This window comes from Pygocentrus nattereri, chromosome 2 (genome assembly GCF_015220715.1).
Source record: "Pygocentrus nattereri isolate fPygNat1 chromosome 2, fPygNat1.pri, whole genome shotgun sequence".
Taxonomy (NCBI): domain Eukaryota; kingdom Metazoa; phylum Chordata; class Actinopteri; order Characiformes; family Serrasalmidae; genus Pygocentrus; species Pygocentrus nattereri.
The window spans coordinates 26,711,260-26,823,776 of record NC_051212.1 but is presented as its reverse complement, the minus strand read 5'-3'; the positions used below and the strand labels follow the sequence as shown (position 1 = coordinate 26,823,776).

The window sequence follows — 112,517 nt, the reverse complement described above, 5'->3', positions numbered from 1 at the left end:
TGAATACAAAATAAACATAAATACAGTTAAATATTGGGTTTTTGTTTTTTAAAAAGTTCTTAATACGTTGGATAGACAAATACAGTTAGATGAGCACAGGTTTGGTCCTGACTTCTGGTGCACTCCAGACATTGCATGGATTTGTTATACTCCATCAGCATCATTGTGTATCTGGTATTTATTCTAATGTTGTTGTTGCAAATATATATATATATATATATATATATATATATATATATATATATATATATATATATATATATATATATATATATATATATATATATATATATATATCGCTGCTGTCGGAACAAAACCTTGTATTTCCAAAATATGAACTTTACAGAAGGAAAAAAAAAAAAAAACAACAACAAAAAACATAATTTACTTTTATAATGTAAATCAATGGAACCAGATTTTTCCAAGTAATTTTGCATCATTACCGTTGGTCCATTCATCATGAAATTCAAACACAATGTTAAGGACAAGGGATACTTTCAAATTGTCAAAAACTGAAAAATGACAAAAATGGAAATATAATGTTTTGTTCTGATCAGTGATATTCTTACTCACTAAAGAACCGGCTTTTGCCTTTTTTTTTTTTTTTTGCTTTTTGATTTTCTTATGAGCATATGAGCAGCATTATGATCTGCAAAATGTACATGTTTAGCACACAGATACACATTTAACTAGAATATAATGTTTAACAGAAATGTGTTCAATCACACACACACACACACACACACACACACACACACACACACACACACACACACACCCTACAGTTCAACAGAGAATGTTTTGTTTTAAGCTGAGGCTCAGTGCGGAAGGAATGCCTCTCAGTGGAGAAACGAATTTACATTCCTCATTCGTTTGCCTCTTACAGTCTCAATTGACAACTTCTGTTTGCACAGACTTCCAGCTGCATATGTCTTACAACCAGACCTGAGCCATGCCAAACCATTTACCACTGCACACATCAGTAACAAGTCTCACACTGCAGTCAAAATAAGTGTTTCACTCAAATATATCACATCACACTACACTGTAAAACAACCTCCATACTCTAACAAATTAAAACACCTGTGACACTTAAATCAAAACACAAATGCCACTAAATGCTCCTCATTCAACAGTCAAATCAGATACTTTTCTTGAATTACTCTCAACAGACACTTTAACATTACGTTTGCAGTCCAATGTTAATTATCTTTACAGCACAATAACCAAAGCTAACCTCTCAGTGAAACACATGGAACTTAAAACAACAAGCTGCCTTTGTTACCTTTAACAACCATAAAATAAAAATCTTATTTTATAGATCAGGTACAAAATGCAAGACTAAACTGAGTAGGGCAGGGGTAAGCACACAGATGGAAAGGTTGTAGAAGAGAACGCCAAAGAACTGTGTCCAAAATGGGAAGTAAGCATTCACTTGGTCATCAAAAGATCCCAAGTTTGATCCCTGGTGATGTCACAGCCATTGGCTGTCAGGAGTTCAAGAGAGCATGACTGGCCTTGCTCTCTCTGAGTGGGTAGGATCCCCCATCATTCAGCAAGTCTGTTAGCTTTGGCAGTTAGGAGTCTTGGCATGTAATGTTCTCCTGCAAGTGCACAGAGCTGTCCAATGATGCTTAGTTTTCAAAAAAGACGTGATATATAAATCATGTGACTGGTGTAAAATGTTGTGATGTCAATTTGAGCTCATATCACCCACTCCTAAAACAAATAACAGTAAAAAAATGCTTCTCTGTTGAATCACTTCACAGAGATGAAATGCACCAGCACAAGCTGAAGCTGCACTATGCAAGATTTGAGGATTTGGAGACCTCCCTGGTGGAAATGTGTAAGTGCAGGCAACATGGAGAAGAACATTTTGCAAAACTGGTTTTGCTTCAGACCCACACAAGCAGATGAATTGGACATTTTATGAGCATGGTGAAAGAGTGTTCTAAGAGAACCCAGTCAAACCTTGGTGAAGGACATGTCTGAAGATTTAAGTAAATTATTCACCGCAGTATAATGTCAACTTTGCAGTTAAGACAAAAATAAATAAATAAATAAATAGTGCTGCTTTAAAACTGTCCAAAACACTAGCATAGCTGCCCAAACACTTATTGCAATGCAGCCAAACCAAACAACTCTCAACTCTCCAAAAATATTAATACAATGTTATCAAGTTTCCACTCATAAGTACCATAAAACATTTTCAGAATGCTGTCACATATGGCACATGTTTAAAAAGGAAAAAAAAGCAATATAAAAGAGTCATTTTTCCAAGTGTGATAACATGCAAGACTAAATCTACATTTCAGTTGACAGTAAGACCAAAACAACTTGGCTCCATATAACTCAATTACTTAGTCATACCCTCGAATCAGTTATGTGTATATCAAGAGCACTTAAATATCCATTTACAGAGCAATTGAGACGCCATATATCAGGGCTGGCAGACATATTCACAAACATCCCTAATGCCTCATACATGACCAGAGAGCACCTCTGGCTTTTGAAGCCAGTCCAGAGGCAGCAGCGTGTGCTCTCACCACAGCGTCTCTCTCGCCGTGACGTGAGAAGACACCTTTGAAGGGTTTCCAAGGAGATGAAGAAGAAACCTCCTAAAGGGGATTTATCTCTTCTTTGTTTTAGTGAAGTTAAATCAGAGGCCAAATTAAAGACACATCAGGCTGCTTCCTAGTGCGAATGGAAATAAATCACTTTTTTGAGGTGAGCTTGTTAAAAGTTCACAAAAACTGGACAAGATTCATAACCCAAACAAAGGCAAACACTGCAAGCAGATGTACTCATGATAATGACTCTGAAATGACATTATTAAGGTTTCCATCACAAATATTAAGCTCATTAAAAGACTATTAAAGGACTGAGAAATCTATTCATTATACTGTCGATTAATCAAGTCAAGTAAGGTTCAAGTAAGGTTTTTAAAGGCCACAGTTTTTAAAGATTCCAAAACGTGGAAACGATCAGTAAATACAGATGAAAATTGGAAATTGAAAGCATGCATTCAGTGACTGTGATGCTTGTGTATTAGTTCCACATGTACGGATAAACAGAAGAGCGACTGTTCCTGAGGTGACTGAGAAGGTCAAAGACCAGACTGTGTCAGCAAGAAAAGTTCATCCACAACTGCATAGAGAGGGATGTTATAGTAGGATTGCACTATATAGACCGTTCATTACAGAGACGAATGCACATCTGAGAGTTCAGTAGCGTTAAAATTATAGGTACAGGTCAGCAGAGACCTGTCATGCAGCCAGATCAGATCGGGAGGGCATTTTGTTGCCATGGTTTGTGTCCACTTGTCCTTTTAGAGAGTAGTCACTGCAAGTCAATACAATACTACTCTGACTGATCATCTATGAAGAAACATTTCTATACTGATGAAAATGGTCTCTTATAGAATTCCTTTGCCCACCATGCACAAGGCATTAGATCAGGGGTTGACAAAGACAAAAATGATATAAATCACATGTTATGGCTTTGCTGTCACCAGATCTCAATACAATCAAATGTTAATGGTAGATTTTGAACTAGTCCACCACCATAATCAAAACAACTAAATTAATTGTGTTTTTTCATAAGTTTAAATATGAGGAGCCCACCACATCTTATATTTGTAACGTTCTGATATATAAACACTACGTGGTCTGCTGTAAGAGACAAAAGAGATCTGCAGTACAACTTTCAAATGTGCATTATCATTATCACCATTGCTGATTCATCTAATGTCTATTTTTAATCGATAGTTTTCCTAAAATTGGGAAATCATGACAGGATGTGTTTCCGAAAAGGACATGGTCAGAACTATAGAGTTGTTGACCTTTAGGCCAAAGCTAAGGCAGATTGATTCATCACTGTCACAGCAGACATGGACGCATGGAGAAGGGAGGCTGCAGTGTGACGGCTTAATACAAAACCTGTCAGCTCCTGGTTCCCTGCTGTCTATGAATAGGGCTATGGTGTGTCAATGGAGGATATGATGTGTGAGGAATGACCTTGTAGCCCTTGCTAACCTTGCTCAAACAAAGTGCCCCCTTATTCTCCCCTCTAGTCTTTCCTTTTCTCTCTGCGCTGACCTCCCTGAGAGGAGCATGTCTGATGGCTGAACGATCCTATGACAGGCTGGTCCAATGTAGCAAATCTAAGTGAATGAGCAATTTCATATCTGGTCAAGAAAGTAGTTTATATAGTGCTTGACTAGGCTGAGAAAATAAAATAATAAAATAAAAAAGTAATGCATTATATTTAATGTGAATTAAATCCATCAAAAAAAAAAAACAATAATCCAAAAGTAAACAACTGAAAGGCAACAAAGTGGAACCAGTGTACACATGTAAATCAGGCAGTTAATACACCAGTATTTTTCAGTATAAGTAATATAGTTACAACAGAGAAATGGACCAATATTCTAAACCAATTACAAACAAATGACTGCAAAGTCATCATAGGACTTTTCCAGCAAGCAGATTAGTTCTTTTTATTGAAGGGCAGGACTTTCCCTGTAAAGAGATGCCATGTTGAGCATTAGTTTTCCCACTCATTTTCCAACCAGTGGCCTGTCTCCTTCTTCAGAAAGAGCTTTAAAATTTCAGAAATATTTCAGAAATATTAAGGCTATTTCTAAAACACCTAGAACAAATCACATGAGCTGTCTGTTCCAAAACTCGTTAACTCTGCCTATCGACAGTTCCCCTTGGAAGAATTCCCAACACCATTTTAAGGGCGGTTCCATTACTGTATCAGCCCAAGTAAAGTTTTTTAGATGATAGTAACCATATTGAACAAGTGAGGTAAATTTACATTTTTTTGTGAAAAATAATAAAATGCAGCAGTTTAGAGTTGAAGGTCTTGCCTCATACACCCCATGCACTCATGCTTCCATCTACCACCATTAGACACTGCTGTGATCGCTAATCATTACAGTAATAAAAAGTAGGAATCTGTGCTAAAGGCTATCGTTATTGCACGAAATGGGCTGTTCTCTCTGTAATGTTAGCTCCCTCAATAACAGCTTTGACCAACATTACCTCAGACTGTAACTGACTACACAGCGAGAGAAAAAGGATTACTGAAAGATCCTTGACTCAGCCATTCATTACATGCATTTTGTACACTGCATTATCTGCACTTATCTGTGGCATACGTAAAATTCAGCAGGTATATTTCTACTACAGACTCTCCTCAAGACACTGCCAATACAGATTTTGCAGTGAGAATTTGTACTTTTTTCTTGAATGTGAAATAATCCCACACTGTTGATACGTCACTCGCTTCAGTTAAAGTCCTCAGTAGCACACACAGACACTGCTTTATGGTATCAGTATTCCCTACTACTGACACAGACACTGTACTGTATTTAAGTTCTAGTATTGACACCAGTATCAACAAAACTCCACCTATTATCAACACTGAATATCTACATATGTATATTCAGGTCTATTATCAGTTAAATCATACGCTAATTCTGCACCATGTCCACATAAATTACACTAACTACTCCTAATGAGTAGTCTGACCCAAAGGGACGTGTAGAAACAGAAGCATATGTTGTGTGTGTCTGTGTATACTGGGGGTGCTGTTGAAGCAAAAAGACCCCAATATCTCTCCCTCCATCTAAGCCCCTCCACCCAAGGCAAAGCCCTACAGGAGCCAAAGTCACATTCCAACTAGATATCAGATTCTTCCCACACCCTAAACCAGCTACAGAACATGCCAACATGCAAACAAACATTGTTTCACCCAATTCCTCTTCTATTCCATCAAATCAGTGGTACCAAAAGTAGCCATTACCTCATTGCGATGTCCCATGCAGTAGTCAGACAGGCAGTGTCTCTGATTCAGCTCTAGGAAAACGTTCCAGAAATAGAGGCTTGATTTTATTGGACAACAGAAAAAGAGGAAGTCATTCTACTCTTTACACAATTCTGATAAAAGATGTTATGGAACTGAAAGGGAGTACAGTGACTTATAATGCCAGTACCATGCAAACCTAAACTGAAAAAAGGGCCTCAGAGCAACATTTCCGTCTTAAAGTCCAAAGAGTCTTCCCTCACCCCAAAACTATGATGCCTGGGAAAAAAGTTCCATTGGCCAATTAGAAAGTGGGGAGAAAAGTATGACTAGTGTGCCCTGTGGTCTATATAAACTCCACAGCAGAAAATGAGAAATGCAAGAAAATGCAGTTTCCATCCCAAACCATGAGTGAGAGAGTGTGAGAGAGAGAGTTTAAGAGTTCAAGACAGATAGACAAAGTGTGTGAGAGAGAGAGATCGACAGAGTTAGGCAGAGAGGAGGAGAGAGAGATCGACAGAGAGAGAGAGAGAGAGAGAGAGAGAGAGAGAGAGAGAGAGAGAGAGAGAGAGAGAGAGAGAGAGAAAGAAAGAGAGAGAGAGAGAGAGAGAGAGAGAGACCGACAGACAGACAGACAGACAGTACATTAGTAATTAGAGTACATTAACAGTAATTAGAGAAAAGACCTAACAGGGACATTTTCCATAAATTAGCTTTTAACTATTTATTTGTCATGTGAAATTAGTTTCATTGTCAGAACCAAAGGGTTTTGAGCTTTTTTTTTGCAGTTTTTTGGTGGTTTAACGTGAGCATGGAAATCCCAACACTAATTTTCCACCAGTAGGCCGTGCCATGCTGTGCCATACAACTGAATTCACTCTTCTGATCTGCATTACATGCATACAAAGAACTACTACTACTGCTTTTTGTCTCATTTAAGCTTGCATTCAGTGACACTGGCTTGAGCTGTAAAATTCTTGAGAAGCTGGGCACAGTACATGCATGTTACATTGCTTTTTACGACAGGAGCCATTACTAAAGCAAACGTTCCACTTGACCACTTTCAACTTCCATTTCACATAGAATGGTCTCAGTTCTTCAGTTGTCATCAGGAGGAGGCCCTTTTTTCTTTTGTGCTTAGTTATTGTAGCTGTTCTTATTAGAGGCCTAACGCTGGGAGTTTAACCCTTTAAAGTCAGTGCAAAAAAGTGTCAATTTCTGCTGTTTAATCCTCTCTTAAGTGTCTCAAAACTGGTGTTGCAACTGATATGCAAAGAACATGATCTAAGCCGAAATGTCCAAGATTTTTTGCTTTGTTTGTGTCACAAGCTATATGTTTGGACAAGAAGATGTGTTAACAGGAAAATACTTGGCCTGCCAGTCACCTTTTACTGTCAGTCTGATTTAACAAGTCAATAATAATTTCATTTAGAATGTGCTTGTTCTAAACTATCACAGTGCATCCAACTGTAAAAGGCAGCATGCTGCTTGTTCTATATAGTCAAACATGGAAGCACACAGAAAGCCACTAATTCACATGGACATGCATGCTTTCCAACTACTTAATAAGTTAAAGAGGTCTCTGAATGAAATGCTGGCAAGTCTTTATATTTGATAGGGTTACAGGAGGTGAGCCAGTATCGAACCCTGGGGCACTCTCCTTGTAACCCTTCTGTTGTGCATGAATGGTCAGCAGTGCCTCCAAGAGTGTCTAGAGATATCTGATAGGAGAGGCCGGCCCTACTAAGCATGCAGATCGTGCCTTGCCTTGAAATTAGATGGAAAAACCATGTGTTCAGACATGAGCACTCCCTAGGCCAACAAGGGCTAAAATGGTATGTGAACTGCAACTCTTTGGGCACAATGGTGAAAACGGAGACCAGCAACATTTGAAAAAGGGACTTATTCAAGTTGCCCATGCACCTACACACATTCACAGTATGCTGGTTCAGGGACCACTATGTCAGAAAAAGCATGTGTTTCAGGTTAACTGGTTAGAAAGTGTGGGTGAATGATATGGGGCTATCAGATTGGCCACAAACCAGCCTGCAAAACAGTGGGTTAAAGCTCACTGAGAATTAACCAGTCTGCAACACAGCTTAATTAGGCATGCATGTGCACGACATCCCCCATTTAGTGGCTGAGAGTCCTCAGGGCCTTTTAAATAAAATGTATATTCTCCTGCCATTATTAGACGGATATCATAATCAAGAAATCTTGTTTTAAAAGATGAACGAGTGGTCTTATTAAATGGAAATGGGAACAGTGAGTTAAGCTGTAGGATGACATCTCTTAAACTAGGCATGTTAAACTGAGGACCTTCCAGGCAAAAGTGCTGTGGATATTAATGTTTACCCTCATCTAACGCTCTGAATTCAGTTTAAGAAGGCCTTGCTAATTAGCCCATGAGCTGAATCAGGTATGTTTAATGAGGAAGTGTGCTGAAGTCCACAATGTTTTTGGCCCGGAAGGACTGGAGCTTGACACATGTGCCTTAAACCCTGACTGCATTACAGCGCAAAAGTCAGAGAAAACCTTTTATTAATTTAATTTAGAATCAGCTAATAAAGCATCTTTCAGGATATTTCCTAAGAGATTAGGTATAATGGTGAAGGGGGATAAAATGGGAAAGTCTGAGGAAAATGGGACTCTTAATAATCATGCAATGCCTGATAAACCACCAAAACTCTCATCATAAGATAAACAATAATTAATGCTTTTATCTTTCATCATGAGAGACAGGAGAAAATCAAGCTCCACTTTTGCATCAGATCTAAAATTTTTTAAAATCCACAGGTGTTTCTGTCCATCCTCCCACTGTGAAAAGACAACTCAACACCGTAAATCTGAAAGGATGTGTAGCTGTAAAGAAGCCTTTACTGAGAAAAAGACTAAATAAACCAAAAATAGTTTATATAAATAAAACAAAGAAGCTGCTGATGTTCTTAGAACAACAGACTGACCATTTAGAACCCAAACTCCAATATCACAATGTTTTTTCAAATATCTGGATTATGACTTTGGAGATGTGGAAAAATATCACTGAAAGTAAGTCTTCTGAAAATAATGGAGGCTGTGATGAAGGCACTGCATAATGCAACATTTGACAATATATTCAGCTGTTAATGCTTCAGTATAAATATATTTTAATTTTTTTTGCTTTTTCCCCCGCTCTCAATTAAAAAAATGTACTTAATAGCTGTTTTATATTATATTTATTAGAAATTAAATAAATAAAGGGTGGTCTCTGACTTTTCTGCAGTACTGTAGCCATTGCTCACATAAAGTAATGATGTGAAAGTCTAGACTATAGCAATTATCTGATGCATCTCGTCATCGCTCCAGTAGCAGGTCAGGTCCTATTGTAGGTGAGCAGGACATCTAAGGCTCTGGGTGGGGTAACAGTCATTCAGTACATGATGTGATCTGTGAGCAAAGGGGCCTGCTACATCAATGCACTCTGAAAAGAAAAAAAAAATCCCACAAGTCCTGGGCACACTTTAACACAGGCATCTTATCTTACAATATTTAGTTGATGCTCGTCTTGAATTCATTCAGGCTTGTCAACAATCCTTAGCCGCAATGATGCAGCACTGAAGTATTATCTAAAGCTGGAGCTCAGTAATAACCCACTGGGATGATTTAATGCTCTTGCAACACTCTACATTCAGCTAAACCATAAACACTGTGTGCTCTTGAATCTGAATTGTTCAAGACAGCAAAAGGAAGTTCACTGTCTATAGACTCTTGAATCTGTCCACACCGTATACAAACATAAGGACAGACTGAGCAGATTTCTTTTTAACATTCATCTCCAAGAAGCACATCCCCCAACCTTTCCATCTTCTTCTCCCTGTATCCTACCCTTCCCCCTTCCATTCCACCTTCCCCCCATCTGCTGGTTCACAGGGTGAGTCTAGGAATGTGATCTCTGGGGCTCTTGTACCTCAAAACATGTTAATGCAAGAAAAACAAATCAACATTTTTGGTGGAACGTAGCAGGACGGCAACCCACAGAAGGGAAATCAAATGCATTTCAACAACTGGCCTTGCATCCAGACCTGCAGGCCCTCATTCTTTAATGTACAGAGGCTACTGAAGCAAAGATAATGTATTAAGTATAAATTACCAGACTTAGGGGGCCATAGGGATTATAATGTATATCTGAACTTCAGCTCACCTGTTGTAAAATCAATACTTAAAATGTATACATGTGACAGTATACTATATACACACACTTCTTTAAATACTCTGGGCATGGAAACTTTATCCCCCAATGCTGACTTTTTTTGGAAGGCTATTCTGTTTTCTTATACATGTGTGCCAAAATCTGTGATCTGGGAATTCTTGTGTTAAGGAATGTTAAAGAACGACATGCCATCGCTGCTCACAGTGACCTGCAGATGCCAAAGGCGATGCGTTTTAAACATGACTGTGACAGTGGCAACCAGGCTTTTGAGGACCAGACTGAGAACAGTCAGTTGTGTATAGGACTGTTTTGCATGTTCTCCAATAGGCTGAAGCAGGTAGATGGAGAGTTCAGCTAAGTGAGGTGTACTTAAGCAATAGAAAAGGAGAGTGAGGTTCTTCACGATTACTTACAACCTCGTGTTGCACTGTTTTTATACATCCGTTTTGCAAATGGAAGAGAAAAAGTACAGCTAAGAAGCCCCGAACATTGTATCAAATGTGGTTTACTTTTGGCAATTCCTTCAGCCAAGAAACACAGAAGCTTTTTCATTACAGACAGAGCCATAAAATTTCGTAATATCAGGTTCTGGTCAGCTACTTCAGTATTTGCCAGATTACTGAACAAACAGACTGCAGGCAAACATTACCTTACAGAAGTAATTAACAGAATGTATGCATGCACGTGCTACAGTAGTAACAGTTAGCTGCAGTGTAAAGCAAGTCATTATTTAGCAACTGATGTTCAATGGAATAATGCAATTATTGTGAAAAGACATGCTTTTATCACAAATAACATGGCTGGAATGGTTTAAACCAATCAGATTGTGTTGTGAGAACTGTTATATGATGCATATTGCTGGGCACTTGTGTTTTGTAAAGATATGGTACACCTATCCTAACATTCCCCAATAAACCAACTTTCTATTGTTGACAGCTGCCTATGTATGGTTCCAGAACAAATATTGGTAAGTCAATTGAACCAGTAGCTGGGTTTCCATTTAAATATTTTGCCATTTTGCCAATTTTAAGCAAATTTCTTAAAAGTCAGCAAAAGAAAATACTAATTAAATCAATGTTGCCATCAACTACGGTTATGCGCAAATTCCTGAAAATGACGTGACACAGGAGAAATAGGAGGTTACAGTCATGTATGAGTGGACAGAATGGGCAGTAGCCCATTTAATGAGGACTGAAGTTACTGTCCAACTTTGCTGTTGTCCACTGAACCCCATCAAATGGCATCTGGGCGAACAGTTCTGAGAGGACGTTGTGACAAACATGTGACCTTCATTCCTACTACATCATCGCTCATCTGAAAAATGTTTCCATCACCAGTTTTCACCACCTTTACATTGATCAATGACCAACTTTTTCACTTCATCCAAGTTAAATAAAAACTTATTTTATCATATTTAGGATTTTTTGGCTTTAACATCCAAGTTTTTATACACATTTGCAAAATTTGTTTTAAAAAAGAGGCAGACGGAAACCCACTTTATAACTGAACTGCTTTAGGTTCTAAATGGTGACGCTGCTTCCAACTTTAAATCTGCCACCGCCGTTCCTCAGTGCATCCCATTTTCAGGTCACTTCAGATGGAAATGCTGGTAAGTAGTTCATACAATGAAATGTTTAGAGACAACTGTGACATATCAAGATATGAAATTGGTCCTAAGGTGTGACCTGAAATGCTCTCTGTTTGACGTGTTGGTGAATTCGGTTTGCATTCACATACAAAAGTTCTGAGACAACCCTTCAGACTAAAGTTTGGTCTACAATCACTGATGCCATAGTCCCAATCCTCTCCATGATCCAGGAAGTTGGTTCATCTCTGGTACAAGATGTTTAACACGTCTACTGTACTGTGGCTCAGCCCAAATCTAAAGTTCTAAAAATCTAAAGCCAGGCTGTTTCATTAGGCAACTCTGTGACTGTTTATTCACAATTGCCTTCATGACTTTACTGATGTTACACAGCAGAAATGTGGATTTCATGTACTTTTTGTGAGCTGGGGTAATGAAAGCAGAGTTCTTTTGGTTTCCTTTTCAAAGGCAACAACAGAGGAGGCAGCACAGAGTGCAAGCTCAGCACTGCATTCCTTGAAGACTCTAATGGGGAACTGGTCAGATCTTCAGGCTTTGTTGGGTTTCAGATACTTGAGGAACCTGAAGTTCTTAGGTTTAAATGTGATAGTCTTGTTGGAGCAGCTGCTTGATATATGACAGCAGCTAATACAGAGATACAAGACTTCTTTGGCCCCTGTTGTGCCATTGTACCAAATGTCAAGGATGTCAATATTAGCTGTTCGTCTGCATAGGTGGTTAACCAGCGCCTACCATTCCTTGCTTCTCAGAACATGTTTTGCAAATATCTCTATAATTTAGGTGTTATGATTCATTTTAGCGTGTTTATCTGCTTTATACATTTTTGTCAAGCCTAGACAAGCTTCTGTCTTTTGGTGGCAGTGTCACTGCCTTTTAGGCATCATAAAACTTAACACATCTTTACTGCACCACCTTCTCCAGTACATCATAATTGAACTATGCTTTATCCTAAGGTTTTATGTGACTCTTATCAGGAACTGACTGCTTCACAGCATGTCAGTAATCTTGTCATGCATATATTATATAGACAAATGTTGTAGATACCAGCTCATCCAACATTACTTAAGAAATCAAGGACATTAACTGGTACTTTGCACCCCTTAACTGCAGTAACAGTCTCTATTCTTGCAGGAAGGCTTTACACTAGATGTTGGCACCCTGATGTGAAGATTTGACTACATTCAGCCACAAGAGCATTAGTGAGGTCAGGCACTGATGCTGGATGATAAAAATGGCCACTTCAGCTCCTAAATGTATTCAGATGGGTTCCAGCAATCCAGAAAACACAGTTCCACCTCCATACAGTCCAATGCAGGAGAGTGTTATACCCCCATAACCTATGCTTGGCATTGGGCATTATGACATAGCAGCGCTTTTCTTTGGAGATTACACAAGCTGTGTATGCACAAATGAACACCCGAGTCAGTGCATGTGCACATCAAAGCAGCTGAATCCACTCAAACCTTTGATATTGTGGATCTTGATCTTGGTTTACTGATGCACAAAATCTTACACAATACTGATTTAATCAAACTGCATTAAAGGTAGTTTAGATTTTACATGAGAAAGAAATCAGTGCAGAGTTTAAAGAGCGGTATCGAACTTCAGGGGAAAGAGAGGTGAAAAAACTCCATGACACTTGTGTTCTTAAGCTAGTCGTCTAAAAAGATGTGAGCGCAAATGTAGAAATAAAATGATCAACATTTAACTGCAAAATGTCCTTCTGATGTCTATTACGATCTAAAAATTCATGAATAAAAAGTTCTGGTCTGGTTGCAATATCCCTATAAAAGATGACTATGATCAACAAACATTAAAGGGGAATTCAAGTGATTTTTCAAACTTTCTGCAGACTTAAACGCTTAAGATGTAAACAAAGTTATTCAGAGTGGTCTAGAGAAAATTTCTGAGTCAGATTTGGGTAGAGCGGTGGTGATAAGAACCAGACGTGTGAAGACTTCAATGCCTCTGAAAGCTACCTCACAGAAAGCCATTTAGAAATACACTGTCTGATGTCTGACAGACTGCTTGATGCATGGCCTCATAAGGATTCATTGGATAGAATGGCTATATTTGCATTGTGGACATTAAGACCCCTGGACCAGGGGCCCTGGTTCCTGTCACCAAGAGTGTGAGGAAATCAGAGTTGGCAAGTTTCTCTATAGTGCACCATTTCTCATCAAGCCACTCAGAATGACTTTGTTTACATCTCTTTGAATTATGTAGAAATTCGGTGGATTCTCCCTTTATATAACGGCTGACCATTCCCCGTGTGGTCTGGAAAAGTTCAGTAGAATTCAAAAACACTGCAGAGCACACTTCAACCAGACCAAACACTGCAGAGCACACTTCAACCAGACCAAACACTGCAGAGCACACTTCAACCAGACCAAACACTGCAGAGCACACTTCAACCAGACCAAAAAGTAAGGCTCTCGGGCAAAGTCTGAATGAAAGTCTGCCCCCACGTTTCACGTGAGTGTAGACAAGCCCACAGAGAGCTGACTTGTGGGAAGGAAGAAGCGCTCTCTAATCATGCAAGACCATGGGAGAAAAGACAGAAACTCGAGATTTTAAATCAGTGGAAGCCTCCAAAACTGTGAGAGCGGAGCGGTCAGGCAGTGCGCCTGAAATCTGATACCAGACTGCAGACACTGTTGCAAAGTTTGAGTAAAAGTTACTGAATGACATCCTGCAGCTCCGCGCGTCATTACCGTCACCGCGTACCGTCTCACTCCGGTTCTTTGTGCAGCAGCTCCCACAGTCTCGCCGGCTGAAAGACAACGAGCGCGAGCGCACGAGTTTCCACAGCACTCACTCACTTACTTACTTTGGTTATGATGAGCGGCTCTCCGTGCTCCAGCCCTCCTTTCAGAGTGAAGCCCCACGGAGCGCCTCCGTTCAGCTGAACGTGGATATGATTGAAGGACACGAGCTGCTCGACCGTCTCCATTCCGCCTTTCCGCTTGATCATTCCGCCTTCACTTCTCTCAGGCCGCGGAGTCCAATCCCTCCATCACTATCAACAACTGGGCAGCTCGCGGCGTGAGGGGAGGAGGGCCGGGCTGCTGGGGACGAGTTTTATTTCTCCACCTGTATTCCAACAAGCCCCGCCCACCTGCGTTCCAATTGGCTAATAATTCACTCTCACAGTAGAAGGTCCGCTTGAGTGTGAGAAGCTACCCAATACTAGTGCTGGTGGGCGGGGATTTCCCGAAAACAGGTGTAAAACGAAGAATGCGGTCAAAACTGACTTTCCAAAGTTTGAAAGCCGAGGAAGTGCTTCAGGCTGAGAAGTTCGTTTGAGTGACAGGTAGAGCGACCGTTAGGATAGAGTTTCACTGGTACTGCCCAATGTGATAATGGCTGAGGGGCGGGCGTTTCTACACCGTGAAACTGTAGCTTTGTCCATTGTCCAGCTCCGAGCTGCGCTTTATTCAACTGAAGTGAACCAGCTCCTCCTACGCAAATTCCCAGGCTTCACTGCTGCAAGAGAGCTGTCCGAGCGGCCTCAGATCAGCGCTAAAAACAGCACAGCCTGAGGAAAAGGGCATGTTAAAGCGTTAACTGAGCTTTTTTCAAATGCTTTGCTAAATCTGACCACTAGTGGTGAATGGGCCGCTATTTTCTGTAAGGAGTTTAAGACAAACTTAATGGGACATCTGTCTTAGAGTTGTGCAATACGAAAAGTGATCAATATCGTGATAAATTACGTCATGCACAAAGTGCATAACGCGTATCGTCAGAACTTCTAACACTGAACAACTTCACGTAGCATAAAAAGGTTTATTCATAAAGATCACCTGGTAAAGAGCAACCAGTGTACAGTAACTGTGCAGTAAGGAGAAGCTGATTTTGTTTTTACCGGCTGTTTGTATCCCCCTGTTTGTTTTTAAATTGCTTATTTATTTGCAAAATGTTGCATTAATACACTGAACTCAGTTTAGTCTTTTTTTCTAATGCAGCGTTGCTGTTTTGCTGATTTGTGTATTCTGTCTATTCTAACTTGTTCGCAAACCTCAGAAAAACGAAATATGTAAAAGCACCCGAACAAATCTCTACATCCGTCTGTTATGGTATTTTGTTGTGCTCTATGTGGATTCCTGTAACGTTACTGTAACTGAAAGAGCTGAAGAATCAGCACAGAGTACAGCTATCAAACCTGTCACGGGTGTGCAGCTACTGATATTTACTACTGCAGCGTTGATCATGTCTGCTTTGCTTTTTCCAGCCGAATACACGTTTGACTATGTAAGCTAGAGGTGAATACAGTGCAGAGTACAACTCTGCCGAAAAGTAATCACAGAAACCATGGTGTTTATTTCTGGTGGTGGCCTATTTAGTGTTTTCCTGATGGGTTGATCTCACAGAGTAAAGGACTCCAGCGGTTTAACAGGTCTTCCAATTCCAGATGCATTTGATGGTTTCCTCATGGCATCTAATGGTGTGTTACAGGAACCTAGTGGTTTCTAATGGGAATCAATAAGGCAGTTCTCATTGTAAAAGCAAAACCAGCAGGCTTTGATCCTCGTGGTTATACTGGTCTTTTTTCAGCAGTCCCTGCTAAGGCGGTAGATTAGCCCGTCACTCTGCCAAACATTCCCTCGTAGTGTTACTGCACTTTTCCGCTCAGCAGTTTGCCTCTTCAGTAACTTCCCTGGCTCTAACCTGGCCGCCCCATTGAACAGGTTCTGGCTCGGCCCCTGGTCAGTGGTTCTGACTGAGGCGGCGCTCGGGTTCGAGGCTGCTCGCGCCGCTGACGTAACGCGCACGGCCTTTTATGTTGAGCAGGTTAGCCGAGGCCGCTGCTGCCGAAACGTGTGTTAGTGAAGCAGGTGTCGGGTGATGTGTGGCACAAATTCCGCCCTGTGACTTTGCTGGACGATGGTAGCCTCTCTGGCTGCACTCAGCCGTGCCACAAGCTGAACATGAAGGCTGCCGGCAGCCACACTTTCCTCAGACTCTGTGTGCTGTTGTGTTTCTTCATGTTGTTGTCCACGTTTTCGGCCGATAAAATGGCCTTTTCGCCCTCGCGCCTCGGGGTGCCGACCTCCACGGAGCAGGGCCGAAGAAACCGCCACACGAAACACAGAAGCGCCAACATCAGCGGGCTTCAAGAGAGGCCGGCAGAGGACCAGAGCCTGCAGTTCATGTGGAGTCTGTACAGGAGAGCGGCGAATGCGGACGGTAGGCCGAAACAGCACAAACTGTTTGGGTCCAACACCGTCAGGCTGATTCGTGCGTTTACCGCGAGAAAACACTTCCACTTCTCACAAAACGGTAAAACATTTCAGTTTTACTTCTTATACGTGTCACTGGCTTGTGCCCTCGTATTTATACAAGAATATGATGCTTATCTTACTTCTCAACGATTCGATTTAGTTGGGATTCTTCAGGAACAATTAAGTGAATCATAGAACCCCGACGATCACCATGATTCGATTCGGTTCGATTCATTTGATTTGATTGCGATTCTTTAAAAAATACGACACCTACTGGGAAAAAAACACAGCTAATGAAGTCCATGCTTGTCTTGAGCTCAGTGGAAAACACCACATACGCGGTTTTTGGTGGTGATCAGCATAACGGCCTCCATTGCTGCTGACCAGCATACCAACCTCCAAAACACGTGTTGGTTTTGCTGATGATCAGCTTTGTTTTATTTTTCTAGCTGGGTCTAACAAATGTGACCTTATGAAGCAGTGAAATATGCTCAATAAGCATTGTCAGAGGAAAATCTTTGTTTCAAATTAGCCAAAGAATTTTATTTTAGCCATAAAATGAGCACTGGCTTTATTGAATATTGTCAAAGTTACAATTCATTTTTAAATTCCAGAATCAACATAGCAAATCATAAGCAGTCTGTATGCGCATGCAGATTTGTTACATGGGGCTATAAATTCTGCAAAATTTATAAGGTAAATGTGTACTTATAAGCTGCTGGAGTAGTAGTCTTTGTGAAAGTATTGTGGCAGTATTAATAAGCTGTTGTTCATTGCTTTATGCGTTGGTCATTAAATGTTTTTTGTGAGAGCCAGAGTGATTGTCTGCCTGCCACCCAGAGAGTGACTCTCTCTCCTCCCTTTCCTGACCTGGCCAGACCTGCTGTACTCTTACACCGTACAGTATGAATTGGAAAACCTCCCACTGAACAAACTACTGAGGGCATCTTTCGTTCATCTGAGGTCAGCAGTGACACCATACCCTCCTGTTAGGTGCACGGCCAGAGTGTCTTCCTCACAGCCTGCCAATGACACTGTTGTCACTCTGGGCCCTCAGAGCTTGTGGACTGTATCTGATATCACATCCTATGTGTCTCAGTTTGAAGGTAGCAGGTTGGCCCTCATCGTTCGGTACAAGTGTCTGCAAGTTGGTTCGGTTCAATCTGCTGTTGTGAGACACAGGGCCCAGAAGAAACGTCTCCCGCCACAAAACCACATAAGAGCCCCTGCTTTGCTTCTCTTCCTGGAAGAAGAGGGACATCCTATGGAATGGGCGAAGTACGTCAAAGTCCCTTCTCACTCTGGCTCGAGATCCCGACGCTCCAGAGAACCCGGTAGCATCGTTGCAGACATCCCGAACTACAAGCAGGGCAAAAACAGCGTAGCCAAGAACCAGTGCAAGCTGCACTCGTACCGTGTGACCTTCCGTGACCTGGGCTGGGACCACTGGATCATTGCACCACACATGTACAACCCCCGCTACTGTATGGGTGACTGCCCCCGCATCCTGCATTACGGCCTGAATTCACCCAACCACGCCATTGTACAGACCTTCATCAGCGAGCTGGGCGTGGCTGACATTCCACTGCCTTCCTGCGTGCCATACAAATACAAACCCATCAGTGTGTTGATGATGGAGAAGAATGGCAGCATCGTCTACAAGGAGTATGAGGACATGGTGGCAGAATCTTGCACCTGTAGATGAATGTGGGGTTGGGAAAGCACGAGGAACAAATGGAAATCAATGGATTGATCGCTATGAACTTTCCACATGATACCACCACTGTTGAAATTTTGTCCCCATCTCATGCCCTCAGCTAGCCTGTACCCTAGGAAGGTGTGCTGTAGTCCCATGGACAAATAGTTGACTGATGCATGGCAAGAGAAGAATTGTAGGCCATGCAAATAGTGGTGTTTTTTCTTTTTATTCAAGTTTTCAGTTTTGTATTTGTCTGTGTATTGTATTTATTGTTGTCTGTCATGTTGTAATGATGGAGGGAAAGAAATAGTATTTTGTATGTGTCTGGACTTAAGTGTTAAGTGTTTGCACTTTACTTAACTCTATAGAAAAGTCCACTTAAAAAAAAAAAAAAATTTGGATAAAGGGAAAAAAAATATGAAAAGAACTGTCTGGTGCCTTTGCTGTGCTTGTTGGAAATCACAGAATGACAATGCTGCTGCTGTTACTGATGCTGCTAGTGCGACCTCTTTTGGAAACCGCGTGTTCTTGCACATTGTGTTCCTGGTCAGAGGCAGTAGCCTCCAGAGGGAAGGAAGGGGGCCAGTGTTTGAATTTGAGTGTACTCATTCCACATGAAAGAAGATGTGCATAAAGTTTATGGAAGAGACTTTCATAGACATATTTCTTAAAGAGAGTATGAAGCGATTGTTGTTGTGCAATGAAATTGATCATTTTATAAGTCCTGAGAGATGAAATAAAGCACATTTTGTAAAAAAAAAAAAAAAAAAAAAAAGGGTTTGACTTATTAAACATTTTCTTTTGAAATTAAATAGAAGATATTTTCGTCAATCAGGCTTAACATATTACCTGACTAATTTATTGAAGGTAAAAAGGTAAATGTTTTGGCGTTAGGGGGCACTCTGCCACTACTGCTGTTGAGGAAAGCTGTGTATTCACAGATTTTATTAGAGTCAAGCAGCTGCAAATTTAAACAGTGTGTGTGTGTGTATGTATATATGTGTGTGTGTGTGTATGTATGTATGTATGTATGTATGTATGTGTGTGTATATATATGTGTGTGTGTATATATATATATATATATATATATATATATATATATATATATATATATATATATATATATATATATATATATATATATATATATATACACACACACACACACACACACATATATATATATATATATATATATATATATATATATATATATATATATATATATATATATATATATACACACACACACACACACACACACACACACACACACACACACACACACACACACACACACACACACACACACACACACACACACATATATATATATATATATATATATATATATACAGTTTAGTGCTTCTCAGTGTCAGGACTGTGTCCCAGTGTAGTCTGGGGAAGGAAGCAATGCTTACTTTACCAAGTGTAAGCTTCAGAAGGCACAGTGGCAGAGGAATCATAGAATACCCTAGACTTCGAGCAAGTTATTTTCACATATTTAGCTTAGATAGAATTAGCCAGTTTTTATAATTTGATTGCACACAGTGAGTCAAAAAAACATTACAGTTTTAATAGTAAATTCATAACATGCTAGAACATCTTAAAATCTGCATGCTCTAAGATGGCTTTAATAGAAGTGTTTTTGTGTGTGTGTTTGACCCTGTGAATTATTACTGTAATTAATTTTTAATTCTGTGTGGAAAGTGGAAAAACTACCTAATTGTTTGCATTTTCTTCAGATTTTTGTTTTTTTACTTTTAAAAATGTCCTCAATGACCACTTTCCTCACCATCTTAAGAAGTAGTCCTTTATTTTATCAGTGGACTGGTGTTTGTTATGCAACTACAGGAATTGAGGAAGTAAACGGTGCTACAGGCAGCAGAAAATATTGCAGTCTGAATCTGGTGTGATTTTTCATTTTAAAATTGATCTGAAATGTCTATTAGACACGTTGTTCAGGTATTACTCTGTCTTAGTAATCTGTTTATCAGTAAGATGGGAATAGTTAGACATTTTTCTTTTGAGGTTTAGAGAGACTGAACATGCAGAAGCCCATAAATTTGTTTCAACTAGATTTGTTATGCTTGCTGCCAAAGGCAGGTACTTTGTGAGCAAAAAATATGGGGCTCTCCTACCTGATCTGTGAGTTAAGTAAAACATTTTCAGTTGCCAAACAGTCAAGCCCGGCACACCAGTGCTCCCTCTACAATCCTCCCTCCTTTAAAATTATTGCTCTAATGACCTAGAACACTCACAATTTTTTTATATATACAATTTTGTAAGCTGCATGAGGCCCATTCAAGCTAGCTCCCCCAGATTTCCTTGGTCATGTTTTAATATAAAATACTGTTTGTAGTATGGCTTGGCAGAATACTTGGTTGTTGGTTATTGGGTACTGAGAGATGGGCATGCCCATATATTGTCTGAACTGGTCTCCACAGAGTGCCTAGCTTTGTGCATGACATTTATCTCTTTTCTGAGTTAAATTTTGTAAACACTGTTGCCCATTGGTGTTAATAATGCTCATAATTTGCTGACATCAGTAGAGGAGAAAACGCAAGACTGCCTGATCCTGCATGGATAGTTGTGCATTATCCTCCCATCCTTGACATAAAGGGGAGGTGGGGTAATTGTGTAATTTGCAGGGCTCTACATAGTGTGCATAGTTGCCATATAGGGCAGACCGGCTCTCAAGTGGCCCGTTGTTTGATATAGGTGATATATACTTCTGAGTCATGCAGGAAAGTCATGAAGGCAGGATGGAAAACAGTAATGGGATTTGATGTTAATAAGTACACTTTTTGGCAGTTTTCATGCCTGTTGTTGCTGGCTTATGGTGCTGCTTGTAGACAAACTTAAGTAGCTGAGTTTTTCCACAGTATTGGCTCTTTCTCTATTGATCAGTTGACCTCCTGATACATGGCTCTTTGACTGTCATTACTGCTGGCACATTTAATGTGTTTCTGGCTTCTTTGTACAAACATTGAAACAGAACCTGTTCTTCAAAATAGGTCAGTTCTTTGTACACATTTTCATGCACTCTTTCTACTGTTTAATGTAGAAAAGCTGGACCCGGCTTCATATAACTGATCCATATTAGCAGGTGTTGCAATGCATAAAGGTGACATTTCTCTTGGTTAAGCATGGATCATTGATATTTGTATTGCATTGCCATGCGTATTTAAACAATTACTGTTCTGCCCTACTAGGTTGGTCTTTTCTGATAATTTTATCAACAGAAAATTTAGCAGAATTGAATTGCATCAGAGTTGCATTGGAGGATTTGCACCATATCCTCACACGTTCTTGTTGTCGTCCAGGGAGCAGCTGACATAATTTGTTTCTGTGGCACAGCACTGCTTCAGCATGACCCTTTCCTCTTCTTTGGCAGCCGTTCCAGTTCCCGTCAGGACAGTTTACTTTGTCTGCAATCTGATGAGTTCTTGCCAAGACTCACAAACACGCCAAATGGTGCCTGTGGTCCATGACCTTGTGGCACAAGGGGAAGACTATACTGAATCTTCCTTGCTCCTCTCAAGTGGAACAAATGTTGAAAGCTCATCTGATATGAGGAGGGGGACTAACTAATATTGTGGATCGGGGTTAATCATACAAGGTACCCGTTTTCAAATGCTGATATTTGACTGTTTTTAGCCTAAAATGGCGCCAGCGATACAAGTCATAGTTCTGTTTTTACTAGGAAGAAAGTAATTCTGACTAAACAATAAAAATTGTGTGTATATAAATGTAATTTAAATTTAAGTAGTGACTATGTCGTTGATAAAGTTAAAATATTTTTACTAGTCAAAACTGAATTACAGATCCCTTTAAGATTCCTTAGATGATATTTTAATGTCACTCATAGTGTATGGCAGTTTACAAGCCTGAAGTTTACACAATGAAATAACAATGGTTGCTCATTGTGTAGCACCCTGTTATGCCATATGCAGCAGTCTATCTTTGCACTCAATAACTTTGACATTTGCGCAATGTACGTCAAGTGGAGAAGGCAAATCTCCCACCAATGTTTTCCTGTGTTTGGAAGAAGGAGGACATTTTTTTTTTAAATTCATTGGCTGTGCAAGATAAAAATATTAACCTGAACTAGGACAGAAAAAAGGACTTTGAATAGGCCTAGTCACTTATACTGGTGGAAGAAAAGCAACCCATCCATAATAACTGGTCTAAAAAAACTATAATACAGTGTGACCAGATTTAAAATTAAAACAATATGCAATGATGTGCATATCAATAAAAAAACAATATGCAAATGCAATGTATTTCAGCCCTATACTGTTTTCAATTAAATATAAAGACAACATTTGTTGAAACTGATAAATTTTATAGTTTTTTGAAAAATATTTGCCCAATTTGAACTTGATGCCAGTGACACATTTCAATAAATTGGGATGGGGGATTTCCCCAAATCTTTTTTTTTTCACATTTTGCTTGGCACGTTTAGTACTTATTAAAGTTATAAAACTAAAGTGTTAATTCATATTCATTCTTCCAGACAAAATCATACATTTGGAATGAATGAGGGGCCCATAAATTCAGATTTTGGTTGGGGGCCCCCAAATTTTCAGAAATGACCCTGATCAGCACTCGTGTAATAGACGTAGCAGCTTGCTACCCAGTTTAATCGTAACAAATCATTGTTACACTATAGTTAGGGACTTTTAAAGTATTGATCTGGCTGATAATTTTCTGTATCTGCCATTTCTTTAAGGTTTGAAATGGAAATTTCAATGGAAAATGCAACGACTCCTTGGCAAATTCTGCAAGTAAGAGTAAGAAAGCATCTCAGTTCAGACATTATCAGAGCTGCCAACACTTTCACGTTGGCTGTGAGACTCCTGCTATTCACTCTTGCACTCAACATTTTTCTAGTACTGCTTAGTTTTCACTTTGGCGGTTCACTAGTCAGTCACGGAATTGAGTATTAAATGACGCAGTTGCTAAGCGTCGTTCAACTGCAGTAGGGGACACTGGCTAGCTGACCAAAGCAAATTAAATTATTTATGCCATGTTGGATAACCATTATAGTTGCTGCTTTTGTTTGTTTGTTTTTGTTTTGTTTGGGTTTTTTTTGTACTTTTTAACTGGTCTATATTCTATATTCTCTGGAATTGGACTGGATTTTGTCCTAATCAGAATAGGTTGACCAGTTCAGCACAGGAGCTAACAATAAATTATGCTAAAGGTCTGAATATTGTCACACTTTATCAAGCCAATGTGACAGAATATTATTTTGTGGGCAAAATATCAAATAAACAAAATTGTATTTTTGTTAAATATTAAGTTACATAATATAAAGTATATTAAGTTACTGGTTCTGTATAAAGCGATGTACTGCTCTTTAAAGCCTGAAAATTTTGTATAGTATTGTCTTAAATTGAACACTAATGTTTTGCACCGAAAGAAGAGACATTACTGTGCAGTATCTCACACCATGTTATTAGCTTATGCTGTCAAGCTAAAGTTTGCTGTAATGCTGCCTTCAGAAGTTCCTACTAGGACCTCTGGAGGTTGTAAGATAAGGTAAGGTAATCCATGTTCAAGTGGTTTTGGTCAGGAAAAGATGCATGATGCTGGGAATCATCCTTTTTTGCTTACTGTGTTTTTTTTCTGTCATTTAAAGGAGTAAGTTTATTTTGTGTTACTGCACAAATAATGATCATTAGATGAATGTTTTTGTCCAGTTAGAAGCATTACATTGTGTTTATATTTGTATTTTTGCATGTGGATGATTTTAGCCTGGAGTGTTTGTGTGAATAACTGAAACACAACCAGTTTCCCACTAAGTAAATGCACCTTTGTGGTGGCGTCCATGTGTACCCACTACATAAATGTGATATTGGTGACACTACTTGAAGGCAGCATAACATGCCTATTTACTTTTGCTTAGGTTAGTATACTTAGCTGCATAATTCAAAAAGCCTAATGAAGACAACATTGCACAAAAGTCCAGTTAATAAAATAGAAAGACACTCCCATTTGAATTTTTACACAGCACCAGCCTCTCCTAGCTCCTCCCCTGCATGCAGCAGTTTGTGGAGTGCAATGTTCCACACTTAATTTTTTGTAATAGATTAAATTTCACAGATGTTTCAGATTTGCATAATACGATAATTGAGATGTGAACACATTCTCAATTCTCTTCATTTTTTTTTTACAGTGGTGGTGATGGGAATCAGCAGTTGTGATGTCTACAGTGTGAATATAGCCATTTTATTTTCTATTTAAAATGACCAGAAAACCTGCATGTCTTCTGAGTTTTCATACGTAATGCTGATTTATTGTAAAATATTGACAAATCCACAAAAAAGTTTTTGGGGGGGACTATTTTGCCTTACAATGGCAATGGGATGCTGTGCAACATGTAAATCTAAATGATATACAAATCACTTACCCCCATGGACCCTCACAGAGCAGGTAGTCTGGGTGGTGGATCATTCTCAGCACTGGAGTAATACTGATGTAGTGGTGTGTTAGTGTATGTTCTGGTCTGAGTGGATCAGACACAGCAGTGCTGTTGGAGTTTTTAAACACTTTTCAGTCCGGCAGTGATGCTGATTAGTCCACCAACCAAAAATATCCAGCCAACAGCATCCTGTGGGCAGCGTCCTGTGACTACTGATGAAGGACTAGAAGATGACCAACACAACCTGTGCAGCAGTAGATGAGCTGTCGTCTCTGACTTTACATCTACAAGGTGGGCTGACAAGGTAGGAGTGTATAAAAGAGTAGACAGTGAGTGGAAACAGTATTCAAAAACTCCAGCAGCACTGCTGTCTGATCCACTCAGCCCAGCGCAACACACACTAACACACCCATCACATCAGTGTTACTGCAGTGCTGAGAATGATCCACCACACAAATAGGACCTGCTTTGTGAGGGTCAGGGGGGTCCTGACCACTGAACAGGGTAAAAGGGGGCTAACAAAGTGTGCAGAGAAACAGATGGACTACAATCTGTAATTGTAGAACTACAGTGCACCTATATAGTAAGTGAAGCTGATAAAATGGACAATGGGCATAGAAATAAGGAGGTGGTCACAAAGTTATGACGGAGCGGTATAGATGTCCATTTTTCCAAAAAAGTTGGGATGGGGCAACAAAGGGCTGGTAAAGGGCTGTGTAATACAAAAAACACCAAAAAAAACACCTGGTGGTCAATTGGCATATTGATTGGATATAAAAATAGCATCTTGGGGTCACTTTCAGAAGTAAAGATGGGGAGGGCTTCACTACTCTGTTAAAGACACTGTGGGCAAGTAGTGCAACAATTCAAGAATAATGTTTCTCAGTGTAAAATAGCAAAGAACATTTGCTTTTCATCCTCTATGGTACATGATAGCATTAAAAGATTCAGACAATCTGGAGAAATCTCTGTATGCAAGGGACAAGAAAACCAGTATTTGCTGACCATGATTTTTGGGCCTTCAGACTGTGCTGCATTAAAAAGACATGATTCTCTAATGGAAATTAATGGGCTTAGAAACATTTCTAAAAACCACTGTCTGTGAGAGCAGTTAATTGCTGCATCCACAAATGCAAGTTAAAACTCTCAAACAAAAAAAGAAACCAGACCTAAGCAGGATCCAGAAATGCTGCTACCTTCTCTGGGCCTGAGCTCATTAAAAATGTACTGACAGGAATGGAAATGTGTTGTGTGGTCTGATAAATCAACATTCTTTTTGGAAATCATGGACACTTGGCCTGTTATCAGTGCACAGTTCAAAAGCCGGTATTAATTAGGGTATAGGGGTGCATTAGTGCAAATGGTATGGGTGACTTGCACATCTGTGAAGGCACCATTAGTGCTGAACGATATATACATGTTTTGGCAATATATGCTGCCATCCAGATGATGTCTTTTTCAGGGAAGGCCATGATTATTTCAGCAAGACAATGTCAAACTACATTCGGCATGTATTACAGCAATATTGCTCAGTATAAAGAGTCCGGGTGCTAAAATGGCTTGCCTGCAGTCCAAACCTGCCGCCGACTGAAAACATTAGGCACATTATAAAATGAAAATATGACAAAGGAAACTCCCAACTGTTGAGCAGCTGAAATCCAATATCAAACAAGAATGGGAAAACATTTCACATTCATAACTACAAGAGTCGCTCTCCTCAATTCCCAAACACTGTGTTGTTAAAAGAGGTGATGAAACACAGTGGTAAACATGCCCCTGCCCCAACTTTTTTGGAACATGTTTTTGGCATCAAATTGAAAATAGGCACTTTTTTTGGGGGGGAAAAAGTCAAATGTCACAGTTTCTACATCTGATATGTTGTTTTTGTAGTATTTTTATATAAAAAATATAAATTTTATTTACATTCTGCACAGTGTCCCAACTTTTTTGGAAATGGAGTTGTACCTCTCTGCCAGGAATGCACTTGAAAAATAACGTTTAGGCCACTAACTTTCTCAAACTAACACCTTAAGCATCTGTGTGTGTGTGTGTGTGTGTGTGTGTGTGTTACCATGTGAGGTAGCTTTTAGAAGCATTAAACACTGGACATCTCATTCCTATCACCACCACTGTAAACAATTCTGACCATTTCTCATAAATGGAGCATTTCACATTTTTTTTCTATTTGTAAATATGCCTGTATATAGGATCTGGTTTATTTATTCTATTTAGTGTATACCGGTTTACGGTTACTGTATAGTGCTGTGCGTCTGCTACTGGCTGCTAAATTTCAAGTATCGATCTATCTAACCACTCTGAATAACTTTCTTTACATCATAACTATATAGCTGTGCAGAACCTCTGAGAAAGGGAGCAAAAGCATGCCCCAACATAACCTTTTTTGGTGAATTTATTCAACTCTTGCAGCACACAGCATGTTTGCTTGTAACCTTTGTTCTCAAAGAAAGATTTTTCCACACTTAAGTTAAAAATTAAGTTTTAGATGCATTTATCTTTGCATTGAATATGGCTGCTTAATGAATTGCTCTTGATGACATTTTCCACATGCAAAAAGAGAGATAAGCATGACCTTGGCCGTTGGAGCAAGAGATACTGCTGCAAGCATGGCAAACATGTTTGAAAAAGGACACAGTCTTATGAAATGATTATAACTCATTTTAAGAAGTTCTGGTATGATACTCATACCAGGAACATCACATGGAACATCACAACCAGAAAACATTATGAGTCATTCTGGACCTTTGTGATGCCTTGGAGGAGAGATATACACTCTGTCTCCCCCACCCTCATCTCTGTTTGTCTGCTCCCCTGCCACTCTTTTTTTCCATGACTGTATGCTGCCTGCGGCTTAGCATGCTGACACAGCGGTTATGATCTGTATGTTTAAGATGACCAATTTTGAAACTGTCTGATGTTGCAGCAGGTCAACATTTTTGCATCTTTACAAACAGAACTATGCCCACTGGTCATCAGTTCCAGCTCTGGAGAGCAAGGAAAAATCACTCAACTGTGCTGGCCATGGCACCCTTCAGGATTGGAATGAGTGACCCCAGTTTTAGGCAGTGACCTGTAGAGTGTCTGTAGTTTAGACTAGCTTTAATATTAGACTGAACCAAGCTCAAGCTTAAAAATTAGCTGAGATTGGTTTTAAATTGGTCTTATTTCCCAAGATTAAGAAACATCACTTCAAGATTTTTGACAGATCTAAGTTTCATCACAGTGGCCTGTTCCACTTTAGGATGAGTTCACTGATCAGTCTGGTTGAATGCAAGGGGGAATGGTACATTCTTGAATGCCAAAACCTGACTACAAAAATAGAAAGATTTGAGAAAAAAATTATTTAAAAAAAATGTAAAAAGCAAGTACGCAGGTAATAACCAAATATACCCTGAGTTTCAGCGAACTTAGTCCAGAGCCCACAAAGAGTTTAGATAGAGAAAGTGTATTGACTTCACTGTTAAGTCTACAGTGGGTGCATCATGATGGAGACACAACTTTGGGTTAAAAGATAATGCCACAAATGATTAAGGCTAAGCCTATATTGTTCGTTATTTTTTTTCAGTAAAGCACACGAAAGACATTTGTATGATTTTGTTTACCAAAAGCAGTCATAATTAATTTTTAAATGATGACTTCTGACCTCTCTTGATCTCTTGGAATTAAATGGGCTGGCTTTTTTTTTTTTTCCTTTGCCTGTAAGACTGATGTATGTAAATAAGCCCTGTTCTGATTGGTTGTGCTGTATTTGGTGCAAACAGCATCAACAGACCGTTAATACCAAGGAATCATCACTTAAATGAGATTTACAGAATGAAAGTGCAAATCTGCAGGAATTCATGCCACTAAGAAGTGATGCTGTCTGGAGAGCAAAGGGAGTCTGTACCCACTATTAGTATAGTGTTCCTAACAAAGTGCTCTGTGTGTGTGTGTGTGTGTGTATGTATATATGTGTGTGTGTGTGTGTGTGTATGTATGTGTGTGTATGTGTATATATATATATATACATATATATATATCTCTTGAAAATGCCTATTGCCCTTTACATTATTCATTTGCATTAAAAGTGAAGTAGGTTTTTTCTTATATTTTGGAAGCATGAGGTTTTGTTCCAACAACAGCGATGTGTATGTATGTTTATAAAAATATCATAAAGTCCTCAGCCCATACAGTCCATTTCTTTCGAAGTAGCCTGTTTGAATTCACTGTTTTTGCGATGTCTTGAAAACAAATGTCAAGTAACAATTATTCTGTTGTGCCATCAGAGTTAGCTCACCAGAATTGAAGAAAGAAAAGAAAAAAAATGTTATGCAGTAATAATTAGATTGTCGTTTAGTAAGGTACTGTGTTTGGAGTAATGATGATGATTACCAGAGGAATATATAACTGGACCGATTGCTGTTGAATTGTTAGAAATGTGCTATACTAGAATCTGTGAATGCATCTTGTTTGGAAGCTGTGAAGATAAGGTTTCTTGTCTCTAAAAGTTGATGCCTGTTCATTCATCTATTTTAAAATGCTTAAAGCTCTTTTTTAAGCAATGAAGCAAAGCAAAAAGGAAAATTTCATTTTCCATGATATGGGCACATTAAAGACTTATGAAGAGGTGAATGAGGTTAGCATGTTACCCCTATATGTAAGTTTGCTGCTCTCTAGTCCCGTGTCCTGTCCATTGTTTAACCCTTGGCCTGGTGATAAGCCTGTGATGTTCTTATCAACCCCTCCAGTCATCCTTGCTCATTTTTACTGACTGCATTCTCGCCCAGAGCCCCAGAGGATCGCGCTCATCCCCGTCACAAATATTAAGCAAACATATGAGGTCACAACTGGGTACAAAAAGGCAGAGAGAAAGGAGAGGCTGAACAAAGAGAGGGGGGTGAAGGAGAGACGAGCAGACTGAAAGTCTCAGTAGGGCTGACTGGAAAATATTTAAGGCTGTAGAGTCACTTTTGCCCAAGTTTAGAGAGAATTCTGAGAAAACATTGGCTCAGCATGCAGGAGCAAAGACACTTCAGCAGAAAAGCTGTGGCAACCTGGTGCCTGGTGCTCATTGTGCTTGTCCAGCAGGTAAATCTGTTTCTTTTTTGCCTTTTTTATGTCAAATAACTTTACTCTGCCTTGACAGTTAATTCTAATGTTCATGTGTGATTGCATGACATTTTCAGTAACATAAACAAATGCAGACAATAAATTCTTACAGAGCCAGTTCCCTAGATTCAGATTATGCTTAGGCTAGACTAAAATGCTTTCAATGGTGAATAACCACAGGGATGTGCAATTTAGTTAACTAGACATTATCCAGGCCATGGAAACTGGCTGATAGTGTTTTTTTTTATTTTTTTTTTTTTTTTTTTTTTTTTTTTTTATAATTATACTACTTTTATGATAAGTTCTGTATTGCTCCTGCTCAGTGCTTTATATTTTGACATCTGCAATAACTACTCTCAACATGATTGTCACCTTGTCTGTTTTTAAGCTTTCTTGCTGTACTTTGATATATTGATTATATAAATAATGTGTGTGTATATTTTTGTTTAAGGTGACTTCTAGTCCTGTTCCAGAGCTGGGCAGCAGCTCAGGTTCTCAGAAAGGAGCTCAGAGGTCACTCAGGAGGTCAGCTCGCACGACCCCTCTTTGGAGGATCATGGGCACTAAACCCCATGGAGCCTATTGCCAGAATAACTTTGAGTGTTCCACAGGCGTATGCAGGTATGCTTGTATTAGAGATCTTAAGTTTCATGCATCTTGTAATATTTCACTGAGTTGTTACAATTTGACTATTATGGCCATTTTCATGGCAGCAAATTCTATTTTTAGTCACAAAATTCATGCTGTAAAAAATAATTAAGTTCTTTCTAAATGGCTTTTGGCTTGAACATTTGGTTCTAGGAGGAAAAAAAACTTTCATTGGTGAAGAACCTGTAGATTACATTTGACTCCTATGACTCCCACATGTGGAAAATGTTTGGCCTGGCCAGTCCCATGAGGTGCCTTATATCTTGCTAAAGATTCATCTTTTGCAAAAATCTATTAAAAGATTCTTTAGAGCAGTGGTTCTCATACTGATCCTCAGGGACCCCCAGACAGTCCACATTTTTAATTCAGCCGAACTTATAACAAAAATGTAGACCGTCTAGGGGGACTATGAGGAGCCATGTGAGAACCACTACTTTAGACAACCAAAAGTGGTTCTTCAATGACATTGCTATAAAAAAGACCTGTTCTTTACTGTATGCTTTGTGTAAATCAAATAGTGCTTATTTTCCTTACAGAGATGGCCATTGTTCCTTCATCCATCCAATTCAGTCCTAAGAGTGAGAGAGGTTTCTACATCTCCAGCCCAAGTGAGGATGACTGTCCAGCTCCTGCACGAAAACCTGTTTTTACCTGGTGGGCTTGATTCAGTCAGCAGTGAAGGGAAAATGTAACATGTAGCACAGTGTGTCAGAAGGCAGGCTAAACAAAGAGTAGATTAGAGTGTTTGTGTCTACTGATAGTAGTAGATGCAATACAAAGTGGTACGAATCTGAAGTTTTTAGGCAGGCATGTTACACTCATAATAAATTCTAATCATATTGGCTCATAATACTCATGTAAACTATCTCTCCAGTGTATCAACATGGACCTCATAACCTACAGTACAGTACATTTATACTACTACAGTATGTCTTCTATTTAATAACAAATCCTTCTAATGTTTTCTGACCAAGGTCAGCATATTTTATCATATACTACAGCTATATCAGATTTCAGGTGGTGCTAGTGATGGAGGTGTAATGGGTTCAGTACTGGATAAACATTAAGCCTAGAAACTGGTGGTTTCAAGAAAAGCACTTATTAGTATTAGACAAAGCCATAAATGGATACTATGCAGGTAGATCTGGCAGCACGTTGTAAGTACAGATTGTGCAGAGTTTCAACCTGAGTGTCAGTGAACTACAGATATTCTGGGGTAGAAAAGGGAGAGAAAGTGTGAACAAAAGTGCAAAGGTAGCCTCTGTCAGCTGAGGGAAGCTATTAATAATGTCATGTTGTTCATATCAGTTTCTGTTCTAATGTTTTTCAGGGTTTTTTTTTTTTAACATAAATTTCTATTTATGTAACTGCTGATACAGAGCTGACCATCATGCATCTTTTCTGTCAACTGTCCTTTTATGTTCCAGATAATCCATTTATTATATTCTTTATATACTCATTTTGTATTCTTCAGCTGAGGCTTTTCATTGGCTCAGAAAGTAAGAAATGCTCTGATACTGTAACCTTAGTCAGGTATTTTAGATAAGTCATCCTTGAATGTTTGTGTGTACTGTTTGCTTTCAATGTAGTACATTTTCCTGTTATGCATGCTGCATGTGATATTTGAGTGAATCATTATTAAGTAAATAAAAGCACTTTTGTATGACTTTGTGTATGTGATATGAAGTTAAATAAAATACAAAGTTGTGTCTATAATGAGATGTTCCAATGACAAGGGGAAAGACTCAGGGAAACTTCAGCATTAACTAAACATGTAAAATATACTGATCAGGCATAACATTATGACTACCTCCTTGTTTCTACGCTCATGGTCAATTTTATCAGCTCCACTTTGCACTTTGTAGTTCTACAGTTACAGACTGTAGTCCATCTGGTTCTCTGCACACTTTGTTAGCCCTATTTCACCCTGTTCATAGAGCTGGTCCTATTTGTGTGGTGAATCATTCTCAGCACTGCAGTAACACTGACATGGTGGTGGTGCGTTGGTGTTGTGCTGGTACGAGTGGATCAGAGAGTGCTGCAGGAGTTTTTAAACCGTGTCCACTCACTGTCCACTCTATTAGACACTCCAACCTTGTCGGTCCACCTGAGTCAGAGACGACAGCTCATCTGCTGCTGCACAGTTTGTGTTGGTCATCATGTAATCCTTCATCAGTGGTCAAAGGACGCTGCCCAGAGGACACTGTTGGCTGGATATTGTTGGTTGGTGGACTATTCTCGGTCCAGCAGTGACACTGAGGTGTTTAAAAACATCAGCAGCACTGCTGTGTCTGATCAACTCAGAACAGCACAACACACACTAACACACCACCACATGTTACTGCAGTGCTGAGAATGATCCACCACCCAAATTGTACATGCTAACAAAGTATGCAGAGAAACAGATGGACTACATTCTGTAATTGTAGAACTACAAAGTGCACCTATATGATAAGTGGAGCTGATAAAATGTGGTGATAATGTTATGCCTGATCGGTGTATATGCCTTTCTACCACTTTTAGTCCCTCACAGTTTAATATGTTGGCTCTCCAGCCCTGATCAAGTACAACCTGAATTCCCATGAAGTTGGGACGTTGTCTAAAACATAAATAAAAGCAAAATACAATGATTTGCAAATTCTTTTCAACCTATATTCAATTGATTACACTACAAAGACAAGATATTAATGTTCAAACAGATAAATTTTATTGTTATTTGCAAATATTCACTCATTTTGAATTTGATGCCTGCAACACGTTCCAAAGAAGTTGGGACAGGGGCATGTTTACCACTGTGTTGCGTCACCTTTCCTTGTAACAACACTCAATAAGTGTTTGGGAACTGAGGACACTAATTGTTGAAGCTTTGTAGGTAGAATTCTTTCCCATTCTTCCTTGATGTACAACTTCAGTTGCTCAACAGTCCGGGGTCTCCGTTGTCATATTTTGCGCTTCATAATGCGCCACACATTTTCAATGGGAGACAGGTCTGGACTGCAGGCTGGCCAGTCTAGTACCCGCACTCTTTTACTACGAAGCCACGCTGTTGTAACACGTGCAGAATGTGGCTTGGCATTGTCTTGCTGAAATAAGCAGGACATCCCTGAAAAAGACGTTGCTTGGATGGCAGCATATGTTGCTCCAAAACCTGTATGTACCTTTCAGCATTAATGGTGCCTTCACAGATGTGCAAGTTATACACACCCCCATACCATCAGAGATGCTGGCTTTTGAACTTTGCGCTGATAACAACCCGGACAGTCCTTTTCCTCTTTGGCCCGGAGGACAAGACGTCCATGATTTCCAAAAACAATTTCAATTTGAAATGTGAACTCGTCAGACCACAGGACACTTTTCCACTTTGCGTCAGTCCATCTCAGATGAGCTCGGGCCCAAAGAAGCTGGCGGTGTTTCTGGGTGTTGTTGATATGTGGCTTTCACTTTGCATGGCAGAGTTTTAACTTGCACTTGTAGATGGAGCGACGAACTGACAATGGTTTTCTGAAGTGTTCCTGAGCCCATGTGGTAATATCCGTTACAGAATGATCGGTTTTTAGGGGGGATCGAAGGTCACGGGCATTCAATGTTGGTTTTCTGCCTTGTCGCTTACTTGCAGAGATTTCTCCAGATTCTCTGAATCTTTTGATGATATTATGGTCTGTAGATGATGATAATCCCTAAATTCCTTGCAATTGCACATTGAGAAACATAGTTCTTAAACTGTTGGACTATTTGCTCACACAGTCGTTCACAAAGTGATTAACCTCGCCCCATCCTTGCTTGTGAACGACTGAGCCTTTCAGGGATGATCCCTTTATACCCAATCATGACACTCACCTGTTTCCAATTAACCTGCTCACCTGTTCCCAACAGGTGTTTTTTGAGCATTCCTCAACTTTCCCAGTCTTTTGTTGCCCCTGTCCCAATTTCTTTGGAACGTGCTGCAGGCGTCAAATTCAAAATGAGTGAATATTTGCAAAAAACAGTAAAGTTTATCCGTTTGAACATTAAATATCTTGTCTTTGTAGTGTATTCAATAGAATATAGGTTTAAAAGGATTTGCACATCATCATATTCTGTTTTTATTTGTTTTACACAACATCCCAACTTCATTGGAATTGGGTTGTAAGTTTTCTGTAGGTGGTGATGGCAGCTTTTCCCATAGGCTGTCTTTTTTGCTGTAAAACCACCCCAAAGATTATTGTAATTTGCACTCTCAACAAGAAAAACACTTGTTGGGATACAGATCCTCCCACATTTGAACATATCAAAAGATGTAAGACATGAGATCTAAGAAATGTAAACAGTCTTTGAGATATAAACAGAGTGGTTTGATGTGAAATGGTTCATTGACTTATTGACAAGGTTCTTTAGAGCGGTGGTGATTTGAACCAGGGCTCATGATGTCTATGTAATATTCATAATAGTAAAATATTGGTAAATCCAAATGTTCTCTTTGGGTGCTTTTTTCACTGCATCCCGGCATGTACCTCACTGCTAAACCACTCTGAATTACCTCTTTACATTTCAACCATTTGATTATGCAGAAATGTTGAAAAATCTGTGGAATTCTCCTTTAACTGCTGAGCTGAACTGGTTGTGTTTAAGTGGAAAAATCACCAAAGTGCCGGAAAACTGCTCTCTAGGACCGTAATCCCCCATCCCTGACATTCAGGAAGCACATGCATGTTCATAAAGGAGCTCTGAACAGAAGTAATTCTGATCATGTATGAGAGCGCCCACTGTTCATGCCAGTCACTGATTTCCAGAAGTTATCTAGAAACAGCACTCCCAGTGTACTGCCCTGCTCCACATGCTGTTACAATTTAATAAGGTCAGCCAAGCACGTGCAAGACACAAGGAATTAGTGATCAGAGACCTATAAATCATTGTTTTCTGACCCAGCAGCAAACATATGAAACCCCACAGGACATTTAGAAATGCACTTCGGTTCACATGCTTTCACTGTTTTCTTGCTCAGTCTCTCTTTTTTTCTCATTTACAAGCTGCTTCTTTAGTTCTTTCTCTTCTGCTTGCCAAAAGAACAGCACCACAAACATGCAATTAAACCTAACTATCTTTGAAATATAAACACTGAATTGCCGTTTAGGCATTTTTAGGTAAACCTATTTCTCATTGGTCAATCAATTATATGCAGCCACAATATAGTAGCTTTTTGTAGTTTTGTCTGGAAAGAACACACATTTTCTAATACTCTGGGACTCAGAAACACAGTGAGAGCCATTATCTCAAATGGAAAAAAACAGAACAGTAGTGAATCTTCACAGAAGTGGACGGCCTACTAAAATTCCTCCAACAGCACAGAAACGACTCATCTAGAAAGTCCTAAAAGAACCCAGACCTAAGAAACTGCAGGCATTGCTAGCCTCAGATAAGGTCAGCGTTCACAATTCCACCATTTGAAAGAAAATGCGTGTTTGACAAAGTGCGTTATATGTCAGCTGTTATTCTTTTTGGTCATCTACCCTATCCAGCAAGGGAAAGGGACCACCATTGACCAAATATGTTAAAATTACTGCTGTGCTGAGAACAGCCCATCACCCAAATAACAGGAATATGGTAGTGGTTCTCCTTTGGTGGTCTCTTTCCAGTAATGAATGGGCTGTATGGAAGCTAATATGCCATTTGCTTCTTTTACTTTGAAAGCTTCTGGATCTAACTGAACATAGTGGCAAAGGGTTTGTGCAGAGATCAGTATAAAAGATTTTCATTCGTGCTTCTCCTAAACAACACTACACAGTCACCATGTTAGAGCTATGATGAGGAAAGAGGAGAGGAAAATAAGTGCAATTTTTTGTCCTGTCAATTCCAGTTAAATCTTCACTTGTATGGAGGAATTACACACTAGATTAAAGGCTGGATTATAATTTGATATTACCCCTCCACCCCACCCCCAGAGCAACAAATACACAACAGTGTCTCCAAAAAACAGAACAACAGTGTTTTCATGCTTTTTAATCATGACACATAGGACACTTATTCCTTTGATAGGCTAATCCTTCACTGGTTTGTCTTAAATTTTGATACTGGTGGTCTAGTCATGGCCTTCCTAGCTATAGGCCTTGGTAAGAATGACAGGACCTACAGTGGACAGTTACTCTTCGCATACTGTGTAGCCAGCTGTAAACATTTCTTTGTTGATCTCTTGAGGAGGATAACAAGTGAAAAATGGTTTCAAGATCACACAAACCTCAAACCTTCCTTTTGAATGCTATTGCGTTGTTTTTATGGGTATTTTTATCATCTTTAAAAGTGTTTTTTTTTATTAAGATGACTACTTGTTTTCTCTGTTTTCAAGGATATATTGCAATGTGACTAAGTGAAAAACGTGGTTGCCTTTTTTCACAAACATGGAAACGTCTGGACAGGAGGCAAAAGGTAATCATGTGAATTATGTGATAATGGAGGTGATGGTTGTTCATTGTCTTATACTTTCACTCCATGGATCCATTCTTCTACTTTCAGCTGAGATTTGACGAACTATTCATACGTTCACAAACATAATTTCTATGTTTTTTCTTCCGCCCGTTTCCGTAATTCATAGGCTAAATCTCAAATGGCTCCCTGCTCTCTATCCAGTGCACATTGTAGGTCACACAACAGTGGGTTCTGCACACAAATAGAGCATCAAATGCCAGACAGAAGGGCATTTATACTCGGCTATTAGCTGCACGACTTCCTGTCTAACATTTGAAGACTATTTGGGCGCTGAAGCAGAAGAGTTTCGCGACTTGTGCAGTGCACTATGTAGGGAGTAGGGATCATCTGAGATTCACCCCACAGTAACTTGGTTCAGACTCACCGCCGGGCCTGTGGCCTGTACAGATTCGAATGCCTGTGCTGCCCCCTAGTGGACACTTTCAGCCTAACCTAACTACCTTTAACTGTATGAAAACAGGGTTGGTACAAAATCGAGGAAATGTGAGGTTTGCGCTCGTCTCCACGTGGAGTTCTCTCAGTAGTTTGTTCAAGTTACAGTGTACAGCAGGAGCGAGCTGAGTGTATCAGTTTGACCTGGTGTCCAGTGCTTTTCGACCTCAAGAGTTCACAAGCTCACCCACACACGTGCACGGTGTTTGATCTCCCTCCACTGACGGTGTGGATTCCTAATCTGTGAGCACGCGCGCCTGACTGCCCACTGGCCCTCCGACGCTCATAAGTTCGAGTCCGATGATTGTTTCAAACGCCAGGTGCGAAACTAGAGGCTGAAACAGTCGCTCGTTGTTGTCGTTGACACTGCTATAAAACACCCAGGCACACACTTTCCATTCGCTCTTCCGGAGCGGTGCTGGTGTTTTGTTTACGTTCAGTAAGTAGAGTAGCTGTACGGCCAAAGGTCTCTCGGGAGAAGAAGCGAGGCGAGCGTCGTTGCTAATAGAAGTTCTGCGCTCTGACCGCTCGACATCAGCAGACACCCGCCTGACTCTGCGCTCCGGCTCGAAGGCGTTTCGGCAGCACCCTGTAGAGAGAGCTACTCCGAGCTTGCTCGCCAAGGCTGCTCAAAAACCTCAAAACGATGTCGGCGGCGGAACTACAAGGGTGAGGACAGCCGAGGAAAAGAGCAGCTGAGAAAATGAGGAGTCGCAGTAATTCTGGAGTTAAACTCGACAACTATGCGCGGATAGTTCACCAAACTATCCTCCGTTACCAAGTGAGTAACTTACACGCAGGATTGGGTCGATTTGAACGCCCACCCAGCTAGGCTAGCGTTATGTCGGTCATAACAAGTTCGGTGTTTTCCCCTAACGCAGTCGGTGAAACGACGAGGCTGCAGTTCGCCAACTTCTTATTCGAATTTTCCGTTCCACCTTAAACGGTGCAGTAGTGACACCCTGGCGCTTTTAAGGTGGAGCGGGACATTCTTTGAAGAAGGATCTAACTTAAGTTTCGTAACAACACTGTGTTCGTTCACTGGTAGCCAGCGTTACATATGTACATATATGTTCTGGATATTTGAGACACAGCAGAGCTCTGACATGTTGGTGGTTGGTTTCCCCCCCTCTCTGTCCGTGGAGGCCTGTAGTTGAACATTCAACATCCAGGCACATTAGTTATGTTTAGCGATGTGTTCTTGCATAATAGGAAGTGTTCTTGGTAACAGCTGAGAGGCTCGGTTTCAGCTGCCCTTCTGGCAAGGGTCAGTTTTCTAAGACGTCTGGGATGGTCTCACTGTATGGCTAAGATGACGTCCCTAGAAAGTGTTCACAATGTCTGCACTCTTAAGAAGGTTCTTCAAGGGTTTTAGTAAATGCAGAACCGTGAGTCTTATATGGATCCATTTTATGCCTAAATGGTTATTTGTATGGTAAACTGGTTCTTCAGGTTGATGTAGAAATGTATGTGGTTGTATATAGAACCTTCTTGAAAAGAGTTCTTGTAGTTACAATGTCAAACATGTAGCAGTAGTAGAACCCTTTTTTGTGCTATAAACATCCATTTGTTTTTTGAAAAAAGGTTCCATGTATAACACATACAACACACTCCTCTATCAATCTAAAGAATCAGTTCACTGAGCAAAGAACCATTTAAGTATGAAATGGTTCCATATATAACTTATGGTTCTACATAAAATCATTCTCTTTACTAAAGAACCCTTGAAGAACCATGTTTTTAAGCATGTAGCTGCGTTCAGATGAACTACAATAATATAAACACTCTGACGTTTCAAAAAGTGACCAAGCTTTAAGAGTTACATTATTCTCTTGTCCTGTATAGAAGAACCACTCGAGTCATCTTCATCTATGCAGTAGAGCTGTTTAACCAAAACCACATGGATGGTTGTTTTGCTTGATGTTCAATACAACAATGGTCTAATCTCATACGTTGTTATTTTCCTCCTGTTTATGTTCAGGTTAATTATCTGTTTGCATTTCTTCATAACACAACATGTGGGCCGTATTCATGAAGATGTCTGTCATTTTCTCTAATCCTCTGGGTGATGTGTAGGACCCAGTGACAGGTCTTCTCCCTGCGAGTAAAGAGCAGCCGGATGCCTGGGTCAGGGATAATGTCTACAGCATCATTTCGGTCTGGGCTCTGAGCCTGGCCTACAGGAAAAATGCTGACCGTGATGAGGATAAGGCAAAAGCCTATGAGCTGGAGCAGGTAGGAAACTGGAGAGAGTTTGAGTCCTGTACAACTGATGAGATCTGGGACCTGTTTCATCTCAGTATATCCTGGCTCTAGATAGGTTCATTATCTAGAAGCTGTTCCCCTTGTTCATATCTGAATGTTTCATGTTGAAGGTAAATTGCGGAACTCTTCTTAGATTAGCTTAGAACTGTAATGCCTCTAAGAAAAAAGTAAGAAATAAGTCCTAGAAAATGTATGAGCAAAGAGCCTCTCCAAAAAAGCTTGAGGATTTTCTTAAAGTTATGTGTGTCTGTATTAAATGTTAAATCTGGGCTTGTATTCATGAAGCTTCTCAGAGTAGGGCTGCTGATCTAGGATCTGGTCCTGTCAGTGAATTCATAGTAAATATGAGAAGAATCTGATCCTAGATCAGTGCTGCTATTCTGAGAAGCTTCATGAATACACACCAAGGTCTCTGTGCTGACCTTTGATCATAACTTCAGGTATGTCTTTCCATTTCTTTTTGTTCAAAAGAAGATACTGTATTGAGCAAAAGTCAGAAACCACCCTTTTGTTATTTAATTTCCAGTCACACCAGCCATTAACTACAAGCTTCAGTTGTATATTAAACAGAAAAGCCTCCAACATTAAGTATAATTTCAAATCTAAAATTTAATTTGTACATTCTTTACTTTTGTGCACCTACTGCTACTTTAACTCTTCTTAAAACTGACAAGTTCCAGCCGTGCTGTCATGCTCCCTTTCAAAGAGACACGAACATTCACACAAGCAATTTCCCAAACATCCTTTAGCTGCCTTGTCAATTTCCTCCTTATGGGCATCTAAAAAGGGTGAAGAAGATATTTGCTTAAGATAATCCACTTGCATGAGGAAGCGGAAAGTCAAAGGGTTTCCAAAACTGGACCTCACAAATGTATTAGAAATGCAGAAATAAGGGAATTCCTAACCACCATGCAAGACCTGGTAGGCCGCCAAAACTTTCATCTTTGAGAGAGGAGAAAATCAAGCTCCACTCTTACTTCAGATCTGAAAAAAATCCACTGGCGTTTGACCATCCTTTCACTGTGACAACTCAACAGTGCAATGTGTAGCTATCAAGAAGCTCTTATGGCATAAAGAAAATAGACAAAGTAGAAGAACATTTGCACTAGAACAAAGAAAATCAACATCTGTGTAAGGTTTCGTGGACCGACTCTAAATTTGTAATTGTGAGAGGCAAAAAATGCAACCAACTTCTGTGACTGAACTTTGGAGGTGTGGGAAAACGCTGCACCCAGAGTCCTCACAAGAACCAGAAAATTTGACCATATTGGCCCAGTTTTATCAACCCTACACTGGTTACCAGTTAAATTTCGCATTGATTATAAAATTCTATTATTGACTTATAAAGCTCTAAGGGGACTCGCCCCTCAGTACCTGAGTGAACTTCTCTCCTGCTATGAACCATCACACCTACTTAGATCACAAGTTGCTGGTTTACTACTGGTAATTAATAAGATTACATCAGGGGGGAGAGCTTTCTCATACAACCCCCCCCAGCTTTGGAATAATCTTCCTGTTAATGTTTGGGACTCAGTTTTTATGTTTGGGACACAGCCTCAGTTTTTAAGTCTAGGCTAAATACCTACTTGTATAGTCAAACCTTTGCTGATTTGTCTTCCTTGTCAGATCTAGAAAAACGCAGTCAGTTCTGTAAAGAGTGGCTGACCACAGATTGGAGTATAACAGAGCAGCCACTATTTACAGAACTGACTGCGTTTTTCTTTCCTTTCTTTGTTGAGTTGAATAGCTGCCCATCTTGTGCGTCTGATGCTGTTGCCTCTTCTGCCTTGATCGGGTGCCACTGCTCACCAGCCTTCTGGACCGGCTTGACCACCACTGAGCTTCTTGCTTTACAACGCTGTGCAATCCTCACCCTCAGATGCTGCTGCTGCATAATCATGAATTAAGTTAACCGCTGCTTTTCTTTTTCCCACTTTGTACTATAATACTTTATACTAATAATGTTTACTATCCGGTTTCGACCAGAGGAGGATGGGTTCCCCTTTTGAATCTTGGTTCCTCTCAAGGTTTCTTCCTCTTTAGGGAGTTTTTCCCTTGCCACCGTTGCCACTGGCTTGCTCATGGGGGCTCGGACCCAGATTTTCTTTTCTTTTCTTTCTGTAATACTGATTGTTCTGTAAAGCTGCTTTGTGACAACATCTGTTGTAAAAAAAAAAGAGCTATATAAATAAATTTTGCTTTGCGTTTTTTTTTTTTTTTTTTTTTTTTTTGCTAAACACTTTAAAAATGACAGTATATTTAGTTTATTGAGGGTCTGGTGTAATTTTCTCTTAAATACCTGTTTTATGATTTTTTCCTGTTTTTTGAACTTGTTTTTGAAAAATTAACTTGACTGTGCATGACTTTACATGACTGTATTGACTGGACATTAAATGAATAAGAATAATAATAAATGAATAAGAGTGGTCTCTTATTTTTGTGCTATACTGTAGCTGAATCATCAGCCCAGCCATGCAGTACAGCTGATTATCTAGAAGTCTTAGCAAACTTAATACCTTCTTCCCAAGTGCATCAGGCTGTCTTGATCCTATACTCAGTAGTGGAACTATCTTTGGTGGCCTGTGGCTGTGTATGTTTATCAGAATGTAAACTGCTACAGTGCAGAGAAGACTCATCAGGCCACTGTCATCTCATATTACTCTTTAAAGAGGAGATGAAAAGGTCACAGTTAAGTTTGTACTGTACATTCATTTTAAGATGGGTTCCTATGTACCACAAAACATTGCTGTGTTTTTGTCTGTGTCTTTTCCATTCTCTTAGGGAGTCTAACAGTTTTTCTCTCTTTCTCTCCCCTCAGAGTGTTGTGAAGCTTATGAGGGGCCTGCTTCAGTGCATCATGCGGCAGGTATTCTAGAAGCCCCGCAAAAATATTGAGACTTAAAGAATATATTAAGAGCTAGTTCACTGATACTGATATGCCAGCATGTTCTCATAGTGACATGCCATTCTATTTCTTCTCAGTACATTCTAACCCCACTCACACATGCACACCGCTCTGCTTAGTAAACATGGTCATTGCTTTGTCCTGGCAGCAATCTAAAGGGCATACATGGCTGATTTTTGCTTTGTTTCCTTAGCTGGACAAAGTGGAGAGGTTCAAGTACAGCAAGAGTACAATGGACTGCCTCCATGCTAAATACAACACCTGCACCTGTGCCACTGTGGTGGGCGACACTGAGTGGGGCCACCTGCAGATGGATGCAACCTCCCTCTTTTTGCTCTTTTTGGCACAGATGACTGCCTCAGGTGTGGTGGGCATCACCACAGGCATCAAGCATTACCTCAGACATTACTCCATCATGTTTTTCCATGACAGTCTGTCATTTGTTTTTAGTTTATGTGATCCAGGCTTTGGTTCAAACCTTGCCATCCAAAAACAGTTTTGCTTTGAGCACTGGCCAATACTGATATTTTTGTTCATTTAAAAAATAGTAAGCAATAGGAATTTAACGGTACTATGTTCTAACTTACTCAAACACTCTAACCCCTTACTGGAAGAAATACATAACCAACAAGCAGTATGTATTTTTAGTGAAACTGTCATAAATTAGTATGAATTAGTACAAGTGAACGGATTGAAGACAGAACGGATGACGGACAGAAAATCTAACTTCATAGCTCAGTTATGCTTGATTGGTTAACTACGTTTACGGTGCGTTTTTCTAACTTCAACGAAGAGACTCTGTGGGAACACAGTTTTGTTAAAGCTGTGTGGTGGGGAAGACCCATTTCAGCCTTGTGGTTGTTGAGGACACTGATTATGTGCATGTTACCCAAGATTAGGAACACAGTTTACATTGAAAGAAGAGAACTGTGGCGAAATATGTTGATCATTTAGTGGCCATAGTAATTTAGTGGCCATTGTAAAGTTATTCACAGAACATACTTTGTCCTTGTACATTGTGTGTCCACAATAGCAAGATTGACCTACTATTTAAGTTCCCTATGGCTATTCAATTATAGTTATCACAAGATTGACTTTACTTTGCTTTATGTGGCACTATAAATAATTCTCTGTTATTTCATATTAGATTTGCTACAGAATTGGAGTGTGTTAGTTCTTTTTCCCTCTGATTCCTCATCCGGCATTTTCTGCTGATACCAGCCCTTTACAAATGTAGATCACTGGATCAGCGCCATTAATAATTTGCACAATACTAATTGGTAACATTTCTCGTTTAACTGCTCCTTTAAATGGCTTTTTAAAAAGCTTTAATGAATCAGGGCCTGAGGAGTTTGGACTGACGTGTTTGTCATTTGTGATTTTGTTCCCTCAGGGCTGCACATTGTTTACACTCAGGATGAGGTGGATGTGGTCCAGAATCTGATGTTCTATATTGAGTCTGCATACAAAGTGGCAGTAAGTCTCTCTAAAAACTAAACACCTGGTCCATTTGTGTCATCGTAGATCAGCATTTTCAGGGTAACAGGTTTGCTTGACGTCATTTTTCTGCTTTGCAGGACTTTGGAATGTGGGAGCGAGGAGACAAGACCAATCAGGGAATCCCTGAACTCAATGCCAGCTCTATTGGCATGGCCAAAGTGAGTTAATATTCTTAGATTCAGCTCAGTGAATTTAAGTAATACAGACTTTGTGTTTTGTTTGTCATATCACAGATTCTTAACTTTTAATGTACATTGTGAGATTTTATTTCAATTGAATCTGGACAATTTCTACTGGTCCATTTATCATAAACAGTTCACACAATGTTAAAAGAAGCTGTCCTTTTCAAATGGAGAAAAAAATGACATGAAATGATAGGCTCCAGCACCCTGAAGAAGCGGCTTAGGAAATGGATGGATGGATGGATGGATGGATGGAAATGTGAAATTACAGTGATGTACAACCAAGATGTAATACATATACACTGGGCACAAAAGTCTGAGACCACTAGTGAAAATGTTTCAAAATATTGCATAACAAATAATGTTATCAGAAAAGTAGCCTCTGAGCAGATCAAGTCCACTGGCAACAATTGTTTGTGAATCAGCTAGTCTACACACGACTACAAATTTGTTTCACTCAAATAACCTCTTTCTCTTTTCTTTCCATTCTTGATCTTGATTGCATTCATGTACATACGTGCATAGCCACACACTCATATACACAGATTTTTCCCTCTCTGCACTGAGCAGCTGAGAATGCAGCTGAAGTGGCATGACAGGACGCATTGCCATGTATGTGCACCCTGTGATACTTGGTGCTGTGCCTGACCTAATATAACCTCCTCATGGCTGCTCTGGAGTCATTGGCGGTATCCTTTCAGGCTTTTACCTATGAACTCCATCCAACTGCAGTGAAGTCTTGCTGTTCTTCTTACTTTACTCTGGGTAGTGAGACAATGTGAAAGTTATAGACCTTGGCACTAAGTGTGTATACTGCTACAGTGAAATATCACCTTGGCACTCCAAAGTGGAAAGACTGTGATTTCAAATGACTGGCCAGAACTCTGAATGCCCGGAGTGAATGTTGGCTTTGTTTTTACTCATGACCTGAGACTTGTGTTTGAGCATAATAACTGAATGAAGTCTTTTGTGTCTGTAGGCAGCACTAGAGGCCCTGGATGAGCTGAATCTGTTTGGAGCCAAAGGGGGACCTAGCTCAGTGGTCCATGCTCTACCAGATGACATCCAGCACTGTCAGGTAAAGTTAGAAGTGGGCTGAAAACATGCCTATGTAGTTACAGAGCACAGCCCAGACCTGAAAGAGTTATGAGCAGTGGTCCTGAAATATGTACTTGCATTTGGGCAGTCTGTATGTTTAATGAACTTTAGAATGACATACATTGTAACTTTACTCTGTAATATTAGGGGGCAGCACAGTGGTGCAGTGGGTATACACATTGACATGACTATAACATAATCATAATTCTTGCCATGACCTGTATGGTATGGTTATGTCCATAATGTCCATGTTGTATAACTGTTATCCTTTACTCTTAATCTCAGTCACTCTTATATTTTAAGTGCTGCTTTACCTGCAGATATGATAAGCATTTTGTCTAGGCAGTTGCATTGAAATTTTTCAGCCGTGATATACTTTGCTTATGTTAGGGCTTTTATGTCAGTTCTGGAAGACTGCAGCAAGGTACAGTTCGGTGTTTTCCCTGGTCCAATAACATTGGCATCTCTTGAAGCCTCTGAAAAGAATAGCTCAAATTTGTCCTTTAAATTTTTATAATTGCTTAGCATTTAAGCAGTGCGATAAAGTATATTTAGCCAGTTGACGGCATCTGCCACAGTGTTATTTTAAGACCTTAAACTGTTAGATGGAACATTCTGCTGACCCAAAAGCAATGAGAGCCATCACATCTGCAACATTCCACTATATTCAGTAAATATTTCTGATTTCCAGGCTTCTTCTTAGAACAGGTGTTTGGAAATGAGATCAATGATGCACTAAACTGTACAGTGCTGCGGCCTACCGGGATTTGTGTTTGAAAATCCTGTATTATGCTATTGGAGTGACCATAGTGTCAACCCCCCCCTCCCCAGTCCATTCTTAACTCCATGTTGCCCAGAGCCTCAACTTCAAAAGAGGTAGACGCTGGAGTCCTCGCCATAATCTCCTACCCAGCATTTGCTGTGGAAGACATAGAATTGGTCAACATCACTAAGGAGGAAATCATATCTAAACTACAGGTAGGAGCTGCCTTTATTTAGCATATGGTTAGGCTGGGTGCAAATAATTTTTGTTCTTCTTCTTCTTTTGACACTGTACTCACGTGTTTATTTTCTGTAGGGGCGATATGGCTGCTGTCGGTTTCTCAGAGATGGCCATAAAACACCTAAAGAGGTAAAATTTATTTATGACATCACATCTTGATTTTTTTCCTTTTTACTTTGTAACCGTTATTAAATATTACCAATTTAGCTAATATTGGTTAAGATTCAGATGGTACACATTATCTCTGGAAACTTTCCTTCTTTCAAGATTTTCTACGGTTAAGTCAGTCTTCTCTGTGCCTCCCCATGCTGAGTATTAATTCCTTTCTGCAGGACCCCAGTAGACTGTATTATGAGTCTGCTGAGCTGAAATTGTTTGAGAACATTGAATGTGAGTGGCCTCTCTTCTGGACCTACCTCATCCTGGATGGCATCTTCATAAACAGCCCAGAACAGGTTTAAAAAAAAAAAAAACACTGCACATTTGGGTAGGCAGTAAGTCAAAAATATTGTATCACAGTAATTCAAGACATTTTCATGATACACACCGAAATGTTTTTTTTTTGTTGTTGTTTTTTTTTTTTTTTTTTAAGTTTTAATAACTTGGAGCAGATGAACCAGAACCTGTAGTGCCACATAAAAAACAAGAATTAATAATTTGAATAAACCTAAAACTACAGTGATTTGTATTCAGTGTTTCACAGTCTGTACCACACTAAATCCAATTGAAAAGATCTAATTATGCTCACTTTGTAATTAAACATGCAGCTGGTCAGTTTTTTTTAAAGTACTGATCCATTATAATAAGTGTATTGCAAAAAGAGCATTGTGACACAATTTATCATGATAACAATAAAATAGCGTTATATTGCTCAACCCTACTGCATGTTTTCCTCAGATACTGTTGATTAGCCAAGACATATTGATGTCTGAAGGTATTGATGCTCTAGATGTCATAAAGATGGTCAGTTTGGGTTTCTAAAAAGCATTGCTTGAAATGTTTCTCCTCAGGTGCAGGAGTACAGAGAAGCATTGGATGGTATTCTGATCAAACAAAAGGATGGAATACGTCTAATGCCTGAGCTCTACAGCGTTCCCCCTGATAGAGTAAGATGAACCTACTCTACTGTGTAGTAAAACTTTGGCATTGATATTTTTAATTGATTGAAGAATCTATGCTTTAAATACCACTGTGATCTTTCAGAACTGCATTGATGTCATTTACATGTCATCTCCCAGGTGGATGAGGAGTATGTGAACCCTCACTCTGTGGAGAGGATCCCGATGGGCAAATGTCCTCTCAAGTGGGGGCAGTCCCTCTACATTCTGGGAAACCTGCTCGCAGAGGTGAGAGCTGAATCAGTTCATGCTCAAGGATCTTAAAGTTTTTAAAGGGGTCAAATTGTTCTTTTTTATCATTCAAATCAAAATCATTTCATCATTAACTCAAAATAACCATAGATTAGAATTAGATGTTATTGAAAATTTCAAATTTCAGGTTCTCATTCTATTTTAAGGGTTTCTTGGCTCCTGGAGAAATAGACCCACTCAATCGCAGGTTCTCCATCATTCCCAAGCCTGATGTTGTTGTCCAAGGTAAGCTTTGTTCTGTTTTTCCAATTTGTGATGAAACTATTTATTTATTTATTATTATTTTTTTTTTCTTATGTAGGCTGTGTTTTTCACTTTGGATGTTGGCCTATTTATTTATTTTTGGGCAGTGTCCATTGTGGCGGAGAATGACGAGATTAAGACTTTGCTCCTGAAGAATGGGATAGAGGTGGAGACAGTGGCGGACATCCACCCTATCAGAGTGCAACCTTCCCGAGTTCTTAGTCACATTTACGCCAGGCTAGGTAGACACAATGTGATTTCAAAAAAAAGAAGAAAAAAAAATCTAAGAAAATCCTCGAAATTGTGTTCTACATTTTACAACTTATTGACAACTTGCTCTTGTTCAAATATCTTCAAAGATCAGGTCAACATCAACAGTTCTCTTTTGTTCATTTTGGACCAGTGCTTGTGATTTATCTGGAAGATAAAATAATTTTTTTCCTAAAGGTCGCAATAGGAGGCTAGGGCTGACCGGCAGGCCTTATCGCAGGATTGGTGTGTTGGGAACCTCTAAGCTGTACATCATTCGCAACACCATCTTTACTTTTACACCTCAGGTACTGCGAGATACAGGACACTTCTATGTTAATTGGTTTAGAAGAGGGATATTTTGTTTCATCCATGTAAATAAAATGTTTGAGAGGTTTAAGTGATAATTTCTTAAAATATATATTTTTTTTGTGGCTTTTGCTTGGACGCTTTTCTATTATGCTTTCTTCCATGTGTTTTTATTGATCTGTGTTTCTCCCAATCTCTCCTAACAGTTCATTGATCACCAGCAGTTCTATCTGGCCCTGGATAACAGGATGATTGTAGAGATGCTGCGAACTGACCTGTCCTACCTTTCCTCTCGCTGGAGGATGACTGGCCGGCCAACTGTCACCTTCCCTGTTTCCCAGACCATGCTGAGTGAGTGGGGGAAAGGGGGTGATATATTTACAAAGTTGCTTTCTTATTAGTTATTAGACAGCTTTAAGTCAAGGTAGCATTCAGTATAGTTGGGCCTACACTAACAGTAAAAAGTTCTCTCTTTTTTAAAAAAATTTTTTTTTGAACCTTTTTGAAATAGTAATGAAATGGGAATATGGAAGTACTCCTGCCAGTAAAATTGGCTGAAATGCATTAAGATGAACAGGCTTCACTTGTTAATTCTAAGAAACAAATATTAATTAGTTTGATAAGAGAAATGTGTAGTAATTAGTGGCTCCAGCTGTACATTTTACAATTCCAAATTTGACCAAAATGAAAACTCCATCCATCCATCCATCCATCCATCCATCCATCAGGGTTGCGGGGGGGGTGCTGGAGCCTATCCCAGCAATCTTCAAAGTTATGTCACTTATTCATGATGAAAGATCACCCTATATGCACTAGCTTGGTTCATCATCGTAATGACAACTGTTTTGGCCAACAATATTTTTATATGGAATTGGCCATTTCTGTCTGAAAAAGGCACATGTACAAACCACAGACAAAAATTCTAACCATAAATGCCCTTAAATTATAAGAAAGAGAGGAGATGAGTAGGTGAGGTATGTTTTTCACTCTCCATCTAGCTGAGGACCACACAGACCTGGACCCTGCAGTACTGGCCACTCTGAAGAAACTCCAGGATGGCTACTATGGAGGAGCACGGTAGGAAAGTAGCTGTGAGATATTTGATTAGTGTCCCCCTTTAACCAAGTGTCCCACTTTAACCAACAACAACTTTATTTGCCTTATAAAGATGGAACAATGGAAAAAAGTCATATAAATTCATAAAGAAATAATAAGGAAGCTTTGAGATAATCAGTGGGCATACATTTAAAAAAAATGGTACATGTCTTGTGCTCGTAGCAGATTGTGGTGGGATGTGCACATTTTACCCTGCCCTTCCCTCCTTTTAGGATACAGACGGGAAAGTTATCAGAGTTTCTTACTACTTCCTGTTTTGCTCACCTGAGTTTCCTGGATAGCGGTAAGCCACGCTCCAGCAGCATGGGCTGGGGTGAGGATGAGGACGAAGAGAACTTCTTTAGCGAAGGGACTGTGCATGATATCCACATTGATGATGGTAAGGAAGGAGAATCACAGGTTATACTAGTTAGAGAAGTGTCATTAATGCTCAGTCCATTTAAAATTTAAGAACTTTTCATATAACGAATGTTCTACTCTTGCCTACTCTTAACACAGACTAGTTGTATGGGGTTTGAACTTGGTGAGGTCCATTCACTTTCTTGTAGTGCTTGTATGTGCTAAAACAGTGATCATACACTATATGATCAAAAGTATGTGGACTTTTGACCATCACACCTGTATGAGCTTGTTGGACATCCCATTTTAAAACCATGGACATTGATATGGAGTTGTGCCCACACTTCTGGGAAGGCTTTCCACAAAATTTTAGTGTCTCTTATGCCTGGACAATATCTAAAGATAACATGATATTTTCTAGTTTTAAAAGTGCAATTGTCAGTTGTCATCAACGATATCCGATTACATCGCCCAGGTCTAATGTCTTGTGGGAATTTGTGCCCATTCAGTCAAAAGAACAGGTCAGGCCCTGACATTAGATGAGAAGGCCTGGCTCACAATCATCTAAAATGATCTTTGTATGCTGTAGCATTAATCTTACCTTTCACTGGACCTAAGGGACCATGCCCAAACCCTTAAAAACAGCCCCTGACCTTTAACCCCTCCACCACCAAAACTTTACCATTGGCACTGTGCAGTCTGATGGGTAGCGTTCTCCCGTCATCATGTTCTTTTCTTTTAAAAAGTTATTTACTTCTGACCCTGTGTCTGATTTCTCTACCATCATTGCTAGATAAGGAGACTGCTTTTCATGGCTTTCATGGTGTCTAGTAAAGTAGTAGTGCTTACTTTCAATGCAAACAGAACTATATGCTGTTTAAAGGGTTTTTTGTGTGTAAGCACTGTTTAGATGCAAATGCATTGAACAACCAATGCATGACTGGCCATGAACTAATTGTTTTATTTGCTAGGCTTATGGAGAATGCATTTTGATTTTATGTGTACTGTTGTTATTGTTGTTGTTGTTATTATTATTATTATTATTATTATTATATTTTTTTTTAGGCTTTGTTTCAGTGAATGGAACAATGCATGAGTTTTGATAAAAAATGTACTTCAAGAGCAATGACTTACTTTGTGTAAATTTATGCTCAGAAACCTCTACATATATGCATATCTGTCCGTCTTGCGCTGAAACAAATTCAGATTCAGATGACCTGGCTCAGTATCTAGATCAGCTCTTGGCTACAGCAGTACCACAGAAGGGTATGAGAGCGGAGGGCAGGGCCACTGGACTGGGCCGTTTCAAAGCTGCAGCCAGTAAGACCAAGGAGATGGTGTCTCTAGTGAACAAGGCCAAAGAGCTCCATATCCATAGTAAGTGTAGCTTTTAGCATTTTTGTTCTAGCCTGATTTGATTAGTGTTACCATTACTGGTTATAGGTGTCAGCATTTCCTCTTCCGTTGCATATTTGCATGTAGAGGTGAGGCGAGTCATATCCATCATATTCCCTCAAGTTAATTTTGTTTTTCATTTTATCACTATAGATGTGCACATGTATCTACCCACTAAGCTTTTCCGATCCCCGCAACCATCTCTCAATCTAAAAGACTCTTCTGGACCAGAAAACAGCCAGGTACACACACAGACACACACACACAGACACACACACACCTGTGTATGGTTTAAATGATTGTCATTTTTAAAAATCACTGGTATTTTTATGTGTTGCTATAAATGTTGTTGCTGCTCATTTTTTGGGGGGGGGGATCTCGTTTAAGTCCTTTAAAAACCTGCATTTAATGATGTAGGCTAATGATCTAATGGGCCCATGTCCCTCTCTTGTCCTGTATTTTGTTATTATATTATGTGTCATAAAAAAAAAAAAAAAAAGCAGTCAGCATCTGACTATAGGACAGCCTCTTTCACACCATTAAACATGTAAACATGCAGTAAAATGATCTGTTTATGCATATAAATATTTTTATACTACATTAAATGCTTGTATACTATATGAAATTAAATTATAATTAAATTATACTATAATCAAATTGCTCAAGGCTACAAACACAAATAGATAAGTTTTTCTCTGTGTTTTCTCTGTGTCCCCCACTGTAGTGTCCGGAGCTGGTTGTGACATCAGAGAGCAATTTGCCCCGTGGTGCTGATGGCTCTATAGACTACACAGCTCTTGCACAGCTCCTCAAAGACACACACAGTCTCCAGGACCAGGCAGACATTCTCTACATTCTTTTCAAAGACAAGTCAGTCTTGTGCATTTTTATCTACACTTTTATATAGTATTGTGCACCCACCATTTATCTTTGTTTATGTCTGTGAATGAATTACGTATGACAATTTTGACTTAAAATAAATAAATGAACTGTGGTCTCTGACCTTTCGACTGTATTGTAACAACCTTTTTGGATGGGATTAGCTTTTCGTGGGGAGGTAGGATATCAGTTTACACAGAATGTGCATAGTTTTTGTGACCAGTTCACATGGGATAAGAAATCTGAGTATAAATGACAGAGATGGGAGAGGCTACTAGGTTTATGCACTGCCTTCACTCTTGAAATAAATAGATAACACACAAACATATTTAATTTATCTTGCTGTCTTAAGTGAATGTAGTGTCATTTAGCACATTTCAGGTAGGACTGTGCATATCAGCTTGATTTCAGCCACAGAAAACATAAGTAAACCCTGAGTGCCTTTTCTCCACAGAAATGATGGCATTTTTACTGAGAAGTTGATTTGCACAGCATTAATACACCTGAGGTTATTTCTATGGTGTGTTTTATGGAAAGTAAAAGGAATTCTGATGTGGAAGCATGCAGTGCATAAAAATGACAGACATGGAAGAAGGCACTACGACTGAGACACATTGGCAAAAATGACATTACCATATCTCCCCATGTAAAACTAATCCAATCCAAATAGGTCTTAAGTGTCTTAAGACCCAGTGCTCATTTCGAGAGAAGGGAATCACTAAAAATGGTCATATAATGTAGAGTTTAGCCCAAGTTTTTCAGGAATACGTGCATTAGCAATTTTTGTTTTTATATTAAGTATGTTAAATGCATTGCATTATTTAACTCCATGCTTTAACCTGTGACCCTGTCTTAATAGTCAAAGATGATACAGGTGTTGGAATCTGTGCTTAGCAGGTTATTTTTTTTCTGGTGGGTGTGTTCTCTCAGGGGAATGGAGTGGGACACTCAGCTGCATGACAAAGACAGCACAGTGCGTGAGCTGCTGCTGGAGCTGTATGAGAAAGCAGGAGACCTGCGCTGCTGGGGCCTCATCCGCATGATTTCTGGCATGCTCCGCAAGAAAGTGGAGGAGCTTGACTGGGTGAGCAAGCAACACAACTGTGTTTAGTTTAGGTGTGTGATTGATCAGTAATTATCTTCAGGTGGAGTATTCCTTATAGTATGCAGTATGTGGATGGTGGTGTATGTTGCTTATGTGTTTTTGCAGGCCTGCTCTGATTTGCTGGCTCATCAGAAGCACCTAACGGTGGGCTTACCTCCAGAGCCCAGAGAAAAGACCATCACTGCGTGAGTTAGCTGCTAACTATCTTAAAGTTTCACTGCCAAACCGTGTACATTACATACATACTGCAGTTGTAAGAAAACCAAATAACTTTTTCATGTGAGCACTTCTTTACCCATAAAATTGCCCAGTAGAAAAATTGAAGAGCCAAAATAAGAGTTTGTTTTTCATTACATTTTGCATTAGTAGATGTTAAGTACATTTTCATTCTCCTATACCAGTTCAGACCAGTTCAAAAGATTTTCTGGTACAGTCTGTTTTTGACAGGATTGCTTATTTTGGCTTTGTGTACAGCTGTAGAAACAAAAAGTGTCTGCTTTGTGTCTTGTCTCAGGCCCATGCCCCCTGACCAGCTGGCAAAACTGATTGAACAAGCTAGTGAGAACATCACTATCTCCATCCTCACCCAGGTTAGCTATATCACTACTTCCACATCCTGCTTATCTTTCGTGTAGATGTTTTATATAAAAGAAAAGGAGAAACCCAGAAATAACATTAATTGCGAGCTATGTGAATGAAAATAAGTAGTTTTTATATGTTTTAGTCTAGTTCATGCTGTCTGTTCTAGATATCTTGTGGCTGTATTTTACTGTATGTGTGTGTGTGACAGGAGATCATGGTGTACCTGGCTATGAACATCAGGACTCAGCCTGGACTATTTAGTGAGATGTTTAGGCTTCGGATCGGCCTCATCATTCAGGTCATGGCTACTGAACTGGCCCAGTCACTCAGCTGTTCAGGTACAGCAAAAAAGAATGAAATGCTTTGTTTTATACTGGATCTCCTCTTGTATAGTAATTAATCTTAGTGTATGATGAATATTTTTAAGAGCTAAGCTTATGTAGCTTAAGTAACCATCTCAAACTTTAAGGACCTGTTGGTCTTACTCTCATAACGGCACTCTCATAACTATGTGACTTATGTTTGTCTCATAATAGTTACAAAATGGTAAGCTTTAAGATGAATGATTTATGCATGTATTTGTATTTTGGGTGTTTCAGGTGAGGAGGCTACAGAAAGTCTGATGAATCTGAGTCCCTCTGAGCTGAAGAATCTATTACATCACATCCTCAGTGGCAAAGAGTTTGGTGTGCAGAAAAGCGGTTGGTGACTGCCTTAATATCTTTACCACTTCCTTATATTTCCTCTTCTTCCCCTTTGCTTCTAGTGTGCTATGTGCTGCACAGTATTTAGTGCATTCAGCCAATGTACAGCACTAAAATAACAAGATGTTTACAACCATTTATCTCAGCAGTAAGTGTGCCAGGAAAATCTCTTTTAACTTTAGAATAAATATGGTAAAAACAAAGAATTTTTTTGTTTTCAAAAAAGTAGTTCTGTGGAGTAGTTGGGAGAACCCAGGTTTGCTTATAGATATGTCCTCAACATCTCAGGCCACTACATGGATTTGTTAAAATCTATCAGCAGCACACATTGATCCAATTTAATGAGGGATTTACAAGCCAAACTAGGTATTAGATGATAACTACACATACTACTGAACAGAAGTTTGGAAATGGTTAGATGAAAACATTGACATGCATAAACACACGCACATGCATTTTCTAAGCCGCTTATATAAAAGGGGAGTTCCACTAATGTTATTATTTTTCATTCAGAGTATTTTGATATGCTTCATTCTAGAGAAACTTGTAAGTCAACGTTTTTCCTCTTAACGTGTATTTGATAGAATATATTCTTTGTGCACTTGTGGATCTGAACTTGACACTCATCAACAACCAGTGACTAAATAATACTCAACATTCTGAATGGTAGCATCTGCTAACTTGGCTCATAGTGTAACAGGAGTGGGATTCGGATCACCCATAAATAAATGTAAAAAATGAACAGCCTGATTATTGTGGCTACAAAATGAAATTTCATTTCCAATTTGACACGTGTATTTATCAGTCCGTGCCTCTGAATAGCATCACATACAGTTTAATCTGATTAAACTACATAATGGGTATGTTTACACCTCGTGTTAACCTGTTTTTTTGGTGTTTGGATCATGTTTGTATTTCACTTGACGGTTAAATCCATCAATCCAAGGTGCATTGTGAGCAGACTATGATCATTAACCACAATTAACACACGTGTAAGTAGCATGAGTTCTCGATATCCATTTACAGTTGTGTGAGCGGAAATGCATCTGCTGAGTGCTGGCTAGTGAGTAAGAGAGAATAAACAAGGAAATAAAAGTGAAATGGAAGCGATGTATGACTTGACATGCTTTTTTTCTCAGGAGTAGTACAATTGGATCTCATCTGATCAAGTTATTTGTTATTAAGTGTAAGCAGAATCTGGTCAGAGTACATTTAGATATGATCCGGACACTAAACATGTGTTAATGCAAGATGTGAACAGGCTTAGTGTGTTGTCTTCATGCTGGCTTTGTGGGCATCACTGCCAACAGCTCTAAGAAAACCCAGCATCCCAGGTGAAAAATGATTAGGGGTAATGTGGAGAGGAAGAATAAAGTTGAGATAAAATCTAAAGCACGGAAAGGTGCAGGACCCAGTTTGTTGAAGGCGAGAGATGGACTATGACAACCCAAACATGAAACATAAGCTTTGCCTTGGGAATTGACATCTGAACCTGAATGCTGGCACAGACAGGGTTTGGACAAATATTTCAAGCTCTTATGCTTGTGTTTGTTTTTCCTGCTTTCCAGTCCGCTCAGTGGAGACAGGTGCAAGTCCTGCCATCTCCATCCATGAGGTTGGCCATGTGGGTGCCACCAAAAGCGAGCGAGCAGGCATCAGCAAACTGAAGAGTGATATGAAGCTGGTAAGCAACTGAAGCAGACAGCAACAGGAAGCAGACATTCATCCAACAAATAAATTACTTAGGACATTACTCACAGCACTGGAACTAGGAAATTTAAACAAGTCATGTTCTGCTGTGGTAAGAATGAACTCAGTTGTGTCTTCATTTGCAGCTGGAGGAGAGGAGATTGTCTTGGTCTTCTCAGAGTAAGGTGATTTGTCAGCCATACCATGCTTTAATGTGGTGTCAGGGCTAATGCAGTAATTAATATTTGCCAAAGTCAATGTGATTACTTTTTTTTCTGAAGTAAATAACTAGATAATAAATAATTGACTGGTGTTGGAAAATGGAAATTTGCAACACAATTTCACACTGAGCAATCTACTCCACTCCAATCTCACAAAAAACCTTAAGTGACCAAAACATTGTGTCCACTGATCTCACAAGGGCTGCAGATGCATGGTAATGTGGTGATGAGGGCTGCATGAAATTAATTGTAAATGGTGCGTTGTCAAGCAGAAGTATAGCTTTTGATTCTGATTTTGATTTTGAAAATGTATTCCGTTTTTCTTTCTCCACAGACGATATCACCATCACCCTCCATCGATATTGAACATATTGAGCCCTCTGCAAGAACTGAAGTACTTTTAATTTGAGTCCTTTGTGGTTAATTTTAAATTCCTGAATTTTATGTTACGTTTTGAAGTGCTTTCTTGATGAAAAAAAAAAACTGTTTAACTGAATGTGGTGTTGATGCTCACTGAAACAGAATAATACTGTTCTTCTTCATTAATACTATAGCTTCTATACATATTAAGCCCATAATTGTTGAAATGCGCCATTTTTCATAGTGTTTCTGTCCAAAAGAAGTGTAGCTCCATATTCTTTTTTTTATTTAGGTAGTACTGATGTACGTCTGTTTTGCCTCACTGCCAGATGTGCCGTCTCCAGTCAATGGAGTCATTTGATGGCTCTATTAGTGTGCCTGCAGTGCAGGACAGTCGTCAGGGTCAGTGGCTGCGCAGGAGAAGGCTGGATGGAGCCCTTAACAGAGTTCCAGTGGGTTTTTATCAGAAAGTCTGGAACATTCTGCAGAAGGTGAGCAAAGTTTACACATAATGTGAGCACTGAAAAGACTCCACATTATAACAAGTGCTTTTAAAGCTTATGCAGTACATTTCATTGTGAAAAGAAGCTACAAAACTCTTTAAGTACTGTAAAATAAAATGAGTGCAGATTTTTTTTTCTCTCCATTAGTGTCATGGGCTATCCATCGAAGGCTTCGTGCTTCCATCATCCACTACAAGAGAGGTTTGATACTGACAGAGCATGTTTATACTTTCTTGCAAAAAAAGTTGAACTACCACTAGGGGGTGGCAAAGCGATGTATAGTAACATCAACAGTGTTTTTTGTGGACCTGGAAATGCATTGATGTTTCTGCATCTTCTGTGGAGTCATGTGCGCTCATACATACTCATATCCAGTGTTTTTCATGTACGTATTTGCTTGTTAAATAATAGGATTTATTTATGAGATTCAAGTGTTGTGAATACAGAACCCTATTTGTCACCTAAATGATCTACTCTTTTGGAGCACTGTAAATACATAATCAGACATCAGTTTGAAACATTGATCAAATCTAAACATCTGTCCAGTGGAGAGTCTGAAAATGGTGGCAGTTTTGGTTTTGCTTTGCATTGGTTGTGAGTTGGAGTGATAGAACTGATCATAATTGATTACGATCCGGTAAAGAATGCATTCATTTTTAGCCTAAATAAAATACATTAAAAATAGGCTAATTCTAAATGTAAAATTTGAAAAACATTCTTTTCTTACTGTTTTAATGTTTCATACTATATGCCATACTGTGCAAATAGTTGTACCAGTCACATAAGTCTATTCAACACATTTGTAAAAGTACATTTGGAGCATTCTGAATTACATGAAAAGTATTTGATTAAATAATGTTGGAATTTGAGATGTTGTGATGCATTGAATTGTTTTTCTAAAGTTTTGTAATGGAATTAATTTGAGTCAAAGAGTTGCGAATTCAGAGAAGAGAAGTAAGACTGCAGGAGAGAACAGAACTCTTAAGAACTTGGGCTGGCATTCTGATATTCTCCTCAACCTTTGGATAACAGAGGAAAGACCGAGAAAGCACTGATGAACAGGGAGGAGATGGGGTGTTGGTGGTTGAATTTATAAGATGTTCAATTCTAAGGAGCTTGAACTTCAAACATGGTCCTTTCAAACAGTTATTTCATAACTCCATTAAGAGGTCAAAGATTCTAACCCTTATTATCTGCAGATGCTCTTTATCAGTGGCATTAGGGTTAGGTATTTTAATTTGAGAGTAAAGTTAGGGTTAGAGTGAATGTTGGGTTTATCATTACAGAAAAGAAGTTGAATTTAATGGATATTCAGTTAAATGTCAGTTAAGATCAAGGTGAGCAGCTACAAAGCATCTACAGTGGACTGACAAAGTAAGTTCTACTGCATCATCTAGATTTTTTGTTTCCCCATGTCATCCCCAACTACCACCTCCAGATGACCCCAGGTGAGATAAAGTTTGCAGTGCATGTGGAGACGGTGCTGAACCGTGTGCCTCAGCCGGAGTACAGGCAGTTGCTAGTGGAGGCCATCCTGGTGCTGACCATGCTGGGTGACGTGGAGATCAACAGCATCGGCAGCATCATCCACGTGGAGAAGATTGTCCACATCGCTAATGACATGTTCTGCCAGGACCAGGTGACTAACCTGTTTTAACATTAAGAGCATGCACAGATCTGTAACTCTGCAATATGCTCCTTTTTATTTCTCTTTTTGTTCCTCCTCATGTAGAAAGCTCTAAATGCTGACGAAAACATTCTAGAAAGAGACCCGTCCACAGGCATCTGCCGCCTGTTGTATGATACTGCGCCCAGCGGCCGTTTTGGCACCATGACGTATCTCACCAAGGCAGTGGCTACATACGTCCAGGACTTTCTGCCCAGTGGTGCGTGCGCATTGCAGTGATGCACTATGTCTCCACGATCTACAAAACTCACACAGTTCTACTGTTGACTGTGTTTTTTGGGTCTCGTCAAACCTCTGTTGTAATGGTACATTTTGTGTGTGAAGTGGATTTGAAGTTATAGCCGCTCAGATATTAAGTTACTTGTAACTGTAGTTTCTTTTAAAGTTGCATTCATTCACAGATCGTGGAACAGGAAGTGTTATCATATGCTGTATCATATTTAGTTGTTTGAATTTTCTGTACTCAATCTGGCAGCTCTTCTGTCAGTCATGAAGACAAATTCTCTTGTTTGTCTTTCCCTTTTTAACGCACATTAGTCTCAGATTATTTAAAGCATGGTTTCTAACTAGTAAGTGACTACAGATTATGTGTCATATGAAACTTTTATTTAGGGATTAAGTTGTTGTTTTTTCTCTTTAGCCTTATGTCTTAACTACGTATTAATTTTACCAGCTAAATAATTATTTTAATGTCATAAGGCCATAGTATGCCTAAATGACAATACTACCTTATTAAAAGAATTTCTTTTTAGTGAAATTGATTGCATGTTTTGGTGAAAATAGGGGTAATTTTTTTTTTAATTTTATATCTTAATTTTCTTTTAATGTACCTTTTGTGTTCTGTTGCTTTGGACTGAAATAAAGGAAAATGAGATGTATGGTGTAACATGTATGGTGTTGTTTTTGAATATTTGTCTTATTTACATTATTTTAAAGAAAATAATAAAGAGCACATTGTCCCCAAAAATATTTGGATGTGGTTTGTTAGGTTAGGAAACAAAATGTCAAACAAAGTGGTATTTTAAACTATTTCAAAACTTGATTTCTTTTTGGGAAAGTTCTTTCAAAAGGGAGCATTGTTTTCTTTGCCAGCTTCTGCAGGTTTGCATCCAAAATGCCTTTGTACACTTCGCAGTTTATGATCTCATCAAATAACAAAAGCTCACTTGACAGTATTGTAAGACAAGCAGACCCAAACATCGATGTTTGCTACCTCTGTGCTTTGCAGTCTTCTTAGTGCCACTAGGTTGGATTTTTTTCTCCACAATTAGTGGATAGATGTGCTTAGTGTTTTTGTCTGAAACAAATGTTAAACATTTTTGTGAAGTAAGCTAAAGAACAGTGCTAAAATGGTTAAAATGTCCATATACTTTTGGGGCCACAATATGAGCTGATGTCCTTTTGTGGTTCATATCAGTCTGATGTGTTTATTTAAAGGAATAGTCTGAACCAACCAGCTGACAAAGCTAACAGCAAATACAAGCTAGTAGCCACCAGTCGGGATGATGTCGGCTTTGATTGAATATTATGGAAAAACAAGAAATTTGATGAATCGTGCTTAATATGGCCAGGAACATGCCCTAAAACAAACGGGAAAGAAATTCATTTGACTACTGGACTACTTCTTTATTTTAAGTCTTGGGTTGATGTGAAGTGCTCTTTTCTAGAAAGACATAGTAATAGGAATAAGATGTCTGAAGGTTTTATTGCTTATGAAGAATACATCACAGAAATTAAATTGTGAAACATTCATGAATATGCTATAGGTTTGAGAGAAAGTTTTGGCTTGAAATGACCCCCCGCCCCCGCCCCCCATCCAGAGACGTACATGCAGGTCACAATAATCACAAAGTGGATTAGATTTTTTGGACCACATCAACAACATTACACATAAAAACACTGAAAACAGATTCATTGATTATTTAGTAATAAATAAAATGGCTTTATTTGCACTGTAAACATAGTCACCCCTGGGTCTTATCGCCAGCACTGTAAAGAAATCTGAAAAGACTCTGAATGTTTACATTTCTCAGTGGTTTTCTTATATTGATGACATCACAGCTATGAAGACAAGATAATTTTTATCTGTAGGAAAAATAAACTTGTAAGTTTATAAAAGATAAAACAAAAAAATATTATGTAGTGATTTTATGTGTGTGTGTGTGTATGTGGGCGGGCTGGGGTCCTCTGGGGGACTCGGGTGTCAGTGCCACGCGCTTAATGACAGCAGATATGGCATGATGAATTTAGCAGGAGAGAGAGAGAGGACGAGAAAAACAGACGGGGAGGCGTGGTGAACAAGGAGCAGAAGAAAGAGTGGAGAAGACGTAAGTGTGTTTTGCATTTGTGTGTGTGTGTGTGTGTGTGTGTGTGTGTGTGTGTGTTTCTGTGGCAGGAGATGAGGTGCTCTGTGCCAAATGGACAAAGTTATGAAGGAGCTGCTTGTTAATGTGCACGGATGAAATACGGGAAGAGGGGGAGTGTGTGGAGGAGACTTGTGGTCAGCGTTGCTTCAGGGTCAGCAAGAGGACAGAACCGATCACACTAGGAGATCAGGAAAGAAAGCGAAGGGAACGTGAGTGACCAAGGCAAATGTAGATCACTAGCATGAGGAGGGGAGCAAACTGGACACTTGCATGGTTAAGCTTTTCCAGCCTTTATCATTAAAAGTGTAAAGGAAAGTACATTTTTCATAAGCTTTTATAGTAAGTTTTACTTGTTGCTTGACTGCGCAGGCTTTCTAATGGTAATGAAGCAAGCTTTTGGTGACTTTTACCATTTTTTTACCGTATACAAAGGTAATAGCCAATTTACACTACATCCATAATGTAATTTATGTAAATGCGAATTTGTAGTTTGTAACAAATTAGTGTAATATGTTTAGAAGCTGCTTTTTTACTGCTTTTAGTACTGCAACAAACTCTTGGTGCTTGACTTATTAAATTGACAATTTAATGTTGTTTGTATTTGAATTGTGAATTTACAGTAAATTGAACTCAAGCAACAGCCATGCAGGCTGCATTTAATTGTAAGTTTACTGTAAATCCCCAAATTTACAGTTGTGTAAATTGTTGTAATTTATATACAGCTTTCTAAATAGCTTGTATGCCTGGTACTTGACATCCTTTCTGTTGAGATAAAATGAGCTCTTGCTGGCTGCTATTAGTGATGGTATTATTATGTTATGTTAGGAGTGTCTGTGGCTGCAGTAGCCGTGTCTGAATGGGCCTTCTGGAGTGTAACTGAGCTGTTGTCTAGTGTGCCTCTGCTAACTGTCTATTATGTCATTGTGCTTTGTGCAATAGTGTGGCTGGAGGGATGGAGTTACAGCTGCACATACAGGGCTCCTCTGATACCAGTGAATGCATGTCCTCTGAGTAGAAGTAGAATGGAGCCCCAACATGAAAGGGGAATTCCACTAATTTAGCAAATTTTCCGCTTGGTTGAAACTGAACCCTGTAATAAGTCAAAGTACTATTACACACTTCTGTAACCTAAGAACAGCTCTATTAGTTTGCACTGAAATCCCTGTAGCTACTGAATAAAAAACTTTTGTATGTAATAAGCCTGGATTGTTAAGGGGTTAAACAAAGTCATTCAGAGTGGTTTGCTGTGAAATGGTTCATTGTTTAGAAACGGGATAGGAACCAGGGGTCTTCAAACCAAATATAGCCATTTTACATACTAGCTAAGCTATACTTCCAAAAGTATTCTGTCACCCATCCAAATCATTGAATCATTGAATGTGTTCCAATCACTTCCAAGGCCACAGTTCCAATGAAAGGAACTCTTAATGCTTCAGCAGGCCGAGAGATTTTGGTGAATTTCATGTTCCCAAATTTGTGGGAACCGTTTAGAAATGGCCCCTTCTTCAGCCATCCGTAGCCGGGAGTCCAAGAGAGCACAATTGGCCTCGCTCTGTCTGGGTGGGTAGGATGGCCCCCCTTCTCCTCTCATCACTCAGCACGATGCTAGTCAGCACAGGCGTCTGTTAGCTGTAACAGATCTAGCGTCCGGCTGTCCCGTGACATTGCGTGAGCAGCAGTCCGGAAAAGAAGCGTTGGTTGGTTTCACAGGTCTCGGAGGAAGCCTGTGCTAGCCCCACCCTCCTAGCGTTGGTGGCATCGTGTGATTGGGGGAGTCCTAAGTAGTGGGTGGAATTGGAAACGACTAAATTGGGGATAAAAAATCAGGTACAAAAAAAAAAAAAAAAACAGGGAAAAAAATGGCCCCTTCCTTAAAGACATGGATGAGCGCGTTTGTTGTCGAAGAACTTGACTGGCCTGTACAGAGTCCTGACCTCAAGCCGATAGAACACCTTTGGGATGAATTAGAGTGGAGACTGCGAGCCAGGCCTTCTCGTCCAACATCACTGTCTGACCTCACAAATGCACTTCTGGAAGAACGGTCAAAAATTCCCATAAACACACTCCTGACCCTTGTGGAAAGCCTTCGCAGAAGAGCTGAAGCTGTTATAGCTGCAAAGGATGAGCTGACATCATATTAAACCCTATGGATTAAAAATGGAATGTCCCTCAAGTTCATATGCGTGTGAAGGTAGACGAGCTAATACTTCTGGAAATATAGTGTCCAAAATGACCAGTGAACCTAACCTGCTCATCTGAGTTGTATATACATGGACCTCTCCACTGTGAATGGTCTAAAGCATCACAAAACTATCACAAGCAATGTAATCAGGCATCAGACAGCATATTTGTAATTATTTCAAGTAGAGGTGGACAGGTTTTTGAGCATTTTGTCTGTACTCAAAGGATATTAACTAACTGCATGCTTCTATAAAAAGAGAACATAATTTGTCCTGATTAGTTGGATTTTAAGCAGGTCAATACCACTAAAAAAATCAATACTAGTGCACTGTGTGTGTGTGTGTGTGTCAAAATATGATATGTAATGTGTATTGTAAAAATGATAAACAGAATACAATGATACAATAGTAATGTGGCATTGGTGCAGTGTAAGACACAGGGGAGGCCATGATTCTGCTGCAAGTAGTACTCTTTTATTAAACACCAAGCTGAAAGGCACATACAGAGGCATGAAAATAGCAGGGAGGTCATAAAACTCCTGCTGACAGTGACCACCCAGTCCACACTAAATCCACACCCCAACACAAAATAACACACAAACACATATTGGTGTTCAAACTAACAAACTGCAAATTTAACAGCATAAAAGGTCCCTTTTTATGGGGAGCATGCACATTCCATGGGCCTCCTTGCATGGCCCTCTGCATGACCCTGCCTCCTAAGCCTCTATGGCAGTATGAGCCAGTAGCAGTTTTTAGATGCGTTAAAGTTTTTAGATGTCTGGTTCCTATCACTACCACTGTTCCTCTACAATAAAGCATTTCATGTCACACCACTCTGAATGACTTTATTTACATCTTAACCATTTAAAGGACCCATATGCGAAACTGAGGCATCACTTTTTTTAAAAAATAAAATACTATAACATATTATAAAAATGCTGATAAAGTCTCAAACATACTGTTCACTCACTGCACTGTACAGTTCATATATTTAAACTAAGCTGCAGAAACAGCCTGGTTTAATGAATTTCTTTCGTAATTTCACAGAAACCAATACATTTTTTTATATCTGCTTACTCAGCCTGCAGTAGTTTAGCTCTGCATATACAAGCTGAAGTTGTGAGTGTTTCAGCCTACTTCTTGAATGAGACACAATACACCACAGCCAGTCAGAAAAGAGATGGTTTACATGAATGTCTTAAAGGCGCAGTAACTAAAACAACTGGTTTAATTCTAATGGATAAAGAGAGGTTGGAAATGTAAAAATGAATTTCCAGCTATTTTGGTACATAAAAAGTGGACCTAAAGTGTAAAAAATGAAATGGAAAAAAGTAGGAGAAGTAGCCTTAATTCTGCAGAAATTTTGAAAACTCAGTGGAATTCCCTTTTAAAGGAATATGTTTTTCAACCAAGTCTCTGCCTGATGCATCTGTAGCACAAGGTTGATTGCCACAGATATCTATTTTGATATTTTCCTGTACTTACAAAAGAGCAGCCACATTTATAGTTAAAGGAAATGGCCAGATGCTTCAGTGATTTATCGATTTCTCACACATTTTACAGTTTACAGAAAAATACTGGCGTATACTAGCACACACGGTGTCTTCCATGTGTATAAACTGAAATTATTAAAAACACTGCCATGGTATGCAATGTGACATTCCATAAACTGCAAGACTATGTACAATACATATGCAGACACAAACAAATGCACAAATTATGCACTAGTTTCATCAGGAATGAGTGGCTGTTCTTTATACTGCCATGAACTACCTGAGAGTAAAGAAGCATTTCCATACAGTTTTCTATCCTCATGCTCATTCCAGGACTCCAGTCTACACTTTAGTCTGGTGTACAAGATCTGGTTGTCACGGAGACGACGAGCAGACAGGTAACAACAGAAAGGAAACACCTGTCGCTCTTGACCATCTCCATATAACAGCCCCATGAAGAGCACAACAGTGAAACAGTTCCCGACCAGAGTTCCAGAGATCACACTTGTATGACCATTAGACTCCTGAGACGAGCTGTTTTTGCAAAATGCAAAGATGATGCCAACGATGAGCTCATGAAGCTGTATAGATGACTGGATATAGCTGAGCAGTGGGAGAACGTTTCAGACAGATAAAGACAGCGCTGGAACCAAAAGGAACAAAGTAAGTGAAACTGTCTTACCTTTATCTTCACTCTGTGGTTGGATTTCTAATGATTTGTCAGTTGAATTGTAATGAGTTATTAGTGATGTGTGATCTCTAGTTCCTTATTAAACACATTGTCTTTAAATATAAGAATATAAAATATAATTTTCCAGACATTGCACTGGATTTAGAATTTTCACACATTTTTATACTATCAATTAACAGAATATTTGTTTTGTTATTTGTGTGGATCATTATTACTGACAAGGCATTCACTCTGAATGAATACCTGGAATGAATCCTACATCGAAACAATATAGACACAAACAAAATAGATAATGTAGATAATATATGTGGTCATACACTGTCATGATAGAGTATAATCTGGATGTATTCTTTGAGCAGCCTCTAAAGTTTTTAATCTGTAAAATACTTTCCTACAAAAGCACCATCAAATATGCACTGAAATTCAGAATATTTAGTTTATAGCAATTTCTAGTTGTAGTTGTGTAGGTATAATTTAGAAATTCAGCTGAGCTGTATTTAACATTTTCCTTTGAATGATATAAGTGCATTTAAATGATCTTTTTTGCTTCACAAATCTTCACACAGCGAACCTATCTGCATGATCTGATTCTTCTGTGTTATCAGTGACTTCGTAGTTGTAGATATAGACTGTAGAATAGAACATTGTGCTTTTTTGGGTTTCCTCAATTTTTGTTTTATTTATTTCAGTTTATTTATTTATCTATTTATTTAAATGTTAGAGCTGGACTGGTGTTACATATAACAGCCTGCGGTGTAAGCTCAGACATGGCCATGTGTTGATGTGGAAGCTGTACATTTTGTGTTGTTTATCTGTAAAAGAGATGTTTGTTAGTGCATTTCCTTTCTGAGAGGGGAGTCGAGATGTCGAGATGCTAGTGATGGCCTGTGTGGTATTTGCGTACACGCACTTGCACACATTATCTTGGCATATACACTGACACAGAATCAGTGTTGGCTCATATACTGATGCTCTCTCTTGGACCCAGGCCTCCTCCCTCTGCCCCTGCCAAAATCCCTTAATGGGTAAAACAGCCCTCTGAACCATAAACCACCCCCAGTCCAAACCCCATATCCCTGTATCAAGCTCATTACCTGATACACTCCTGCAACTTGTCATGAGCCTGAAGTCCTAAACATGTAAAGTGCTTTCTGGACATACACCACATTCTCTTATATTTCTTATTTAGCTTGCTGTTTCTGGACACTGAAGGGCAACAATTCTCACTCGCCCTCTATTCTGACCCATCTCAGTTCCAGGGCAATTTACACCTTAGTCTACAAATAAACCCTGTTACCTAATCATCCCTGGAACTAAAGCTAAATGTGAGGTTACCTGGCAGGACATTATATAGAGGTTACTAACTTTCTGTCACAACAACACGTACAATTCACTGACAATATCTTCTGTAGAAGGTTTTCTTATGCTGTTTTTCACTGGATTTAAGTAAAATCTGACATAATGATGGTCAAGGGTGTCTGGTCATATTTTACAGAGGTTTCTCAGACCATGTTGGTTGTTGTTACACATTAACATCACATGCACAGTCAAGAAGGCCCTGCTCAATGCGTAGACCTCAAATGCAAAATCAGCAGACTGGTGAAGACATGATAACAATAGTAGATATTTCTCTTCACCAATAGTAGATAAAACTCCTTCACCAAATTTTGACTGAATTCTCTTTGAATACGCTTTCAAAGTGCTCCTAATCATCAGATTCAGCTACTCAGGAAAGGTGTCCAAAGCACAACCAGTGTCACAAAATGTTCTTCCGGACATTGCATGCAGTTACATTTCAATCAGAGAGGTCTCTAGATAACTAAAACGCATATAGAGTAGCTCTGTGTGTAGCCGAGTTCTTCCAAACCTGATGGAAAAGCTCAAATGTGATAAAAAAAGTGACTCCTACATAATTTGAAGTGTTTCAGTTTACCTCTTTAAACCTAAGGGCCTGTATATGTATTCTTTCCTGGAGGTCCACTTGTATTTTTGTAGGTTTATGACTAATCATAAAGTTATGATACATTTTTACATAGCCATTTTGCACGCTTTTTATCCCTTCAAATTAAACTGGCTGTTTTTATTACTATGCTGTTAAGCTGACATATGTAAACATCTTAAGTTCTGGTTGGCTGTACCATATTGGGCCTTATTTAAGAAAATAGTCCAGACTGAAACATTCCTTCAGACTTCAGTGTGAATGGGTGGAGCTAAACTACTGTAGACTTTACGTGTAGATGTTTTGGAACAATGAAGCAGGCTACAGCTTACACACCACATCAAACTTTTAAAAAAAGCAAGGAAAATATGGTTTTCCATGATAAGAGCCCTTCATAAGCAACTGAATAATACACCTAGAGGTTGAGGTTAAAGGATTAAACACTGTCATGTTGCCTTGTATTGTCTCTTAATGTTTCAGATATTTTAGTATCTCTTATCTCTTCTCTTCTCTCCAGGATGCCTGAGAGAGTATGTCTGTTTCAGGGTCAGAACTACCATAAGTTGAAGAGAGCATGCTTGAGACGAGGGGCTCTGTTCCAGGACCCCTATTTTCCTGCTTCTGCACAGTCACTGTTCTACAAGAGAGCTCCACCTCCCAGACTGACATGGAAGAGACCAAAGGTGAGAAAAAAACACATAAGAAACAGTACAACAAGACAGTCGACAGCCATCTCCATATAGCTCTTGCCCTACATTACATCCCACATAGCATAGTTATCTTGCTAGCAGTGGATATCTACTCTCTTCTAAAAACACTCAGTAAAGTTCTTGCCCAAATTTAGAGATGGACTGTGGGAGCTTAGGTAACATCAGTGCTCAGTGCATATATGGTTGTAGAAGTCATTCCTTGTTGTCATCAAATTTCACCCTTGTAAGTCTATGTAGTGGGACAGATCTGTCCCCAAGAAAGCAGAAAGTTGGAGAATGTGGTATGGGGGGTCTGTTCACTTCCCAATCATCTGAACTACTTGAGTCCAAAAGGGAGAGACCAACAGATATTCCCAAAAATATCATTGTAACTCTTACATGTCCAGCATTCATTGCATTGATTTAGGTTCAATGGTTGAAGTCTCACTGAAGTCTGATAATACAAAGTGTAAGTATACATTAATCTCTAATATCGTTTAATCACAGCCAGACACAATAATCTCCCGTACCTCTTGCTCAAATTCAACATCCAGATCCTTTTGTCATATTAGCTTTAAACTCTGAAATCACTTTTTCAGTAAAGTGTTTCTGCTGTTTTGTTGATTTTCTAAGTAAATATAAGTTAATACATCCTCTACAGCGAACACACTCAATTATGCCATTTTTCTGCATTTGTATGTGCCAAACATCTGTATATTTGTTGAGTTTAACGTATTGGAAAAGTAAAATCTAAACCTTTGCAGAGGCCTTTTTTTCAATATTTTTCCCCAGTGTGTTAAATTCAGTAAAGAATTCAGTAAAGTTTTTGACATTTTATTGAGCCTGTAGCTCAAGCTACTTGTAGCTATTTGGGAGGTCAGAAGTTCATGATGTACTGCTGTGTTTATGAGGGTGTGCAGCTAACTGTAGCTGCATGGTCAGCAGAGCTATAACAGATATGTTTAATTAAAGGCGTTTCTAACGGCGGCAAGGCGTCAGTCCATTGCAATAGGACACCCTGGAGAGTGTGTGTGTCGCGTGTTTGGCTTCAGGGGTATTACCAAGGTTTGTTCGGGTTATGCTGTAAAAAATAACTGACGTTGATTAAAATAGTGTGAGTATGTGCTAAAGTGTGGCCAATCAAATATAGCAGTTGAGCTATGCAGCTGTGAATATTTCAGCAAGTGGCTATCACACAGAAATAGTAAGGGAGACGTTTGGAAGGCTGCTTAATGGACTCCACTCTCCTTGAAGAATTATTTGGAATAGAACTCAGTGGGCAGGTGATGGAGAAGCTTCCCATTGGCTTCTATTATAAGTGTGTTTTCAGATAGTTTTCTGTTCTTTTCTAGCGACAGGGAAACGCATCAAAACGATTGTCTATGGTAATCAACTGTATGCTACAGGTGCAGCAGATAGAAATTAGGCTGAAATCTGATGAAGAATTCTTTAATTCACTTCTATGATGGGGCTTCCCTGCAGAAATCTTGTGTATATAGTATATATCAGCAGTGTAAAAATATGGCTCATTGACACTTAAAAGAAAAAAGGAATCTTTGTAGTTAATGTTTCTGAATAGTTTTATTACATTTTATTACACAAAGGTTATTAAATCTTAAAATGTCACATGATTTAACAATCAAGAAACATGCTTTTTAAAATACGTAATGTATTTAGAGACAGACGTGATTACTATGAGTTTCTCGTTTTTGAATATTAGCATGGCTTTTGAAGCTTTAACCCATTGCCACATTGGAATGTGTTGAAGCCTAGTGAGAATTCGCAAAGACGTGGTGGATTTTTCAACACTAAAGCCAGTAGAAATGTGTATTTAATTATAAAAGCTGAGGTTGAGCAACAGTCAACCTGTCCTATGCAAAAGAAATATATTTTTAAGAATGTGTGTTAAGTTTGTAATATATGTAAATATCAAAACCTGATTCTAACATATTTTATCTACATATGTGCATATATTTCTATGTATTGACATGTATTTAAATACAGTAGCATATATTATAATATGAAAAAGGCATTATTAAATATATTTTGTACATATTTTAAAACACATAAATTGCAGATATATTTTTGATATGAGCAAATATATGTAGATATATTTTTCAAAAGTTTGAACGTCCCTGGTTTTTCCTAATATGTATATAAAACTCAGCACAAACTGTGCAGAAAATGTTTATATATTGTATCCTGAAGAGAATGTATACATTTATTTATTTATATATTTATAAAATATGAAGTTTGAGCAGGGTGCCCAAATTTAGAACACAACTGTATGTGATGTATTTAAGGGAACTGATCATGATTTACCACTTAGAAGTCTTCACTCAGAAGCTTGATATAGGTAGAAAACTGCATCTGCTCAACAATAAGTGTTCTACTGTATGTGGGGGCATGAAGTTAAAGGCGGGGTCAGTCTGTATAGCACAAATATTTTCAGCATGTGTACAACATGGGTCAATCACATGGTATATCACATGCACAGACACACACACAGACACAGTATGTGAGTACATGGTATCAGTGCTCCGTTCTAAGTTTACCTTCTGAGAATCTTTATGATAGTGTATTGCACAACCTGATAACAAATACGCATTGAAGTTAATTATGTGGTATAACATTAAGTGTGTTTCTGTCTCTGTGTCTGTGTGTGTGTGCATGACCTCTGTAAACTGACGCTAAGTGATCTTAGAAGACAGGATCCAATGTCAAAACGTAGATCAACAAGTTCAAACAGACAGGACTGCTCTCTTCTACACCCACACCCACACACACATGCACACACTCATGATCTTATTTTACAGTCCTTGTGAGGACCTCCATAGCTTTCTATTGATTTTTGTATCACTGTGGCCAAGTAATCCTCCACCTAAACCTCACCTTAAGCTTAACTTCAGTATCCAAAAGGAAATTTTCTTGCTCTTTTTCTTTTTAAAAAAAAAATTGGAATTTGTGAAAACAACACATGCTCATGAGAAGACCAGCAAAATGTCCATACTTGTAGTCAGAAGGAGAGAATTCCATGACTTTTCTAAATTCTGCGTGATTCGGTGCTTAGAAAAGTCATTCAGAGTGGTTTGGTGTGAAATGGTTTATTGTAGAGAAACAGACTAATTTCTTTACAGTGGTGGTGGTAAAATGGTAGTCAGTAGTGGTAACATATTTGCTTTGGGTACTATTTTGCCTGAAACACTCCATATGTACCTCTGTGTCATGAGTAGCTTTAAAATGTTATCTCAAAACTATCATAAAACAATGTCTCAGACATCAGGCAACACATTTCTAACGAGTTCATGTAATAATTTTGTATGAGGAAGCTTTAAGAGGCATTAACACTTCAGACATCTGGTTACTGTCACCATCACTGTGGACAATTCTAACTCAGTAAGTCATTTCAGAGGAGCACATTTCACATGAAACCATTCCGAACGACTTTGTTTACACCATGAGTAATTACACGGATAATTTAAAAATTTTTTTGCTTCAGGGTTGACACAGTGTTGTCACAATGTTAATGCAGTCAGGTCCATAAAAATTCGGAAAATGACGCTGTTTTTGCAATTTTGCCTCTGTACACCACCACAGTAGATTAAAAATGAACCCATCAAAATGTGATTGTAGTGTAGACTTTCAGCTTTAATTCAAGCGGTTTAAAAAATTATTGCATTAATCCTTTAGGAATTACATACATTTTTGCATAGTGCCTCCATTCTCACAGGCTCAAAAGTAATTAGACAGTTGACTTGTAAGCAGTTTAATGGCCAGGTCTGGCCTGTTCCCTCATTAGTTAATGTCAAATTAACTCTTTAATGTCCTCACCAAGAAAAAGCAATGGATTTGTTTTTGTATTTATTATTTCTTTGGGGCAATAATGAAAACATTTGGTGTTTTCCTTTCTCTTTTTTTCATTTTTTGAGCCCACAATATTAAAAATATTCACAAACATTGAAGAATTAAGGAGATAAAAGGTCTTGAGTTTGGCATTTGGTAGCTGTTCATAGGAAATCTCAATATGTGGTACAAAGAGGTGTTGATGAAAGTGAAGATGTCATCATTGTGCTGAAAAAAACAAAACAAATCTATCAGAGAAATAGCAGAAACTTTATGAGTGGCCAAATTAACAATTTGGCACAGTCTTAAAAAGAAGAAATGTGCTGGTGCACTCAGCACCACCAGAACGCCCTGGAAGACCACAGCAGAAAGATCGCAGAATTCTTATTGTGGTGAAGAAAAACCCCAAAATCTAATCAAGTCAACATTCTAGAGGGGGTTGGCTTATCAATGCCTACATCAAAAGACACCTCTGATAATGTAAATACAGAGGTTTTATCTCAAGATCAAACCATTGATAACAGTCAAGAACAGAAAGGCCAGATTAGACATTGCTAGAAAAGGAAGTACTCATGATCCAGAGCACACTGTATCATCTGTCAAACATGGTGGAGGCAGTGTTATGGCAGGGGCATGTATGGCTGACAGTGGAACTGGGTCACTAGTGGTTATTTATGTGACAACTGATAGAAATAGCAGGGTGAATTCTGAAGTGTATAGAGCTATACTTTCTGCTCAGATTCAGTCAAATGCTGCAAAACCGATAGGACAGCACTTTACAGTAAGGCAAAGAAATGTAATGTTCTTCAATGGCCATCAGCCACCTGATCTCAACACTTAGCATGCTTTACACTTACTGAAGACAAGAAAGACAGACGGACCTAAGAACAAGCAGCAACTAAAGGCGGCTGCAGTAAAGACCTAGCAAAGGGGGAAACACATTATGTAGTGATAACCATGGGTTCCAGACATCAGGCAGGCATTGACTGCATAGGTTTACAAGTAGTAAAAATAATACATGTATTTATAATTATGTCAATTTGTCAAATTACTTTTGAGCATGTGAAAATGGAGGGACAATGTAAAAAAATAGCCATAATTCCTAAATGGTTAATGCAGTACTTTTGTTAAATTCCTTGAGTTAAAGCCAAAAGTCTGCAATGCTATAACATCTTGACTACTTCATTTCAAACCTGTTGTGGTGGTGTACAAAGGCAAAATTACAAAAACTATGCCACTGTCCAAATACTTATGGACCTGTCTGCGAGTCAGTTGTAGTAACAGTGGTCCTCCTGTATGATTTAGCTGTGACACAATTATCTTTTTAGATTATTTACATCAATTGAATGTTTGGGTAGACGCTTAAAAATGGGATGGATATGTCAGTTGCTTAAAGTTGCCTCTGTTTGTGTCTCAGGAGCTCTGTAAGGACCCTCGACTCTTTGTGGATGGAATCAGTACAAGGGATCTGCACCAGGGCAGTCTGGGTAACTGCTGGATGGTGGCAGCCACTTCCTGTTTGGCCACAGAACCTTCACTTTGGAAAAAAGTATGCATGTCTGTGCCAGAGAGAGCGAGTAGGGGAATTATGTTGTACAAAATGGAGTGATAGAGGGTCTGAAGATCCAGACTGTGGGAACATTGTAGAAGAAAACAGAGTCTGAAATTATTTTACCTTATAGTTTAATGCCTCTTAGAGCTCCCTCACACAAAGTTATGGTTATGAATACACTGCCTGAGGCCTGAGACAGGTTTTGGCCTAAAATGTATATATTATTATATACATTTTTAAGATATTATATATTATATATAATATTTATATATATTATATATAAGATTAGAAATGAGCAGATCAGAGGGACAGTGAAGGTGGAGCAGTTTGGAGATAAAGCCAGAGAGGCCAGGTTGAGATGGTTTGGACATGTGTTGAGGAGTAGTGGATATATTGGGCAAAGAATGTTGGAGATGGAGCTGCCGGGTAGAAGGAGAAGAGGTAGACCTCAGAGAAGGTTTATGGATGTAGTGAAGGTGGACATGGAGATGGTTGGTGTGAAAGTAGAGGAGGCAATGGATAGGGCAAGATGAAGGCAGATGATCCGTTGTGGCGACCCCTAAAGGGAGCAGCCGAAAGAAGAAGAATTTATATATATTATATATATTTTTCAAAATCCATTCAGGGAGGTACAGGCAGAGTGTAAGACAAATTAGAACCTTAAGATAACTTTTTTTTTTTAAGGTATAAGATGTTAAGATTAAGTACTATTTTACAGCTTTCAACATTACATATAAAAACTCAGGAACCTACACATGTAGCTTCACTGATCGGTTTGGATAGTACATAAAGTGGCTAGATTTATGTCATAGACCCCTGGTTCCTATCACCACCATGGTAAAGACTCCAGTGTTCTCAGCAGGGAACCATTAGACATAAAAAGACTCTAAATGACTTTGTTGATCTCAATAATTATATCATGCAGAAATGTTGAGAAATTGGTGGAATTCTTCTTTAACCTGTTTCTCTTTCTCCACCTCTCACCTCTTTTCATATCCAGGTCATCCCTGACCACATGGAGCAGGAATGGAACCCAAAGCGTCCAGATCTGTATGCTGGGATTTTTCATTTCCGATTCTGGCGGCTGGGTCAGTGGACAGACGTGGTGGTGGATGACCGTTTACCAGTCAGCGAGAATGGAACTCTGCTCTTTTGTCGATCAGCAACACCGCGGGAGTTCTGGAGTGCCCTGCTGGAGAAAGCTTATGCCAAGTATGACACCTGTCAGGGCAGAAGCCCATCCAATACAGATATACACACGGAATACATTTCTTTCTCTTCTGGCACTGAAGTGGACAGACAGGGCAGGTGTTAGCAGGTGATACTGTGCCACTGGGGCTAGATCAGGTTGTCATCACGAGGCTTTCTCTTGTTCTCTTTTGCACTCCAGGCCAGGCAGAATGGCAAGAGGATCAGGAAAGAGAGACGAGGGATAATTTACCCCATTAAAGTTCTCAATCCTGAAACATGAAGGCTGGTGGTCTGAGCCCTATTTGTCCTAATCTGTTTTCACAGATTCAGTGACCATAATTTAGAAATAGAAAACTGCATTTATAATCCTTATATTTACCATTAACATTTAATATTGACATTAATTTGTAGAATTTATTGTCTGAGCAGAAAATCTGATCACTTTCTTTCTCTCTGTCTTTCCTTCGTTCTTTCAGACTGAATGGCTGCTATGAAGCTTTGGAGGGGGGCAACACAGCTGAAGCTTTGGTGGACTTTACTGGGGGAGTGTCTGAACCACTGAGTCTGAACCTAGAAGCACTGACTCAGAATGCAGACCAGAGGAAGGCACTGTTCCAGACGTTAGCCAGAGCACACAACCGCAAAGCTCTCATCACATGCTCCATACGGGTAATATCCTCTGTTAACAAAAAAAGGACACATGCAGAAATAAACACCCAAAGAACGAATATGATATTGCAAATGCAAATGAACATTTAAAAAACTACAAGCACTTTGGGCTCATATTTTAAACGAGGGCTGTTTTCTTTTAGCTGGTGAATGAAGGAAGCCAAATATCTAACATTACCGCCTCTACACCAGTAGCTACACTAACACTCAAATTTCTTTATCACTGTTCCCAATGGATGTGTATTGCGTTTATTTAATGCATGCTGGCTACTGTAGTGAGAACACATGAAAATGATTAATTAACGATTAACAATAATGAGGCTGAGAGCTGCAATGCATGACAAATAATAATGACAAATAATAATGCAATAAAATGACAAATAGCATATCAAATGCTAGTTTTAGGCCAGTGGTGAATAATATTTAAATGCTGTTTTTTGGCTGGAATGCCCATACAAAAACATGTACTGCTAAACTTTTCAGGCTTAGCTTTATACAGTTTAGCTTTCAACTCTGGACTATTGTGTCCATTGTGTCTAAGTGCAGACTCTGCCGGCCTCATCAATTACCTCAGCTGATTGTTTTTTTATGACTGCCCTTCCTGACAGCTGGTTGTCTGGTCTATAGCTCTATGACAGGAATGAAGCCTCTCACCTGTCACAGTATATTAACTTTGACTTGAATCCTAACCAACCTACCTCCAACTTTGCTGATGTTATTCTACATGATTCTTTTTCTATTATCTCATTACCCTCTTTCTTTCCTCTGCATCTCTTGTCTTCTTCATTATCCAGTTTCTTATATATCCACTGTTTATTGCACACTCTTTGTCTAAATCAATCTCTGCTCCTTATTTGTGTTTCTCCTTTTTGTGTTCTCTCACTCGAATACCCAGCCAGCTGATGGAGAACACGTAGAGTCAGTGCTGGACTGTGGACTGGTGAAAGGTCATGCATATGGTATTACTGCTGTCAGGAAGGTTCGTCTGGGTGAGAGTCTGCTGGGCATTTGCGGAAGTCCTCGGATCTACATGGTGTGCATGAGGAACCCCTGGGGTACAGCAGACTGGACAGGAGCCTGGAGTCAGGGGTGAGGAGTAACAGAAGTGACAAATCACACCTGGATATTGTTGTGAATATAGACATGTATGAGTGCAAAGAGGACTTATTTAGGTGTAGTGTGCTTATTCTTGCTATAGTCTATACTTAAGGAATTTTATTATATTTGTTTAATCCCATTGATTATTGATTTGTTAAAAAGGCCTATGTGTTTGAGTTTTGTTCTCTGTAACCTAATATAATGAAAGCAAAAAGTTTGCATACAAGTACTATTGCTTATGTGAGTAGATTTGATCATTACTTTTATAGTCTTGAATTAGGTAGTTGATCCCAACACTTTGTTTGCCTATTTTGGTGCCACCTGCAGGTCACAGCAGTGGCAGCAGGTGGGCCGCAGCGAGAGAGAGAAGATGGGTCTCGTTGTCAGAGATGTGGGAGAGTTTTGGTGACGTACACACTTTTATGTCATTGCCACATTCTACATATTTGAAAATTATTCAGAACAAATTCAATGTGAAATCAATCAGCACTGTGGAAAGGTCAGAGAGCACTCTTCATTTGTTTAATCAACTTTTTTTTTTTACTGGAAATTGAAATGATGGGTGGTTTCTGAGTTTTGTTTTTTTGACTTCTGCACAGTACTGTGTACTGAGTTAACAGTTATTAAATGCGACCCCTAGCTTCACACAAATTGTTCATAGTAACACCATAGCGCCAGAAACAGTTGTTATTCTGTGCTTTGCGTGCACAACTACTTTAAGACTTTATTGAGAATTATCTGAAAAGAAGAACTCTACAAGTGATTTGCAATTCTGTGAATGGGAACAGCAAACAGAAAGCAAACAAAACCCACAAAAACAAGCAAACAAACAGAACACCACCAGGCAAATCACATCATAATTCAACAGTGGTGAATTTATTAGAATTTATTAGAATATTATTATTTGTTTTGAATGAACAACAGTTGGAGCATGTTGGATGCCAATTTGTCAACAAAAAGAAATATTAAAAAGAGCATCTCCAGTGGCATAGAAGCAGCAAAACTGTTGAATCTAGGTTTTTTTTGCATGTTGTTAACCTTCCACCACTGCTCATTCAGCATCTTGCAGAATCCATTACCCAACAAATTCATGTTGTTCAAGGCACTCTAGACAGGTCTACCTAAAAACTGGACACACAGTAAACACATACAGTGTAGATACATTAACAAAACCTGCAAAATGTCGCTTCTTCACCTCATTTTAGATCTTTGTGTGTCTTCGTTCTCAGGATGGAGTTTGAAGACTTCTGCCGCTACTTCACAGATTTGGTGGTGTGCAGGCTAGTGGAGCGCTCTCTGCTGTGGCCCTGGGGACACTGGAGAGAGGTGTGCTGCCCAGGGGAGTGGACACATGCCCCTGCAGACCTACCACCAACAGTCTCTTCTGCATCTCAGCCCTCCAACACACGGAGGAATTTCTCAGGTTCTCAGTGGTCCCATCCAGCTCCTGTTCCTGCTCTGAGAGGAGACAGGAAAGAGGAGAGGCTGGGGAAAAGGCAGATGGACAGGAGTAGGGTCCATGGAGCCAAGGAGAAGAAGAAAGACAGGGGTGAAGAGAAAGCTTGGCCAACTAAAGCAGGAGAAAAGATGCAGGAGTTCACGGTAAAGGAAGAAGAAGTGGTGGAAGAGGAATGGGAAAGAGAGATGGACAAGAGGAGTAGGTGTGGAGGATGCATTAACCACAGAGAGACATTTCTTCTTAACCCTCAGGTACAACATAGGGGTTACTGGTTCAGTTTGGTAGCTCTCAACGCTTAATGTCAGGTCAGCCATGAATCACCTGTGTTTACCGGAAAGGGTCATTTGACTATTTGCAATATAATCAGTCACAGGCAATCAAAACAGTAATGACAAGGACATTTCTTTTTATTTTCAGCACTAAAGCAAGACCGCTGACCAGCTCAACACACTTGGAGAAGTATACAAACTGTCCAGGGCCCAGTTTACCAAAAGCATCTTAGTGTTAAGATCATTTTAACTTGTAGAGAGTGTTCACTCCGATGCTCTCTCTACAATTTAAGAATCATTTTTGTGCAATGATGCAGGCAGGTACAAACAACAAAAAAACAAACTTTGTTTTCAAATGATAAAAGTTTTGAATGATAAAAAATTGTTGCACAGAAGTGCACATACACAGACAAGCGTGTATCCATTCAGAATACAAGAGAATCCTGATAGTGGTTTGCCCTTCTGTGAAAGACTGCATGTGCAGGCAGTGCAACAATTCAATTTCTCAACGTAAAAAAGTAAAGTCATTTATCATCTACAGTACATAATATCATTAAAAGTTTCACAGAATTCAGAAAAATATCTGTATGTAAGGGGCAAGGACCAAAACTGATATTTGCTGGCCGTGATATTCAAGCCTTCAAATGGCCCTGCTTTTAAAACAGATATGATCCTCTAGTGGAAATGTCTCCATGGGCTCAGGACCACTTTAAAAAATATTGTGAACATTACTGTGTTCTTTACTGCATCCACAATTGCAAATTTAAACTCTACCATGCAAAGAAGAAACCATGTATAAACAGTATCCAGAAACAACTACACAACTAAACAACAACACATAATTTAATTGGAAACTAAAGTTGGAATGGGAAATTTCACTTTCAAAACTACAGCATTTGGTGTCCTCAGTTCCCAAACACTTACAGAGTGCTGTTAAAAAAGTTTAGATGAAACACAGTGATAAACATGCTCCTGTCCCAACTTTGTTGGAATGTGTTGCTGGCATCAAATTCAAAATGGACATATACTGTACTTAAAAAAAAACAATAAAATTGATCAGTTTTTACATCTTATATGTTGTGTTTGTACTGTGTTGTTTTCAATTAAATTTTGGGTTTACATGATTTGCATACCATTGCGTGATATCATTGCTATGTTTATTTACATTTTGCACAGCAGCTCAACTTTTACACACAAGAAACATGAGTGTTCAGGCATTTTTCATGTGTGTGTGCATTTAAATGATAAAACACAGATCTCATCTTCATATAACTGGTTTTGCTGTACGTGCACTGACACTCCCTGATAAACATGTATACCATTTTGTACAGTTTAAATAGACTTGATAATTGTGCTTACAATAACTGGCTGGGCACTTAGAAAATATCATGGCTATTTTTTGCTGTTTATATTTTGTACTTGTCAACACTCTTGACATTAGTCCCATCTGTATCACACATTATTTCTGATTCACATTCATCTCTCTCTTTCTCCCAGTTCATGTTTGAGGTGGGAGGGGAGGGCGATGAGGTTCTCATATGCCTGCAACAAGAGGACAGAAGAATGAAAAGGAGGGAGGGAAGAGGTGAAAATCTTCCAATCGGCTTTGAGGTACTGAGGGTGAGTCTAAACACACATTATGAGGCTTTCTCATCAGCAGTGATGAAGACTAAAATGCAGTGTGTCTGATCATGGTCAGCCAAAATGTTTTCTCCCTTCAGTTGTCTGAATTTGAGATAAATTTCCCATTTTCTGATTTTTATTTGGTTGATTTGTTTAACATTTACTTTGTTTAACAGTAACCTTTGGGGGAAAATGATAAAGTACTTAAGGTTTCCCTCAAACAGTGAACGTATGAGACATACAAAACACTAAGCACAACATAGAAAAAACTATCAAGTAAAGCACTGACGTAAAGAAGGTGAACTTATATATATATTTTCTCAGTTTATATGTCAATGTAGACCTTCTTGTCATGCTAATGTGCAGTTTTCTCCTGACATTCTCAGGTGGAGGTGAATCGTGTGTGTAGAGTGCAGTGTTTTAGTGAGCAGGCGGCGAGCTCAGTCTATATGGACTCCCGCAGTGTTACTCTGCGTGTGACACTGAGTCCTGGCCGCTATGTTCTCCTCCCCACTACCTTCCACCCTGGATCCACTGGGCGATTCCTCCTCCGCCTCTTCTCACACACGCACATCAAGCTCAGGTGAGATACTGGAGGCTTGTGCTGCTTGGTATGTGAGTGGGCAGGTTCATTTATACACTTTGGCCATGAATTACTAGGATCCCAATTAAAGAGTGCTACTGTGAGAATGCAGCATAGAAGTACTAAAGAAAAAATAAGAAGAACAAAAGAAAAATAGCAAATCATGGTTGTGACACAACTTTGTATCTTTTTTTGAACTTGATTTGCAAACACTTGCTGGTCTTTAGATTGTGTGAAAATTTTACAATGAATGGACAAATAGAAATGTTCCAAAATAAAAAAAAACCTTGTCACAATAACTTCCATTATAGTTTAAGAATTTTTTATATGATTATACTGTAAACTTTATATTTGGGCAGTGACAATATAATAAAAGATCAAACAACATTGCAAGATCATGATGAAGACCTGTAGTTCCAAAGATATAGAACAGCTCTGTCATACTGAGATTTAGCAGTTTAGGTGGGCTGCCATGCTGGACGAGATGTCAGCGAGACATGCTGAGATGCTGGGAAGAAAAGGTTTACTTGAGCATCATTAGCATAGCAGTGATAAGAGAGTGGTAGGTTGGCAAGGACAAGATCTTGTGGTTGATTGTGCTACACATAGATCAGGATTGATGACTGTTTGGCTGATCTTGTTCGAGCTTCTCGGTCACTTTCAGTTGCAGGGAGCAGTGTGGATGGGATGGGGTCCAACGGGCAAGTGGTTGGATTGGTGGATGTCAACTACAGGACATTGTGCAAAGAGGTTCTAAATTAATCTATTTGCAGTGATACTTTTTGCAGTGATACTCCCCCTTCCCCACCCACACACTGCTCCAGGCAACACTGATCTACTGGCAATGCTGTGCTGCTCCCAAACCAGGCATATTTATGCAGCAAAATGGCAAATTTCCATTGTAGGATCAATAGGGTATAACATAACATTAAGACAGCAATCTCAGATAACACTGGCAAAGGGCCAGTTTGGATGCAGGTCTTCAAACAATTGATCATGTGTGCTTCTGCTTTGTCTGAATGAAATCCTGCAGCCACACCAGCCTTTTGTGGATTAGATCAGACACCCCTGTATTAAAGCAAATATGCAAACCAGACTACATATGGTGTTTTGCTCACTTGTAAATAATGGCCCAACTATGTACAGCACTCTTCCATTCATTTCTTTACCACACAATAGAACTGAGAGCTAAGTAACTATAAACTACCATAAACTACACTAAAGTTGCTCTCTCCATAGGGAGCTGAAGGAGGATTTGCCTGCTCCTTCTCTGTGGAAGTGTTGTGTACCTCAGCCATGTGCTGTAACTACAGTCCACCTGCGCAGAGCTTCCACACTCAGCCAGCCCAAGCAGCCAGGTCACTAGCCATCACCACACTAGTCCACTGAAGGCCCAAACTGAAATCACAGAACAATAAATTCCTTATTTTCTCCTGCTCTTTCCCTCTACCTCCCTCTTTCACACAGCTCCAGATGTGTATGCTGTCATTAAGTGTGAGGAGGAGACTATTAGGACTCGTATCTTTAAAAAAGATGGAAGTCCTGAATTTAACATTAAAGCGATTTTCTACAGAAGGAGGCCTAGGACAAAAATCTACATAGAGGTAAGGTGTGTTTTTCAGTAGGTTTCAAGTTACAGTGACAATAATATGAAAAGAATTTTAGCAGTGTGTGTGTTTGTGTGTGTGTGTGTGTTTGTGTGTGTGCATGCGTGCGTGCGTGCATGGGTGTTTCTGTGCATCTAGTTGTGGAGAAGAAGTTTGGTATTTGACTCCTTCCTGGGTGCAGCTCATCTTCAAACAGGCAACAGTGAAAGGGAACGGAGCAGAGTGATTGATCTACAAGGTGGAAAATCTCGCGGCTGCATCTATGTAGAGACTTCTACCAGTCAATGCCTGACGGACTTATGATTACAGTTGCACTGCTCTCATACTAAAAGCTGAAAAACAGAGTGGGACCAAACTTGTCAAATATCAGCATTAGAGGAAGGTGTTGTTCTGTATTTGCCAGCTTTCTGATTGGTCACCTGAAAAGAAAAAACAGGCAGTGTAATTTATTTGTTTACTTGCTGTTGGTATATTTTTACCAAACTGGTGCTATAATGTAAGTGAACAGCTAAAGTATATTATTGTCATAGCTACCCATGAGAGGTCGGAATAAAATCAGGGTCCAATAAATATGTTGTATAGCACAGTCACCATGGGTCCCCTAGTGCTACAGGACCCAGTGGAACAGGCCCACCTACACTAGTTATGGTGCTGGTCAGGATCTACTTTCCAAAGTCATTTGTGCTGCAGATAAAAGTGAACACAATGTCTGTTGTGCTAACTATGATTGTAAATCAAGAATCTGACTTAAGGCCCCAGCCAAAGTGACTGTGATTGTTTCGACAATAATGTTTTTTTACTGGTACTTTTACATCTCTCCCTAACCTAAAGAAAGCAAAAAAGCACTGAAATTGGGTGTATAAGGATACTAGTTAGTTAAAATAGCAATCTGTAGTTATCTGCTGGTCAGATTTTAATAAATGATAAATAAATAATAATAAAGACACTACTGAAAAAGTTGACGATAATTGTTGTACCTAAAAAATCTATAGTTTTCAAAATACATGTTTTCTAATAAAGATCAGCATTTCCTTTTTTTTCTGTGAGCTATGTCGTGATTTTATCTTCTGGGTACTGTGCCTTCACTTCTGGTTTACAAATCTTTGATCTTACTTTAGTGTGTGTGGTGTTAATATGGTGAGTACTGAGAGTAATTTTGAAATTTAGGCTTTTGGTAATCTGATAAGTCAGTGATAAGACAGTACAACATAAGCTCTGCTGCACAGGCATGCACACATACAAGCAAAACAGAATCTATTGCTATGATGTGTTAACAAGTTGGACAAGTACTCAGGTATGAAACTAATTCTGTGATAAGTCTTCATGTACAGTGTGTTTGCTGGAGTTACTATTCTTTGAAAATATTTAAGTGAAATACATTAGAGATACTTAAAAAAGCTAGAAAGATGTTTTACCATTATGATGTAATTTATCATTAGTATCCAGGCACCTCTCCAAATGAGTGAATTCTGCTACTTTAAGGAAGAACTCTTACTGATACAAGCATTCAGTTGATCATAGGCAGCTGGTAGAATCTTCTCCATAGAAATGTATTGCTAATAGATTGTGACACTCTGGAACAGCTGCTCTGGTGAACCTAAGGTCACTATGCTCAGCACCCAGGATCAGCCAGAGGAGTATAAAGGGTGGAACTTTGTTCTCTGGAGTGAGGGAATTCCATTTAGTAATTTTGGGATGAGTTGAAGTGGTGTTTTAAAGCCAGAACTAATCATCCAACATCAGTACCCGACGTCACTAATGCTGACTGCAACCACATCCCCACAGCAATGTCCCATTATCTAGTTTAAAACTAGATAATTCCTAGGCTGTTACAGCAGCAAAAGGGGACAAACTCCCTATTAACACAATTTCAGAAAAAAGTACTAAACTGTCACTGGGGCAGTACCCCTCTTGTCATTGGGGTGCAACCCTCAAGGGTACATCTCAGGACCTAAGGATTAGGGAACATAATTGCACCATAATACACAGAAATGATATTTTCTAAGTTGTATTAACTCCACACACCTGTCTCTGCTTTAAAACATTAAGATATGAAAAGACACAAATATGTACTTTTCATCTGGAAAAACTTATTTAAGGTACACAATTAGACCTTAAAACCACTGTTGTACCTTTAAGGGAACATTTACATTGTCTGTACCTTGAAAAACGAAAAATGTACCTGCAGAGTACTTTTATTTCTGAGACTGCACTTACAGCCTGAGGATAATATGGTGAAATTGTTTTTGGTAAGTTTGTCAGTTACAATTGCAATTACACATCATGTGTTATTATTTTCAGGAGATGTTAAGCTGCTCAGATCATCAAATCATTGTTTGACATGTAAATGCTGACAAAGTATTGATATCTTTATGAATTTGTGAATTCATATGAATATATTTTTAATCAAAAATTGACCTAACACTTTGTATGTTTTGTAAATTTTGCTTATACAATACAGTTGTCAGAGGGCAAGTTCTGATTGTTGTGATATGTGTATTGGGTCTGTAGCTTATATCATTCCAAAGTTGTGATGAAAGGAGTCAGCCATGCGTTGATTTCAGGAGAAACACCGGTTAAGCAAATGTCTACAAATTTTTGGACATAGTGTAGCAGTGGAATGAGAGACCTCTGAACACTCAACCCAACTGCTTACAGGATCTCTCCATGTGGCCTAGAGGAGATCTGAATAAACAATGACAGCAAGGTTAAATTTTTACCTGTGCTAAAAAAACAAAAACAAAAAAAACCTGTTCATCTTGCAAAGCAACTTGCCTACAAAAAATGCACGTCAGAACAGCAGCCACAAGACTTCTTCAGTCATAAGTTCAGCGTAGTCTAACTTGTGGCAAGACAGGTGACACCGAGCCGCTCTGGATCAATCTGACAAAAATAACCTCTGGTAGGTGTATCGTTGCCTCTCCTTTTGTATGTGTGCAGTGCTATTATGGTACTTACTAATGGCCACTGTAAAAACAGTCATAGAGTTTATTGTAATTAAACCTGGGGAGATCATGAACAACTGCCAGATTACAGCTGGGTCGATGAATGATCTGAAATGAGAACAGAACACAGTGCTCTAAATGTTACATTGTGGTGGACATCTCAAATAAATGTATGTAGGAGATGTTCTCTATAGAAGCATGTCATTGCTGTCTGAAGAAAACCATGTGTGTTGGAATAAAATCTCTTTACATACATTGAAAGGTTTTTGCCTTCTTTTGTAAAGTTACTATTTTGGAGATACTTGTTTTTCCTTGGACAGTGATGATGTGTAAGCCCTTCAGTATAGTACTTGTGAAACAAATAACTCAACTTGTACTGCCAATAGCAATGTAGTGCAAAAAGTGGTGGCAGAAGGTCAAATTCAGTTACAAATAAGAGGGTGAGGCTACAGGTAGTCGCAGCAATAGTAGCGTGCTAACTACCAATATAAGTATTCCAGCTAACCTTAGCAAAAAGCCTGTGTCATGTATTCACATAACACTGCATCAAATTAACATAAGCCTAAATGGGTAACATATAAATACAGTTGGCTGTTCACACCATCCTATTCAATTTCTAAAACAAACACAAAGTGACACAAAAAACGTTGTTCAGTTGTTAAACACTCTTTGCAGTGAACACATGCAGTTCAAGTTTGAAGCAACAGATAAAAAATAGCCTGTTGTAAGGATGTTATTAGTGTTAATGTTAGCGTTAGTGTTATTAAGCTCATGTTACTAAAAAAAAAAGTTTAGGTTCAGGTTAAATGATCTAAAATGCAAAACAACAGGCATCTCCAGCTCTGATTTTGCATGATAGGTATGGTTTGAGTTCAGAGCTGCTGAAACTACAGGGGCGAGTGAGCATTTTTCCCACCAGTGAGGTGATGTCCCAACATTTGATTAAGTTGAATAAGGATGCTAAACTAACTAAGGGTGTTAACTAAGAGTGCTAACCTACAAACACAGAGAAAGTCACAGGCAGAATAATAGTGAAGATATTCGTTTCATTGCACACGGATTGCAGGGCGTATATTTCGCCAAATGACCTAATTAGATCAATTTAAACTACTTAACCGATCATAAATAAGCAGATATGAAGTATGGTTTATTATTATTATTATTATTATTATTGATATTGCTTTAATTTGTGAGACACTATTTTTTTATTTCATTATTGTCACGGTGGCAAATATGAGAGCAAGAGTGCAAATAATCCTGCAACATTTATGACCAATAAACATACCTACATGTGTAATTTGATGCACTTTAGCTGTTGCAGTGTGAAACCAATCAAACCAAGTGAAAAACATACAATATCACTAAATATAGGAAAAAATAATAACAGGTATAGAAAGAGCCTTGTGTTCTTCAGAGAAGTCAGCTATCAAAGTTTGCTCTCTGATGCTGGACCAGTCAAAGTCAAAGGCAACACTGACACTGTTCACATGTTATTAGCATGACACAGAAGGTAATTGTTAGTTTTAGTGAGGCAGTGGACAACTTGCGTTTTACACTGTTTTGTCAATTTTCATGTCGATTTTTTTTGGAAAAATTTTGCCCCACCACTTTTGTAGGCCAGTTTGAGTTGAGCTCTTTACAACCAGTTGAATTTTCACTAAATGCTAATGGTCAGTTTCCCAGACAGGAACTAGCCCTAGTTCTGAACTACATTTTCACTTCTACTTTTACTGGAGCTATTATCACTTTAATGCAGAATCTCCTTTCAGAATGCTGAATTGACTCTTGTGCTGTGCTGCACCCACCAAGGCTGAAGTTTCACATTCTTAAAGCAACACAGCTAACCAGATTTCATTTCTCATCAAAGACAGTCTGTTGAAATTCCTATAGTGTGTTCCACACCTACACTTGGCTTTTACAGACAATGAGATTAAGTGAAAATATATATGTTAGAGGTGGTTGTTTGGTTTGTGTCTGTGCTGTGTTTGAACTCTAGCTCTCCCACTGTAGGTGAATGAATACAGCTCAGCATGGACACAGCAGACGTGTGGCATCAAATAGGTGCAGTCCAAACAATGAACACATCATGCTTTTGTGAGTAGTGCCTAACTGGACAAGCACAACATAACATAACATAGCAAATCGCAAACACTAATTATGGTGTAATATCATGCTGTATTGTTTTGTTTACTATGACTTATTTAAATGGGTAATATTGTAATGTTATTCTGAATATCCTTGAGTATTAACTCTAATTGTTTTTAAACAACAGCATTCTCCAAAATGATTATGATGGCTTTATCCATTGCTCAGATTGCCATGGGTGAGTAACATTATATTGGGCTTTATGGCAACCTCTTAAATCTGTTTTATAAACAACAGTTCAGGCCCGTGACAGCAGCAGGAGAATGTAGATGAACACAGTTTGAGCACTGTATCCAGTACTTTTCCATTTATTTAAACCACCAAATTATTATATCACATAGAAGTCAAAACACAACTGTTTTGATCTATTTTACTGAGACATAAAATACAATACTGTATATATCCAAAAAGGTCTGAAATGAATGTTAAATTCTGATGCCATTTTGAACTACAAGCTGCAATAGGCACTTTCAGGAACATTTTAATTTATAAGAGTGATAAAAATGTGGAAATACTACAGATAGCCAAAAGGTTCCAGAAAAAGATGGAAAGATACATCCAACCACTCAAAAGTAAATCTTCCATTTTACTTGTTCTGTTAATGTACCATGAAATCAGCTGACTGAAAGTGAATTATTATTGTCAGTACTGTATCATATCCAAATCTTCCAATTCAGATCAGTCTAGTCAGGTATTTGCATTCTGTTAGCACTTAAACTCCACACTTAAGTGATAATTTAGAAGCTATGTTGGGCAGAATGCCCTGCAGTGGGCTGGTGACCTGCCCAGGGTGTTTTTCCTGCTTTCTGCCCAATAACAGCTGGGATAGGCTCCAGGTCCCCCGTGGCAAAACTATTTGGAGCACCATTTTGAAAATTTGACTGATAGTAGTAGTGGTGTAAAGGACAGTTGTTGATCCGTGATCCATATAGACCACCACCCCCCCCCACCCTGCATGCATGTGAACTGTGGATTAATTGCCAAATTTTAGAGTTTTCCTGCTGCTGTTACTTTTTACAGTAATAATTTCCTAAACCTTGCTGCAGAGCTGCAGTGAAAAGATACAGACCTTTTTTTCCTTGAAGTCATAATGGAAATCCATGACATGACCTGTTAGTCCCTTGGTGTGTTGGTGTGGCATGTGACAAGTTCTCTGTGAAAAATCTGTTAATTTATACCTCATTCCTGCTCCTATTGTGCCTATTGTGATTTTGAACAGGCTGGTCATGGTGGGGTTTGGCTGGTGTGGTGCTAGACTGATATGATTGATGCTGCTGATATGTGCTGTTGTGCTGTTTTGGTTGTACGCATCTCATGAGCCACAATGGTTGTTGTTGCATACATTTTAATTTGCATACTTCTCACAATTCTTCCAAAACTCCTTCTTTTAGGTGCAGTGTATCTCCAGGAGTGTCCCAAGCAACACTACATCCCTATATACTTACTGGTTTGTGGGGTGTTTAGTACAATCCTAACCTTGCTCTCCTGCCTGCCCTGTAACAAATACCAAGGAATGAATTTGTGCTGCTATGTGTGGAATGGCCTGGTGTCTGCCTTCATGTTCTGTTGGTTCATCAGTGGTGAGAAAAGAGAGAGAGTGCTGTACAGACAGTTATGGCCTACAGTGCAGGCCCTAATAAAAATAATAGTTGTAATCAACATAGAAATGTAGAAATAATGCATTTGCTTTGTATGGATATCCACTGACAGTGACAGGGTGGTCCTTCGTAGATGATTAATAAACTCTTAGCACATTATCAGTAACACATCAGCAACATTTTAGTGATGTAGCAGCAGTGAAGCTTCTGAATATATTCAGTAAATATCTTCAAGCTGTACTGTTGATACATTACTTACATTAAGTAGATGTATTGTTAATATGTTACTTCCAGTACACAGAATGTGACCTTACACAAACTTACACAAAACCCGTCACTAATCTTGGTCCTAATCCTAACCTCAACCTTAGCCTCAACCGAAAGCCTAATCCAAACCTGACACATATGTTTTTGACATGTTACTGTGAGTTCTTGAGTGTTTGTTTCATCTAAAAGTACCACTCAAAATAAAGTGTCACCAACCTATTAAACCTTGATTTTCTTGTGTTAAATACAGATATAAAAGAGTTCATTGCCAAATCTAGAGCTGCTGGATGATATTGATGAAATTATAACATATTGCTACAAAGGAGAAACTTCCTTAATACTGTAATACTGTTATGAAAAAAATGCCATGGGAAATAATCATTACTCCTTTAAAGTTGTTTTAAATGCATTTTCTCAAATAGCTTTGTCCATGTCTTACAGGCAGTATGTGGATCTACTCCATCTACCCTCCTAACTACAATTCAACTGTTTTGGGAGAGCCCTACTGCAACAAGAGTCTCTACTTGTTTGCTTTCTGGACCACCACACTGACATATATATTCTTAGCAGGACTGTTGTTGGCTGCTTGCTGTGTACTCATTTGTACGTGTTTGTACAGAGGAGCTACCCATGCCTGATGTTTTCATTCTCAGTCAAATTCTCTTTTCTCCTTGTAAATGTATGAAAATCTGTCATCAGTGACCACCCAACATGTAAAAATGATAGGAAACTTAATACTGGGTAACACTGTATTTTGAGTGGTCCTTCCTTTGTAGATGGTTAATATACTCTTCATAGAGTATCAGTAACATCAACAACATATCAGTGTAGCAGCAGTAGTGCAGCTGAACACACTGAGGTAAATAATCAGAAGTTCTGTTGATACATTACTCACATTAAGAGCATGAGTTATTTATAAGTTACATAAAAGTAGACAATGTTATTTCCATTAAGCATATGTTACACCCCCGTGGTGTGCGGGATGGGACATAACAGTTATGCGACCCTGGGGTTAGCAGGGCCTAGATAGAATCTGGGTAACAGGATACAGAAGACACGATGAGACAGTGTGTTCAGCTTGAGCTCTCAGATTCATCTCTTTTTCTTTTTATTCAACAACATACAAAACTAAATAATCTCTTCTCAACAATCTTTGGTCTCTTACTCCTCTTTCTATCGCAGTTTCACATCAACATTGCATATTACTTGCACTTCATATACATTCACAAAAGATCATTTCAACTTCTCAAATAACAAAACTCTGCACATTGCAGTAAACACTTAGGTCTATAACTCATCAGTATATTTGTGCTCTAACACGGTATCCAAAAATATATATAAAAATGTATATATATATAAAAATATTACTCTCTATTTATACATCTATACATGCATACATGTTCTGCATGAATTCACTCCATTATACAGTTTCACCAAAAATACCTTTAACTCATACTGAGTACACTGACTTTCTCTTAGTGCTTTAATCTCATTGTTAAGTTGAGCTTCATATACTTTATCTGCATAGAGTGTATTTACAATTGACCAAGGTATGAAACCTGAATAAAACTGAATGTGAAGTAGAAAAACCCCAGAGCTGTTACCAACTGTAGCATATATAGCTTGTAAACACATTCCAGTGGTTGGCAGAGGCTCTAGCTTCACTTAAATGAGGCCAAACAGGCTCTTTAATAGGAAATACAAATAAATTGAATTTTTAGAACCCCTTAACGTCACTCACAGCGACCCAATATGGTTTTATATTCACATATATTTAATTACCTTACCTACTTATGTACAACCAATAGATTAAATGTGTTTATAAGGCCGAAATGATCAATGCTGCTTATTACATGCGTATAATGGCGCCAGCCAAGTATGTAGTTACTGCAGTGAGTTAGCTAAACTACAGGGAGGAAAATAGCACACAATAGCGGCGGCCAAGCGCGCGGGAACAGGGCCGAGGTAGCTAATGCTAGCGAAGACTAATAACTCACATTAGCGTCGGCCAGACGCGGTTTACAGGCCACGGTGGCTAACGCTAGCGAGAGCACACAAGTGATAGCGACAGGGAGATACGAAGTAACAGAGCCAAGTTAGGGAGCGCCAGAGCGAGAAATCGTACACAATAGCGTCGGCCAGACGCCAAGTTAGCGGGCCGCGGTAGCTAATGCTAGCGGAAGGCTAATAGCACCCAATAGCGTCGGCCAGACGCGAGGTTAGCGGACCGCTGTAGCTAATGCTAGCAGAAGGCTAATAGCACCCAATAGCGTCGGCCAGACGCGAGGTTAGCGGGCCGCGGTAGCTAATGCTAGCGGAAGGCTAATAGCACCCAATAGCGTCGGCCAGACGCGAGGTTAGCGGACCGCTGTAGCTAATGCTAGCAGAAGGCTAATAGCACCCAATAGCGTCGGCCAGACGCGAGGTTAGCGGGCCGCGGTAGCTAATGCTAGCGGAAGGCTAATAGCACCCAATAGCGTCGGCCAGACGCCAAGTTAGCGGGCCGCGGTAGCTAATGCTAGCCAGCGCAGAACGTCTGCCAATACACCAGGCCATGGTGGCTCATATTACACACAGTTCAACCTTCAATAGCACACACACACTCCTCAGAGTCAGCTACAGAGGTGCAAAGTATGAATTTAGCAGGGAGGTGTTAAAGGTTAAAAATCCAAGTACAATGCTCGTCTGAAGCAGCGGTTCTATGCTAACGACTCTGCCACTGTATGGAGGGGGCTGAAAGAGATCACCAACTATAGGCCCAGAGCACCTCATTGGTCAGAAGATTTCAAACTGGCCAACGACCTTAACGACTTCTATTCACGTTTTGAAGTCACGGACTCACACCCCCCACCCTCCACCCCACACCACAATACACTCAACCACTTTGGATTGCCCATCTGCCCCCTCTGCCCTCTCAGTCCAGGAGGAGGATGTGAACAGGCTGTTTAAGAGGCTAAATCCACACAAGGCTTCGGGCCCTGACTCCGTGTCCTCTGCCACCTTGAGACACTGTGCTGATGAGCTGGCCCCAGTCTTCACGGGAATCTTCAACTCTTCCCTGGAGTCATGCCATGTCCCAACCTGTTTCAAGTCTTCCATCATCGCCCCTGTCCCCAAGAAACCACGCGCCACAGGACTTAATGACTACAGGCCTGTGGCCCTGACGTCCATAGTCATGAAGACCTTTGAACGTCTGGTTTTATCCCATCTCAAGTCCATCACCAACCCCCTTCTGGACCCCCTGCAGTTTGCCTACAGAGCCAACAGGTCCGTAGATGATGCCATAAACCTGGCCCTCCACTTCATCCTGCAGCATCTGGACTCCCCAAGAACCTACGCTAGGATCCTGCTTGTGGACTTCAGCTCTGCATTCAATACTATCCTTCCCACTCTGCTCCAGGACAAGCTCTCTCTGCTCCATGTGCCCGACTCCACCTGCAGGTGGATCACAGACTTCCTCACGGACCGCAGTCAGCGAGTACGGCTGGGGAAGATTGTCTCGGACACGCGGACTTTAAGCACAGGATCTCCTCAGGGCTGTGTACTTTCCCCTCTGCTCTTCTCCCTGTACACCAACTGCTGCACCTCCATCCATGACTCAAACTGATTAAGTTTGCGGACGACACCACCCTCATTGGACTCATATCAGACGGTGATGAGTCTGCCTACAGGAAGGAGGTGGCCCGGCTGGTGACCTGGTGCAGCAACAGCAACTTGGTGCTCAATGCCCAGAAGACAGTGGAGATGACTGTGGACTTCAGGAAAGCCACAAGCCCCCTGCCCCCCCTTATCCTTACCGACACCCCCATCACCACTGTGGACTGTTACCGGTTCCATGGCACCACCATCACCCAGGACCTCATCAAGAAGGCCCAGCAGAGGATGTACTTTCTGCGGCAGCTGAGGAAAGCCAAACTGCCGGCCCAGCTGATGGTACAGTTTTACATGGCCATCATCGAGTCCATCCTCAGCTCCTCCATCACAGTGTGGTATACTGGGGCCACTGCCAGGGACAGACAAAGGCTGCAGCGCATTGTGCGCTCCGCTGAGAAGGTGATAGGCTGCAGCCTCCCATCTCTCCAAGGCCCTCATAACCCTTAACCTCAAACCAAAACCTCATCCTAACCCTCACCTGGCCCTAATCCTAACCCTAACCTTAACCTCAAAACAAAAACCTCATCCTAACTCTCACCCAGGCCCTAATACTAACTCTAACATTAACCTCAACCCAAAGCCTCATTCTAACCCTGGCCCTAATCTTAACATTCACCCAGGCCCCAATACTAACCCTAACCTCAACTTCAACCCAAAACCTCAATCTAACCCTCACCCTGGTCCTAATCTTAACCCTCACCCTGGCCCTAATCCTAACCTTAACCTTAACCTTAACCCAAAGATGAATCCTAACCCTTACTCTGGCCCTAAATCCTAAACCTAAGATCAACCAAAACTCAATCCATTTAATCTCCTGTTTCAGAATAGTGTGAGCAACATGTCTATAACAGCTTGAGGATGCAGAGATGCTCTGAATTAGACAGGTTACATGTTACAATGACTCTCAGGTTAACATCTATAGATATGAATTTGGTCCAAATAAAGTGAAAAACAGCTGAATTCAGCAGAATATAAACAAATTGCATTCACACAATTAATTAAAAGTCTCTTGATAATCTACTGTTAAGTGTTTATTTCACCTAAAAAGGATCACTCAAAATAAAGTGTGACCTATTGTGGTAAAAGTGAATGGAAGTTTTTTATTTCTGCAGCTCATCATGATGAATTGGGTCACCGTGTCTTGTACTACATGTATGATGTAACATATTTATCCCTCTAGTTTTTGGTGAATTTAAATGATTATCCTACAGATGGTTGTGACTTAAGACACAGAAATAAACACTGAACTTTTAATGATTGACGGTGTTACTGATCTTGTAATTTCAATCATGGCGCTAATCTTAGATGCTGCAGGCCTGTCATTGGATTATTTTTATGTCTTTCACTGAGAAAATTGCAAGACTAGTTAACTTCTCAAGGAGAGCTGTCTCAAAAATCATGATGATGTTTACTAAACACAAGCAAACAGCATTGGGAAGAATAGCGGTCACTGTTTACAACTGCAGTTGCTACAAAGCACATAACTACAGCTTTAGAAAAGCACCACATATTACAAAAGTCTAAACAGTGATGTTCTTAGGCTGCTGTTTGAAAAGTGCTAGAACAGGCCAGGATAGCATTTGAGTAGTACACACTAATGAACAGAAACTTACTGCCATGTTATGGAGTTTAAATATGTCAAAATGTATTATATCTTCAAGTTAAAGCAAGAAGGCCAATGAGTGCGATTACTACAAGTGCCACTATGCAAACGCAGCACATCGAGATTTGACTATCAACACTCAGTACATAACTCCTCTCCACTCATCTTCAGTTCTTTTCTTCTCAGCTTCAGGGCCTGTTACTTCTGCATGGTAAGTCTGCAAACTAAAAACACTATAAAGATGTTGTCACTGATTCTGGAACATTGACTTTCTAATAATGTTTCAAGCTTGTGATGGTATAAGAACATCTCAAGTGTTATGTCTGTATATTTTCTATCCCCCAGAAGGTGAAAGTCAGAAAGAAGCATGGAGAGCCAACAGCTGTTAGCACAGATGTACAACGCACACACTCAGAATGTTACTGGCATTGGTAAGTATTACCTGACCCTGCAATTCACATTGAAGTCTTAGATGGTCATGGCACTCAATTTTATCCATTAAGTTCTTGATCATTTGTCATTTACAAAAATCAGGAGTGCTAGAAAAAATAAATAAATAAATAAAGCACTTGCTAGAATGGTGCTTGGGCCTTTCAGCACTGTATCTGGGCTCTCATGTACAGTACTATTAAAAAGAGATCATGCACCATTTATTTAATTTTCAGTAAAAATGGCCCTTTTCAAGAGTTATTTCTAATGATATTTAACCTAATTCATTTGTATGAGGACGAGGAAGGAAAATAAGTGGAGTTTCCAAAACTGGACTTTAAAACAAAAAGATACTTAGAAAATAAGACTTTTAATGTCCATACAAGACATAGTAGACCACAAAAACAAAAATCCACAGGTGTTTCTGTCTGTTTTGCCTGTGAGAAGACAACTCAGTACTGAGTTTGAAAGGATGTGTAGCTATCAAGAAGCTGTTACTAAGAAAAGGGAATAGACTAAAAACAGAGTCCAGGCTTCAACATCATTGAAGGTGTTTAGATTATATGGATTGTGAGAAGCAAAAAATGTAACCAACTTGTAAAACATGAACTTGGTGAGAAAAAATATAGCTCTAGATTTCTTTGAAAAAATAAGGCAAATCTCCCAAAAAGCTGTAATAAACGTAAAGGGACAAACTAAATACAAAAAACCCCAACATATTTAGTTGTTGATTCTTCTGTGAAAATTTCTGTTAAATATATGTTTCTTCTTTTTTCCTAATTCTGAACAATAATTAACTTAGTGTTCACACTGACTGGAAAATAAATGATGAAAAAAGGAGGTCTCTGACTTTTACACAGTACTAGCACAGCTGCCATGTGCACAGAAAGTTTATTACTATAAACTATCATGATAGAAAGAGATGGACTCACTCTGTATATTTAAATCTTTCAGTGTTCTCCAAGTTATTCCTTGTGGCTGTACCCATTATCCAGATTGCAATAAGTAAGTTATGACCAGCAGATGGGTAAGTCATTACTGATCTAGACTTCAAGTGAAATATATCACAAAGCTATTCAATTTTGTATTAACATGCCATTCTATTAATAGCTCATACTTCCGCCGTGTTTAACCCTCTCACTTCCTGCAGGTGTGGTATATCTGCACGACTGTCCCCAGCAGACCTACATCCCACTTTATATGATTGTGTCTGGGGTGTTTGGTCTGCTGCTGGGCATACTGTCCTGCCTTTCTTGTCCTAAGCCAAATCACAATGGAGGGCTTTATGTTCTCACCTATTTGTGTTCAGTGTGGAACTCATTGGTCACCCTTTTCCTCTTCTGCTGGTTAATTGCAGGTGAGGATTTTCATCCTTTTGACATGAGATAAGTGCTAAAATACTGTAAACAAATCCTCATTTGCAAATTCTTCATCTTTTACAGGCAGTGTGTGGATCTATTCCATCTATCCTGCCAACTACAACAAGACCAGAACTGGACAGCCCTACTGCAACAAGACCCTCTATCTGTCTGCCTTCTGGACCACCACACTGGTGTATATTCTGTTAGCAGGACTGATGGTGGGAGTGTTTTGTGTGGTACTCTGTATGTGCTGTTCTAAGCAGGAAAACACACAGAGAGAACAAGCTTAGAAACTAGAAACTGGATCTGTACCTGTTACAGTGATGTTAGCTCTTGTAACTATTAGTGGAGTCTTTGCATATGGTATGTGGTGCCATGTGATCCAAAGAATAAAACAATGAAGATATTTTAGTATACACTGCAAAAAATAGTTTTCTTTTAAAATGATCTGAAATTGAGTAGAAATATCAATTATTTCTCATTTTGAGATTGTTGTAAACTTATTATTAGATTATTTCACTTATTTTGAGACTTTAGTTTTTTTTAAGCAATTTTATAAAGTCAAATTAGCTTACTATATTGGCAGATAATTTTGTTAGTTTCAAGCATATTTCTTATAATAAGCAAAATTATCTGTTAAAACAGTAAGATAATTTTACTTATTAAATCACTTTAAATGAGTAAAATTGTCTATAATCTCAAAACAGTCTCAAAATAAGAATTATTAGATACATCAAGTAAATGTATGATCATTTCACCTGACCAGATACCGCTTTTAAAGTTTAAGAATAGATAAAGGTCTAACTCTGGACACTGTGTACATTCATTGAAATCATTAATTGACCTATTGTAATATTTGTTTAATTATATTATTTCACTTTTTTGCTTTTGTTTTTATCTTCTGTTCTGCAAGTATGCAAGTTGTTGTGAAGCTATAATCGGTCACTGAAAATGTTTAAACACTGGAATTAAACCATTTCATCCCTGTTTGTTACCCTGGTGTGACAGTATAAAAATTTTGCTGTGGAGGAATACATAAGTGAGGTTCTAAGACAGGGGTTTAACCACTGCATCTCCAATGTCCAGCATATTAAGTTTATCCTGATAAGTTCTGGTACCGCCTTTTTGTCCCAGCTACATCAAAAAGCTTCTTTGTGTGTATTTAGACCAAATTTGGATCTGAAAAGTGCATGCAATAATCAAGATGCTTCCAATGTATAATATCCCATTTTTTAATCTATTTATTTTTTAACCTAGCTGTGGTCCAGAAAACTGATCAATACTGTTAAAAATAAAGGTTATTTTTATACATTTTTTCCGGGGCAGTTCCCCTCTTGTCATTGGGGTGGTAGCCTTAAGGATACATCTCACTACCTCTAGTCAGGAAACACATTTGTACCCTAATCCATTAAAATGATATTTTCTAAGTTGTACTGACTCCTCATACCTCATCTCGCCTCCAGGGTTTTTATTTTATTGGTCTGTTTTAAAACATTAGATTTTGAACAGGTACAAATATATACGTTCCCCTGGGAAAACCTTATTTAAGGCAAATAATTGGATCTGTAAACCGCTGTTGTATCTTTGAGGGTACATTTACACTGTTTGTACCTTGATGAATGAAAAATGTACCTGCACAGTACTTTTATTTCTAACAAAGTAGCAGGGAACAAAAGGTCAATCCACTTAGACAATGCAGAACAAAAACTACCAGAGACTGAAGTAATATAAACTTATCTACAGTCAGCATTACAAATGTGTTTATGGAAGCCCTAAACAAAGAACCAAAATGATTGTAATTAAAGTATAATAATGAGTAAAACAAGAGCTGAAAAGCTTCATGCTGGGCCTACAGAGAGTTTGTTTGTTTTAGCATTGTCTGTCTCCGTTGTCCATCCATCACACAATCAAGAGGTTCTATAGTTATGGCCAGGAGATAGACATTGCATTCTGATGTTAAAACTTCCCCAGTAGATAGTAGAAAGTACTGGATAGCAACAGGAGTAAAATTGTACTGCTTACCAGCAAGCAAAATTCATGAGGTACATGAGTAACTCTTCTGGAAAATCATGCATAAAAAGGCTGATTTTTGAGATGTGGGGGGATTTTAGAATCACTAAGGTAGTGCAATGTGTTCAAAGCCTCAGAGAACATGACCCTTTTTCAAACAACAGGTGAGTGAGTATAAGTGAAATATACGGCACAGAAAATGACAGCTAAGCATATTCTTTAGAAATTGGCAGCTGGGGGAGAATCCTGTACAGTTCATGTTGTGATAAACATTTTATACAAAGTAAAAAAAAAAAAACATAAGTAAAATATAAAATAACAAAATGTAAAAGTTGCAAAGAATCAACTTTCCTGGTTTTACTCATTCACAGTCAAGCTCAGTGGCACTTAGTAGTCATTAGACCAGGGTACACTGTTCCAGTCTTTGAGGGCCTTTGTCCAGCATGGTTAGATGTTTTACCCACTGTAACATACTTGATTACACTTATCTGTTAATTGGCAGTTTTAGTGTATGTGTAGTAGGGAAACTTCAAACTGTGCTCGACACCAGAGTTATGAACCCCTGCATTAGACCCTCTCAGTAGAGGTGAAAATGTCAATGGTAAATGGTGGAAACTGCCACTGGCATGTGTAAGTTTTTTAAGCAACAGAATCCTAACAGTTCCAGAATTCTAAAGTTGCTATCATGTCCATATTAAAAATATGAGGAGATTGCCAGTTCCATCCCTAGTGATGCTACAGCCATCTGTGGCCAGGAGTCCAAGAGAGCACAACTGGCCTTGCTCTTTGGGTGGCTAGGATAGCCCCCCCTTATTTGTTAGCAGACGTAACAGATCTGTCATTTGGCGCTTGTCTCAGAGTGCGTTTGGCTGTCCAATGACATTGACTGGCTTCACAGGTCTTGGAAGAAGCCTGTGCTAGCCTTCACCCTCCTAGCGTTGGTAGTATTGTGTGATTGGGGGAGTCTTAAGTAGTGGGTGGAATTGGAGACGACTAAATTGGGGAGAAAATTGGGTAAAAATCAACAAATTCACCAAAAGTTTCTTAAATTTATTCTTGAGAAAGGTCCTAAGAAAAAGTCTACTTTAGATTCATGACGTTCTCAAACCGCAGAATTGTTTCTACCTTTGTGCTGTTGAGGGTGTGTAGATTCTGATCTTATTGAAGAACAAATCCCAAATAAAAAATACAAATTTTACACAAAACTGTAAAATCTTAAGAACGGTTGATAAATTAGGTTCTCTGAGTCTAAGCTAGTCTTCCCCTTTGTCACAAAAATGGAGGATATTTTTGGAAATTGTCACTGTCGTGTGCTGTGGCATACAAAAATGTTGCAAGTAAAATCTTCCTTTGATTCTTCTGAATTTAGGGGTTGTTAAGGATCTGAAATACAATTATTGCTACAGGCAAGCTAAGCACTGTAAAAATTAGTCAATGTTTTAACTTTGGAAGAAAGTAAACCTGGTTGCACCAAAATACCTCACACAAACCAATATGTGTCAAATGTGGTAGTTAAGAGGCTTCAGCAGTTGTACAGTTGTTTACAGTTTGGGTACCACAGGTCAAGATTGAGGTGACTTTTGAAAACATCAGTCATTTTTTGCATAGACAAAATCTGCTTAGAGCTGGAACTCCTACAATCCCAATTCCAATGACGTTGGGACGTTGTGTAAAACATAAATCAGTCATTCACAAGCAAGGATGGGGCGAGGCTCACCACTTTGTGAACATTACCAATTGATGGCAATGATGAAATCTTGAACTGTACCACAAGCCCTTTCAGCTTCGAGTACAGCTCGGCTTGACCCGCCATCCTTCAAGGCGCATGGAAGACAAGCGCCGAGAATGTTCTCTGTACTGGCACCCAGGTGGTGGAATGAACTCCCACTGGCTGTCCGAACAGCAGAGTCTCTTACTGTCTTCAAACGCAGACTGAAGACACATCTCGTTACACAGCACTTCAATGAGCAATGAATTATAAGCTGCACTTATATTTTGTTATATTGCACTGTATATTGTAGTGTATTGTATTTTATTGCATTGAATGGCACAGAGTTCTGTGTTTAACTCTGTTCCTTTTTCTCTCTGTATCTACAGTGACTTTTTGTTTCTGGCAGTATCTGAGCTCAGGACTGTCTTTTTCTCTAAGCTATTGGTAACCAGCAAAAGACTTTCTCTAGACAGACAAAGCACTTCTTGTAAGTCGCTCTGGATAAGAGCGTCTGCTAAATGCTGTAAATGTCAATGTAAATGTAAACATTCAGATGACTATAGTGGTCTTAATAGTATTTAATGGCATAGTATTTAAAAAATAAAAATAAAATTAATAAATAAAATGCAACAGCAATAACAACAACTTTCCTCTTCGCACCACAATATATACTATGTGCATCACATAATACAGTGTGTCACTTGTAGGCTTGTCTGAGCTCATGTTTGTCATGATTGATTCTGTCAGAAGAAAGTTAAAAATAATAATAAGTAGCACAATTTTCACATTGTGAGGACTAGATAAAATAACCTTTTCTTTTGAAGATCTTTTTCTTGATGACTTGGACTGGAATGAAACCATGATAAATCTTTGAGACGAAAAAGCTTGTTTTTCTATACCTCATCTACACTTCTGTAGCAAAATACAGGTTTCGGTTGCCATTATGTATTCAAACTGTGGAGCATTTTGTGAAATTAGTGCTCCCTCTAGTGTAGAAAGAAAAGTAAAAACTAGTTTTAAACATGCTCAGTTAGGAACCAGCACAATCACTATACATAAAGAACTTGTGCAGCGGTACAGACCTGTTAACTTACTGACTAACATTCTGAGCCTGACTTTTCTTCTTGGATGAATAAATGCCAAATTCATTCAAATGTAATTATTCTTCCATAGCATAGGCCTGCTGCACTCTTCTCCATTATTGTCTGTCACCTTTTCAGGTGCTATGGGTTGCAAATGATAAAAAAAACAAAACAAAACAAAAAAAAACAAACAAAAAAAACATAATTATTTACATCACTCCCAATGAGGTAAATATGTTGGCCAGCAAGCATAAATAAATGCAATGCAAATTCAGAAAACCCTTTAATCAAAATGACAACACCTGAACTATACTTCACAAACATGCTGCAAATACAGAAAACACATTTTCAGAAAGGCCAGTCACAAAGCCAGTCACAAAAAAACAGAAATGAGCCATAAAAATGTCTCACAGATCATGATTAACTTGACTGGCTCATTAGCTTTTTGACATCAAAGCTGTACTACAGTAGTTATCTGTCATATCTGGTATTGCTATTTGAAATTTTATAGTTTCCCTTTACAGCAATTTCTGCTCATTTTCAATAAAGTGATATTGGCTATCTTTTTAGTTAAAGATTAAGTCTTATCAGCCACCATGGTAAAGTAGCCAAAATGCACTGAAACTACAAAGTGGGTCATTGTGATATATTTTAAACATCCTCAATTCTGCGTTCCTGAACCTTTTCTCCTAGATGTTATGTATCTGAAAGAGTGTTCTCTAAAGCACAAAATCCCTGTGTACTGGATCGTGCCCAGGGGTGTTTACTGTAGTCCTGGCCCTGCATGCCCTGTCTTTTTAGAAAAGAGAGAGGACAGAGTATCATCTAATGGGCCTACAAAGTCGTCGCAATGTTCCTGGTGGTCTGGTTAATCAGAGGTGAGGAGAGAATGATTAGCTCACTATGATTTCACTGAGGGATAAAATACCTGTCAGCCCTACCTGGCCCAAACTGAAAAAGCAACTGCCCCCTTAACTACTAAATCAACCACTTAAGCTAATTCAATTGACTACCGGGGTCACTTTCACTGGCCACATGGCATGACTACTACCAGACCTGTTCAATTTAAACATCACCTAAATAGAACCTGTCTGGCAATGTAAAGCAGCTAGAAGGTCTCAAAAAGCAGCACATGATGCCATGTTCTAAAGAGATTGAAATACAGATGCTTAACAAAGTCACTGAAATCTACCAGTCTGGAAAGACTTACGCTGGGGCTCTGGGACTCCAGCGAACCACAGCAAGAGCCATTATCCACAAATGAAGAAAACGTGGAACAGGAGTGGCCGGCCAAGCAAAATTTCACTGACAAATATCTAAAGATCTGTAGGTCTCACTTTCCTCAGTTAAGGTCAATGTACATGATTTCACTAGAAAAGACAATGGGCAAAATGGCACCAATGGGAGAGCTGCAAGGTGCTGCTGACCTGAAACACAAAGGTTCATTTTACATTTGCTAAAAATATCTAGACGAGCACCAAGATTTTGGGATAATATTCCATGGATTGCTGAGTCAAATGTAGAACTTTTTGCAAAACATGGGTCATGTTACAATGTAGCGTAAAACAAACACCACATTCCACCATATGAATGTGATACCAACAGTCAAACATGGTGGTGATAGCGTGATGGTCAGTCAACTAAAAATCAAACAATTAAAAACAAGCCAACTTAATATTTTATCTTTCTGTGTTGTACATTGATGGTTGGACATCAGGTTAGAGACTTAACCCTGAGGAAGAGGCATTTGCACCAATAGTGGTTTTGAAAGTTATGTTAATATGATCTTTTGATCAATTTAGCATATTTTCCAGTGTATGGTTTGTCAGAAGTGAAATAATGTTGAAATATTGAGTAAGCAGTATGCTTTGTCAAACAGTTAGTGTAAGGCAAGGTCTGCTGGAAATATTTCTAGTAGATCCTACTGTTTTTATTTTCTAGAGGTTTCCTGTTGGTACTGTAGTAACAGCAGAAGTTATAAGCCAGCTCTCTGCTTTTGAAGAATAGTTATATATTGTCCATATATAACAGTCCAAGCAGCACACACCACACTCCTACACATAAACTCCCTTTTAGACAGGTTGATCTATACAGGTGAAGTATAAAGTATTTATCCTTCCTACTGTGCTTTAACATGAGTATCAGGTTTGCAGTGTCAACTCACACAACATTAACCACTGCAGATTATGTATTACTGAATCTAATTTTGGTTCTCATCTCTCCCATCTGAACCCACTTCACTAAGTCCTCTGCTGTTAAATTAATTTGTGTTGTAATTAGCCAACAGCATGAGGAAAGATTAGCCCTAATAATATTCATTTTGGTGTTAACAACAATAAACAAAACATTGATTGCCAACTGCTAAATATGCACCTTACATAAAGGAAGCAGTGCTTCTTAACACTGGAAGTAGTACGAACTGCTGGAGGGAGCTGTGTGGAAAAACTTCAAAGATTACAGTGAAACCTCTCCCATGTTGTATGTTTTCATACAGAAGTATGCTTTACAGAATGTACAGCTTTTGACAAAATGTGACAGATTCTGTGCGTACATGGAACTATGTGCTTGCTTATCCTAGTCATGGTGTAAAGTTACATCTAATAGCTCAGGTGTGCCATTAATAGATGTTTCTCTTTGACACCCTCAGCCAGTTTGACTGGCTTTCTGAATGCAAATATTAGCTGTGAAGATCATCACTATTGAGTTATCCATGGTGGGTGGAGTTTTAATTGTTAGGAAATGAGATTTAAGCAAGATCATTCTTCATCTGGAAAGACACCACTGGCCACAGGTTCACTGCCTTCACAGGTGAGTAAATGCGAATTTCTGTCCTTGTTTTTGAGGAGTTTAACATGTTAGATCTGTATAGTGCATCTTTAGCATTTTTGGAATCGGTGTTTTCTGTTCATCATAGTTAACACTGAACTGATTATTATTAGAGCTAATCTTTCCTAATTTTCCTAACTGTTCTATGCTATCCAGAAAGAGAAGACTTAAGACAGATGAAGATGGGATTGGCCTATAACAACTTAATTGCTGGAGGCTCCATCTGCTCAGGTATCTGCTGGCATTGTTTCTTTAAACTGTGTAATTTACATCTTATTGAAATGCAGAGCTGTAGTCTTGAATGAAAGTCTGAGATAGTTTTGAGTTTATGTGTAAAATGAAAGTTGAAAATATATTTGTGAACAAAGAAAAGACTTGCAGTTTGTGAATATAGATACAACAGCAAAAAAAACCCCAAAAACAACCAAAAACAATGTCACTTTATTTTACAATGTGGTATGTGTCTAGCATTTAACAGGTAAATATGCACTACTTCTGGTACATACTTTGCATATACATAGTAACTTACATAAAAAACTTCAAACTAAGTACAGCAGACAGCAATACTTACAATTTAATAGTACATAAATAACACACACACACACCCACACACAATGGGTATACCTGGTTATGCCCTTGGCCAAAGGACTTAACTCCCACCACCACCACCACCCCCACCACCCCACTGCCCTAGGGGTACTGCTCTGCTGGTAATGCTGTGCTGCTCTCAGACTGAGCAAAGTTAGGCAACAAAATGTCAAACTTCCCTTGTAGGATCAATAAAGTACATAACATGTGGCAATTACTACCAAACTACTCAAGACATACATGTATAGATAATACACAACAGTAGAAGTACAAGTGACAAAAGCACAAATATGTTAGGGTACCTACTGTTGAGTGCTCAGTGAGTGTGTTTTTTCTGGTACTGATTTGTTCTATGTTAATTGATGCATTTACTGGTACATTTTCTGCAATTTAATCAAAACAAGCTATACTTTAAAGTGTAACTCTGTACATAGTAATTACAGCAACTACCTGTTTTTTTGTCCCAAACATAGTGTTCACATAACCATACATAATGTTATGGATCAGATGTAGGTTAAACCACAGTAAACACACTAATATAATAGATTAATTATCTTAATTTATCATAAAAATTCATGTGGAATAAATTACTGTATTGAAGATGAAGAATAAGGTTCTTTTTTTTTGTGCACCTTTGTCATCTGTATTTATTTGCTTTTTTCTACCATGCATGTATTTAGTGAAACAGTTTAGTAGTACATGATCAGATTACTCTCAATGACATCTTCAAAGCGTGGAAATTAGAAGAATGGGTGCAGAAGTTTCTTTTCTGAGCAAATACTGTAGGGGAATGTGTCACTCGTGTGTGATTCATGACTCTGTAACTGAAACAGAATGTGTATTAAGTAGTTTTTGTTCCACACTGTCACATCTATAGCAGAGAACTATAAAGTCAATATAAATACACAATGTGGAACAAAAACTACTGTTGACTGAAGTAAGATAAACTTATTATCTAGCGTCAACATTAGGACTGTGATTCTGAACATTTTAAATGAAGAACTGAAAGTTTCTGTTTTTTATGAATGAAGTGTTATGTGTATATATGTGTGTGCGAGATAGAGAGTTCCCACACACACAGTGCACACAGACCCCCTCATTACATTAGAGTAATGTAATGTTTATGCCTTGATGACAACAGGTGACCTTTTAGGCCACATGTTTTAAACACATGCTAAAATACAACAACCTTTAGAATGCACACTAATTCACTGCTCTTATAGTTTGGTTCAATGGAGAGTACTAGCTTCACATGAGGGAATGTGGCCATGTGACTATGAGTGCATAGTAGAAGGAAAGAGGGAGCGGTACAGACAGGGAGAATTAAGAGCCAGGCTTCAACAGTGCACAACAATGCCACAGGACAGAGTTATACCCAAAACTTTAGGCCATAAATGGGAGGAACAGAATCTCAAGAATATTCCATAGAACACCCTGTGGAATAGAAAAAAGAAAAAAAGAATAACATATATGATATATCAACTTTCCTCCTAAAAATGCCAAAATTTCTTTTGGACCACTTTGCACCCCATTCAATTTCAGGGGAACCCCATAAAAAATAAACAGGCATGATCTATTAAGAAAACATAATCATCATTAGGCTTGACTTCTAAGATTGTTCATAATAATAATAACAATAATAATAATAAATTATTATTATTATTGTGTATTTATCTTTTATTTGTTTATTTGTATTATTATTACATTTGAGGGGATTTTGTTTGGTTGTTTGTTAAAGCTAATTTTGAAGATAGTACACTTTTGCTTCTCTTGCTGATGTTGAACTGGACAAAAAGTGAAACTGCAATGAAACAACAGGAGTTCATTTGCACTGGCCATTAAAATGTACTGGCTAATTAATACACCCCACTTTGTGTGACTCTTCATGAGTTCATGCATTTGCAATGAGGATGCAGTACTGTTGGAGAGCACCATTTATTCAGTGAAAACAGCCAGTAAACCCAAGCTATTCATTTGTAGGTAGTTATTTCTGGAAAGACAGGACACAAGCAAAGGAGATGTCAAAGTAATTAAAAAATAAATGAAAAACAGTTTTGGAAGTTAAAATAAATAATAAAAGAAAATGGGACAATTAGGGATCACTGTGAGAAGACAACTAAACACTACGAATCTGAAAGGATGTGTAGCCGTTAAGAAGCTGTTACTGCGAAAAAGAAGTAGACAAAAAGATGAAAATCTGCAAATCAATCAAAGAAGCTGCTGGTTTTCTCAGAACAATGGACTGGGCACCCCAGAGTCCAGACCTCAACATTACTGACCATATTTGGGATTACTTGGGTCATGAAAAGGAGAAAATGCAACTTCTACAACTGAGCAAAAATAAAGCCTCTCAAAACTTTACTTGTTGTGGCTTCTCTATAATTTTCTGTTAAATATATGTTTTCTGCTCTTTGCCCGATGCTGAAAAATGTGAAGTTAAAGACCGTTTTGACTGTAATTTAAATAAAAGAAGGGTGGTCTCTGACTTTAGTCTTGTACAGTAGGCCATAGATATGGGTCTTCATAAATTATAATATAACATATTTCATTTTAAAGCAGTTTCTAACTAAGATGTCCCCCATTTTTCACTTCCAGTAAGAACGAGCATTCTTTTAAGTCTTTTGCCTGTGGTCATCACTGGCTTAGGTGAGTGAATATAATCTGGGGAACAGTGTTTTTCTACTCTAATACTGATTATCTCAGAACATTGTAATAACATTTCCAAAGTCATATAATACTGGCCGTTATGTGACTAACTGTACTCTTCTGTGTTTTCTAAAAGGGGCAAAACACCTTTATGACTGCCCAAAGCAGCCAATGGTTCCAGTGTACCTGCTGGTAGGAGGAGTGGCCTGTTTGTGTCTACAGATATTCCCTATTTTTTATTGCAGACAGTCAGATGGCAAGATCATTCTAATATGCCGAATTCTCAATTTTCTCATCCTCATTTTCTGTCCTATCTGGTTCATCACAGGTGAGAGTTAAAAAAAACCAAGGACTGTAGAGTAAATGTGATTGAAAGTAAGAACATTGTTAAAAAAACCCAGAATAAACGTAAAGGAAAGCCTAAGGCAAAACACCGACAGGACAAAAAGAGTGGAAGAGGTTAGAGGCCTACTTTAATGTCATATTTTGTTCATGAAATTAATGATAAAAAATAATAAAAGTACTATGCTTGTGAATCATACCATGTAATAAATTATTTTGTAGGTAGTAGATAGTTAGTAGCAAATGTTAACCTCAAAGTATAAAGGTAAAGTTTAACCAGAGACAACTGCAACACTTTAGCAAGGTTTGTATGGACATTTCAGTACACAGATAACAGACAATGACAAATGTCAAAACCTTTTTGTTGATGTAGGCATAAATGTGAAAAGACAAGTGAGAGGACATCTCAACTTTCATCCTATGTTTTAAAACTTTGTAAAAGCCGACCTGGAGAGCTATTTTCCATACAGGGAGCAAAATGAACAGCTGTAGCTCACCGTTTTTTAAGGTGCATTGTGTGAACTTTCAAGGAACAAAATGACTTTTACAATGAGACACATTAGAAAAAGTCTTATTCCCTTGGCAGTGCCATTAACTAGGTGCTCTTTGAGACACACCCAAGAATTTTATCTTTTAAATGATATAATAAAGATATATGATAAATCCTACTTAAGATGACCAGGGACATTAAATAAAGAAAGGATTTTTGATCAACAGAGTTAACCGTTTAAAAGAGTATGGCCTGCTTTAGGTTGTTTGTAATTGTCTCACCTTCAGATTCACACACTGCATTCCAGAAAAAATCAGCAGGAATATAATGTATGAACTGAAATGTGAAGTGAAAGTGCTTATTACATTTAAGGAAGAATTTCACATCAGGATCGGTGATTACATTTTATACTCTGTTGCAGGTAGCGTTTTTGTATACACAGCCTATCAACCGAACTACGAGTCCCGTTGGTCTGCAGAGTATTGTGAGAGGATACTCTATGAGGTTGCCTTCTGGATTACAAATGCCATATATGTTATGATTCCACCACTGCTGCTGTACCTTTGCTACAAGATATGGTGTGAAAACAGAGTTCCAAAGAAATGCTGTATAAGCACAGTATCCTGAGAATGATGTGAGATGGAAGTTAAACTGATTATGCACAACTGCAGATTAAGATTTAAGAGTAATATGTTCCTGACGTTGATGTGCCCTTTTGTAATTTCAAAACTTAATGTAGATGTTTCATTATTATTTCAGAATTATAAATTATCCAATAATGTCCAGTTGTAGTCATGAATCCATTCCTAGAAATGTTACTGTTATGCTTAATGTTGCTTTTGTTTTTGTTAATGTTTCTTTTGTTTAATGTTTTTATTCTTATAAAATGAGTACAATTTTAGGGAATGTCTGGATTTACTCAATAAAACCACTCAATTTGTTGGTGGAGTCTGTTTATCATTGTTAATGGTTTAACATTGTGTAGCATGTCGTTGGCTTCATTATGCTTTAATAAATACAATGCTTTGCATTTTTTAAAATCTCACATTCTTACCTCCCAAAAAGGTTAGATTTAGGCAATATCTTAAATGTCAGTAATGATCAAGCTTACAAACAAAACTATTTAATCATATTGTTTTTTGCTCATTTCTATCAAAGTTTCCAATAAATCTAGGGTTCATTGCATAGATTCGAATCTCTGGATATAACACTTGTAACATGTTGATGTTTCACTTATACGTTGGACATTGCGGCCATGTCACTGACTGGTTACATTATGACCTATGTGAGTTATACAACATCAGAATACAGTAACCTCCTGTTTCTGCATGAGCAGCTACATTGTCCTAGCTGAAAGGCCTCAGGGAGTTCAGTTCAAAGTCAAAATGTGAGTCAACAGTGAAAGTGTGATAAACATGTATGGATTAAAAAATACGGTTCCTGTTGTCATCTGCTAGCTGTTGTTTCTTGCCTCATACCCAGCTACATCCTGCCTCTTGACTCATACTGCTTCTGTTTCACTGTTGCTTTATAACCACAGAACATGTGGAACATACTACAGTGATTCAGAAAGGAAAAAACAGTCAACTGAACCTATACTCTTACTCTTATCATGCCATGCACCAAATCTCTTAAAAATCACTTAAAACTACTCAACTTTCACAGATGTCCAAGTCCTAAAGCTTATAATACAGTCACTTTGTGTAAATCATTGGAAAAATCATAGGAGCTCTAAGCAATATTTCACCTAGACACAATATCCCATTTTGTACGCAATTATTTTTATGTCTATATTTTATGTCTGTTTGAACATTACATAAGTTGTATATGATTAAAGCTTCCAGAAAACATATTCCAGAAAAGTTGGCCAGTTTACCGCCATGTTTCATGACCTCTTCATTTAACAAACTCTTTTAGCATTTGGGAATTGAGGAGATCAATTACTGTAGTTTTGAAAGTGAAATGTTTTTCTATTATCGTTCGATATAGGATTTCACCCTTTCAACAGTTCAGCAGTCTCCTTTGTCATATCTTTCATTTCAAAATGTGCCAAAAGTTATCAGTGGGTGACAAATCTGGACTGCAGGCAGGTCACTTTAGCACCTGGACTCTTTTTATATGGATCAATGCTGTTGTAATATGTGCAGAATGTAGTGTGACACTGTCTTGCTGAAATAATCAAGGCCGTCCCTGTTGCCAAAACACGTACATGTTGTTCAGCTTTAATAGTGCCTTCACAGATGTACACTAATGTACCCCTATACCCTCATGAATGCTGGCTTTTGAACTGTGCAGTGATCAAAAGCTTAGTGGTCTTTAGCCCGGAGGACACAGTGTATGGCAATCAAACTCCAAACTAGTTTTTTGCATACTGAACACATTTCCCTTTTAGTTCTGTCCTCCTCTAACTATCCCCTCATATTATGTTTACCCTGGTTAAAGAGGCATGATCCAGTTATCTCTTGGAACCAGAGAGAAATAGTGTCTTGGTCTCTTTACTGTCTAGAAAACCGCAGCACTCTTGGTCACCTATCTGTTCGCTCTGCCTCTATTGAGAGCCCCGAGGCCACAACCCAAATTACCATGCCTGAGGAGAATACTGACTTCTCCGAAGTTTCAACAAGGCGAATGCTGCTGAATTTCCGCCTCGTCGCCCATATGATTGCTCCATAGATTTAGTAGAGGGTGCTACTCTTCCTAAGTCCCGTATTTACCCCTGACACATACAGAAGAGAAAGCTATGGAGGAGTACATTGATGAGGCTTTAGCTTAGGGTTTCATTCAGTCCAAATCCCCAGTAGGTTCCAGTTTCTTCTTTGTCAAGAGGAGGGATGGTGTGTTGAGGCCCTGTATTTATTATCGTGGCATTAATGATATAACCAAGAAGTTTGCTTATCCCTTGCCTCTCATCCCAGTAGCCCTAGCACTAGAATGACTAAAGCTAAGAAAATGTTCGTAAGGGAAAGCAGCCCCCATGTGTCCCACTCCCCTGCCATGAAGCGATTAACACCTATTGTCTTGGTAATGATAAGGAATGCGTTGGAAGCACCAACTCCCCCAAGCCCACAGAAAGCTCCTACAGTACCCAGAGCACCTAATGTGACACAACTTGAAGGTGAACTTGAAGTTACAACCCGAGTGTCTATGTTACCGATCCTACAGCGTGACGGAAAATTTGTAGAATCATGTTTCAAAAGTTCTAATTCAAGAACGCATAGTAGCGACGGATAGAGCAGTGGCGATTTCTCTAAGACTGCAAGGGAAGCTCAGCATCCCCTAAAATGTCAAACATTAAATGGTCAAATATGTTCAGTTGTCTTAATATTTCATTGACTACAAATGCGTCAGAAGCTGAGTATCTGTTCACTTCAACAGGACTGCATGGGACGTTTTTTTTCATTGCTTCGAAACTCGCCGGTCATTGGATTGCCACGATTTTCTCCCGCTCCTGGACGCTGAGCATCTCTGGGGTATATGGAGCTGTGGGCGGGTCGGGACGCGGAGCTTCTGCAAGATGATTGGAGGATTAGTCAAAAGGCTGAATCCCGTTTGATTGACAGCTATTTTGAGCTATCAACATCGAAAGACAAACTGCAACTCATGTCTTGGTGTTTGCTTGGTGAAATTACTTGCACAGTTCCATCTTTCATTGTGTAAATAAAACACACTCATAGTATTTCCTTATTTCAGTTTAACATAATTTCAACATTTCCTTGTTGGAGTTTAATTTTGTTTCGTTAGTTCGTTCAGTCACTCATTCATACTGCTGGCTAGGTCGGAGTGAACTAGCCAGGTAGCAAGGTTCACACGATGGCAGACAATGCTAATATTGTCGACCTGATTTTGGCAAAGCCATTTGATAGTCTTCCTTACGAGGAGAAGAATAGAATTAAACAGCTGGGCACATCAACACCTAAGACTGATTTGGTGCAAAAAGTAGGGAAAGGTAACAGGCCTACTGCCCAGTCTCTAAAGGACCTTCAGAGGTTTCTGGGGTTGCCACTTTTTAGCGTTGGTTTATCCGAAATTTTACCTCAATTGCTACACCCTTTACTGCTTTGCTGAAAGGATCACCTAAGCGGTTAAGTTGGTCAAATCAGGCTCAGGCTGCTTTTGAGTCTCTCAAATTAACATTCACTATAGCCCCCTTTCTTAAACATTCTGACCCAGAATCCCAGTTCATAGTTGAGGTAGATGCCTCGGAATCTGGTGTCAGGGCTGTGCTCTCCCAGCGCAGTGGTACTCCACCTAAACTTCAT

At 39.0% G+C, this 112,517-nt stretch overlaps 7 protein-coding genes across 9 annotated transcripts in view; 6 read left to right on the top strand and 1 right to left on the bottom strand.

The window, feature by feature from the left end:
* The window catches only part of shroom4 (shroom family member 4), a 70,791-nt gene extending 56,156 nt beyond the window's left edge, over positions 1-14,635 (bottom strand). The window contains exon 1 of the mRNA XM_017709881.2: positions 14,437-14,635. Within this exon, the coding sequence (XP_017565370.1) occupies positions 14,437-14,580 (144 nt within the window). The 5' untranslated portion in view covers positions 14,581-14,635. The remainder of the gene's footprint in view (positions 1-14,436) is intronic.
* A 1,576-nt stretch (positions 14,636-16,211) lies between these two features.
* bmp15 (bone morphogenetic protein 15) lies at positions 16,212-19,286 on the top strand. Its single transcript, XM_017709833.2, has 2 exons — positions 16,212-16,886; positions 17,707-19,286. Exons 1-2 carry the CDS (start codon positions 16,535-16,537, stop codon positions 18,531-18,533), a joined length of 1,179 nt encoding a protein of 392 aa, XP_017565322.1. The 5' UTR covers positions 16,212-16,534; the 3' UTR covers positions 18,534-19,286.
* Positions 19,287-29,852: 10,566 nt separating this feature from the next.
* leap2 (liver-expressed antimicrobial peptide 2) lies at positions 29,853-32,405 on the top strand. The gene is made up of 3 exons (XM_017709832.2): positions 29,853-30,042; positions 30,515-30,684; positions 31,248-32,405. The coding sequence occupies exons 1-3, from the start codon at positions 29,968-29,970 to the stop codon at positions 31,285-31,287; spliced, it is 285 nt and encodes a 94-aa protein (XP_017565321.1). The 5' UTR covers positions 29,853-29,967; the 3' UTR covers positions 31,288-32,405.
* A 5,157-nt stretch (positions 32,406-37,562) lies between these two features.
* Positions 37,563-60,196, top strand: phka1a (phosphorylase kinase, alpha 1a (muscle)). 3 transcript variants are annotated; one of them, XM_017709878.2, is made up of 33 exons: positions 37,571-38,383; positions 39,679-39,837; positions 42,686-42,733; positions 42,966-43,134; positions 44,166-44,248; positions 44,350-44,430; positions 45,434-45,532; positions 46,384-46,530; positions 46,631-46,684; positions 46,888-47,010; positions 47,566-47,661; positions 47,794-47,901; positions 48,072-48,150; positions 48,276-48,410; positions 48,616-48,725; positions 48,933-49,077; positions 49,725-49,803; positions 50,055-50,221; positions 51,388-51,558; positions 51,730-51,818; positions 52,301-52,446; positions 53,386-53,539; positions 53,666-53,745; positions 54,075-54,150; positions 54,351-54,480; positions 54,742-54,843; positions 56,415-56,530; positions 56,682-56,720; positions 57,091-57,150; positions 57,446-57,607; positions 57,767-57,820; positions 59,058-59,258; positions 59,352-60,196. In XM_017709878.2, exons 1-33 carry the CDS (start codon positions 38,306-38,308, stop codon positions 59,523-59,525), a joined length of 3,714 nt encoding a protein of 1,237 aa, XP_017565367.1. In that variant the 5' UTR covers positions 37,571-38,305; the 3' UTR covers positions 59,526-60,196. The 3 variants fall into 3 exon arrangements, with proteins under 3 accessions (XP_017565369.1, XP_017565367.1, XP_017565368.1); XM_017709879.2 differs by lacking the exon at positions 56,682-56,720 and having other exon boundaries at positions 37,574-38,383; XM_017709880.2 differs by lacking the exons at positions 57,767-57,820; positions 59,058-59,258; positions 59,352-60,196 and having other exon boundaries at positions 37,563-38,383; positions 56,682-56,715; positions 57,446-57,587.
* A 1,498-nt stretch (positions 60,197-61,694) lies between these two features.
* Positions 61,695-83,599, top strand: LOC108434619 (calpain-5-like). Its single transcript, XM_017709877.2, has 14 exons — positions 61,695-61,881; positions 65,682-66,011; positions 68,496-68,661; positions 73,928-74,059; positions 75,063-75,274; positions 75,730-75,922; positions 76,818-77,011; positions 77,348-77,425; positions 78,250-78,730; positions 80,246-80,368; positions 80,758-80,954; positions 82,194-82,312; positions 82,422-82,558; positions 82,700-83,599. The coding sequence occupies exons 3-14, from the start codon at positions 68,497-68,499 to the stop codon at positions 82,862-82,864; spliced, it is 2,196 nt and encodes a 731-aa protein (XP_017565366.1). The 5' UTR covers positions 61,695-61,881; positions 65,682-66,011; position 68,496; the 3' UTR covers positions 82,865-83,599.
* Positions 83,600-85,048: 1,449 nt separating this feature from the next.
* Positions 85,049-90,666, top strand: LOC119265759 (transmembrane protein 272-like). The gene is made up of 5 exons (XM_037546518.1): positions 85,049-85,463; positions 87,517-87,600; positions 87,779-87,829; positions 89,043-89,231; positions 89,958-90,666. Exons 2-5 carry the CDS (start codon positions 87,537-87,539, stop codon positions 90,152-90,154), a joined length of 501 nt encoding a protein of 166 aa, XP_037402415.1. The 5' UTR covers positions 85,049-85,463; positions 87,517-87,536; the 3' UTR covers positions 90,155-90,666.
* A 4,278-nt stretch (positions 90,667-94,944) lies between these two features.
* LOC119262630 (transmembrane protein 272-like) lies at positions 94,945-97,029 on the top strand. Its single transcript, XM_037535591.1, has 5 exons — positions 94,945-94,984; positions 95,119-95,204; positions 96,157-96,207; positions 96,353-96,559; positions 96,645-97,029. The coding sequence occupies exons 2-5, from the start codon at positions 95,141-95,143 to the stop codon at positions 96,851-96,853; spliced, it is 531 nt and encodes a 176-aa protein (XP_037391488.1). The 5' UTR covers positions 94,945-94,984; positions 95,119-95,140; the 3' UTR covers positions 96,854-97,029.
* Positions 97,030-112,517: the final 15,488 nt, after the last annotated feature.

Coding starts and splice junctions, on each gene's coding strand:
- leap2 (XM_017709832.2), top strand. CDS start 29,968: ATGCAGGAGCAAAGACACTTCAGCAGAAAAGCTGTGGCAACCTGGTGC. Junction 30,043..30,514: donor TCATTGTGCTTGTCCAGCAG/GTAAATCTGTTT, acceptor TTTTTGTTTAAG/GTGACTTCTAGTCCTGTTCC. Junction 30,685..31,247: donor TGTTCCACAGGCGTATGCAG/GTATGCTTGTAT, acceptor TTTTCCTTACAG/AGATGGCCATTGTTCCTTCA.
- LOC108434619 (XM_017709877.2), top strand. CDS start 68,497: ATGCCTGAGAGAGTATGTCTGTTTCAGGGTCAGAACTACCATAAGTTG. Junction 77,426..78,249: donor AGAGATGTGGGAGAGTTTTG/GTGACGTACACA, acceptor CTTCGTTCTCAG/GATGGAGTTTGAAGACTTCT. Junction 78,731..80,245: donor CATTTCTTCTTAACCCTCAG/GTACAACATAGG, acceptor TCTTTCTCCCAG/TTCATGTTTGAGGTGGGAGG.
- LOC119265759 (XM_037546518.1), top strand. CDS start 87,537: ATGGACACAGCAGACGTGTGGCATCAAATAGGTGCAGTCCAAACAATG. Junction 87,830..89,042: donor CATTGCTCAGATTGCCATGG/GTGAGTAACATT, acceptor TCCTTCTTTTAG/GTGCAGTGTATCTCCAGGAG. Junction 89,232..89,957: donor GTTCTGTTGGTTCATCAGTG/GTGAGAAAAGAG, acceptor CATGTCTTACAG/GCAGTATGTGGATCTACTCC.
- bmp15 (XM_017709833.2), top strand. CDS start 16,535: ATGAAGGCTGCCGGCAGCCACACTTTCCTCAGACTCTGTGTGCTGTTG. Junction 16,887..17,706: donor CTTCCACTTCTCACAAAACG/GTAAAACATTTC, acceptor TGACCTGGCCAG/ACCTGCTGTACTCTTACACC.
- LOC119262630 (XM_037535591.1), top strand. CDS start 95,141: ATGGAGAGCCAACAGCTGTTAGCACAGATGTACAACGCACACACTCAG. Junction 95,205..96,156: donor TCAGAATGTTACTGGCATTG/GTAAGTATTACC, acceptor TAAATCTTTCAG/TGTTCTCCAAGTTATTCCTT. Junction 96,560..96,644: donor CTTCTGCTGGTTAATTGCAG/GTGAGGATTTTC, acceptor CATCTTTTACAG/GCAGTGTGTGGATCTATTCC.
- phka1a (XM_017709878.2), top strand. CDS start 38,306: ATGAGGAGTCGCAGTAATTCTGGAGTTAAACTCGACAACTATGCGCGG. Junction 46,685..46,887: donor GCCATAAAACACCTAAAGAG/GTAAAATTTATT, acceptor TCCTTTCTGCAG/GACCCCAGTAGACTGTATTA. Junction 51,559..51,729: donor CAAAGAGCTCCATATCCATA/GTAAGTGTAGCT, acceptor TTATCACTATAG/ATGTGCACATGTATCTACCC.